The following is a 144,179-nucleotide window of genomic DNA, read 5'->3' on the forward strand; positions in this document are numbered from 1 at the left end:
AATATATGTCTGTTGTGATGTTGATATGAAAACTTGCTTCACTTGTTGAAAATGCAATGTTTGAATATGGTAAATGAACTATAGGAACAATGCAATATATTTTCGTACTATTTTTTTCAAATTGTTGTGATTTTCTGACAGGAACAGACACCCATGCCTGCTCCGGATTCTGACATCTGATGTGACCTCTATATAAGAGATCAGCCTGGACCACGTTTCAGGATTGAAACTTTTATTCTTATTGGACAATACATCGCTGCTGAAGTAACTGCTCAGTCCAAGAAGCAGAACATTTCTGACACTGATACCATGAGCTGCTAGACTCGACTGCTAGATATTTAAAAAGTTGGAACAAATCATCCAAGACAACCAAGAGAAATAGTATTTGCAATTTAACTGCAAGACATGATTGATGATAATATAACTAATATAAGACTTATTGAATAATATTAATAGTAATTACAACTTGTAAATGCTGTGTTTATTTTGTCTTTATTTAAAATTTAATTGGTGTGTTTTTTCTAAATATTTAATCTGATTAAAAAAGATCCTTTCTCTCTTTCATTAACACCACCTTTTTATCACTATCTTCCCCATATAGACACAAACACTGATTACCTCCCTTCTTCTTGACACACACTCTTACACAAACCTTTCTTTGTGCGATGGTGTTCATATCACAGGAATATCCCGCTGGTGTTATCAGCCATCATCACAGCTCCCCAGCTACTGTATCTGACCCACTGAACTAAGATGAAATGCTTTGTCATTACCCATTTTGTCACACAGAAATCCACAATTTGAGACCGTGATCACAGGGCAGCAACAATGCCTCCTCTCCTCTCTTCTCTTCTCTTCTTCCTCACCCACTGTCACAAATGTCTGAATACATCAGGGTCAACTCTCATTAAGCTTGAAACAACTAGGGCAACCAGACGAGCAAAGGGACAAGAGAGAAGTGAAAAAGGCAGATAAGAGGAGAGAGCATAGAGGGAGTAAAGAAGACTGGAATCACAGCAGAGAGGGATGTTAAGGAAGCTGTGGCCAGTGTGTTTCTGGGTTGTGGTCCATGATGATTCATAGTCCGTGTATTCATACCACTGGTCCCCCACAACGTGTCTCTGACCATCAGCCAAAACGAGCACTGTACAGTTCAATGAATAGCAATGGATGGATTTAAGAGGGGCGGACCAAAGAGGCATGCAGCTTGAAGCGTGTGTGCACACTGTGCTGCCTTCAGGGGCTGTCAGAAATAGTCAAAACAGTCAGTTACAATACAATAATAAATAATACCATAATTAAAATTCAATTTTTTTGAAAGGCTGAGAATTTATTTGTAGTGTTTTGAATTATATTACATTTAAACGGCCATATATGCGCATTTTTGTGAATACAAAGAGGCAGGGCAATTATATATTTTAAAACAATTATGAATACAGCATATTATGTCATACCGCTTCGTTTAAATTGAATTGTTTTTCTTTCAACGTTTAAGTTTAGAGGAGGTGTCAAAATATGACCAGAATGAAGTGGTCTGTTCAGTTCAGAAAGATGATTTATATAAGGAGTGGAAGCCAAATGATTCCACACACACAGAAAATGATCAAATTAAATACACTTGATATGTACACAAATACATTCACATTTACAAAAAACACTTATGTACATGGATTTATAGTAAACACATGTGCGGGTACCGAAAAGTTCATACAAAGACCTCTCTTTATATTTTATATATATTAATTTATATCTTCAATGGACCCCTATTTTATTCCTCTTTCGGTGAAGTATTTAATATAATAACTAAGTGATAACAGCTAAGTGGTAACTCATTAAGACTATGAGCCTGATGTTTTTGGGGCCCTGGGAGTATTGGAACAATTACACAACCCTAGTCATAATTACGGACTAGTGAATAATAATTCTTACTGATTTCCTTTTTTCGTCATTCGTAACATTTCATGTATTTCCTTTTTAAATGGAAGAACGTGCCTCATTTGACTTTTTGCATTAGCCTACTATAATGTCACACAGAAAGCTATTTGCACTCATTGTATACATAGTTGTATGAAAATAATTTTCATACACAACACCCTGTAATAATAATAATAATATCGTGTGGCACGCATATTTTCTCTTTCTCGTTGTAATGAATGCCACATGAATGCACTCACCGAACACCTGGAGTTTACGAGCATCACCCGAAGGCAACATGGAGAGAGAGGGAGAGGGAGTGAGGTAGAAAGCTGACTGACAGACAGAGGGGCAGGGGAGGCTCACTGAGCGAAGAAGATTGGATAGAGCAGAGAAATAAACCCTAATGTGTGCTAGTCAGCTAGACGTAGAGTGAATAGAGAGACAGAGGAGAGGAAGAAGAAAGAGAAAACACTCGTGTGAAAGGAGGAGCGGTCGGGTCGAGATAACAGAAACGCACGCTGAGGCTGAGAGGCACCTTAGCAAGGTAAAGATGCTTTTAATGTACACGGACCTAACTCTGCACAGTGTGTGTGTGTGTGTGTGTGTGTGTGTGTGTGTGTGTGTGTGTGTGTGAGAGAGAGAGAGAGAGAGAGAGAGAGAGACACTGTCAATTATTCTTAAATTACACAAATAATAATGCAAACCTTATTGTCATTACGCACATATTTCCAAGCACATGTCTGTGTTGAACCATGAGGACGCATGACTGTGCTGCATGTTATTTGAGGTTGTGTATCACCTGTGAACTCAAACATTATATTAAATGAGTGTGGAGGAGATTATTGCATGTGGTCATACATCTAGGGCTGCATATATGTCAGGTAAATGTCTGAAAAAGATAATTCTTCTTCCTTCAAATAAAAAGGGAAAAGCTGATCAATATTATCTCAGACAGGATGAGCCTCAGGCTATGACTCGCTGCAAGGCAGGACAGGTTTATGGTTTTATTGGTTTTCAGGAGAGGCTGGAGAGCCATATTGGTATTCAGTAAAGGTCAAGGCCATGGATAATAGTAAACAAATATTCGAGGAAGAAATGTGCACCAGGGAACTGAAACCCAAGTCAGAGAAAAAGGCGATATCATAGGTGTCGAAAACTTGTCTGATTTTTATGACTATGTTGCCACATTTAGGTAAATGATGCTGTTTTTAATGTAAGTGAAACATGAATTGACTGGTAAGAGGACATTGTTTGTAGGCACACATTTTGCAGTCCTTGACCCCCTTTTTACAGCCTGTTCTTCAGCGCATTTACACATATCATTATGAGCTCAGTGGGAGTTTCACATCAGCCACCAGTCAAAAGCTTCTAAAGTTTGGCTTCCCACCAGACAGACTGGCACTTTGTCAACCATCATGTCAAGGTCCTCAGCTGTGAAAATCCTGAAATTGTGAAAGAGACACTCACTCACACACACACACGCAAATACACACACACACACACACATACACACACACACGCATAAATGTGGGTTTCCTTCCCCAGACAAATTCAATCTCCCAACACGAGAGGTGCAGGACAGCCTGACTCTTTATCCTGTTGTGTCTCAGAGTGGATGTGTTGAAGGTGTTATTGAAGTGATGTTCTTCTTATAAGCTTCTTAAGAGCCATCTGGCTACTGACCTCTGCTGGGCTACATTTTCTTTTCTTTCCAGCATTTTCAACAATGCACAATTCAAATCTAAATCTCAAGGACACTGTATGGCGATAGAGTTATGATGTTTGTTCTGTACAAGCATTGTTCTGCTGTGCCAACTTTGGGATTCAGGCATTATATCTATCTATTTTTCCACTAAAGATTCATTCAGTCATTTATTAAATAGAAACACATGATAAATCTTTTTTAGATTATCTTATATCTATGTGAAAGGAACATCAGACATCTGTTTTTTTCTGAATGGATATTGGAATGAAATCTGTCATATCCAAATATTTCAGCTCAGCCATGTGGGTGGTATCAAAGGTGGTGGATGAAATTCTAGATAGTAACCTCCCCTCCCCTTCCCCAACACTCTCTCTCTCACACACACACACACGCACACACGCACACACATACACACAATGTTTTGGGCAGATGGCATTATCTGTGTTGGCGACCTCACCCCTCTCTGTCTTCCTCTGGGGGCCCGTCCAACAGCAAATGAGTCTGGCAAACAGGTGGTGTGTGTGTGTGTGTGTGTGTGTGTATGTATGTGTGTGTGAGTAGGGAGGACAGTGACATAAGGTTAAGCACTGTGAATACAATGTCAGTGTGGTAAAGAACTACATATGCAGAATTTATTGTAGTTTGTGTTGGTGCCCAGTTTAGCAGTAAGATGAATTATTTTGTTCCAATCATAAAGTTTTGTAAGGAAAAAACTATCAAAAGTAAGAGAGTAAGAGAGAGGAGAAAAGGCATTTGAATATGACATGTTGTCATCATTCAGCAGCCAGTCTCTCTTTATCAATGGGAGAAAAAACATGACTACTAATAATAAAACCTATAATAAAACCATAGTATGAGAGGGCCAGGATAAGATAAATATGTTTTTTTTAAAACTGTGAATCGTGCAAAGCTACTGTAGTCTCAGAATAAAAATATAGAGCTGGACAGAAGCATAATAGGTCCCCTTTAATTTTAATCAGCATGAAGTGTTTCTCAATTTGTACTCACCAGTAATACCCTACAACATGAACACTAATTGATTCATTGTTGCCATGAGTGTGTGCTTTTTCCACTTTTTTTAATAGCAGATACTGTTTGCTGTCATCTTAGTTTACTGTGTTAGCATGCTAACATGTTCTAATACGCACAAAGCCAGAAAATAATCACATTGGAGAATCTGGAACCTACTATTTTAAAATTGGATAAATCATTTAAAGTAATCTATCAATTAATAACATTTTGTCAGTCAATTTGCTATTTATCAACTCTTAGTTAATTGACTTATTCCAGCTTTGTTTTCATGTGTTTAGCCTTTCTGTTTGATGTTTAATAGTACAGGTATATTAAATCAATTTCATATTGATCTTTATTAGGTAGAATCAATCCTTATAGCTACATATTGTACATGTTGCAGTTGGGTTGCTCTTCTAATCTACCAGCCCTGTCTAATCTACGTCATTGTATTCATGGAAATCCTCAGTGGTGCATACAGCCATGACCATTGCTGTCTTAAATCAAGGAAGCCAGCTAATGCCACCATATGGCCGGTGGGAACCTTAAGTATATGGATGATAGACTCAGAGAGAGAGAGAGAGAGAGAGAGAGGGAGAGAGGGAGAGAGAGATATATATGTTGGTTTTAAGCTCTTCGCAGCTTCTCGTAATTAGAGAGAGTTGGATGGGGTGAAGAAGAGATGGAGAGAAAGAAGGTCAGGAACAAAGGCCAAGTGTGCATCAAGGCTAGCACATTTTCTCTATGCAGTACAGGAGTGAACAAAAAACAAAATAAAATATAATGGAGTTTTATTTTGATTTAATGTGCTACTGTTTGTTTACTATCAATATTTATACTGAAATATGTGATTAGATGATTTGAAGGCAGCCAAACCAAACTCAATCCCACTAATTCCAGTTTCCATGACACAGAGTTCATCATGCTAAGTAGTTGAAGCTGTGTAACTCAAGAAGTGTGATGAAATGTGTGTATTTCTTTTCCTGATAATGTGCAGAATGGAATTTTTTTAAAATGCTACCATGTCAACATCCTGCTGAGTGAGTGAATGAAGGGAGGGACAGATATTGATGCAGCATTAGACTGGATCAATCTGGGAGTATTACAGGACACTCGTCACACTAGCTTGTTGATATGTGTGTATTTACTGAAGTTCATTGAAGGAAACATTTTGTTGACATTTTGGGTAAAATAGTTGTTTGCATTTGTCCTGAGGGCAGTAAGGGGAGAATGGGTAAAATAGCAACAACACACCCCAGGAAATACTGTCTCAAGAAATGTGGCTATTGTTTTGAAAAGTGATGGTAAAGCACACAGACTTGATACTGACACAAGACAGATATGTTTTCAGAATGAATCAAATATCTTACTGATATAATGAAAATAATCAAATTGGTAGGGACAGAGCTGCTGGAGTTAGAGAATATTAATAGCCAAGTGAAAGCTACTGATACCAATAAGGGGAATAAAGATAGTGTTTTATCACAATAATTGCTAAAAAGGCCTTTATTTAAAATCTAAATCTTAAGTATTCCAAACTACCAGTCCAATATGAACTAAGCAAGACTATGGAAACTGAGCTGAGGCCACTTGTGGAGAGACAGACTTTACAATGAGGTATGCCCAGAGGTGCTTACTCATCTCAGATGTAATACAGAAATCCTCACAGCAAAATGGTGCAATCGTCATTCATGTCCCAGTGCTCACATTACTCACATGCATGAAGTGCAGGGACCTCACCATAGGTGCTCCAAACAATATGGCATATGCTTAGCTGAAAGAAAGAGAACTAATATGGATCACAAACAACTCAGTTGGCACAAGAATGACAATCAAGCAAAACACACCAGAAGGCTAAACAAAACTATAAGGAGCAAAACTGCAACTGATGAACCTACAAAAGGAGAACAGGAATGAACAGGGCTGCATACTAAAATGATACATGTTGATGTCATGATCCTACACCACATCTGGTATGAGACATTAACACACAGCATCACTCAAAAAGGTGGGCAGGACCACAGTGGAGTTCCAACACACAATACACTCAGCCAACACGTCAGATCAAAGCTAGAACAGAAGGCAGTCAATTAAGTATGTAGTATAAAAAAGGCTACCTTGTGCATATTAAGTGATCACTTTAACTACATGCTTGTAACACCAAATACAACCAGCCACAACAGAGACAGAGGACAGGACCCAAGAAAGTGAGGATAGGCCAACAGGTGCTTTATAAGGAGTTTGTAGGAGAAAGAGCCAGGCCTATGGCTGCATTCATTAACACTACACTTAATACTGTATTCACTTGCAATACACACTTTCTTACAGAGAAGATTGATCATATGTGAGAGGCTAGGAGACAGCTTAGCTCAGTAAGTGAAATGTGGAACTTTTTCCTCAGCACTTCTAAAACTCACTAATTCTTTAGTCTTCATACTAAGCTAAGCTAATTGGCTGCTGGCTTTGCTTCATATTTATAACACAGACATGACAGTGTAATCTATCTTCTCGTCTGATTCTTGGCAAGAAAGTTAAACTATCCCTTTACACATGAAAAATTACTATAATATGAAATGTGATTTAATTCTCCAGTTAGCTGTATGGAACTTCATTGAATTTGATTTTGATTCATGTGTATTTTCCCTTTCCTGCTGTTGTGCTGTGCTGCTCTGTCTTGTCTGTCCGTGTGCTGTCAGTATCCTTTTGTCATGCTCCAGAGTTATCAATTATGAGTTTGTTTTTCACTGAAGACATTTGTGGCTTGTGAGCGTGTCAAGAGTGTGAGATGCGTGAGTCTCACTGTCAATGCGTGAGTTAGCAGCCCTGACTATAAATGTGGAATGTGATATGGATAATGTGGAATAGCACGTTGGAGAGTGGTTAAGAGGGTACTTTGGCAACACTGCTCAGCAATCTAAGGCACGATTAAATGTATTTGTCTTAAAACTTTTACATGGCAGCATCCTGGGCTTTATGAACACCAGTTACCATCTCAACAAAGGTGTTTATTTCAATGCCTTTATTGTCATTGCACAGCAGTAAAATGGAATTGTTGTACTGCTTGTATAAAAATTGCAGTAATAAATAAAAAAATATAAATAAAGAGGCAGTTATATGTTTATTCCAATTGTCACTTTGGAAGAATGGCAGCCTGTCTTTAGTGTTTTTCTTTGGCAGCCAGTAAACATTATCAGCCCACCAGGGGAAAGTTTAGTTTTTAATTATCATGAGACATGAGACAAAGGTAACTTATTGTTTTGATGAAATTGTCAGAATATATATAACAGTAAGTTTATAGAAAAACAGTAAAGTAGGAATTGTTTTCAACAACTCTGGGATACAAAAGGAGGAATTCTGCTGAGACAAACTGTTTTCACTATGATTGAATTCTGTATATATAACAAGCAGAAACAAGGAAAATTCATAAAAGTTGACTTCAATCATTTGTCTTATAAATAAATTTGACGAGGGCTTGTCAGCTTGCTGTTTGCCAATATGCTGAACAGGTGCTTCTGGCTTTTGTTTATGGCTGTCAAGTGTGTGTTTGCGGTGGATGTCTAACAATGAGCAGGGTTGATTTGCCTGCTTTGGAAATTGTCACAAAAAAGCTACAGTATTGTTTTGTAGTTTTCAGTTCAAATGAAATGCTGCTTCCCCAGTAAAACTTTTATTTATTTGCTGACAAAAGAGGGTAAAAATAATGTTATGTGATTATATTTATAATGAATATAAACTGCCATTTAGCACATTTTGCCTAAATACAGGACCATAAAGATGCAACAGCTGTCTGCAGCAGGGAAAAGGTGGCTGCATTGAATCCTGGCCCACTGTAGTGTCTTGGTCTCTTTGCTGCTCTTATCAACCAACACAAAAAATGTTTAACCTTTGGAGAGTTGTCTGAAAGCTTTATTCTGTCAAATGGTGTTGGAAATGTCTGGATGTAGGCGTCATGTCTGGGAATAAGAAAAAAATGTCACTAAAATATAAAGAAGGGTACCCAAGAAATACAAACATTGCTAAAAGAGCCTTTTGTCTTCATTTGACCTTTGCTTTTGACCTTTGCTAACTTTTGTTTTTTGGGTAGATTTTACTTAAAGATTCCCTCCAGAAATCTTTTATGCTGTAACTATAAAACTCTACTTTGGATAATAATTTAGAGTTTATTCTCAGTGATTGTGCACTGGAGGCACATTTGTGTAAATTGAATCCCGGACCACGACTGGCTCCAAAGTTAATAATAGTGAAGTTAATAATATGGAACAAATCAAATAGTATTTAATTAATCTGCACACAGAGCGAGTCATTGCTACTATAGCGTTGCCATGGGCACAAAAAAGATGAGGGGCCTTATTAGACAAAAGGAGTCTGACCTTATCTGACCTTACTTTTCTCTGTGTCACACAGTTTACAATCAAACTGGTGCTTTTTGCCTGCGTAATGAGAGCAGCTTTTAATTAATTAGAAACTCTGGCACAGTAATGGGTTCATTCATCACTGTCAAAGCAAAACTGGTCAATTGCTATTTTAAAATGTATTTTCAAATTTAATTTAGATGAGAAAAGATACTTTACTAAGCTTTACTAAGTATCCATCATCAGCACTAAGAGGTCAAACTCTTGTTTTTATTGTCAGTGTTTGCAACAAATCTTTTTACACACTTTTAAAATATTACTTCCAAATCCTCTACTGCAAATGAAGAGGCACTTTTTTTCAAGCGTGTATAATTTTAGACTAATCTCATGATTTTGCAAGTATGAATTTTGTGAGGAAATCCTAGATTAGGCAGTCTACCTCTCCTCCCTATTATAGAGTCACCATCTGTTTTGTTTTCTTGTTTTAATTTCCAGTTGTGACTTTGATTTTACACCTTGGCCATACGTGAGGAGCCAGAACAGAGGAGGCCAGCGGAGAACACCCACCGCCTTTGTTTTTCCCTCCTTCCCTGTTCTCTTCCCCCACCTCCCACCCCTTCTGCACCCTCCTGCCTCCCGTGGATGATTGAAGCCATGCCCATCGTGTCTGCAAGCACAGGTACAGCCAAACATATGTTCAAGCTGCTTGCTCATGCTCTCTGATGCATTTATATCCCTATAAATAATGCATGTATTTTAATATCCATATACACAACAGATGCTCGAATTTTAAGTTCAGAATCTTCCTGTAAATTACAGAGTTTGTAGTTGCAAGGCAGACAGGTAATACACATAACCATATAATTTATACTGTAAATAGGAAATATGTTGGATTTCAGGCCTTTTGTTTGGTAGCAACAGTTAGACTTTTCAAATGTCAGATCCAAATGTCAGGTCTTTTTTCCCCTTTTGTTCAATTCAGATCAAAATGTAATGCCATTACTGTTAGTTAAAAGAAACAAAGGCCAATCCATATATCTAAGTTTATTTGATTGTTGATTGTCCCTTTTTTATAATCCCCAAACAAGATAGAAAGGACATATTTCATGTTCAAGTAAATATGAAAAAGGGAGGTTTTGTTTTCCAGTCATTACCTGTGGATTTCTTTTAGTTTGTGATAGACAGTGGGTGGTGAATCTTGGTCTGTGTGATCCATATAGGGCTACATGAGACCCTGGCCCTGCTCACCTCTCAGCTCCACCCTGATGCCAACTATAAGGACGACCTAGTCTTCCTCAAAGATGTCTTTAGTGAGAAAAGCCTTGGTTACCTCATGAAGGTACAGTAAATGTAGAGAGTGTCTGAGTAGCTGCAAAAAAAATCATGTTTATAAAGGAACATCTAGTCTAGTGTTTTTTTTGCATTAGCTGTTCAATAAATAAACAAGATGGCACTCAGTGGGCAGAGTGCAAATATCTATCAATATCAAACAAGCTGCAAAGTGGATTTTATGTGCAAATTGCTCATGAATGCAACATCATCCGACTGTTTCACCAGAATTTGAAATAAGCATAATACATGTCTGTATATATTTATTGATAAAGTGCCTGATATTTTCTACAATAAGTAAAACTGGTTCTTGACAAACCGGTTTTCTGGCTATTCAATTTCATATAAATTAATTATTTTTTGTGTGTGTCTGTGTGCTAATTAAACCTGTAACATTTCAGATTCACGAGAAACTGAAGCAGTACGAGAAACAGAACCCAACTCCAGTTCTGCACAGCGCCTCCTGTCTGGCAGAGGATGTGGGTGCAATCTGTCCTCAATATTCCAATACCTAATTTTTAATCAGAATATTGGATGACTTTGTAATTAACTTCAGTAAACATTTATCATGATCCAACAAGGACATTTTAATTGGTCATTTTCTGAAATTGTCAGCTGGCAGAAGAGCTTCAGAATGGACCACTCGAGGATGATGAGAGAGAACTGCTTCTCCTGCTGAGCACCCCTCACCTCAAGGTACACACACACACACACATTTACAGAAATTGATGAGTACTCATCAGTGTGTCTTTTCTGTCAGCCTAGACAGTCTCCCCTTCCCTCTGAGGCCTGATCTCTTTAATTTTGCTGCCTCTGACTGCTTTCACCCTGAGCTGCTCTGATTTTCCCTCTAAGTTGAACATCTATTACATAACACCAGTGTCAGAGCTGTCTGTCTTTGCCCCTTTCCCCCGGCCCTCAGACAGAGACAAGACTCTGTAATTACTCTTATCAAGTGATTTTGGTCAATTTATTGGCTTTCTAGGGAGTGGGAAGAGATGACGGAAGCGGGGACAGTCATTAGCAAAAGCAGTCAGCCGTGTTTTCCCTCAGACTATCTCTCTCTCTCTCTCTCTCTCTCTCTCTCTCTCTCTCTCTCTCTCTCTCTCTCTCTCTCTCTCTCTCTCTCTCTCTCTCTCTCTCTCTCTCTCTCTCTCTCTATGTTTTTTTTTTGCTTCCCTCCACTCTTTCTGTTTTTCTACACCCCTCCTATTTACATAGCTTTTCTTTGGCGTCTATTTATGTCCATTTCTGTTAATTCTCTGGACACTGACTTCATTTTATAGTGGTCTGATGTTGCCTTATCTATGTGAGTGTGTTTGTATCTTTATTCATATTGCTCATGCAGGCTGTGCTGTCAGCCCACGATACAGTGGCCCAAAAGAACTTCGACCCGGTGCTGCCACCGCTGCCGGACGATCTGGACGACGACATGGAGGAGGAGTCAGTGAAGATTGTCCGCCTGGTAAAGAACAAAGAGCCCCTGGTGAGAGCCGCCAGACAAAAATAAGAGCATCAACTACAATTTTCACCTGGCCCTCAAATGAGGCTTTAAAACTCATTTAGTGTGAGCAGCAGTGAGAGCAGATTTAGAGAGCTCTCAGGTAGAAGTGTGTGTCTCTGTGTGGAAAGAAATGCTCCAGGATTCCCTTCAAGTAAAGGACAAAAAAATAGATTAAAGAAGTGATACCAATTTTGAATAACTAAATCAGCTTCTTAAAGTCCAGTCCAGATACAAAGATACAAGCAGATACGTCTAGGACTGACAGTTGTGTTTCGGCTCATCTGTCAGATAAGATGTGTTCACATCGTGTGCAGATAAAATAATGTCTAAACTCAGAGGTACTGTGTTTGGGTGTGCTGAAGAACAAAAGAGAAATGTAAGCTGTTAATTATTTTTTTTAGATAACTGCTAATTAGCTGAGTACCTTGTACAACCCCATTTCAAACAGCAGAAGCGCTCTCCATTGATCAAGTATCACTCCTCTCACACAAGGGTAGAGCTGTAACCATTTCTCAATCAACAGAAAATGAATTGCCAACTATTCTGAGCAAAATGCCAAATATTTCCTGTTTGCAGCTTCTGAAATGTGAGAATTCTAAGGTTTTCTGTGTTGTACATGATAGATGACAGACATGATTGATTATAGATCAAAGAAGTGAATCAATTAATCCAGAAAATAATCAGCAGATTAATTGGTCATGAAAATAATCTTTAGTCACAGCCCTACACAGGAGTTTTGTCAACTGATATTAATTTTTCCAGCAAAAGCCACCAATCTGCACACAGGGAGAAGCTATTATCTGTTAACCAGAATATTCTATCGGGTCAGCAAAGAGTAGATATTTGATTTTAAGTAAGCTTTATTGATTGGTCTCTTCCACCAGGGTGCAACTATTCGGAGAGACGAGGCAACAGGAGCTGTTATCGTGGCCAGAATCATGAGGGGAGGGGCAGCTGACCGCAGTGGTGAGAGCAACACATTATAATGCACATGTGCTCAAACTCCAATATCACTATGATAAACCCATCTGCAGTAAAGTGACATAAGAAATGAATCTGACAGCTCTTCTTCCTCTTAGATGTTCAATGTGAACTTTCTGTCAACAGGACTTTCTTATCACTACTAGTACACTGACAGAGAAGTGAGGAGATTATGTTGTATAACCCCATGAACTGTCACCAGAGATCAAATCCTTCAGATTAGTGCCACAAGATTGCATATTTTGAGATTACAAACAAGGGTTGTTCCTGGCTGTTGCCATGGAGATGTTATCGACTTTATGCCAACTGAAAATCGTGTTGTGTTTTTTGTTTTTGTTGTTAACAGTTGAGTCTCGCTCTTTGAAAACACATACCAGAATATTCCTAAGCTTTATTTTCCTTGGCTAGTAGACTTGTTTTCAATAGACTGTGTTTCCAGGTCTGGTGCATGTCGGAGATGAGCTTCGGGAGGTCAATGGAAACCTGATAACCCACAAAAGGCCAGATGAAATTAGTCAGATTCTGGTAACAGACGTATTTAATGTACAATCATATAAGTTCAGTTACTGTTGTTGTTAAATAATGAATACTGGAAATAATTGCTGTTTTTGATCAGTCCCAGTCACAAGGCTCCATCACTCTGAAAATCATCCCAGCTGTTGTAGAAGACGACAAACTGAAGGAGAGCAGGGTAAGGACGCATTTCTTCTCTTAACTTTCTGCCTCAAAGTCTGATGCAATACTAGTCTGTGTCTGTTCAAAGGTTATACAATATGACTACTTGCACTTTTTTAAAGCCCACTAATTAATGCATTATACTGTTTGTTTCATGTGTTCAAAAACCTAAGAACAAAAACAACATGTATGCTTTTATAGGGTTATGTACAGGAATCATTTTTGACTGAGAGCAGTGGCTTTCCCTCTGTTTCCAGTCTTATGCTAAGTGGCTGCTGGCTTTAGTTAATCAATGTATTAATTCCTCACTAACATAATAATCCTTCTCCCTCCAGGTCTACCTTCGAGCTTTGTTTGACTACACACCTTTTGAAGATAAGGCCACTCCATGTCAAGAGGCAGGACTTCCTTTTAAAAGGGGGGACATTCTTCAGGTGGTAAGCCAGGAAGACGCCACCTGGTGGCAGGCCAAGAGGGTGGGCGATTCTAATCTGCGTGCTGCCCTTGTCCCCTCCACACAGTTTCAGGAGAGGTACTGCATCATTTCTGCTGTAACATTTGAAGAGAATTAAATTATTTCAGAATTTCTGTCATTGTAAGACATGGTTACAGACACCAAACATGCTGCTAAATGCAACACTTTGAGGTAAATGATAACATAAAGATAATAATTACTTTAGTTCAGAATGATAATTTATTGATTTAACAAGTTTTTAAAAAGGTATTTAAAATTGTTTTTATCACTTTAAAGTGTATCCGTTGTTACTACAACTCCATCTTTTTGGCAATGGTTGCCTTTTTCAAAAATAAACCTTTGTCTTTTTTCTTTCATTTTTTTCTTTCTCAGGCGGTTGAGATACAGGATGAAAATGGGTTCCTACCCTGTTCCTGTGTCCCCCAAAGTCGATACATGTAAGCCTTGTTTTACCTCGGTAATCAAAAATTGCCTCCCATAACCAATAACCATAAATGTACAAGAGGCTTAGAGGGCCAGATAAGGCTTATATTGCAGGTCAAATCCAATCTAGCCAAGGAGATACAGAAAAAGAGATTATGAAAACAAAACAGGGGATCTAAGGTTAAATCTCTATAAAAAGTATGTAATCCGTTGTGACCCGCTAGCCTACTGCATAAGGGGCAGGCCACATAACTGCAGCGTCCGTGGTTTGGTGGATCTTTGTTGTATGTCACCACACCGTCTCTCTCTCTCTTCATTTTCCGTAATCCAGTTTTTAAAAGTGAATTGAAGCAAAAAGGTTTGAAAAACACCAGATGGTTCTTAAGTCAGTTGTTTTCATGTATTTATCTGTATACATACTAAACTCCCAAACACTGTGAATCCATGTAGAAGTTAATTATTAAGAGAGGAGACAGAGAGAAACAGATACACTTTATGTATTTCTAAAACTAGATACAATTTAAGATGTGGAATTTACAAAACTAGTTGAAAGTCCTGAACAGTTTCTATGGTGAATCTGAAAAACTGTACAGTAGAAGAACAGTGGTTGTAATATTCTCCGTCTCTACAGTGATACTGTGTGTCATTCCTTGCATTGCCAACCTCAGATGATCGGACTGAGAGAGGTATGTGGATAAACCCTCATATTAGAAATCATCTCTGATTCCTGCCCTTCATAAAGCATGCTTTCATTGATAGTATCCAACCTGAAACTCACAAAAAAACAGATTCTGGCACACCTTTCACCCCTGCAACGAACCCCTTTCCCCCTTTACAGTTGCCTATGTACCCACAAAAACCTCCCTTCTCTCCCTGATAGTTACTGTATCCTCAGTGTCAACCTCACCTCCCTCCTCTTACCCTGTCTTCTCTTCCTGCTTGCCACCCTACAGAAGACTGTGACAGTGAGGGTGCTCTGAATGGAAAGGACATAGGTGAGGAGGCCCAATTAATGCGTTACATTAATCGCCGTGACATCACATTTCTGCTAAATCTGTGTGCTAATCCATCCCTTCTTCCAGAGTCTGCAAACTGTTCATTTTAGAGGTTGTAGTAGTGGATTGCTTTGGTTTTGATAGGAGGATGAAAGCAGGTTTCAGCTGGTTTCTTCTTTGATCTCAACACCAGATGTAATATCTCGCTCCAGCACTCTTTACCTTTTTGAAAACCAGATTTAAAACAAAGAATAAGTTGGCAATCTGTACAGTGTGTCCATCAGGCTTCCTGGCTGCTCTTATTTACTACATGTGACTGTGCTTCTGTGGGTTTTTTGTGCTTGAAAGCAGTATCTTAGTCCATCATACAGCTTGAACTGAACCAAACTCTTACACACAGCCTCACCCAAGTCCATTCACAGTATTGGTTCCCAGTCCCATATGAGATGTGTTTAAAATTACAAGTAAATTCTACATATTTTAAGTGGGTGCTTCATTACTTTCTTTATATTTTATGCATGCTTAGTGCAAAGTAAATTAATGTATATTAATATACATCATTTGAGAAAAATGTTTTAAAAGTTGATAATGATTGATATATTTTTTATTTATTTATTCATTGATTACATACAATATCAATAATCATTTCTGCTTTAAATATGGTTATTAAAGAATTGACCCTGATATGATATGACAGTTTAAATCAAACTGATCAGTGCTCTCTGGTCGACAAACTATGTAATGGCGATACTGTTTCTAACCTCTAACATCTTTGGCATTTTTAGATGGCAGTTTTCTAAACGCTAACATATACACTACCAATGCAGATGAATAGTTTCTGTGATAAGCCAATGTTTGCTAATATATCAGTCGAGCATTTAAAAGCAGCATTGTTCTTATAGGTGAATAAGAAGCAAGTAGCTCTACAGTGAAGCAATTGTGATCATTTTGTTTTATTCAATTGGTATAATGGAAAATTATGAGAATATTTTTTCAGTATCTTTCAGAAATTAATGAGTGGCATTGTGTTTGTTTTGGGTGTATCTTCATGCTCCCATTTTGTATTAAAAGAAGCTCAGTGTTCTACACTCATCTGTACGTGCGTGCTTGTGACTCTTGCAGGCTTTTTGTGCCGTTTGCTACAGACACTGAGCTTGTCACACAGGCTTTGTGGTCTCTTGTTTATTTCTCATTGTGCTTTACAAATGGCCTCTTGTCACGCTTACATGATTAAGGTGCTTTGTTTGTGTCTGGTGAAAAGGTAGATGCAGCATGCATGGCTTCCAAGCTTCTGTTCTGTTGGTGCAATTTAAGCTGGTTGAATAAATGGTCTAATATGAGCTGTAGTTTCTCCCAAGAGTAAGGCAGCTCCTGCCTTCTGTGGCCATGCTTTCTCATGGGATTTTTACTCAGGTACTCTTACTGATTTCTACTGGTGTTGTTCAGTGTGTCTGTGTTGTTTGATGTGTGGATGATTTCAGTCAGGGAGTCAGACAAATCCTGGAATAAAATTAGTGTGATTTTCAGGTTGATTTTTTCTCATTTTCCAGTTCCAGTATCAAGCTGGCAGTGTAATCTCGACCAAAAATTTCAGAGTTTCTTTAGTATATGGATCATGGTCTATCTTACATTTCTACCTATGTGTCTTTGACCACAGCGAGCCTGCGCAGAAGTTTCAGGCACAAGAAAGATCGCCAGGCAGGAGAACCTCATAATCCAGATGCCAATCACAAAGATTTCCTGATTTACGAGGAAGTCACACAATATCTTCCCCGTCCTGGTGAGAGGCCCCGCCTCATAGTACTGATAGGTAGGTCAACTGGGGTTTTTGTTGACATCTTAAATTTAAAAAACTAAACATGAATTCTCAAAAACAAAACACTTTGAGACACTAGGTATGAGATTAAAATTAAGGATTGATGATTGTCTATGTCACAGGTTCTCTGGGAGCTCGGATCAGTGAGCTCAAACAGAAGGTGATCACTGAGAATCCCCGACATTGTGGCTTGGCTGTGCCTCGTGAGTTCAATTTTCTGTCTATTGTTTTTTTTTTACTGCCAGTCACTACAAAGCTGCAGATTTGTTCTGGGTCTGTAGTTAAGATGGTGTGGGATTCACCTGAGTACCTTTTAGCTGCTATAATGCCTTTGATCTAGGATTTAAAAAATTAATCCACTCTTGAAAGATCATTGTTATCCACCACTGGAGATTTCCTCACACAAAACTACACCTAATCAATTTAGCTATGGTGTGGCAACATTTTCATCATCTGTGGCATTTTTTGTATTTGAGCAGGGTGTTTTAAACACCACTTGTGAAAACTGAGTAAAAATGTGTTATTTTGCTTTGAAGGACAATGTTTTATCCATGCCATTACATACCACACACATGCTGTTACTGACATATTCAAAGGCACTCATTTCACCACCTTCCCCTAATTGTGTTTTAACATGTGGCCTGAAGACACCACTAGACCCAGAAAGTGTCATGAGAGAGAAGGAGTAGAGTACCATTTCATCTCTAAAGCAGCTTTCGAGGCAGACATCCAGAATGGCAAGTGAGTATTGGATACAGGATATTATCCAAGGCATGATTTACTACATATTCTAATGTTTCAGACACTTGTATTCATTTTATATACAAGTGTGTTTTATTTTTAAATGTGTTAGCACTGAAGTGCCCAATCTGTTATGCTCAATTTCCATTTTTTTGCCTGAGTAAATCATTGATGGTCCTGTTTTTTTGCAGATTTATTGAATATGGGGAGTATAAAGACAATCTGTATGGCACCAGTTTGGAGTCCATCCACAGAATTTTGGATCAAAACAAGGTTTGTCTGGTGGATGTGCAACCAGAGGTTAGTATCTACACTGACAATCAAATACATTTTTATTATAATAAATATATAAGGAATAAAAACAACATGTAGACATACATTAATGAAGCAGGGGAATTTTTAGTTGCTAAGTGCTGCTTAGAAACTGTATTTTCCCAGTTTTAAATTAGTTACAGTCTATCTTTAAACAACAGCTATGTGTTCATATGAAGACTGAAAGAGTTTTTTCTCATTTATTGTAATCATTCCTCTTTTTTATACTGACTATTAAAAGATCCCCTTCAAATGCACTTTCAGTCTAAGTGATGGGGGCAAAATCCACAGTGTGTCTATAGTCATAGCTTATATAAGGCTTGAGCAGTCTGAGTTAGTCATATAAAGTGGTTATCTGCCATATTTACAGTTTTTTTGGCATCAAATTTCCTCTTTGTCTTTCATCAGTGTTTCCCTGTTAAGCTGTGGTGGAACTATAGTAACAAAAAGATGGAGTTAAAGGCACTTAAGATTAAAGCTGAAAGATATTTACTTGATTTGACTACTTTGGATGAAAGTCTCACATGAGCTTCTGATAAACATTTAAATACATTTTGGATTGGATTTTGATGCCCTTCACTTGTATTTTGTGTGTTATCTTGTAATGTTCAGTATGGACAGTAGTAATTATTATTATATTTCAATATTAATTTGGACACCTCACCAAAATTGTGAACCAGTCCTTTTAAGATTTTACTCATCACATTTGAAACCACGGCCAAATCTGGATTCAGTCTACATTGTCTATGTCAGAGAGCTGTGACGCTTGTGAGAGCTGATTTACTTAAAGTAAGGAACTTGTCAGGAGACTGGGATGTCTTATCTAGGAATATTTATTTAAGCTCGAGCAACTGAACTCATATAGTCTGCACACAGGTCACTTGCTATCAATTCTAAGAGGAGACTAGTCTGACCGTATGCACAAAACACAGCATATCTCCATCTGACCTTGGCTACCATGGGAGACAGCCAGCTTTATCAAGGCAACTATATATCCCAGCCAACCTCAGTAGAGACGAACCACTCTGAAACAGACACATCATGACCCACTGCTACCGAGATAAAAAAATGATCTGAGGAACACAAATACCCCCCCCCCCAGCAAAACTGCTTTAGTATATATGTTTATGTATTTTTAAAAGGCTGTGGAGGACTGTACACCAAACAGAAAAAAAAACTGACATTTAGAAACTCTAATCGACTTAATCTTGCTCATGTCAATTAATCGTGGTGTTCACTGTTGCCATGACAGTAAAGGTTGCATATCTTTAAGGAGCTTGAAAACTTGTCTCCAGTGATCATTTGAACCCAAACCATGATCTTTATATAGTTCTAATCAAGTAAACTAGACATTAACCACAACGTCACACGTTAAAACATCATTATTTTCACTCCCTAAAGATACTCAGGTACGAAAATATCACTAAATATTGTGTGAGGGCAGCAGTGTAAAATACAAAACAAAAGAAACTGGGAAAATACTTAATTGCTCATCAAGGGTGGAGATAATCATTCATTAATCGTAATCGAGGTTAAAAGTTCAATTAATCGTGATTTTGATTTTTTGCTATAATCGCCCAGCCCTACCATCTACACTATTCATAAAAATGTCCTATATATTTGTAACGCTGCTGTTTGTAGTTGGTACAATTAAGTTTTTCTTCGACATACAGGCACTAAAGACTTTACGTACCGCTGAGTTCAAACCATATGTCATCTTTGTGAGACCTTCCATCTTCGACAGTCAAAGGAAACGTCTCGGATCCTCTTCTTCACTCAGCGCAGGAATCACGGTGAGTTACATGAGAGCCCTGCTCGAGTCACACTTCACAAAAGAAAGTTTAAGTGACTGTTTCTTCACAGAAGCAAACCTTTTTCTGAACTCAGCACTGCAACTATTTCGACCTGTGTGTCAACTCTGAGTCACGTATTAATAACTTAACACTATTCCTCTCCTCTCACTGCGCAGGATGATGACCTAGAAGAAATGAAGCAGTCAGCGGAGCACATGGACGAGTGCTACGGGCATTGGGTAGACTATGTCTTGGTGAAGGAGGACCCAGCCAGTGCCTTAGCAGAGCTCCAGGTCGTACTGGAGAGGGTGCAGATGGAGCCTCAGTGGGTGCCTGTGTCCTGGGTGAGGACCTAAGTGGCTAACCTGAGCTTGACTAGAGACAGTGGACCCACTGAGTGTGGAGGACAAATAAAACTGTTGATGTGATCCAGTGTTTACTGCCAGACTAACCGTTCCACACATTAAGGTTTGTGATAGTTGATCGTGTAATAACATCTGCAACAGACTAAAAGCTGCTTTTTCATCAGTCTGAGTATCAAATGAGCCTTTCTGTTTTAGATTGTTCAGTGTGAAATGACTGAGATTGTAATACAGATACAGTGCTGATGTCCATACTGTATATCTAAACTGTACAACGGCCGTGTAACAGCTGACAGGAATGTAGTAGTACATGCATGTAGGACAAAGTCCCAAAAGTAAGATCTGTACTTAGTATGATCAATTATGTATGACATCTACGATATGATAGCAGCTATAATGTGAAGTGCCATATCTAAAACTTACCACTGTAAAATGAAAAAAGTAAATGTGCAGACTATCTGCTCATGCTGGAAATTGTGTTTGTTACGGTTACCTGACTTCAAGTGATTGTTATTGCTGATAATATCTATTTAACTGAGAAGTGAGTCAGCCAGTATTAATTGGGGAAAACCATTTATTTTAGAAGGACTTATGTAACAATTATAAACCAAACCATAAACAAAAGCAGGAAAATATACATATGTGGTTGCGCTGTGTGCAAGAAAACAGAAGGCCTTTTACTTCCACAGTTTCTTGATCGACATGTTCTTCTCGCTGTCTTTCTGCATCACCTGGTGAAGAGAACGGGGAACAGTCTTAATAGGCAGGTAATGGTAGAAACAGTCATTATGGAAGTATAATAATGAAACTCATCATAAATATGAGTCTTAGGTGGGGGATTAGTTTAATGGTTAAATATTTTCTCAGATGATATGAGTAAGTAGAGAAAACAACATTCAGACCCAGAAAACACTACATTTAGTTATTACATACCTTTGCCACAGCCATCTCAAAGTCCTCCTGGGTGACATGAACTCTCCTTTCTCTCAGAGCGTACATCCCTGCCTCTGTACAAACACCCTGAACATACAAGCACAAGCAAATTAAATAAAAAAAGGTCAGCGGTGTACAATTGCATTCACCACCGAGGGGCTATCATTCAGTGGAACATTTCTCACCTTAACCTCGGCACCAGAGGCTCCAGGCATCAGCTCTGCGATCTTCCTAAGGTTAATGCCACGTGTCAGGTTCATCTTTCTGGAGTGGATCTTCAGGATGTCAAGACGGGCCTGGTGAAACACAATTACAACGCATGTACGTGAACTGATTGTTTTCCTGCAACAAACATTTCAACCAACATGCTTAGCATAGCAAGTACCTACCTCCTCATTTGGAGGGGGAAACTCAATTTTCCTGTCGATCCTGCCTGGCCTGAGGAGAGCTGAGTCCAGAATGTCAATACGGTTGGTGGCCATGATAACCTTTCATGGACAGAAAGCTAATTAGTCAAATTATTATGAAGAACACACAATATTCTAATGGAAAAGAGAACTTAAATAATTCAAGATATACAAATAAACCCTGTTGGTGATTATTCATACATTGAGAACACATTTAATGATTAATGAAGAGCTGTCCTGTTCATACTATAAAACCACACTAAAATTACACAATGATATGCGGATTAACTATACAAAACATTGAAAAGCACATCATGTTTGATTTTCCTTGATAATAAAAAGTGTGAAAAGTCCTGGTGATCGAAAAGACAACAAGCAATTCTTCCACTGTGTGATACCTTGATGTTCTTGGTTGCCTCAAATCCATCCAGCTGATTAAGCAGCTCCAACATTGTCCTCTGCACCTCGCTGTCGCCACCTGAGCCCCCCTCCAGGCGAGACGAGCCAATGGAGTCAATCTCATCCATGAAGATGATGGAGGGAGCATGCTCTCTAGCCATGACGAACAGCTCTCGCACCATACGAGCACCTGGGGGCGAGAGAGGGAGGAATCGCATATTTGAATTAAAAATTGAAACAAAAATGGGGAATGAATTGACTACAGCTCCAAAAGACAGAAAAGCTCACCCTCTCCAATGAACTTCTGCACCAGCTCGGAGCCAGACACCCTGATGAAGGTACAGTCAGTGTGGTGGGCCACAGCTCTGGCCAGCAAGGTCTTCCCTGTGCCTGGGGGACCGTACAGCAGCACACCCTGCAAACACACATAGAAAAATCAGTCATCAGAATCTCACTGATGGAAAAAATATAAGTTGTCTTTGTTTCTCCAAATTCTTTAAAAATTAAATCTACAGCCTAATTTTAGCTTTACACAGTTTATGTTACAAGTTCAGAAGGGGTTTAATGGACCAAATTAATTGGAAAATATTAAATAAACAAAAATCCAAGTTGAACATACAGCTAATTCCCAGCCCAAATATCTCCCTATCAGTTTATGGATCACACTTTTGTATTTGAACCTGAACCTATTCTGTCAATAGTACTACACCAGCGAATGAAAACAGATCTTGTCCACTATTGGCTCTCCTGTCAATCACCCACCTTGGGCTGTGCGATGCCTAAAGCCTCAAACAGCTCTGGGTGCTTGACAGGCAGCTCGATCACTTCCTTGATCTCCTTGATCTGCTTATCCAGGCCACCAATCATTTCATAGGTGGAGTCTGGCACCTTTTCCACCATCATGAGGGACACCAGAGGGTCCACCTTGTTAGGCAGGATCTTGTGCAGGGTGTAGCTGTCGTTGCGAAGAGCCACACGGCAATTTGGAGTCACCTGTGCAGGAGCGACACATTTAATAAACCTGGTCCAAACTTTTAAAGAATCATTCCCTTCATAGCGTCCATCCTGATGTTAAGGAATGTATTTTTGTTGTATGTTTGTTTGTCTGTTGTTGTGAAACTGAAATGTGTTTGTTAGTCATGTTTGCATTGTAATTGTTCAGTGATCTTCTGTAACATAACAATGAGAAAACTATAATTTGAAACACCCTGATTTGCAACAATGTTTGAGTTTACAAAAGTTATATTTACATCATTGATGTCAATGTTCTTGTCCACATCCACGACAAATTTTCCTTCTGGATGCACCTGAAAACCATAGGGAGAGTTGTTAATGTAAGCTAAAAATCAGTGATCAAAATATAGTTTAAAAATCATTAAAAAACAGCATACCTTGACCAGCACTTTCTTTTTGTCCATGACCCTAACCACTTCTCCTACATAGGATCCCTGCTCCTGTAGTAACTGCAGTTCCTCACGAAGGAGACGCACTGACAAAAAAACAAGATGTTCAGTATTTCCACCAATGAGGACAATTTCTGTACAGCTTAATTTGATGTGACGATGTAATAAAGCTGTGTATACCTTTAGCATTGAGCTCATTCCTTTGTGCCTGCAGACGTCTGAGATTCTGACTCTTTTCATTCACTGTCAGCTATTAAGGAAACAATTGTTTAGGTTTGACAGGCATCAGATCATTGGCTGAAAGTTTATACATTCATTATTTTCTTACCTGTAACTCTTCTATCTTTGACAAGTAGTACTGCCGGAGACCTGAACCACCTTTACTCTCCCCCATCTCCATCTGCCAAAGAAAGCATTAACAAGCATTAAGGACAGTCATCAGGAGCATTTAATGACTTCTAATTCTTTCAAGAGAGTCATATAATATTAGCACAGTGTACAGCTTCAACTTGTGATTATAATATTTTTCAATTAGTTGTGTGTGGTCTAAAAATGCCAGAAAAAAAGAGGGCCTCTGTAATGTTACAGTTACATTAGGCCCTGCAGTGGGTATCAGGTTGCCTTTATAAATCTGACAGTCGACATCATTTCCATCCCACTCACATCCAAGCAAAGAACAGAATAATCTTCAACCCTCTTATTTCCGGTGTTGTGTTGAAGTCCGTCAGTTTCCCCATCACTTAACCTGCACCCAACCTTATCCCTGACCTAGGGATGTGCTGCTAACAAATTTTCATGTGATTATCATAGGTAAGTATATAATGGTTCAAAGGCCACATACATTCCAATTAGATCTCAAGTAGGCTGGACTAGTAAAACCATTGTAACCTATAAATAATATATATTATATATAACTCTACTATAATGAACCATCTATTTGCAGCTGATCAGTCTACAGAAAAATGAGTGCAATATCAACAATTTTATGTCTCAACCAGCACCTTAGAAGGTACTGGTTGGTGTTAGGGATATGGTTAGGAGCAGGTTAAGGTTAGGGGAAACGGACCACCAGTTTAATAGGCAGTGCAATCTGAATACCATTGTCGGCTTAAATAGCTTCATTCACACGGTCAGAAAATGTTGATTTATATAATACTAATCTAAGTTTATTCAAACTAATGCTTAACATGAAGTTATACTCAATGTCTGACATATACTGTTACCCAGTAGCAGTTTGAGCAACAATGTAATTACGGTACAATTTAACACTAACGTCACCTGTCTATCTTTCGCATTTATCGATCTTTATAACATTAACCAGTCATAACGCTTATTGTGGATGGTAATCCTCAAACCAAACTATTAGTAATATTTTGTTGTATTTAGCAAACGTGTACTGTGTAAACACATGAGATAAAATAGATAAGACTGCTTCCAATCATTCGAAGTTGCTAACTCGGGTTAGCTCTAGCTAGGTTTTAGCTACAATGAGACAGCAAACCGGCAGCATCCACACAGTCATTGTTATGAATGAAGTGACACTTCAATATAAGCATCACGGTCGCACAGCCATTTCATCTCACAACTAGTTTACATAAAATATTCGCCAGAAAGACACAGATGCGACGTTTAACTGCTATTCTATCAATAAAGTCGACAAAACGGTAGAAAAAAGCCACCTACATGATCAATTCCGTCCACCTCCATCTTGAATTTTCTGCATCCGCTTGAGAATACGCTTATTTCCGGCAGACTTTTTCTTCGTGGCTTTGTTTTAATTATATGAACGCTCACATCGCCACCTACAGTCCTTCTTATGAATTACAAATTATTTTTTGCTCGGACTACTTTTCACCCTTTCTACTGTAACTTTACCTAACTGAGAATCAAACCTTTAAGACAAACACCATTTTTTAGCGAATTTACTTCAGTGTCAATCTTTGGACAGAAATGTGCTTTGAGCCAGTGTCATCTTACAACCTGAGCCAGTCTGTGAAGAGTGCAGTTTACGTTAGGGTGTCATTTGGCTTGGCTGCGGTTATTTGAGGAGTGGTAAACACGCCTCAACTGTTTGAGACAAGTAAAACCAGCCACCTGTTGAAACTGCTCAGGACCACCTGAGCTCTTCAACCAGCCCAAACATGTACACTCATGGCATAACCTCAGGTTACTGTTGCCACACAGCTGCTCTACCTTCTATCTAAATAAGAAAAGATTAGCTGAGAAAACGTACAGTATAATTTAATTTTAGTAGTGTTTCCATCATATGATAGAAATAAGAAGATGGTTTTATATTCTGATTTTATTTTGGATAAAATAGTTGTAATTGGGTGCAGATAAATACAGTATAACACACATTTGTAAGTATGTTTATTGTGAAAAATACTCCAAATGTATAAAAGATAAAGGCCTTTGATTGATGATACACAACATGCAGATATTTTACAAAGTGGCTGTACAAAAAAGACAGCAACATTTATCAAATTCTAAGTGCCTTCTTCACAAAACAGATTTGGCACAGGGATATATGTTAACATGGAATGTTTTAAGAAATTCATTACAAAATAGCATTTTTGAAAAAAGTTAACTCATGAAATGATAAACTATACACAACAATTTGGTGTCCCGTTTAGTGACACACTGCATTTGCATTCCTATTTTATCAACACCAGTTAACCTTCTTGGGAGGTGTGGATCTACTGTGTTCTTCCAAGAAGAACTCTTCAACCCAAAATTCCCACCATAATCCCCATTCTTGGCATCAAAACAATGAAGCACGTCATATAACAAATGAAAACAGCATGTAAACATTCAAGAAGTACAAAAAAAGCTGGTGAATTACAACTGGACAGATTGGACTAATGTCCTTGTACAAAACAAAGAGCTCAATTTTTCCCAAAGCAGAGCTTTCCAGGAAATCCTGGTTCAACACAGTAAAGACATGTTTCATTTCAACTGATATATATACACAATTAGAAAAACAACAGCACCCAAACTAAAATTATTGTTGGCACAAAGCTCCTTATCAGTTCCACGTCATAAAACAACTGAAGAATTACTTTCCTTTTTTGAGTATACAATCCAAACTGTATTTTTGAAAATTAAAGATATATTTCCGGTGTAAAATGTTTTTAGTATGGATATAAAATTTGGATTGATATACTGAATCCTACCATGCCTCCAAATTCTTGCTTGCTGAGACATTACCACACATCCGGTATAGTTCCTATCTTGAGGGTATGGCTTTCAAACGTGGAGGTAAACAGACACCTTTTCTAATTAGCATACAAACTGTACAAACTGACGGTGAAAGAACCAAGACAGCACCCATGCTTAAACACTTTAAGCATATTGTACCAAGAAACATTTTGGAAAAAACAAGGCAATGATTATTTGAACAGGCTCAAAATAAAAGAAAATACAAGGCAAACATATTATTAAGACCATGTAAATCATCACTTTGGTCCCATACACTGTGTTGACATTAGAATAATTATCTATGGTACAACAGAGATATGTATTTCACTTAGAAGCTGGTATCTCATACCATATCGGTGAGGATGGCTTTGTAAACATCTGAGCTGCAACGTTAGCTTGTTTTCTTCAAGCTATTTCCAATTTTAATAAAGCAGACATGAACATGTGAAGAGTAAACCTCTGAGAATTATTTTTAGGTGAGTCGGATACCCAAAACCTGCTCCAACTCTTGTCTTCTCTGCTGCACCTGCAAAGACAGGATGGTGTCAGTGTATATTATAGCAGTAACACCTTGTGATGAGTATGCACCATGTACTGAAAATTGTTTAGGAGTGCATTACGCTCTTTATTTACTTACTTTGGAGTAAACATATCTGCCCACTGCCTCTGGCACCCAGGGCGCCTGGTAGAACTCAGTCCTCCTCTCCTCCTCTGGGTTCCCAGTCACATCTGTCATCAACTGATGAAAAAGAAATGAAACATTGGAAACATGAGAAACAACTATTTCACAAATACAGAAAAGTTAACTCAAAACGGCCACATGAAAAGATCAAATAATCATTTTTTCTTATAGCCTTATAATTTCTTATATATTGTCAACTTACTATGGCAGCACTGAGGTCTTTACAACTTATCAATTCATTTAGCAGACAAGAGACTCAGCTAATTGAATCTAGTTTGAGCAAACAAGGCTGTAAAATAAATGATTTCATCTCATTACTGAAGCTGCAATTAAATATGTCCATTCACTCAGTTTGTGTTAGCTCAGACTCTCCAGGAGCTTAGGTGTATCATATGGGCAAGGAATATGGCCACATATTACTAACCACATTGAGTATAATATAGTTGTATTTAAGAGTATGTATTACTAAATCTAGTTAAATCCACATCAAAATCATAGCATTAAAAAAAAAAGAAGTAACTCTTCAAACTTGGGAAACCAAAACACTTTAACACTTATGTAAGCAAATATAAAGGTATTTGTGAGGACTGTGATAATGATACAGCAGAAATCTTGACTTAAAGTGGAGGAAAAGACTGATGACCTGTGATCCAACTGAATCATTTTGCAATACTTGAATAAATCATTCTCAACTAGAGCATCTGCATATCAATAAAATGGGTAAAAGAAGGAGCAGATTATGACATACTATAAGAACTTGTTATGGGATGTCATTAAAAGGCACATTGTTAGTAGTCAGAGGTGATGTTTACCTTCAGATCCCTGCTCTGAGACTTCAGCCAGTCCTGAATGAAGTCCTGTGGATTATTGCTGAAGCTCAGCATAAAGTCTCTCTCAGTCTTCAGCTGATTAATGTACTCAATTGTCTCGTGTATCTGTGAATACAAACAATATATGAAAAGGCTTTTGCTAACTTTTTTTTTCTTTTGTAACTATTCTCCTAAAACTCAGTAAGTTGCAGGCATCACTGATCAACTGCCAGGCCTTACCTTCATCTCCAGCGCAGCAATTTCCTGCTGGTTGGTTGTAGAGGACAAGAAACTGTTCATTTGGCCCTTCAGGGGGTCATCCACCTCCACATCAATGTCATAGCAGGCTGTCTTCTTCTGATCTGTGGGGTCCACACTGCTCAAAAAGGACACAAAGACAGCATGCCAGAGATTGGATTGAATTAAAAAAGGAAGACATGATGTTGACTGCAAACTGAGTAACAGCTTCTACAAATGCACTGTATTTGAAAATCAAAGCTCAAAGGCAAAAACTTGAATCTTTGAAAGTACATAGGCTTACACAGATTATACAATTTCATTTTATTTGAGGTCCTAACAATACTGACCAGCATGAACACACACACACACACACACACACACACACACACACACACACACACACACACACACACACACACACACACACACACACACACACACAGACAGACAGAGAAGAATCCATACACCCCTTACCTAATCATGTGATTGATAATGATGGGGTCAGGGTGTTGGAGCAGCCCGGCCAGTTTCATGGGAATCTCAGAGAACCTCATGCGAGAGCAGCCAAAGATCTGTTCAACATTTTGTTAGAAAGCAGAACATGTTTGATATATTATGGGCAAACTTTTGCAACACTTTGTCTCTCCACTAGCGAAAAAACATAAAAAACCCCACAATATAATGTATGTCTGCTGCACATTTCAAGTTAGCATATGGATACAAAGTTCAGTAGGTATCATACCTGTCTGAAGTAGCGGTTGCAGTTGATGAACTCCTTCTCATGACTATCTTGAAGCTTGTTGTTCTTGATATAGAGCCAAAGAGCTTGCATGATGCTAGCCCGTGTCTGTGTGTGCACACCCAGAAGACGAGCCAGACGTGGATCCAGTTTGTACTGAGGGGGCTGCAACAGTGTGGGTGGAAAGATGCTTGAGCAAGTCGTACCATACAGACATAAAACTTTTTGACGATAACCGAGCAAAGGGTGTGTGCATGCATGCATACCTGGTGGTCGAGCATGAGCAGTAGGGTGCATTTGACATTCACATCGCCGGGCCTTTTGACCTGGAAACCATCTGTCTCCTGAGTGGTGGGCATTCTGTGCCACTGATGAAAAATATGTAAAAATATGTAGAATGAAAACTCTCTTAACTGAAACGTGGCGATGAAATTAAGCATTCTGACCCCCCACATCCCACCCTATATTGCTTCCTCGATTGTGACAGATCAAAAGTTAACAGATAGAGATAGCTTATCTTAGTGTATATCAAACACAAGCACATGAACTCATTCACTGACAGTATGAAATTGTGCAATCGCTCCACACTGCTGCTTTTGTGCGTGAGATACTCAAGTTATCTGAATTGGACTCTAGAGGATGATGAAAAATACGAAGGAGCATAAAATAGGGCTAGTTGAGCCTTAACTGTGAGATGAATTCAAACATAAGTCACACAAGTTTGTTGGACGAAACGTGGTCCAAGATCTCTCAACAACCACCCCCCCCCCCTGCACTGTCAAACACACTCAGAGAGGATTGCTTCCAAAGCTTGAATGATTCCAGCTGAACTCCACTTTGTGACCACAGCTGAAAAGCGGACTGGGGGTGGTGAACTAAAAGCAATCTCACGAAATTTTAGTGTCTGTGTGCCTGACATATCCCAAGGTGGTTGCATCAAATGCCTTTAAAATTATGTCATACCTCGACTAAGTGGTTGTCAGGTCCATAGAGCTCCTTATCAAGCTCGATCACCAGGCTCTTGAAAAAAGATGAGAACTTCCTCTTCTGCTTGCCGGGCTAGGAATACAAAGTGCATAAAGGAGTGTGAAAAGGCAGAACAACAACATTGCCATCTATCTATGTCTTCTTTTTGTGCTGTGTCAGCCTGTGCAGCTGCATTGTTTAGCTCTGACCACATCAGGGGTGGCGAAGCACAAAACTGTAGACAACTAGAAAAAGCTGTTGCACCCCCGCCCTCTCCCCAGCCCTGTCAAAACGTGTTTGCACAACATGACCCCTTTCACTCCTTCCCTCACATCCCCTTCTTTTTTTGTTCCTCTGCGTAAAAGACTCCTACACATGCCTGAACCAACATGGCAAAGGAGAAAAAATTAACAGGGAAGAAAGGGGGGGAAAAAATCCTCCTTCATGTGGCCCAGATGACACAATGAGTTGATGGAGGGAGGGGAGGCATGTAAGCTCATGGTATGTAACGGCCAGTGGTTTCAATTCCCTGTTTCAAAAGAGAGCATGAGCTTGTGTGTGAGTGTGTTGGGAGTTGTGGGGTGGAGTGGGGGAGAGCTGTAAACACACATCTGGTTGCGTGGTCAGAGCCAAGGACACAAGCCAACCAGAGCTGAGTGGCTGTGAAGAAACACAATAACAGAGCCTGAAATACTTTGGAGTCAGACCACACTGGGGGTGATAGTGGAACAAAGCAAGAACATTCAAATGTAATGACTGTGTTTGCTCCCTTACTTCCTCCAGAAGTTTGCCCTCCACTCGCAATTCCCAGGAGGACACCTTCTCCGCCTCCTCACCATCAGGCTTGCTTGGGGTGTACGTGTTAGAAATGTAAATCCTGAGCTTGCGCTTTTGCTGTGTCATAAAGGAACAAGCAGACATATCAGGAATCCCAGTGAAAACTGTTTTTCAAACAACAGTGAACCATGAAAGATTTAAATCAGATTTATTCAGTGAATAGCCTTTTTGAACAGCGCTTGGTGATTGCTGGCGACAGCTCTTCAACAAAACACTGAAATCATAAAATTAGTCATCCAAATTTGAGTAGGCAACATTTCACAAAGCCTGAAAGGTCTCACAAAATATTCTTTCTCCTTTTAAACTGACGATGTATTATCATGAAGACATACCATAATGGGCTTCTTGATGGCCTCCTGTATCTCCATGCGCTTACGGGCGATGGTCTGATCCAGTTTCCTCTCAAAAGCCAAGAGGTCCATGTAGGCTTGGGACTCTGGGACCAGGTCTCGGATCTAAAGGCACAACAGCAGGATGTGGGATTTAAGGAACAACAGCCAACTATAATTATTTATGATTCAGTGGGTTAAAACCCTCTTACCCTCTGTGGGAGAACCTTGTCAGCCATCTTGCGTCTTTTTGCCCTAAAATACAAGGAAAAGATCATGGATTAGAAGATTTTCCAAATAACTAACCATAAACCTTCTCTGGGATATATAGAGTATCCAATCTAAATCCTAAAAATCTTAGTAAAACAGGAACATGCTATGTTGCTTATGACTCATCATCTAGCACTAGCCCTTTTAAAAGCAGGACCTTCAATAACCAAATCACAAGGAACTGACCATTCAGCATATTCACTTCATTTGATTATCAATTATTTGTGAAAACTTAATAGCATGATTGCAAAATCCTATCCGCTGCTATCTCTTCATTAGTTCCCCGAAATGAGCACCTCAGGCTGCCAATTATCACTGCTACTTACTTTCATAAAGGTCGATTTGTTTCGTTAATTTAATTATACAGTTCCCCCTCATCATGACTAAATTTAATTCCTGAGTACTTAAATAAGAATTTAGGATGTTGCTTCTAGCACTGTGGCTCACTAATCCTTCTGTACAGAGCATTTCACAAACATTAAAGACACAAGAGATTCATTGTGGATGAAACCGTTAAATCTGCCTCACATCATGGCCCAGCACATTTATGAATGTGGCGTCACAGAGCAGTCTGAAGTCAAAAATACCCGCTACTGTTTGCTGCTTTGAAAGCAAAGGCCAGTCATGAGATACTCCTATCCTCGTGTCTGTGTGATCTGAGCTTTTTTAACAGTGCTGCAATTTGACAAACAGACAGGGGAGGGAAAACTCTTTCTAAATGCAGAGCGGTGTTTTTCTGTTAATGAGCCACAACAGGCAAAACTTAACCAACTGAAATTTCATGACTACATGATGATTTAACCCCAGTGTTATGTATAAAAATATGATTTCAAGTCAATTCAAAGGCTTTTATGGTTCAACTTTTCCCTCTGGACATTATAATTATGTTCATTTAAAATGTTTAAATTACACAAACTAAAAAAATGAGATTGACTTTCATTTTCCTGCTGTAGTTTTAGTCCTGTCTGAGGAAAATGTCATTAGTAAAGTCGTCAAACTAATCCTGCTTGTTAGAATCTTGTGAATAAGACAGGAAAAGCCCCCAGTTTAAAAAGGGACTTTTCTCTTATACACAGGAGCCTGTTTTAGTCCATGATCCTTGTGAATATGCTGTAAAGACATCTTACTGACTCTGATATGTAATGCTAATATTTTCACTTGCAGCTGTAGAGCTGAAAGGGTTACTCGTTTAAACAATTAATCAACTGTCAAGAAATTAATCAGCAACAATTCAAATACTTCATTGTTTAAGTAATTTTTAAGCAGGCAATTTCTAGCTTTTCTAATTTTCCTCTGTTTTATAGATTAAATATCTTTGGGTTTTGACAAGTAATGTGAAGATGTCACCTCCTCCTCTGGAAAACTGTGACAGGCGTTTATCATAATTGTCTGAAAAACTAATTAACCAAGAAAGTAATTGAGGGATTAATCAATAATCAAAATGATCAGTAGAAACCATAGACCTACTCAGATGGCAATAAAGTAAGGACGAATATGTTAAAATCTCTAGCACTGCCATTCTCTGATTTAGGACTAGCTCTTCCTCCCCTCCCTCTCTTCTCCTCTCACACAAAAACTTGTGCAGTTTACCCTCGTCTTAGGCCTCCCAGTGCCTCTTGCTGCTGCTGCTGTTGTTGATGATGATGCTGAAGGAACCGCTTCCTTGAGGCATCCATGGATGGAGGCCCCATGCCTGGCCGCATGGACATGTTCCCGCCACCATAGGAGGGACCTGGGAGCTGACCCCCCATTGACCCCATGGGGCCCCCTACTCTGCTGGATGGCATCCCTGGGCGCTGGAAAAAAAGGAGAGAAGATGAAGCTACGACTTTGAAATATGACATCATTACAAACTAAATGACAATCATTAATTAATTTACCAAAGTGAAATGAAATTTCTGGTAGAGATCGGATCATGATAGGATATTTCTCTGTACATGCACAATAAAATGCACGGTTATTATCACATTAGCGGCATAATCAATAGAAAAATTGAGATTTTCAAAAATAATTCTGTATGCAGATGATTTTGTTATGTCTTCGTCTTGCCGTACTGGTCTACAACAGAAAACTGATGTTGTATTTGATAACTGGTTTAATGTCAAAAAAAAGATTGGGAGGATAGAGAGTAGGATATAGAGCCTTGGTTACCATTTTACTTATGATCTAATGTATATTATCAAACTTTAACGGTGACAGAAGCTACTTCTCACATGTGGAAATGTAATATTACTATTATTATCATTATTATTATTATCATTATTAACGCCAATAAACATTGCTGCTAACTTTATGTTGTCTATCCACTGACAGAAAAAGCAAACATATGAACCCATATGTCACTAACTGACACATATGGGACCACATGATGCTACAGATGGGGGTTAAACCAGGATAATATATGACAGATGGTGTTGATGACAAACTTACTTTTGTTTTCAAGCTAACTGACAGCAGGCTAAAGGCAACCACGTGATTTTTCTTTCAGACACATGCTTTGCTCTGTGATAGTAATTTCGGTTTAGACATCAAATTACTGAAAATACACCACCAACAACCATTTCAAAGCCGTCCTATAACTGGGTAATTACATGTATTAGTGCAAGTAATTATTGCCCTTTTTTCAAATGCGGAAGTACGGTCCACACCTTCTTTGAAGTGAAGTTTTTCTTACTTGGTTTTCTCTAACAGGCAACTTACTTTAACTATATATTTCATATGTAAAAACACAAATTTAGGGCTTCATTTACGCTTACAAGAAACAACCAATTTAAACTTAAAACCTATAGCAGAATTAACTTGTGTTAACCTTTCGCGCACTTAACTCAGTAAAGACAGATGAAGCAGAAAACCAACCTGGGGGTACTGGGGTACATTGGTCATGGTCCGGGAGTATCCCGCCGGAGCTTGCGGCATTCCTGGCATCCTCATGCCCGCAGAATGACCAACATTCATGGGATTCACAGCTGGATTCATCGTAAGACCCGTAAAGCCGCCTCCTCTTGATGCCATCTTCCAGCTCCACAAGTGGTTTTAAAAAGTGACCTCTAAGCTACCAAATGTCGCCCGAAAATACAAGTCTAGTAAAGTGATAAATGGCCGTCTCTGCCACAAGTCAGAAAGTGACTAAGTTATCCAACTACAGCGAGTTTAAATGAGCTCAGGCTCCAGTTTGACAGCAAGCACACTGTCAACAAAAAGCTAGCTTATGTTAGCTCGCTTTTCTACCGTTTCAAGTTCCGGGATTTGCCTCCACCTACAACCGCTTGTTTTCTGTGGTTTGTCATCTCCTCCAACGCCCCGTATGTCTTAACATCTGTCACCAGCAAATAAAGTTAGCTCTTACGCCGTGAGGCTAATGAAAAATATGTTAATGCATGACTTAAGACAAACCGAGCGTCTAAAGAGATACCAAGTATTCTTCAAACTGCCTACACACACAATGCCTAATGACGCCTTCATGAATATCGGACATTTCGATATTTACAGTTACTTTCGCCTAAAACCCGTTGATCCTCTTAGTGTGAACCATATGCAGTCTATGGTGAGGATATAAAGGACATGCCGTTTAGTCTGAAATAACTCTTTTCAATTATAATTGTCATTTCAACAGCCATAGTTGAACTATCAAGGTGAAGGTGTACTTTTTTATTTTTAGGAAACTGATGCCTTCATCCACGTTGTGTATTGTTTCCACATCATAACTGCCACCCCCAAACACCCCCCTCCTGGTTGTTGTCAAAACTGTACTACTTTAATGCATTATAATGAACTGATCTCAGCATGGCTGGATTGAACTGTTAGGGGACCTTACCTTCAAGTTCACAATAAGGATGACTACTGTTTAAGGCAGCTTAAATATTTGCTCAGAATCCCAAAGGCCACCCAGTACCCCTATGCTAAAATAATTCATTTGTGGTCATTGAAATAATTTAAGAATATGAACCCTGTGAGCACAATGTAAAGCAGAGTTCAACTCAATACAGGGCCACAAGATAATAATGCTGGAACTGCCTTGATATTGCACTTGGGTGGTGTGGATAGCTATTTTAAAAAGTATCAAATGACATAAAACCAGTTGACATGTAGTGAACCCCAGCCACAAAGACTGTAGAGTCCAGTTTTTCATTCAAACAGATCTGTGCTGAAACTGGCCTAGGTAGGCAGTATACAAATGTGGCAACCAAACCCAGTACTATGAGTTTGGTTTGAAAATCTGTTTCCTCTTCGAACAGTATTTCCCATAGCAGTGACATCAGTGTATCACAGAGACTGCTGGTTTTATTTTAAGGGTTACGGTTGGGTTAACATAAGAAGAAACACAAAATGATTACTTGTATCACAACACAGGCACTGATGCACACTGCATTTGAACTGATGAGGGCAGAGATGCATCAATAGTTTGTTGAAAGATATCAATATTTATTGTGGTTACACCACTCATACCTGCTCGACTGATGACTTATCAGATGTACAGACAAATCTCACTTTTCTGCTGTATTCAGCAACACCAACTGAAGGATTTAATATTCAAGCCCAACCACCCAACCTTTTTATCAAGACTTACTTAAGCTTAGAGCTTAAAAGTTGGAGTTTAGGAAGGGCACATGAAGGCAGCATAACTGACTCCTCCAGGCAGTTGTCAGTTATGAACTCAACTGAACACTTCACTTTGAAGAGACAGGATCCGTCAACCTCAAGTTTACGGTTACAGTTTCAGAAGATAAGATATACCTCCTTATGCTGAAAAAAAACCTTTACACAGCAATGTTTCTTGTATCTCCCTCATCCAATGAATGTATTATTGCCCTCATTTGATCAACAGCATCCCCTGTTGGTTAAATGATCATGATTTGTAAGCACTGGAGCAAGGTTACTGAGGTTCTTGTTGCTTTTTTTCATTCATTAAAATCCATATGCAGCGCCTGCTCAGAGTTTAAGTCAATGCCTAAGGACAGGTAACAAATCAAATGCTAGACAAATGAAACAAACTGAGCCATGATAGCAGCAATTCAACTATTTGAATATTTACACTATCACATCACACCAAGGATATATGTAACCCTTTACAATGTAAACACATGATACAAAGACATTTTTTGAAAGCTAGAAAACAAGCTGATCTATCCAACAAAAAATGAAACAAAAAAACCTGCTTTCTGCAGCAAATACCTGCTTGTACAATTAAGGGTTCACTCACTGAACAGTTTCAAAACAGGTTTCCACAGGTGAATGATAACCAAGAGTTGCTTCTCTCTCTCATACACACACACAGACAGACACACACACACACACACACACACACACATACAAATAAACTGTATTGTAATTCAGCTGGAGAACTATGAGCCTGACAGTGAATGTGGAAACAAAAGACAAACCATCAGTAATGATTGTCCAAAACACAATGTGACATTATTTTTCAAAAGATTTTCAAAAGGTGAGGAAATATTAAGTACACCTAATGCTTAATCATGTCTGTATTTTAAGAAACAACATAATGTATGTGCACACAGTCAATGTCACACAGCTGCCTCTGCTTGGCCACTGAATGAATTACACCAGAATCTATCTCTGTGCAGTGAAATCGTAAATGGTGATATTCATTATTATGGACTCCAGCAAATATTTCCAACATAGAGTTAACAAAAAAAAAAAAACAACGAAGAAAAAATGAGTGTTGGTACGATGATTTTGTGAAGAGAAAAAAATCTGTCAAGTATACAGTGGGAGGTCTGGACTGCTTCTCCAGAGCAGTTAATACCATAAATGTCACTTTTAACATCAATGTCCATTGATTTCACAACAAAAAGGGGTGAAGTGTTATTGGTCTTCCCGTGTGTGCGCGTTTGTGTGTAAGTACACACACTATGGTAAAAGAATGTGTGTTTGTGGCTGAGGGTGTTATTGAGGGAATGCCTCATCTTTCATCAGCATGCGCGGGCTTTCCTGGTTGTCCATTCGACGTCTAGGACCCATCATGCCTATGGGAATGAACAGTAGGAAGTGTGTCATTCATACCATCCAATTACATGTTATTTAAATGAATGTTTCCTTCATTGCATCATTGATCACATTAATGTAAAGGTATAATAGAGACAGCAAATAGACATTACAGATTATAGTAATGATCTAAGCATGAATTTGTATGTTAAAATACACTAACATAACACTGAAAACTAAACAGTGCAATAGTTACAGTGAAGGCTGACCAATCCCTTTAACTGAAATGACAAAAATGATTTGCCATGCTGAAAACCTGGCAGGGTAGGAGGTCATTTTAGTCAGGAGAAACTAATTAAAACAGTGACAAATTTGAGGATCCCCTCCAGACATATTTTAAGACACATAAAAATCCTCTGCTTAGGATAATACATATTCTGACATGTCTTTTCCCCCCAAAAAAATGTTCACATACCTTGTGAAAAACCACTGAAATGACATCTACTCATTCTCCCTCACTGAAAAATAGATCATCTATGAATATGCAAATATTCTTCATTTCAAAAGTTTAAACAAACAACAAACAATGTTATTACTTCACTGTAAAGTCTCAGTGTATGAGTCAATTTTCACACATTGTATAATAAATATAATAATAATAATAATAATAAAACAAATCAATTCAGTAACAGTTGGGTACTTGACCTCAATTAGCTTTAAATTACAGTGTGTCCTATTTACAGCAATGTAACAACTCATTAACTGCACATACTGTAAAAAAGAAATGCACCCAAAAATAATCTCCCTTTGATACAATTAAGCGTATGAGCTCATAGGTACAGAAATGGGTATTAACTTACCAATGTTTAGTCAATTTGAGCATGCTGTTGTAAGTAAACTGATTTGAAGTATATTCAAAATCAGACTCTATAAAATGTGACTGTGCCTTTCACTGCAAATGTGCAAAAACAAATAACTACTGTAACTTGCAAGAGTGACATCAGATGGGGCTCACAGCATCAGATCATGTAGTAGATTAAATAACCTATCAAATGGGGTTAGAGTTAGGGTTAATAATATAAGTACTGTATCCTAAATAGTCTGTTAAATATGTTGCTCTATTGTCTTCATACTGTATGTTCTTTACTTTCTTCGCCCCAAAGATAAAACTGAGACAAGCAAAAAATGATCTACTATTTGACCCAGAATGTGCTTTTACTGGGACATTTAAATAATATTCCCACAAAAGTTATAATATATTTTACCAGGCTCAGTTCCCTTCAAATTTAAAAACAGTGATGACAGACGTTCACAAACATTTCAACTTACTGCTCTTATGCTTGAATGATTTGGATCTTCTGGGTGAGTTTGGATTCTGAGGTGGAAAAAGAAAATATATTTTGTTTGAGTGGATTCCAATAGTTCCAGAAAGTCAGGAATAATCAATTATATTCTCCATTTGTTGATATACATGTTTCAGTGAAGGGAATATTAAAAATGCTATAATATTCACTACTTTTAAATAGTAAAACCACAAAAGAAAATAGTAGGCTTTTTACAATAAACGTACCTTATCAGATTTCCTTTTCTTGGCTGTAAAAAAACCCAAAAAAACACACATATACAATTTTAGAATTAGAAAGCATTTGAGTATTTTTATACATGTCAAATTTCATGAAAGTATTAGCAATCAAATCATTCCACTGCCAAAAACAGGTAAAAAGCAGTAGAGTTCCTCACCTTTCTTTTCTGCCCCGTAAGACCAGTCATTATCATTTACGTCGTCATTATCCTCTTGGTCACTCTCCGACTTGTTGTTGGTGTTATTACCGGTGACTATTCTGTAAAAAAGGGAAGAACATGGCAATGACTCAGCATTACTCTCAACAAATAGCAGTTTGAATACAGAAAACACTCTTGTAGGATAGTTGTAGGAAAAGGCAGAGTAGTTATCTGCTATACTCTCGTACCTGCGATTGGCTATGCGGCTGCTGTTGCGTCCCATGCCCAGGCATTTCTCCAGGTGTGGGGCAAAACGTGAGGCAGCAATGCTCCGGCTGCAGTTGGGACATACACACTCTTTGTTTTTCCACTGGTTGTACACCTGGCCAAACACATCCAATCCCGGCTGGTCCACAATTTCTGGAAATTTGACGTGAGATTTAATAAACATTTTTGTTTTATAATGTAGTAGCATGAGTGGTTATGGATCTCATACTAGACAAACCAAGGGTAGTAAATGTGTTGTATTCCAGGCAACCTCAGTGCATAGGAAACAATATACAATATAATATATATTGAGATAACTTTGTTGTGATTTGGCGCTATACAAATAAAGATTGATTGATTGATTGATTGATATGTTTTCTGTCTTTGCAGTATCTATAATCATTGATATAAACAACTAACTGTAAAATCACTAAACTTTCCACTACCCTGATACATTTTTAATATTTCCCTGTGGTAGACAGAGTGACTTTGTGCTTACCGAAGTCCCTCATACTTTCTTGGTCCGTGTCATCCAGGAAAAAATAGCCCTGCTTGACGGCCCGGTGGACCTCGAAGCAAAGTCCAAGGCATGCATCCTCCACCAGGTCAGACAGGATATCCTGAGCTAGGCCCTGGCAGGGAGGGGTCAGGCAAACAGACATATGTTATTCATACCATCCATGGGTAGGCTCACAATTTTTCAAATCTGTATTAAAACAGTCAGGTGCCCAAATGAACATTGAAACATAATTACACTTGCTGTTATTATCCTTCCACTGCTGCTGAACAGGAAAACACTGCCCAAGGAAACTCAAAGAAAGAAATGTCTAACTCAGACAGATGAAGCCTCGTATCGACTTCAGATGAACTTTTAAATACATTTTTACACAAATAAACATTGTACAAACATCATAAGCATGTAAAGAGGGGATCTTTAAATGTGCAGTTCATTCAGGAGGAATGATTACAGCTAGCAAAACCTCTTTCAACATTCATATGGGCACATGATTGTTGTTTTAAGACTTGAAAAATAGTAAACCTATCCTTTAAACCAAGTTGTCTTATTCAAAAGGCTGATGTTATCACTGTCTGTTCTGCAGTGTGTCAGCAAATGTAATGTCCAGCCATTATTATACAGTGGCCTTGCTCCATCGTACCTCCAGCTTGCTGTTGTCCAGGCTGGACATTGAAACCTCCTCCATTTTCATTTGCCAGAACTAACAGATGAGCCGACGCTGCTGTGGTCATGCTGCAAGCATTGGCCAAAACAGGGCTGCAGTAGGAGGGAAACACAGTTAGCAACACAGTGGTACTGAATCATGTCTAACTAATGAATGTGAAATCAGTGTGTGACGCCTTGAATGGGATGCGGCTACTTACAACTGCACGTTGAACACTGCCAGGGATGTACTTCCCACGTTTACAACCTGCGAATATCACAAAAGTGAATAAGGTTGGGGCTGAAGCACTGCAACATCTCAATAAAGAGACACAGAAGGAGCCACGAGTGTAACACTGGCTTAATTTTCACCCTGCTGGCCCGAGCGTTACTGTCTAATGACAGTAGCTTAGCCAAAACCTTGCTGAACAAAACAAAGAGCGTGGCTATGAATAGGCTGGAGGAATTGAAAATGCCAAGAGGTTACAAGAGAGGCGGTGTTGCGGTTTAACGAGCGACCGTGTTAAGTGGTGACTTTGGGCCGAATGTGTCCGTGGTTGTCGTGGTGACGACAGCTGTTGAAAAAAAGAACAGAACATGTAGGTGCCCTCCTAAAAGCCTTGAATTATCTCACAATATACATGCCCACTCGGTTTTACCTTACCTTATATAGTTAAACTGCATCGCTAACAAAAGGCGTTCACGTTCATTCACATTGAAAGTAACCTCAGACAAGGTTTGAGGGAGAAAAGCTAGATGTAGCCTAGTTGGCCGGTTGAACGAGGTGAACAATGGACTAATAGGCTAGTTTTACACTTTCTAGCCACACATTGTGAAGCCGGTTAACTGGGTCAATATGGGCTGCTTACCAGTTGAGGATAACGGTGTAAAATCCCAAAATAGGGTACAGCTGCACTGCCTATTTATCCGCAATGGTTTGGTTCACACATAATAGAAACGTTACGTGGTGAATGCGTCTGCCTGATCTGAATTTAACTTGTGTAAATGGTTAGCAGAGTAGCATTTAGCCTATTGGTTAAAGTATAATTAACACGGCTTTTAAGAGGACACCTATGTAATCTGTTGCCGTCACTAAGAGCAACCACGACACATTCGGAGAGTCATCAGTTAACACGGTCACTCCTTACACCGATACACCAGTATCCGTCTCACAAAAACCACAGCACAGGATCAACAGAGGCTGCAGCTAGACATATACAATGTGTCAGACCGAAAGGAGTAAAGAAGAGACAATGTAACACATCTGTAGCCGGCTGAATGGTTTTGCTGTTAATTAAAGACGTACATTTGACTACAGCGAGGCTTGTCCCCCAGCACTGTTACTGCTGCACTGCGGCGATTACCTCTCCACTGGCCGCACAAACCGCGAATGAGGAAAAAACAACACCTGCTTACCAACATAAATCCCAATAATGAAGAATACTGCAATTACAGTACCGCGATTTTCATAATTGTGTTTATTTACCTATTTCGGCAGGCATCCATCTTTACATCAGAGATCAGACAAGAGCAATCGATCACAGCACGAGTTTCCACCAAGTGCTTCCTCTGCTGCACTGCCGGGTCTTTTCTCATACATTCACCATCCAGGCTAGCATGTGACTGTGCTTTACCCCGCGCAATGTGGGGTTAAACTGGCCTTTTGTTTGCTATAGCCTATTAAAGTCATTGTAAGCCATCGTACTGTTTAAAAAAAAAACCCTGGTCAGGTTTATCTGGTTAATTTTACTATAAAATCTCAAAGATGAATCATTGTTTGAAAAATACTTTTTTAGAAATATATCAGTCTGAAAACAACATTTATTAACATTTATGAAAAAGTATTACTTTTCAAATAGCTATGTTAAAAATACATAGTAGCCTATATTTTTACCATGATTTTTTTTTGATAAAAAGTTTCAAAGAAAACAAAACATCAACCCTGGAACAGTCTTCTTGTAGCCTTTATCCACAAGTAACATCTGATCTGCTTGAGGGCCCCCAGGGAAAAAAACAAGCAGCTGGTAATCCAGTATATAGTCCATGTTTCCATTCCTGAATACACTCAGCTTGGTTGTGTGGTCATTTGAACAAATTCATTTAGGAACAAGCACAGGGTAGGCATAACGTCAGCAGAATAATGGTCTTACAACATGACAACATTACAACAATTAATCTGAAGCTTGATCACTTTCAATTTTTAAGTGTTAAACTGCTGTGCTTCTCCCTCTTAATAGATTTCAAACATTGTAACATCATCATCATCGTCCTCCTCTTCTTCTTCCTCCTCCCCCTGCGGATTAGCAAATGTTTTTTTTATTAACATTTCATTTTATTTTTTAAATAATATCTCAATGACCAGAAGCAAGATGAAATGAACAAAAATATGAATAGATTAATGTTTTAGTATTCCAACCTCTTCTCCTTCATCACTGCTGCTGTATGCGATGTCTTCATCTTCTGAATCCTGTGTGAGATACAATAAACTCTTTAATGCAACACACTTTTAAATGCTGGTTGTGTTTTATTTTCAAGCATTCTATTAAATATATCCGAACACTCTTTCATGACACATAAGAGTTCACTGACTTTACAAGATAACTTTTACTATATGCTAAATTTGCATAAATCTAATAATTTTTAACGCTGTATGATTCATCGTTAACCCTCATCAGTATTTCTGTGAAGACACATTTATTTTAGACCTCAGTAATGCAACCTGTTTTATCAGAGCTTGAATATGTGATTTCAGATGAGTCTAATGTTTCATATTGAATCAAAACTTACTGATATTATGTGGATATCTGTGTTGTTAGTTTTCAAGTGTTTGTCATCAAGGTATTGACATTTCTGCAAAGACCAGAACATTATAAATTTCAGAAAACGGAAGAATAAAACATCAAAGCAACATTTATAAAGACACAAATAACTGATTCTTACACTGGGGTTACAGATCCGATAGTCTTTCTGTTCTGCTGTTGTCAACGTCTGAGGAATGTAGAGGGTGACACATTTAAAGAGACCTTCCAGTGGAAAGTTTAAAAGAAATCCATCTATTCTTAAAGGGAGAGAGCGAGAGAGCGAGAGAGCGAGAGAGAGCGAGAGAGAGCGAGAGAGAGCGAGAGAGAGAGAGAGAGTTTTCTTTATACCTTAAACCACCTCTGCAGCCTCTTTGTGTATTTTCTGAAGAGGTCATCACATTGATCCTTGTAGCGTTCCTTCTCCTTGTTAGGGAGGTCCTTCCACATGTGATGGATCTTGTTGAAGCGTTCACTTGTTCTTGGTAATTTGACGTTTGTTTTTTTCAACGTTTCTTTGAAGAAAATTTGATTGGCAGTCCTGTGAGAGTTAAGAGAAACTCAATTACACGTTTGTCCTCTGATGGACAACTGAGGATTCATTTTGCTTAAATTTTTAAAGAAAAGCTGGTTATCTTGAAGGGATGAATGCTGTTTGACTCACTGAGAGGGTATCTTTGGCTCACCAGGAAATGTCTTTCTAGACTTCGCATGTCTTTTATTACCCTGCATGTTATGGACAAACATTTATTTTTAAGAGGAAATCAATCCACCTTCAGTTTACATCAAAATACTCAACACATGCTTTGTCAAAGAGGTCACATATTAAATTTGAAGATAATTAAGATCATAGCTTTGCAAGCAGTAGTGTGCAATTGTAATAATAATAATGATAATAACAACAACAACATAGAATTAAAAAGGTGGAACCATGTGAGCTTCATTTGATCAGATATTGTATTCTATTTTATTAATAAACTCTTATTATATCTGTGTGTGTGTGTGTGTGTGTGTGTATATGTATATATAACTGTTTTAAAAATCATACGAATATTAAATTAACAGGCATCTAGGGGAAAGAAAAACTCAGATACACATGAAAATGTGTGTCATGGTCACAGGTCTGCTCTGTCACAGCCTTAACAGAGTGAGCTCATAAGGTGGACCTTAAAGAGAACTAAAACAGCCCGGTTTCAGACAGAGCCTAAACTAAAGGGGTGCATATAGGGCCAGTATAAGATAAATATGGAGTTTTTTAACTGTAGGTCATGCAAAGATATATCAGTAGACCTGAAAATGTACATGATACATCCCCTTTAGTCTTTATGAACCAACGGCAGATGTTCATCATATATGGTTGGCATGATGAGAAGAGGATCCTTACATTTTGGGTGTGTTCAGAAACCTTTTTCCTCTTCTCCCCATGAACAGGAGCATCTTCATACTGTTCCCTGTAAGACAAAGAATTTGTTTGACAATGTACTTACATGGGCCGACCTTTGGTCCAAATATAATGTTTACGTGATAATACCTGAACTTGTCCATGCTTCTGTCATATTCATCTTTTGCAAGCTGGTATTTCTTCTTATATTTAGCCTGTGTTTAGCAGGGAAAAAAGTCAGTAATTCATCATCTGAAGCCTTAGGCAACACCGAAAGAGAGGAAACACTGGTCTCACAATAGCCTCTCTCTGACTGTACCTTTTCTTCATATGGGAGTGCCTTGAACTCTTTCAATACCACCGACATTAGTGCACTTGGTTTCAGGTTTGGTTTCTTCTTATGAAACTTGGTGACGTTTTCCTTATAAAACAAGGCAGAGGGTGGCAATGGTGTTTTCGGGAGTTCTGGATGGATCTGCAGGAAAGATTACCCATTATAAAATCACCAAATCAAGCATATGGAATTATCGAACAGCCTTGGCTAGCAACCTTAAAAAAGGTCCAGTGGGTAAAATATAATGGCATCTAGCAGAACGGACTTGGCAGAAATGGAATATAATATCCCTAAGTATGTTTTAATTAGTGTATAATTAAATGAACAGTTGTTGTATTTTTGTTAGCTTAGAATGAGCTCTTTATATCTTCATAGGGAGCACATGGGCCAACCATGGTGCATCACTGCAGTAGCCCAGAGCAGACAAACCAAACACTGATGCTAGAGAGGGCCTTTCGCATTTTTCATAAGTTTTGTGGCCGCGGTAGGTTCCCTACACACTTGGTAGGGTAGGAGAGGGAAATTCACTTGGTTGCAATCTTTAACATCACCACTAAATCCTACACACTTTAAAGTCAGATCTCTGTCCTTACAGTGTAGGTCATTTTACTTAATCACATGTACTATCAACACACTATGTAACTGTCCAACAACACGGATGTCTTTGCATTGTTTCATCATCCTTTTGCAGATTTGTGGTGTTTTGCACCTCCCAATTTCACATTTACAACACAAAGTCATCAAAATCTTGATTGTGCTGTGCTTACCTTTTGGTTCTGGCTAGGATCAGAAATGACATCTTCAGCTTCAACGACGAGCTCTGTGAGGGTCCGAAATTTGCGCATCTAAAAAATAAAAACAAGAATTACATTTACTGTAACTAACAACATTTGTAAGACTGTATTAATGCAAGACAGATGTCCCTATTTACCCAGGGTGTCCTGTTGGTAACACGCTTAAGTGTCCATGAGTAAGATAAAATCAGTTTAAGATGTGTTTTGATCTGACTTTAGAGGAGAGCAACTGAAAAAAAACCTACTTAATATCGTAATACTCTTTAACTGTAGCAACCATTCTAACAGTAACACCGATCCTCAGACACCAACAAATAGTGATACGTTCATCACAAAATTATAAAACTTCCATCTGTAAATAACGGAATTCCCTTTGAAGGTTCTGGTTGCACAAATCAGAAATTCCTTCTCAATAGTGACACCTATGGATGTTAAGCTTGTATGCTTGGACACATGCTCATAGCGTGAGACTATTGTAGGTGATGGCTCCTGACTGGTGAGAGCAAATCCACACTGGCCGACCTGCAAAAATAATGTGCTAATCGACCACGCAAATCTGACCCAACCCAAATCATCTACAAATCGTGTTTACTTAACACAGTTAAGCCCAGTGAGCTGTGGCTTGGAAGCAAGAGGTAAGTTAAAGGGGTAAGTTATGTTCTGCTTTTGCTCAGGAGTTTTAGCTGTATGTGCTCGGGAGTGGGTGACTGGTCATTTTGTTGTGAAATGTGCTGTCATTGACGGCAGCAGTGTTGTGAGAACTATATCTATACTGTGTCCTGCTCATGCTAAAGATGACAATTCAAAGCCTTGTGACTTATGGAAAATTAGTTCTTTAATTCTGTACAGAAAAAGAGAGACTGACTTGCACACACCCAAGTGTGTAAAGATAGGCAGAGCTACAGAAGTCAAAACGCATACCAATGTCTCCCGTTATTTTCCACAACCCCAGCTTGCTCGTCACCTCATTCTCCCTTATCATACTCTGCTCCCAAACTCAGTTTACAGGCTGACATACACAATCGACAAATGCTGATATCTAATTCTTTAAGTTATGTTAATACCCATTTGCTCATTAGCAATAAAAAAGATTGATAAATGCAAATAGCTTTGTAACAGTAACATGATATTTGGTATCAAGTACTAAAATGGCAATATATGCTATGCTGGGGTTAAAATACTGTGGTGATAACATAGACTGAGAACAGGGGGCTCATTGGCCTAACATTTATTCTAGAATAGAGCAAAGCAATGGCCCCAAACAGAGTCATAAAGACCCATCATCATTGGCAAGACGACCAGAGTCCTGCAACAGATGGGATGGCTCCAACAACACAGCCCTGATCTCATCATCATAGATTCAGTCTGGGATTACATGAAAAGAAAGAAGAAACTGAGATGCTGAAATCCACAGAATAACTGTGGCAATTTCTCTGAGATGATTCATAACTGACTTGCCAAAAATGTAGTTGCCATTAATATTGACATGGATTTGTGAAGTGGGCATCTGTTGGGATTTGGTCGAAAGCCACAGCTAATAGCGGTGAGATGTTTTTTTTTGTCAGTTGAAACAGTATAATTAAAGTAAGACTCACCTTCCGACACATTTCATCCCACTTTTCTTGACATGCTTCAGGCGAGAAAGGGGGGAAAGCCACTTTATCCCAATCTACACTCTTTACTCCTTGGTAAAATACTTTCATTCTGTCTTTGTCTGTGATGTTGGTCTTAATTGTAGCCAGAAGCTTTTGAAGGTCTGCCTTTGTCCACTCTAGAGTCATGACACAGGGACAGAAAAAGGAGATTAAAACTGCAATATCACATGGCCAAAAACGAATATTGCACTGTTTATTGGACTGTACAAACCTGATTGTTCGGTCTCCATTTCAGCTTCACTAGATTCTCCAAACGTATCCTTCAGATTTCTTCAGTGCATTGGCTAGATATGCAGATGTTGAGTCTGTCCTGTGACTCCAGCAAACCAAACAAACTTGGCAGAATGAACGATATGAACGATATCCTGAAGATATTATACAGCCTATCAATATATCTATTGGTAACTTCTTGTTACCGCTACCTTCGTTGGAAGAACTAAAACACCACGCAAAATAATAAACAAACACTTCCTGTATCTTCTCAGCCGACATGTGTGACTCCCATGTGAATCCCCATTGATGGGTTGCTAGTGGGCTTCTTCTATTTATTTTTATTGGCTTTCAGGTGCATTTACCGCCACCTACCGGACTGGAGTGTGGAACAAGAGACGGTCAGAACTGGGGAAAAAATTCTATATCTTATAACCGTGTCCTTTACATATTTGATTAAAACACCCAATATAATATAATATAATATAATATAATATAATATAATATAATATAATATAATATAATATAATCGGATGGATCCTAAAACATCCAGCATTACAATGGAGCATAGTGCCACCTACTGTACGAAAGTGTGTACTTTCGTCACAAAATCATTAAAGAGGAGTTTTTCCACAGAAGACAATTTGGCGTGTCACAACCATAGACTGTATAAAAGAAACAGGAAAACCAAAGGTGTTAAAAGATAGCTGGTGCCCAAATTAACACGGAAAAAGGTTTTCCTCAGTGTAAGCACTTGTCCTGTTCATACTGACTACTATTACAAAATCCCCTTCAAATGCACTTTCAATGTAAATGATAGGAAAACTGTAATTTTGTGCAAAAATGCATTTAAAAGTTGATCTGCAGCTTAGGCTTATATGAGGCTTCAGCAGTCATATCAAATGCACATATGCCACATTTGACTTTGGTACTAAACAGACTATAAAAGACGATAACATTATAACACATCTACTTCATTTGTTTAATTTTGATGACTGAAGCTTCACATTGGCTTCAAGTGAACTTTTAAATACATTTTCACAGAGGGAGCACTGTGGATTTTGTCCTCCATACAGTGTAAGTGCATTATGAAGGGGTCTTCTAATGGTCAGTATGAACTAGAGGAATGATTATGGCAAGAAAAACCTTTTTCAAAGCTCAGTTGGGCACCTGATTATTGTTTTAAGACAGAACATCTTTTAATAACAAAATTAATAACTACCACTAGCACTAGAATATCCCAATGTTGGGTGATTCCATTAATCTATACATTATTACTAGATAACTTATGTGTGATTTTTATTGTTTTTTATTGTGTTGTTGTTTTTAATGGTGAGAAAAGACATGTACCTGCCATATTAAGATGATATAATTTTGTGCTATTCTGTTTTGAATGACTGCATTATGTAAAGCACTTTGCACTGCAATTTTGCATGAAATGTGATTTTCTCAGGCCTATTGCTCATGAGTTTAAAGTTGCTTTACAATGAAAAGTTCTCCATTATCAACATAAGAAATCAGATATGGAGATAATTTTTATCAATCCCTAAAGTGTACCAATTACAACTCAAACATTTTCCTAAAAGGAGACACTATGGAAAAAACAGTAATCTCTTCTCAATACATTAGTATTGATATATTGACAGGTGAAATTATGAATGTGATCACCAAAAGACAGAAAATATGGGACAACTTTGTACATGCAGGGATTTAAATTTTGTGGAGGATTGTTTTTGGAGGTAGTTTTTTATTATTTATGGAGAGATGTAAAGACCACAGCAACATTACACACAAAATTAGTTTTAACGACACACAAAAATTCAACATTTTCTGTTTCTCTGTATTGCTGCAGAGTGGTGTTGTTCTTTTGTTCTCCAGTGTTACCAGTTTGATCAACTTTTCTACACTTTGCTTGCATCATTGCCTTATAAATCATGTATTACTTAATTCAGAGTTTGGCCTTTCCTTAAGCAATTAAATACAGCAATAAATGGGGCGTTACAATATACATTTAATCATTGGTTGCTTTGTTTTTAATACAACAATGTGTCCTTTGTTGTGTTTGCATGACTGTAAATGTTTCTATTTCTTCTGAAAAGTTTGACCAAACAGCTGTTTCTGTTTTGTTTCAATATCCACATTTAAAATACATTTGCAACAGTAAAGTAAAATATCCATATATATCTAAAAATCTATATCTGCAGTTTCATGAAAAACACTCATATGTTTTTTGTGCTCATAGGTAGATGAAACATTCATTGGAGCCGCATATACATTTTAAAAAAATCCTTTGTTAAAATTAAATATAGTTGGTAGCTGTCACTGAAGATATCTAAGATTAAGATTAAGATTTCTTTATTGGCATTTCTCAGTACTCACATTCATTAAATTGAAAATAATCCTCTGTATTTGACCCATCCTATAAACACACACACACACACACACACACACACATACACACTAGTGGGCAGCAACAGTGCAGCACCCACCTCCAGTTTTTTTGGTCAGGGGCTCTAACAGGTGAATTAATCCTAACATAGAGGTCTTTGATGGTGGGAGGAAACCAGAGCGCTTGCCGGGAACCCACGCAAACACGGAGAGAACATGCAAACTCCACACAGAAAGGACCTGGGACAGCCGGGGTGTTAGAACCTGGGACCTTCTTGCTGTGAGGTAACAGTGTTGCCACTGTGCTGCCCTTCAAATGCCATTTACAATGGCATCTGAGATTCAAAATATACATCCTGCCCCGGCTCCTCCTCGAATGTTATCTTGGCATCATCAGCATCCAACTAAAACACAACAGACACAAAGGAATGAGCATTTAATATCCATACACAGTCACATGCCACATCCAATTTCGGGCTCAGCTACCTTTGTCTTACCAGGAGCTCAAGTGTGAATATTCACAAATGAAAAGTCACTTACACATTTCATTTCCAGTTCAGTGAAGAGGCGCCCAGTCATGAACATCCGAAGGGGGATGGTAAGGATGAGTATGAAGGGAAGTGCAAGGGACACCGGACTAGATTTCACAATCCATAGAGCTGCAAGGCACGATACCTGGATGGCCGTGAACAAGTGCATTCTTCCTGTGCTCACCTGTGTGCAAAATGTAACATTAAACAGATGTAGCTGTACTTTTGAAGCACAAGGGAGTTCATGTAAGCTCTGTTGTTCTCAAGCACATTGCTCTCAGCACCTAAAGTGGCATAACAATATGTTAGCCATCATGTCATTGGGAGATTCTTACTCTGGTGGCATATGGCTCATCGGGGTGGTATTTCTTGGGAACGAGCAGAAGCAGTATACGGTCCCACAGCTGGATGCCATTCAGTGAAGTAACTCCCATGTAGAGGAAAATCCCAAACAGGGCCGCCATGGGAATCATCTTGAGAATTGGCTCCATCAGGATAGAGAGACCTTGACACAAACAGACGCTCAGATGAAGGATTGTTTTCATGAAGATTGGTGTAAGTCTAATACTCAAGCAATAATAGAACAGCCAACTAAACATAAAATGAACTATGTGTAGAAGTCTAGACATGTTTGGTGATTAGACAACACCTACCAACCAACAATGCCACCACAATGCCACTGATCCTCTGCTCCAACACCTTCTCAATCACAGGTTTGGGTCCTTTGCTCATGACAGTAAGGGCGTTGGCATGAGTGACAGAACGCACTGTGGCAGCACTGAGCCATGGCACACCAAATATTGCACCAAGTCCTCCCATGCCCACTAACACAAGTAAATCATAGTGGAACCCAGAGCCCTTGACCATCTTCCTCTCAGGTTTGCTCACAATTAGGCTGGTGAGACATCAAAGAAATCAGATTAGATTTTGGTCTCAGACTTGATATTTAAAGTGTTGAGGGTTTTGCTGTTGAGATGTAATGACTCACGTTGTGATCTGAGACTCCAGGAAGATGAGGATGAAGACGAGTAGGGCTGGGACACAGCATGCAAACATCATCCACACAGGGAATGCCTGGTGCTCTCCAAAGGGGTTAATAAGCCAGCCTCTTTTGGCGGGATTGGACACCATCAGACCTTTGGGAACCACTAGTTTCTGTATTGAAAAAAGTTACAGAGTGATTGTGCATGTATTAAGTACAGAAACAAGACATAAAAGGATATGTTTTTTCAAGTCTGTCTTTAAACAATAGTCAGATGTCCATGAAACTTTGCAATTTTCTTTCTGTAATCATTAATCCTGTCCATCCTGACCATTAGAAGATCCCCAAATAACGGACTTAAAATGTACAAAATCCTTTTAGTGCAAATAATGTATTTAAAAGTTAACTTGAAGCTAATATTAGGCTTTAGCAATCCAAATCCTCTTTTTGTTAGTATATTCCACTGCAGTAGAACAAGAAGACAGTATACTGTGGAATATATCCACTTGCATTTACTTACTCAGATGGCTGGATGGCTGTTTTGCTTAAAGCGAGTAATATGTATCTTGTCTATCATCACTAACATTGTAAGCAAATTTGGAGGGGATCTATAATGGCCAGTATAAACAGGAAGTATGATTACAGCTAGCAAAACCTGTTCTCAATGTGAATATGACTATTGTTTTAATGATAGATTTGAAAAATTGTGAATCTATTCTTTAAAGCTAAGAAGAATGGACCAACCTGAGTGTAGGTGTCGTCAATGTTGTAGTCGATGACAATCATGAGGAAAATGGCAATGGGCACTCCAAAGTCACCCATCAGGCGCCTGACCTGTGAGAATTTTATATTTTATTGAATTGTTGATTAAATTGTTAGCAAAATATGTCCACCAGCCAACTCACCTTTCCAGGAAGAAAGGTACCATTCTTGAACTGCCGCAGAAAGTAGGCAATAAAGAAACAGCCGAACATGAGGCACATGGAGAGCAGGGCAGTGTTGGGGTACGAAGGATTAATAGTGTTGATGAAAACAGTTGTGTTGCCAGTAGAATTGTCATAGATGGATGTCTGCTCCACTCTTGAATGCCAGGGATTTTCTATAGTTGCATTCAGGTGGTCGTAGTTCAGAATCAGTGGATGGGCCTTGAAGATCTGGAGAGGTGTGAAGTAAGAAGAGTGTAGATGAGGAGTGATTACATTTTGATAAATTGCTTTGCAATGGAATAAATCAGATTTCAATTGGACAGATGAAATTCAGGCATGTGTAAAATGGGTAAAGATGTTTTACCCGCCCCAATTTGGCAAAGGTTTCATAAATGAAGATGATGGAGATGAGGATGGAAAAGATCTCCTGGGTGAAGCGGGAGATGAAGCGCACCATGAAGCTGCCCTCACAGGCCACAATGATCACCACAATGATGACCAGCCACACTCCAACCCACACTCGCCCAACAATGTACTCAATGTCCTGAGACTTGCAGAACTGAAAGGGGGAATGGCAGTGAAACCTAGGTTAAGTACAGTTTGAGCATCATCCAATTTTGGCATAAAATGGCAGCCAGTAAGTTAAAGAAGTTTTGAAAGAATTGATGGAATTTGCTGAATCATATGGTTTAATGACTAGACAGATGGCCTGGATGTGGATATGATTCATTGTTATAACTTACAGCAAAGAAAGCTTCCTCAAACACTAACAGAGGACCAGAGAAACCAATGACAAGGACAGGCTGAGCAGCAACAAAGCAGAAGATTATCCCCTGGATGCTGGTGGAGATGAGGAGCTCTGGAACGCCCATCATATTTTCCACCTTATCAGCTGAAGAAACAAAGACATGATTATAGGATCTATTGCATGAAACAGAAATACCACATGTTGTTCAAATACACACATGCATACCAAGCAGTCCTCCAAAGGTGATGGCAGGAGAAAGAGCAGCAAAGTAGATGAAGATGATAGCAGCAAGAACCTGGGCATCGAGAGCGTCTGTGATGTCGCTCTTGTAGTACTGGAAACGTCTCTTTACGTCTCGAATCATCCCCCCAAAGGGCCGACCTGTTCGGGCCAGGGGGTCTTCAGGTGGAGGCCCAGTAGAGATGGAAACTGGGGGAAACAATTTAAATATAAGATGAATATGCTATGAAAGATTACAAAAACTTGTTAAAATGAATCTCTACTGATACTGTAGTTATGAGCGTATGGTGGCAGAATAGGTCCTACCTTTGCGAGGTTTGCTGTCTAGGCGGAGCTTGGTATCGGAGGACTGAAGCCGGTCCTGCAGTAACTTCTTCTGAAAGCTGATGATGGAGCCAAGCATCGCCTCACTCTGGATCTCGGTGGGTGGGATGACAATGCTGCAGTCCATGAAGTCGGAGACAGCATCTGTCAGCTCACGAGCACTTTTTGCCTTAATTGCTGCCTGATTGAACACCTGGTGGGATGAGATGGAGAGAGTGGAGCAGGATGGGAAGGCTGATGATAGCAGAGTTGGAGAGTATTTTAAAAGTGTTACAGCCAAGTTTTGATAACATTGGTTCAGAGTTTGTGTCACAATTTGTGTTTCTTTCTTTGGAGTGTTAAAATACATGTATGCGTGTGATTAATCCTCTTCAGTAAGCAGTTGAACCATTAAAATAAAGAAAAAAGTGTATGTTTGTAGTACTATTGTAGTAGTTGAATCTTTAATATGGACTAATTTGTGACTCAACCTAAGTCAACCACTTGACCTTCTTCCGCTTTTGTATTACGCTGATTTAAACTGCTCTGCTCAACTTCTTTAAAAGTCATCAGATCTTTGGGAGATCATGTCTCTCATAAAACATCAGCACTCACATGTTGTAATTTACACTGTTTTAGAAAAAGTGTCAGCTACAGTAACTCACTTTATCAGCCATTAAGGCTGCCATTGCACGGCCAGTCTCGTGGTAGTCCATATCAGTTATGCTGGGGCCAATCAGAACAAAGACAAAGCGTACAGGTACTGGGGCCTCCAAGGCAGAGTCCAGCACCACGGCTTCCTTCAGACGCACAAACACAACTGTAGGATTTTCAAGGAAGTCCAAGGCTCCTGATTCAAAGACACAGAAATATTATTTTCACAGACACATAAATAGAAAATCCAAACACTCATGCACACTGAACACACATACTGAATGAAAGTATTGCAAACTGTGGCTCACCTACTAACACCATGGAGGCCTCAACGCGGTCTGATTCCTCCCTCTACAGGATAACAGAAAAATTCATGAGCAAATTTACTTGACTTCCCCACAGGATTCCTATTTTTAAAATGCTAAAAGAAAATGATGTCAAGATATTCTGTGAACCTGAAAATAACTGTACGTTACTGTAGGTTTTTATATTTTATTTGAATGCAACATCAAATCTATGAATTTCTTTGAAGTGTCTCTTTTCTTAGAGCATCACAGCTGAGTGTGAATACTTACCTGTGCATTGTGTTTGCAATAACAGCCTAAAAAAAATCCTGATATTTCAAAGATCAATTCATTCAGAAAAACAGAGTAAGGGACATCAGAACAAAAGGAGATGAATATTTCCATCTAAAGAGACTTCCAAAAACAGAAATCTCTAAATCCTTTAATCCCATGAATGACTTTCCAAGTGCTCTGATGCCAGGCGTCACTTTCACCTTGAAGTTCGCCATCGTCTCACTATTGTCACAATATCCTTATCAGCAATGATACAGCCACATGGATGATTTCATCAGTGCAAGAACTCACCCTTTCTTTGACTGAGAACCTCTGCAGGTCCATCCTATCAGTCAGGGCTTGGCTTTCCGGATCAGCTGATTGGCTGGAGAGAGAAGACGGCATGTGTCACTGGCTGCCATAGTAGACAAACTATTCACTAGTATTCCCCTGTATACAGTAGACAAAGGGAGTGTGTGCATTCAAACATCAACAACATATAGACTTCTGTATTTTAATTTCTAGCCAGATAATGATGAGTCCCTTGAAATATTTTAGCTGATATATGTATATTTGATAGCTCTTTCAATCATTAAAAACCCTTGACCCAGTTTATGTGGAAGTAAATAAAAGGCAATTGCAGTGTCTCTTTGCATTAGGAAAATAATTTAGGAAAGTTGAGGTGTAAGTGAGAGAAAAGGGACAAATAATGAAGAAATGAAGACAAGAAAACTTTTAGTGTAGATAACCAAAGTTGTAGATTATGGCATCAAAAGGAGTTTACACTCCACTATTACATACTTAATACATATTTGTTTTTTAAAGGTGCATTCCAATATATTTAGATGCAAATATCTTCAAATTTGACTTATGTCAGGCAAAAAACTAACAAAAATCATTAGGGTGAAGGTTTTTTTAAGTAGGTCTACTCAGGACATATTCAAGACTTTTTTGTGTCTGATCTAAAATTTTCAAAGTGGGAGGGATTGTGGTGACACAAGTTGGACCTTGGTTTTTTGAAACGTCTGGCTTTAGCTTTGCGCAAAAAGAAAACATCTTTAAGTTGGCTGGATGAACTCGGTGAACTCAAATGCCCAGTGATTTTTAATTCAAATTATCATAAGTTTTCATGTGGCTTTGTCAGATTATTACAAACCTTTGATAAAACAGTAACAGATTCTGTCCTTTTTGACGTTTTAAATGTGACCTATCCTGATCCTATCTTTGCAAGGTAACTACAGTTCATTGTTCAACTTTAATAAAGACTGCAGCAGACGAGGTGCTTTGGTTGTCAGACACAATGGCCCATAATTACAGGTTTGGCCCCCACAATAGCTCTGTTTTCTTTGTGCAATATACTGAAACGTCCCCCTCTTCCTTGCAGCACTGGATAACAGCAGCAGCTAAATACATAAATGTAGGTCATTTGTGTTTGAGTCACTGTTGGGTGATGTTGTGGAGGATACCTGCGGTTTTGTATCAGAGCTTTCAGCACACCTTCCTGATCTCCGGGCTTGATCTGCTTCTTGTTAACCAACTCGCTGACCATCTTCTCAGCGATGCTGGCCAGTGTCTGCTCCTCACAGTCAAAGATCGTCACACCTTGTCAAAGAAACAAGTTGGAAAGGAACATTCAGAGATTATCATAAATGGGCAGTGGATTAAGTGAGAGATGAGGTGAGACAGGTTCCAGGATTACATTGTGAAACATATTGGCAGAGAAAACAAAGGGATGCAGATGAGTGAGAAATTTATTTGCACCAAAAAAGCAATAATTAGCCAGTTGGAAAAACAATTGGAGGAAAAGAGCAACACTAACCTGTGTTCATGGTGCGTCGGAGCTCGATGAGGCTCTTGAAGGTGAGGTAGGAGACGTGCGAGGACCCCCACACGCCAGTCTGTGGGTCGTAGCTCTCCTCTAAACCCTGCCATCGGCCTGTCTCCTGCCAGTAGGCCTCCTGCTTCTCGTCCTTCATTATCTCGTTCAGCTCCACGTACACCTGCAGGCACAGAGGAGCACAAGGAACCCAGGCAAAAACAGTTGATGTGGACCTGAACTTGGGACACAGGCACAACCATGCTTTTGTCTGTGAGACAGAGAGGATGATCTAGACAGGGCAGGTGAATGAATAAAACTGGAACCTCCCACGAGGCACTCTTAAGAGGACCTACTCTAGAGCAAGTGTGTGGTTTCACTGGCCACTTCCTGATTGTTTGTGTGTGTCACTGTCAGTGAACCTGTGAATAACCCGATTTAGAGTATACAAGGCTCCTATCAAAACAAATTTAAATTCTTAATTCTTAATATTAAGTAAATTTGATTTATAATGTAGCTTATATTGAATCCAAACTACTGGAGGGAAAAAAATACTTAATATATATATTCAAATATTGAATCAGACTTGATTTTGGCTGATGCTTAACATTAACCATGCCTAATTTTGACTGAGATGTTTGAATTTCCAAAAAGAAATATTAATAATTTAATTTCTTATCAAGGGTAACTTGCTGGGAGTATAATACTAGAAAATCACCCTTCTGTTTGTTTGTGATTTCCAGTATTTTCTAGACGTACTTTCAGCAAACCTAACTGGATGTTCCTGAGCTTGCTGCATTTGTTTTAGGTCTTTCTTGCATGGTCTAAGCAGGATCAGATAAAACAACATTCATGCTTCACTAGATTACAAAAACAATCATGATATTTTGGGTGTTGACTTCCTGTGCAGCTACCTGGAGTATCACATGAAGCTAATGTCAACTCTATCATTTCTTGGCAGCACCATCGTGGAAGTAGATCAGGCTAGTGTGGAAAGGCGATGTCGAGGTGAAACTTTTTGTCTATATAGTAAACACAGAGGTGTCCTGGCTTAACAACCAGCAGGCGTCAGGCTCTGGGCCACTGCTCGTTTCCGGTATGGACATGACTGATGGCTCGCCCTGGACATGTTTGGACTGTCAATACATGTCGTGTGCCCAGAGACTGTGTGTGTGTATGTGTGTGTGCACACACACGCATGTGTATGCCCCTTACCTGATATTCTGCACTGGGGTTGGCGTTGGTGTTGATGTTCCAGGCAGCTGGAGCAGACACAATGGGTTGAGTTAAAACACTGCTTTTCAGCACAAAGACATTTTCCAATAACATAGCAAATCATTTTAATTAAGAATATGTTTCCCATGTTGTCTGTTAGTCTACCTAGACACGATTTTCAAAGTTTGAATAAGACTTGACATATAATGTCATTTGTGTGCTTGGATAGATTTTGGTAACCCAAAGTTAAAGTTTATCTAAATTTTGTTTGTTCAAAGTTTTAAATAGCAGTAAAGGATGAAGTGAATAAATGATTTATCTTATTTTCTGTACAATTAAGATTTAAGATGAATGGGGAGTATGAATTTGGTTGTTGATGGGATTATGTAAGATATCTCCAGAGTGTCTATTTTCTGTCAGATTGGAGAGGAGCACTGAAGTTGTCTATGACAACAGAATGATTTATTTCCAAAACACAGCTGAGCAAAGGTGTGGAAGATTCAGATTAGACTGATGAGCCACTGTCTACATTGTGTGTATGTGTGTGAGTGTTTGTGTGTGTGCATGTGTTCATGCGTGTGTGTGTGTGTGTGTGTGTGTGTGTGCATGCTTGTGTGTGTGTGTGTAGAAATGTGAAACAATGACAAATGTGCACATTGATATATACAAACCTACTCATATGTATGATGTATGTATATATATATATAGATATATATATGTGTGTGTGCGTGTGTGTGTGCGTGTGTGTGTGTGTGTATGTGTATGTGCAGTGTGCACATAGGTTAATGTGTTTGCAGATTTATCTTTGTAGGTTTCTGTGTGTCAAGTGTTTCAAATTGCCTCAAAATGACAATATATATATATATATATATATACATATATATATATATATATATTTATATATATATATATATATATATATATATATATATATATATATATATATATATATATATAGACAACTTAATCAGTTGGTTTTTACATATGAATACAGACACAAAGAAAAAAATAGAAAGACAGAAAATGAAGAGAAAGTGTAAAGACAGTGTGTGTCCAGTTGGCTCAAAATTGAACATTTTTCATCATATGTCAATATCAATATGTATGTGGGAAGAAAAGATGGCACATACACATATTCCTCTGCAAGTTAAGACATTTTTTGTCCCATAATTTGTGTGATTTTTTCTTCAAATGTAAGATCTTTTGACTCCTTCGTAGTTGCAGAAGTATATTTGAGCTACACACTGGTAATTGTATGGTAAACTTAATTGTGGTGTCTTAAAGAAATTTTGCCTCTTTGGCTCTATCTGTTCTTCTGACTTGTGTGTCACCCTGTGACTTTGATGACTGAGAAAATCTATACACACACAGAGACATACTGCTATACATTTAGCAATGAATGTTACATATCCTCCAGAGTTGACCCATATTATCAAGACAATAAAGATAAAAGCTTGAATGATCTGCCAGGTCACACTTTCTGGAAAACTGCTGCAAAGCTTTGTGATTTAGACATAGAGTAATTTTTTACAAACAGAATATCTTGCGTTAACCATGACCAAGACAATAATGCTATGTGTGCAGTTTCCAAGAACTATTTAAACTACAAAGTTAGAACTTTACTTGTAAAACTGCACAAAAGCCATTCATAACTGAAGCAGAAAAGGTGACACTTACCTCCTGCAGGCACTCGCCCAGCTGACAGCAGTGACAAGTGACTGACCCCAGAATGGCAAAAAAGCGTGACTTTATAAACACCACCTCTTTAAAGCTGTATGTGTGGGTGCATGCTGCTTGATAATGGGTGGGACTAACACTTGCACACACAGACACACGTGTACACTCTAATTCGCCGTCTCCCTGGCACACACATCCAACAGAGCAATGTGTTCTGGTCTCACCCATAATATTGATAGTAAATACAGTTACTTGGTATGTGCAGAAAACCAGTCGTACTGTGTCATTATCCAACCCGCATCTTATCACATTTAATGTCTGTGTTTGGAGAACAACAAAGGCTTGGATTTCACTGCCACACCTTCCTGCTCACCTTCAGTATCACCAGGGTAGAGAAGCAAACTTTGGAGAAAGTTGTTTTTTGTCTTTTCTTCTTCCTCTCCCTTTAAGATGGTGCACATGTCATATCTGTCCATTGCCTGGAACTGAGGTCTGTGACATGACAAGAAAAGAAGGAGCCAGTTTAATTAGTTACCTAAAGATTGCAATGATGCTCCTGACAGAAAAAACATAAGTTGAAGTGACTTACTGTCTGAAGGGGACATAAGTGGAGCCCTCCTGGTCATTTGTGCTCTGTTAGAAAAAATTAAACAAATGAAATCACATTTAATCATATTAATCCTCTTTTTAACCTCTGATGTCATTTACTGTAGATGTTCTATTCATTTAGGTGGTATTCCCGTATTGTATTACGTCATAAAGTTAAATATTTCAAGAGTCAAATTTGACAAATCATTATCAAAATTGACGCAGGCAACAGTCAAGGGATACCCTGACTGCTGGTCCGTAGAATTGGTCAAATTCCAAAAATGCTGGACCCTACCTTACTCTACTCTATAGAGCCACCAAAGCCATTTTAAAACTGTCACAGGCTACAACATATTATAAACTAAACTGCAAGTGTAGAATCTGTGGAATTCCCTTTTAAATGTCAAAATCATAAAATCTCTCTCTCTCTTTAGTCTAATGTCCTTAAATGAGTATGAATGTGTGTGTGTGTTTGTGTGTGATTTCACTTACAGTCCTGAGCACGTTAGAGGCCATTATATCCCTATTTAGTTACTCTGCCTCCTGTTGATAAGTCAGCAAAAAAGGCAATTACCATAAACACAGACAGTAGCAGTATGCCATTCAACTTTGACGACCATCAACATTAAGATGAAGTCATAGGTGAGTAATGGTGAAACACTCTGTAGGACTACTTTAACACTCTATACATCCATGTGTTCTTATAGCAAGCTACACACTGTATTGCATGCTGCCTTTGGCAGAGATTTTATCTGATAAAAATCGCATACACATATGCTGCATGCATGCACTGACACATGCATGACTGCACAAATGCATACATATACTATCCATAATCCCACACACATTTTTTCATCTGTCTGATAAGAAATGATACACTAAATGACAGACAGGAATTATTTAATAGAAGGTTAAAATCGGGTCTTTATATTATTTTATTATATTATTTGCATGTGCCCAACACATGACAACCTTGTACAATCTACAACACGTATTACAACTTGGTCTTTACATATTCAAGATTTCGTTGATCTTTCAGCAGTTCACACATTTAAGTAAGTATATTTCGTAGTTTTGTCTTTGAGATATCAGTATGCTGTAATTGTCAGTACTAATGCTCAGTAAATGACACCCTTCAAATGTTTATTGGTATTCTGATTAATACTTATACTGATTTTGAAATGTTCCCTTTCTTACAACAAGATTTCCCATGTTAAGTGGTGAAAGTTGCAACACTGCAATATAAAATACTCCTTTACAAATAAAAGTAGTTTAGTTTTACTAATAGTTTTGTTATCAAAATATAATATATATCAAAGTAAAGCTCTCAATGCAAAAAAATGCCACTCATGAATGTTATACTTACTTACTTATGCATACATGTGTAAGTTGCACATTTAGTGCTGTAGATGGTGGAAATTGAGCTAATTTTATCAGTACTTTATAAACTATATAATAGTTATATACAGCATATTTCCATGTAACATTTTAACATGTAAAGTAATTAAAACTGGCAAATAAATGTAGTGAAGGTAAAAGCATATTACATTTCCTTCTGTATTGTTGTGGAGTAGAAATGTAATGATAGTGGCATGAAATGGAAATACTTAAGTAAATCTATACAATATCAAATTTAGACAAATATTCCAGACAATGTGACCTGATTTTGGCCATACATGCAGTTCAACACATTCAACAACCTAATATCTCTTCCATTTAAGTGTGTACCATACAGGTATTGAAACTGTAAACTGTAAATATGGCAGAGGACACACACATCAGCAGCTTATAATGAATAATTTTGAAAAGCCAAATTGTATTAAAACGTATAATTGTGGGTTGTGATCAACTATATTGGAAGTCATTGCTTATAGATATAATGTTTATATGTATGTATAGCATTACCTTTAATTAATAGTTCATATAGTTTAATATTAACCAAATTCAAGAATCAGTACATGATGTGACACGAAAAGTAACCTTGATTTTCCTAAATCTGTCACTCATGATAATGACAGTAGAACTCGAAATAGTTTTTCATGCCGTTTGGATTGAAGATAAATTGGCTAATTAAGAAATAAATAAATCAAGTCTTACCTGTGGAGACCTTTTCCAAATAATGTTGAGACAGTTTTCTGGGTTCTCACATGCACAACAGTAGAAACCACCCACCCTGAGGTGCCCCTTGTCAAAACTCACTGTGACCCACTGATTAGCAATCAGGATGTTCAGAAGGAAACTAACTCCAACACAGTCAAGGACCAGAACTAAGAGGCTCTAACACCAGTGATCCACCCCTCCCTGACTCGGACAGCTGTGAGATAAAAGCTGTCCAGGGGCTCAAGGATGCTATCAGCCATCAACATTTGGCTGACACAAGGGGCTATCCTGCTGAAGATGACCCCTCCCTGACCCACCACCACACCCAACGAGGGGCCGCAGGTAGATGCTCTTGCCTGTAAGATAGTGATGTGAAAAACAAAAAGCCACCATGCTGAGGCGATGAGAAAGATAAATTAAGTTTGATCATCTTCAATAGGTTTCTTTCTGAGGTGCCAGACAGTAGGATGGAGAATGAGGTTTTACCATAGATTCCATAGTTATTGATCAATGAGACAGTGGTGAAATAATCCAACAATGGAAGGGACTTGGTACTGAGATTTGACACAGATTAGCAAAAACTCTCCCTACCACAGTTGCTCTATGTGCATAGTTCTGATATGACAACTCACAGGCTTATTTTAAGAATATCTTAACCACACCACAGTGAGAATGGTAGTGTGTCAAAAATGAGAAAAACTTTCATCTACAAAATACCTGTAGATTGTGCTACATCTAAATTAATTAATTTTTTAAAATAACTAATTGTGGAGTTAATTGAATTTCTTCCATTTATATCTCTGCCTCCCTCATATGCTGCTTTATACCTCTGATGCACAACATCTACCTGTAGTAGTTACAACTCACTTTCTATCAGTAGAAAATGTAGTTTATACAGATAGATTTAATAGTCAAACAGTATGTAAAGTTGTTATTTAAAAGTTGGTAATTAGCAGAAGCAAAAATTAAAACTTTTATTCAAGTAAAACTTTTTTTTTTTTTTTTAACAGTGTAGAACCGCTGCTTTTTCTTATGGTCTGAATACCAGACAGGTTCTATATATAGACATAGTTATGGTGTTGACGAGTGATGAACAAACATAACAATAACATAAACATAACATTAACCTTGAGTTTTAATATAGAAATTGCAGAGTTGAAATCTTTTGCTGCTGCATTCTTTAAAATGTGAGAGACTTAATCCAAATGCAGTTCATACTAAAACTATTGTATAACATATATCACAATCAGTGGTCATAGAGTATGTGGTGTTCAACTGTGGCTCCCCTCACAGACCATTATCTTTGCCACTGGGGTAAAGATAATGGTCTGTGAGGGGAGCCACAGTTGGGAATGTTGGGTCTCTTTAAAATTAAAACCTGAAGAGTTTGAGTGATTTGGTGCAATACAAATAAAGATTGATTGATTGATTGATGATCTTAACAGAAAAGATCTGACGAACAAACTTGACATGACAGAAATGGTTAAAAGGAAGTTTACTTGGTTAGAGTTAGGCTTAAATATAGTCAAGGGTAGGGAGGCAAGATCTGCCAAACAACAACAGAGGTAGGACATCAGCAACAGGTAGTCAGAGTAAGAAATAGTTAGAGATGGCTGGTAGCCAGGTGACAATCTGGCAAAGAGCATCTGTAAAACTGTCCTCTTGTAAAGTTCTCTGGCAGGTTTGAAACCAAAAGCATGACATAGAGACAGACAAAGTTGCAAGGAAAGATCAGTTTAATCAGTCAACATGCAAGGTCAACCAGGAGATCAGTCATGCAGGCAAACAAATCTGATATCAGAAGATGATCTGACGTCAGAGGATGGTCCAAAGAGGTTGTGACAAAGAACTAGAAGGGGATGAAGAAGGCCAGAGGGAGCTTTTTGAGTGCTCTTATGTGCTATTCTTAAGTGCTGCCCTTAGGTCTAAGTGCAGCGTTTGATATGATTGACCATGATATCATAATCAGTTGTTGGCTGTGGCTCCAATTGGAAGATTGGGGGTTTGATTCCCGGCTCCTCTAGTCCACATGTCGATGTGTCCTTGGGCAAGACACTTAACCCCAAATTGCTCCCGTTGCTACACCAACGGTATATGAATGAGAATGAATGATTAACTTCCTTCTGATGAGCAGGTTGGCACCCTGCGTGGTAGCTCCTGCCATCAGTGTATGAATGTGCGTTAATGGGTGAATGAGTTGTAACGTAAAGCACTTTGAGTGGTTGTAAAGACTAGAAAGGCGCTATATAAGTACAGTCCATACCATAAAAAGTTGGTTGGTCTTCTTGAGTGCATGCTAAACTGGTTCAAAACATACATCAAAGGGAGAAAGTTTTAAGTTAGTCTTGGAAATCATGTGTCTGAGGAAAAATGACAACTGCTTTGAGGTTCCACAAGGCCTTGTTCCTTTATTATTATCACTGTACATGCTGCCACTTGGTGACATCATATGTAATATACATCATATGCAAAATGTATGTTCCCATTGTTACACAGATGAGGCACAACTGTAAATATCCGCTGAACCAAATGATGATACAGCCATAAACTCCATTGCTACCTGTCTTCTTGCAATAAATAAATGGATGGGCAATGATTTCTTAAAGTTAAACGAGGACAAAACTGAAATCGTTCTTCAAGTCTTGGTGTTATCTTAGATTCAGATCGAAGTTTCAGGTCACCATGATGGTGAGCACTCTGCTGCAGCTTAGTCTATGTGTGGGTTATGTCTCCTAAGTCAGGGTACCCTAAGATGATTGTTGTGCTGCATGGATAAGGTAAAAGGTGCTCATTTCAATGTGGTTACCTGACTTGCCAACTTGGAGAGGAGTCAATGGATAGGTGACAAGGCAAAGAGACAGCCGTCAAGTGCAGTGTTGTGAATGGGCCACACCAGAGCCCCCAACCAATCCCAAGTTGAGAGGAAAGAGCCATGTCGAACAGGTTGGCGTTGGCTTCAGAGTCAGCAAGGACCCTGACCGTATGTGTCTCTCTCCAGAGCAGCGAAGTTGAGCATGAAGCAGAAGTCGAGAGGGTGTTTCAAAGTTCATGGTTCCATATCCTTTACCAGACACGGAAAGGCAAAGTGGCCATCATGGCCACAGTACATGCACATCTTTTCCCACAGGTGGCATTGTCCTTCTGCTGTGGAGAGGCTTGTCTGACTGAGCTTTTTGAGCTCTGGGAAGTTACTGGGGGTACCAGACACTGGATCAGGAGAGAACCCTGGAGAATGGGAAGTGAAGCCTGTGGAACAGCTGACAGGACTCTCTCCTATGTTCCACATAGTCGGCTGTCAATGTGGATGGTGAGAGCGTCAAGTGCATCAAGGTTCCAGGAAATCCAGGATTACCATATTGTCCTTTATGTGGTTGGATAGTCCATTGTAGAATGCTTCAAAAAGATAAGAAGCAGATCAGGAAAAAACAGGAACGAAGGATGCTGGAAAGCTTGGTGAAAAACACAGGCAGTCTAGTGGAGAACAAAAGGAAATAGACTGTTATTTATATAGAGGAACTAATGAACTAATGAAGGAATGAGCTGCAGACAAGGAGATGTGAGGGAAAAACCAGGTGAAAGTAATGAAGTGATTGTATGGCAAAAGCGAGTGTCAGGATGTGGAATGACATGAGAGTTAGTGACATGACATGAGAACAAAAACCAGAGTGACACCTCTACTATTTATATAATGAGGAGGTTCAGAGTAGATAAGGAGGCAGGAGGGAGATGACAAGAGATGTCAGATGATCAACAGAGAAGCGAAATGTACTGAGGGTGCCTAGTGGGAAGGTGAGGCATGACAGGGTAATAGTACAGGATATGTAACACATCCATAGGAGGGATATTATAATCACAGTTATTTTGTTCTCTGCTGTTTATAAGTGGCCTGAAAACTTAATTCACTTCTGCATTGATCATCACACATTTGTTTTAGGTTTTGTTTTAGATTTAAAAAGCTTGGTATCACTTTTTAGGGATACTTTATAAAGAGTTTTTATGTTGTATCTTGGCTTACTGGTTAAAATGTCATTGTTTAATTTGTGATAAAGTATAGATTAATTTAGCTCCACAGCATACAGACACTTGACGGTTATAAAATGACTTATGACATGATGACCTTTTTCAACAACTTACGCACATTCTTGATGTGATGGTTTATTAGAAAGTAAGAATTTAATTACTAGAAAGACAAAGGCAAATTTGCCAGAGTACAATAAACACAGACTAAGGCAAATGTTTATTGTTTGTTTTTTCTTTTTCTTTTTACAACCTGGCAACAGAAAAGCTTCTTATGAAACTCATGTAACTCATAAAAGAGCAAGAGTAGATAATTTGTAATCTATTCATAGAGACATTAACTGTAACTGCAACTACTCGTTCTGCATAACATTTTAAAAAGTTGCACTGAAGGAGATGAATCTATACATACTCTATTCTCTGGAAAACAATCAACAACATGAGCTTTATTGTTTGGGGGCCATAATCAAGACACAAATGCATGTAAAATCAGTAAAAGTTAGTATAACTTGATCAGCCTCTAAAGTGTTGCAATCTTTCACACAAAGCTTGGAAAAGGTGTCCCTTCATCCCCATTAACTTACTTGCTTAGTTTTGTTCAATTCTTGGATGCCTATGGGATACTTATGATATTTTATCCAATAAACACTCAACAATTGAGCCAAGATATTAGATATAATATTGCTATAACTTCAGACTACAGCAAATATATTAAATAAAAGTCTGTCCGAAGGCACTTATTAGTTTCTGACTCTGTGAAATTCGAGAAAACTACTGTATCTCTGAACTAAATTACATACGTTTAGGCTATTCTATATGATCTCCTTTTGATAACTAATGTAGTTTAATATTTTTTTGACTATTTGGAGGATCTGTGTTTTGCAGGATGATAGTCTTCAGTGCAGCAGGGGGCAGCATTGTGTCAGCCAGGCCAGCATCATCAAAAGTGTGAAAGATGTGAAATTTAAACCCATGGAATTGCGTCTTTGATTTGTCATTTTCCTTTACAACCACTTGAGATTTTAAAGGCTTCAGTTTCCTTGATCATAAACAAAACTAATATTCTAAAAGATGAATGATATTACTGACAACAAAGTGCAGACTTTTGAAAACTTTGTGTCAAAATTTTGACAGTTGTGGAGTTTTTTCTGGTTGTTTGTATGTTTTTTTGCATGTCTAGCCATCCAACATTCTCTTCAGAGCCTGTCTAGAGACAATTTGATCACCAGGACATAACATCCCTCTGGCAGGTGATAAAGGACAATTCAGTCACACACAAGACTGAAAAAACAGCTTCTTCCCCCAAGCTGTTAAACTAATGAACACGGCCTGATCCCCTCATCCCACTCACCCACACACACTCACTGGAGTGTGGCCAACTGTTACAACAAGCATTGCTACTGTTTGCTGTGTTTGCACCTTTTTATAGTGCATATTGCACTTTATTGCTCTTATCGACTGTCAATGTTTTAATTATGTCTTAAGTTGTCTTTAATTGTCTTAAATGTTCTTATGGCTCAGGGAGTGATATCTAAATTCTGTTATATTGTTGTCTGACCCTCAATATAATGACAGTAAAGCTACTAAACTTAAACTTAAACTTAAAACCATAATAAATAAACACTGCATTTTTGAAAAAACTACATTGTATACACTGAAAAGTGAACAACATACTGGACATACAGTATCTATGTGGCATGATAGATTTCATAGAAATTATCCATCTTATCTTGCAGAGAAACATGACAAGATAATTGACTCCTGCAAAAATAGAAAAATAGAAGATTCAGATATATTGCTGTAACATGCAGAGAGAACAACTTACACAATACACACAGTTTATGTTTGTATGATTTTATTCCCATGAACTCTATGAAACCAATAAAAGCTCAAAAAGAATGTATTTTATTTCTGCCAACAGTTTTTTGAAGTGATATCTTATCCTGTGCATCTGTGATGTATGTGCCTTCAGTAGGTTACTATTGTATCTGTGAGTGCATACATTTGCTGCATATCAACCATATCTCTCTATCTAAGTCTTTGAATGCATAATGGGTCGCATTGATAGTCAACAGCCTGAGGCTCATATTTTCTAAAAACTGAATTGTATCTGCCCAAATCTGATCAATACAAAGGCCTGTTCACTCCCCCAAAAAAGGCCCTTCAGTGTCTGCTCTCTTTAGTGCATCAACAGAGAACTTTGAAATCAATACTTTCATTATTGATCCAGTTGAGATGAGTCTGTATACACAAAGAGAATATCAACTTATGAACAGAAACATACAAACATATCTTTATCATGACATCGACATTGCAGAATTTTTGTTGTGGGTTCAAGTCAGGTCACAGTTAAAAGGGTTACAGGAGAAGAGACTCAGTATTTCATTCATTTAGTCATTCATTCATTCATTCATTCATTCATTCATTCATTCAGACTTATCTTAACTATCTCTACTCACTTTGTCAAAGACTTGATTGATTTTGGCGCTTTAGCTTTTATGTTGAAAGAATGAAGTGTACACCTTGTAAGCATCAGTGATTTGTGTAGCCCATATAGGGACTGAGGGCAGTGGGGGACATTGAGTGAGGAAAGAGAGGAAGCTGGGTTACTATGGGCACATAAATAATGCATAAATGCAAAGAGAGAGAGAAACAGACCAAGAGAAAGAAAATCCATTTCAGTCAGTTACAAAAATATATTAATCTAATTTTTGATGTTTCTGATGTATGTCAATAAAGTGGATCACATGAAACAGACTCTTAAAATGCATTGAAGTGTATTCATATTAACAGCACAATCAGAACAAGAATGCATTAAACAACCACTCCATCAAGAACAGATAAATGTCTTCTCATGACTGTAAAATACATTTTATAATCCTGTTATAATCAATTCAGTATGAGACTTTAAATAGCTAATAGTGACATAAATGGTGACAACATGACTTTTGGTCTCAATCCTTTTTCCAATTTTTTTCCCCCAATGAACATTTAAACATTAATGTTACCTTTTATGCTTTTCATCTGTGGAATAGGACATGGCTCAGTACAAAAATTAATAACATAACAGCAAAACAACCATTTCCTTTTAAAGTGCCTAAAATATTACATTTTTTAGAAATGAGTAAGTATTATAAGAAAAAAAGGAATTGAAATAGCAAACAAAGCTGAAAATTGGTGATTCACTTCTTTTTCCTGGTAAAGCGTTTCTGCACTGAAAAAAGGAGAACAAAACTCAAGTCAAATTGATATGATGTATACTGAATAGACTAACATAGCAAAACTACAGTAAACATGATGACAACATTCATTACATTTGAGAAGATATGTTAAAAATTATTTTTTGTGAAAACAAAACTCATCCAGTTTGTCGCATGCATCAAGATGGAGACACACGGACACAAAGAAGACACAGATACATGAACACACATCCCCACCCACTTTTCGACAGGACAGGCCACCTGGAACCAAATCCTTTCTTGGAAATTGAGATGGGACCGTTAACGTCTCCTGGACCACCCATCCTCTGTCCACTCGTTGATGGCAGATGGTCAGTGTCTATGTGTGTGTGTGTGTGTGTGTGTGTGTGTGTGTGTGTGTGTGTGTGTGTGTGTGTGTGTGTGTGTGTGTGTGTCAGTCTATAGGCTCTCCATGGTTATTATGATTATATATTCCATGCACACGTGTGTACCTTCTACACTGTTTTCTTCTGAGCTGGGAAAAAGGGCCACCTGTCACTCATTTAGCAGCAGAAACAGAGCAGCAGTGGCAACGTGATTCACAGTCTTCCAGCTTTCCTTCTAATGTACTGTAATAGATGAAGAGGCATCATATGACGAGCCAAGGAAGCCCATAAATTACTCTAAGAGCACTCACACCAATAACTGGTTTGAGAGTGATATCATGTTGTGTTTGGCACAACATGAGCTCTGCAGTGCCAGTGGTGTATTTTTGATGTGTGTGTATTTGGCAAAACAACAGAGTATCTGAATAAGAAGGAAGTTCAACATCATTATGTACAATAAAGGTTTGGGTTGGTGAGCTGGTGCAGATATCCACAAATTCCTTTCACGTTAAATGAGGTCAAAATGTATTATAGCCCAACATTACAAAATATGCCTCAAAAGGCTGTACATATAATACAACAGTAATGAAATATCAAATATAAACAAAATATTGAAATATTAATTAAATAATTAAATAATTGAAATATTTAAAAATATATAAAAGATGCAGATGAAAACAGACGTATAAAAAAGATATTTTCATACACAATGTATACAAAAGTTTGCACACATAACTGAATATAACCTAATGACTGTAGTTTAGTACTTAGTGAAGACTAAAGGAGGTTGAAGGCTGATGCAAATAGATGTTTTGAGTTTACTTATGAATGAGTCAATTGATCTAGCCTCTTGAATTTGGATAGGAAGAGGGGCTTGGAATAGTCAAGAGACATGTTTTATGACTATGAAGCCCTAGCAGGTATATTAGTAGTGACTAGAGGTGGTAAGTAGGATGGTGAAAGTCCATGAAATATTTTAGTTAGATAAAAGTAGAATCTTGAAGTCAGATCTAGCATGTAGAGGGAGCCAGTTTAATGAAATAAGAACAGGGGTCTTGGTTTATATCATAACAATAGTATTTTGTGCAAGTTCCAATTTGTTGATTTAGGTAAACCAGGGATGTGACAATGGTGAGGCCTAGATTACACAAATCCATGAACAAGTTTTTCAGCATCTGCCATGGGAAGAATTTAATTAATCTTGGTAATATTTTGTGAACTGAAATATACAGTCTTTGTAATATTGATTAATATTGATTTGTTTTCCAAAAGAGAGATTAGGATCAAATAGGACATCGAGACTTCTAATACAAGAGCTTTGTGAAATTGTTGAAACAGTTCAGAGTGAGATCATTGAAAAGTTAGATGACATCCATCATATAATGTATAATAGGCATTCTTCCAGCTTCACCAGCTGCATGCTTAATTGTGATGTAAAGATGAATATCATCCACAAAGAAATGGAAACCTAGTTTGTAATTATTGATTAATGTATCAAGAGGCAACAAGTAAATGGAGAAAGAACTAGGACCCAGCACAGATCCCTGTGGCACACCATAACCTTAATGTAGTCTGATGACAGGTTGTGTAAAATAAAATAGGATCTTTCAGATAAGTATTATCTAAATCAGGTGAGAGCAATCAGTAAGATAAATACAATGTTTGAGGCGATCTGGAATGTGGTGATCAGTTTTGTCAAATGCTGCACGGAGGTCTAGGAGTACCAATATTGAAACTGAGTCAGAGTCTGATAAGTAGTAAATCATTTACCACTTGTGTGTTGGTGAACACTAACACACTCATTTCATCATTTTGTCAAAGTGAATCTTGAACAACCCAGATGGCAGCAGGCCCTGCCTCTTCCCACGGGAAACCCTCATCTGTGCGTTATTGATCTGATCTGTCTATCCCCTTTTTTGTCTCTCTTTACTGTACTTCTTCCCCTCCACCCTCTCCCACTTCTGTGAGATGATATTAAGAATATGTTTGCCTCAAGTTATTTAAAGCTTCTGTAACAGACATTAGAATATAACTTTGATTGATTTAGAAATAAACATTGATTGATTCATAATTAATAATACATACAACAACATCAAATATTATGTACGACATACAAAGGTTATAGATAATAATCTCTGTAATGTTTCATAATGAGGTTTATTATATGTCAGCTGAACCACCCAGTTCATTGCCCTCTAGCATGCTATGCATGCGAACAATAACTACAGGACATATTATATTATAAAAGATAATCATTTTGCTTTGGGAAAACTCAGTTTTGTGAAGACTGTGCACAAACATGACACATTGTAACACATTCACCCATCCTTTCAAATTAATTTGTTCTTCTATGCACAACATATTGAACAGAGTGGCATGTATAATCATGATCTGAACTTGAGTAGCATTGTGTGCTTTTGCCTCAGGTACTGTAATTCCACAGGAAGGAAAAGGAACAGACAAGTGTGACAATATTACTGAAGAACTGTTGTAATAACGCAAAAATGCATTGTGGTGTAGATCGCACTATTTTTACAAGGTTATTATCATCATTTAATCAAACTGTTAATTATTGTAAATGCTATTACAATACTACATACAATAAGTTTTACAATAATGGCCATAGCAGGCTACTATAAAATTTTTGACGATACAATGCATTATTTTTATTTTTGCAGTAGTAATTGGGTGAGCCACATGCCAGATGTTTGTTCTACTGTCATGAATCCAACAAAATGGTCAGCAACATCATACTGAGAGATTAAAATTACATGCACGTGAAATTGGTTACCCAATTTTTGAGCAAGGTTTATAGGCGGATCAATCACAGCCCTTGCGGTCCGCGTTGCCGTGACACGTAGTTAGGATTTTTTGGAGGTGCACGACAGGCTACAGCGTAGGGGTCTGAGTCGACGCAGAGAGCTCTGCGTAGGTACGCCGTAGGTACGCGTACCTAACTACGCGTCACGGCAATGCGGACCGCAAGGGCTGTGATTGGTCCGATCAAAGCATCAGTTCCTCCGGCAGTTGCTTTATTTATTAATAATGAACAAAAGGTATGTGTTTTCTGTTATTAGCGCACATAGCGCAATGCTACATGCTACTATGACCAGAAGATAAACAAGGATACAGATAGAGATACCACACACACACACACACACACACACACACACACACACACACACACACACACACACACACAATCACACCCCCAAGCAACACGTTCCCTCGACGTAGAACTTCAAAAGGAGAACGACGTCGCCACTCCGATGGCGTAGCAACGGCGTCGCTCCCACGCAGAAGTATAAATCAGCCTTTAGACACAAATAAACACACCCACTCTCCGCTCTGTATGTGAGTGTGTCGGACACACCAACAGCATAGGAGCAGCACACAGCACACAGCAGAGGAGGAAGATGGAGAAGCAGGTGGAAACATTCAATCAAATAAAAAAACTGTAGAATTTAGAAATCCAGGATAACTGAAAAAGTGAAGCTTGACTTAGTCTTATCAGTGCATCCTGGCTCGATCTGTTGCACGTTTGCCAAGCCAGGATGAGGATATGCAACTATGTCAAGCCAGGTCTATGTAATTTGGATAAGTGCACATTCACGGCTTTCTTAAATAGACCACTCAATCGATCACAGATTTACTGATGCAGACATGGAGAAGACACATGCTGTGTACTTCTCACTAAGTGAGCTACAGCTTCTAATGGAAACTTATAAGGAGGTGAAACATATATGTAAATGGAACTTTATGTATTGTGTTTGTCACTGACTTCATTGAAACCACCTTTGATACTTCATCAGCTGTTTCTAATCATCTCAAAAAACTACAGTAATATATGTATACATCACACCTCTGACAGCAATATGAACCACAGTCTTCACAAAGACAATATAACAGTAGACCTAAAAGTAATAATGACTATAAAAATTATAACTTTTCTATGTATTTTTTTTAGTAAAATCCTGCATAGTATACCTTTAATTACTCTGCTGATAGCATTGGAACATTGTGTGGGAGGTTAAAGGTTATCTTTGAATTATTTGAGTAACTATTGTGTTTTCAGTCCACAGTCCATTCTGAATTTGTCTTGATTCTCTTGGCATGGCATCAAGGCCTGTTTAAAAGTATGTTCAGCATTATCGCTATGCCATTTATTTGATTGTTGCCAGTGTTTGAAAGTGATTTACTCTGTATTTAAAAAACTTACACTGTCAGTGTTATTGTTTCTCCAATCGTTCTAGGTGTAATGATCACCAAAAAACAATGAAACACAAAAATAAAACAGCAACTAAAACAGTAAGTGTGTCTGTGTGCTGATGACTCACAGTGAGCATAAATCACACAGTTAAGTGGAATTAGTGATTGGAAACAGACGATTTCCTTTTCATAATATGCTGAATAGGATACCTTGTTAATCTTTAGGGGTATAAGAGACATCAATGCTCAGTGTATGAGTCATAACCTCTTTGTTGAGCCAGTGAAATCGATTTGATGTTTACAGTGATAAATCGTGTAGTTTTTTATTAATACGTCATCAGACAAAATTAGACAAAAGTCTGATCAACTTTTTGTAAAATTTCGAAGATGGTTAAGGGAGTAAAAGTTGGAGACATTTTTCATTGCATCTGTTGCAGGGAGATTATTTCAGCTGAAACACAGCAGTGTGTAAACCACGTGCCAAATGGACGATTTACTTAATTTGTCTGCTGATAAAACATTTAAGTAGGTTGGTTTGTCCGACTCAGCAAGAACATGCTAGACCATAATTTAAGCTATTTAAGAGGGAGCAGGTTTGTGAGTGAGTGAGTGTGTGTGTGTGTGTGTGTGTGTGTGTGTGTGTGTGTGTGTGTGTGTGCAATGGGCGTGGAGAGAGAGATGGCTCCTTCCCTTGAGCTGAGCGCTCCTGTCATATGAGCCCAGGGAGAAAAGCGCACAGAGACGGAACGGCCGATGCGCCAATCTGATCGAGTTTATACTCTGTGATTGGATTCTGTCTGCAGCCAGTGTTCATGACATGGACTGAGTGCTTACCATACAGAATACAGACCTGGTAGCGAAGTACTTTTACTTTGACAGTTTCATTTTCTTTGGTTTAAGTACTAAATCAAATAGGAGCGCATGAACGCAGCGATGACAGCCGAGTTTATTTCACTTCGAAGTATCTGAGACCAGCATCCGATTGTTGAGCCATTCTAGGGAGATGCAAAGGAGCCACATAATGAATTCTGCTTTCGTAACAGTGTTACTCGGAGTGGTAAGTAGCTTCTTTCATAACCAAAGTGTGTGTTAAATGTTTGACAAGAACTTTACTTGGATAAACCTGCCACACTGCGCAGGGACACCTGCGCACCATGATGAAGGAATGCTTCTATTAAGTGGTGATAAATGTGAGAAAGTTTGCCTTATGCCGCAGATCTCTTACCTTCCAGACTTTAGTGCAGTTCACTTTTGGACTACAAACTACTTAAATGTAATGTAGAGTTGTCATGTTATTTCCTGTATGCCCAAGGGTCCATATCTGTTAGATGTATCTGTTCAGGACAAAGCTGTTTGTGTTTAATTCCGCTTTGCAACCCTGTAGATTTCATGTAGTGATGTCTGCTTCTTGTAAAAAAGCATTTATAGGGATTTATCATGGATCTTTTAAGAGTCTGTGTCCTTGTTCATGCCTTGTCTTCAGTCTTGACTTGACAATGTGAAGCAGAGCGGATGCATGCAGCAGTCATTCAGATTGATACTCTATAGCTCCAGTTGCTGGATCTGTAGTTCCACCCTTCTCAGTTACATGTGGCTCTAGCAGACAGCAGGACAATAACAATGTCGCAGTGGCCTCTGAGGAGGAGCTCACCAATAAACTGTCTGTTAACAGATGTGGGACAATCATCAGTATGCTAAGTTACTTTACAGATTTGAAGTTCTTGAAACTTTAGAGCACCAAACTCACATAGATCTTAAGAGGATACATGGAAATCCTGGGAGGTCACAGGTCATAATCTATCTGATTCATCTTCCTTTAAGGCCATGCAGGCCCTATAAGGACACATATTTTTCCACCGTCTTGTATTTGACAGAACATGGTCAGTCAGGGCTACACATTGCAGCAGGCTTGTCAAGGTCCTGCTTTTTGGAACAGGCTGCATCACTGATACATGACAGCTGCTCCCACTGATGGGTATGCATCATCTGCTGGCTCAGCGCATGCAATATTGATACAGCCTGAACCATCCCCCTCACTCTTCCTCTCCTCCTTTCACCTCACACTGAGGTCTGTCTGTTTGTCACTTCCTCTGGCCTCATAAGAGATGATGATTGAGTGTTGTTTGGGAAGGCATTAGCTATAATGTCATTGCCAGTGGTGTTCTCACAGCAGATCAAGATCCATGCATGGATTTAAATTAGCTCCAGCTTACTGGAAAGCTGGTATTGTGGACACCCTAATGTCTTAACAAGCGCTGACAGCTAAGGTCCAGAGGTTAAGTGCTTCCAACTAAAAATTGACTGAAGCATTAGTAAGATTGGTTAGAGCTTTGAAGTTATGCGTCCAGATGCTTCTACATATGCATTTATATGTCATTTGATATGAGTGTGTGATCAGCTTGCTTCTCGCTTTTGTTTCAGACAAGTTGAAGAGTGAAATTCTCATCTAAAGACCAATTACGGAAAATGTAGATAAAACTTTCTAAGTGCTGCATATCTTTTTCTTATATTCTATGAGCTATCTTCTCAAATCGAATTACCCACTAATTGACTGTATGTACAACTCTGCAGTCATTAGTAATGGGCTTTCTCTCAGTTGAGATGTTTTGGTGTTACACCCACACCCGCAGCAAGAAATAGGGTCAAGGAAGAAAACAAAGAGCAGCAGCCAAATGCTAAAACTTGGAGTCATTTCAAATGTGTTAGTCAGTCATTTTGAAACAGGTTTGTTCACATGTGAGGTTGATTATGTTCGTGTGAAAACACATGAGTGTCAATTGGGGGGCAGTTCAGGAGAAGAAGGAGAAGTGTGCATTGACTGATTTAATTTATCTTTAAATAGGTCCTTGTGTAAGGTGTGTGTAGGCAGCAAGAATGGTCTGTACAATGTTTGTAATTGTGCACAAAGTGTCACATGTCAAATGTCAACTTTTCAAGGAAAACCAGCCATTTTTGTGAGTAATCTGTGTTGTTTTTTATCAGTCTAAGAATATGTCTTTTAAAATCATTTCTGTGTTAAAACAGGGAGACTTATGGAAACTACAAAATGTTCAGCTATCATCAGGCATGCTGCACGTAACATTTCAAATCAAGAATTTCTCCACAAAGCCAAATATTCAGTCTTGAACATGTTGACAACATGGATAATTGAATACCAGAGACTTGAAGGTGAATGGGCCATGACACCATCAAGGGCAAGAGGGAGTTGATGTGTTCAGCTGACTCAGAGCTGCCTGAGGGGGACGTTTGATATTTTGTAGAGCTCCTCTCTCCTGTCAGCAGCATTCCACACACACCTGAACCCTGACAATTTATGATGTGTGTACCTTCTTCATGCTAATGCAGTGATATAATTTCAAATCCCACTCCTTTTTCTTAGATATGCGATCAAAATAAAAAAAACAATCATCTGTGAATTGCCTGTCAGCTGGTCTCCACAGTGATAGATGACCTGCCCAACAGAAGAACATCCTAACATCATAAATAATAGCCTAAACACAAACACTCCTCATATTTCTGGAGCAAATCAAAGGCAGACCCAGTGTCAGAGAGTAATTTCTTGTTTTATCAAGGTTTGCTTTGGAGATCAAGAAGTGCCGAAGATAAAAAGACCCGCTTGTGAGAAAGGAAAGATTTAGTGTGGTTTTAGTGTGGTATAACGTAAAAATGCCACACAAACTCGAAGGTCTCACATAAACACAGACACATCCAGGTTCAGGTGCGTGTGTACACTTGCACGCAGAAACATCTCATCTGTGAACGGCAAAGCTACAGCACTCAACAGGTTGCTGTTTGAGGAATGTAGAGAAGACACAATCCAGCTCCACTTGCTCTGTGTGGAATATTTTGTATACCATAGTTACTGTGGCTGTGTGTTGCTGTCATTTAAGTCGTGGCCTGTACTTTTTCTGCATGGTTATAATTTAGGTGACACTTTACAATATAGCTGTAAGCAGTTACTAAGGAACAAATCAGGAATGACTGATAACGATGACTGTAACTGTAAGATAATGATGAAGTAATGAGGTAATGCATAATAACTACTCAGTATAATGTAAAACTTTATCTGAGTAACTGATGTTTAAGTAGGCATGATTAGTAATTCATTCATAATTCATTAATACTTTTGTGCTGCTTGGTGTCCAGTAAAGAGTTAGTCAGGAGTAAGTGGAGTCACAGATAACAATCAACTAATAATTACATATCAATGAGTCATTAATATAGTATTTCCCAGTCTTTTCTCTAATAACTCATCATTAACTACTCGGTAGTCCTTGATTCAGAGTTATTCAGGAACTATTCAAGGCCTCATTCAAGTATCAGTTCATTCCTCACTTGTTTTTTGGTAATTATTCACTATTTTGTGTACTGTTCTGTAAAGTTACTGCGTCAATGTTAGGTTAAGGTTGACCTGAACCTTTAAAATGAACCAATATCACCCAAATGTTTCTATTTGTAAGAAGTTCAAACAAAGACTTCAATATTTTAAGAGGCCTAAAGGGGGAAAAATGTCACATATTTCACAAGAACACTAAAAACAGAAAAGTAGTCTGGAAAAAAACAAACATTTTTGTGCAGTTAAAACTTGGATTTTCTTCTTTCTAATCCCATCAATCATCTGACAACTCCTTAGATTTTTCTTGCAGACCCTTGCAAGATCCTGACTGTATGGCTGGTTTAGTGGTTCCAAAATAAATCTAAGGGGAGGTAAAGTGATTAAAGTAATAGGAAAGAGAATAAAACAGTTCTACTTCATATACTATTGTTGATTTTGTCATTATTTCTGTTGCTTTTCATGTGAAATACTGGATGTTTTTTTCTTCTTCAGTAATTGTCCTAAAACACTTACAATTGAGGGAAAACACTGAACTGCTCACATTACACATTGCTGAATATTGTTTTGAATAAGTTAATAAACTAGATATATTATTATTTAGATACTATATAAAGTCATATTGTGTATAAATGTCATGTTAATCTTATGTTTGCCACTGAATGTTCTCACGTTGAATGATCTCTCTGATTGACAGGTTGGGGCCTTGGCCAATAAGGAAGACTGTTTGTCAGGCCAGTACACAAACAACGGGGAATGCTGCAAGCAGTGCCTGCCTGGTGAAGGCGTCATCAAACCATGTGGAGTCATACAGACTGTCTGCGCCCCCTGTCTTGACAGTGAGTAACACAAAAAACAGCTGTATGTGTGTGAGTACACACATACAGTACACACACACACACACATGAACAGACTGTGGTCACTTTCGGGGACATTACATAGACTAAAGGTGCGTTCCCACCAAACGCAATTTCGCCCAATCGTGCGTCAAGATTACATATAAAGTCAATGTAAAGATGCAAATTTGTGCCGTGTCACACGCGACACAATGGATGCATATGCCGCAAAATTCGTGTCCATCGCATCAACGCTCAAGTCGAACATTTTGAACTTTTGCATTGAGATTCTCCCGATGTCACTGACGTATAGCCCCAGTTAGCATAGCTAGCTTTCCCTTATAAAGTTTTGAAAAAAATAAAAAATAGCTGCCTTTCCTGGCATAAAGTTACTGGTTTACTATATTCAACAGTTAATTTAAGTGTTTTTTTGTCAGTTGATGTGTGTTGCAGGAAATGGAAGAGCCTCAGGGACACATAGGAGAGAAAAGAGGAAGTGATCTCAGCCATGGTTGAAGAGAGAAGAAGCAATGTTGTTATCTAGTGAAAATGGGCGGGCTCGTTACTCGTGCGAGTGACGCGATAACGCAAATTTGCATAATGCACACAATGGTCACGTGTCCAAGTAGCACGACGGACTCTCGTTTGTTGTGCGAGTAATTCGCGTTCATCGCGTTTGGTGGGAACGTGACTTCACATGAATTTCCTGGAGACTTATCCTAACCCTAACTTTAACCAACCATGACCAAAAAATCTGTCTTTTTGCCAATCGGGCACAGCTTTTGTCCGAAATTGAACAAGCCATCCTCAATTAACTTAGCCTGCCTAACACCAGACCGCGTCTCAATCTCATGTGAGATTGATGTAGGGTCTGGTGAGGTCATTTCCTCGTATTTGAGGCGGGATCAACGAATGTCGATCAAATGCTTCTGTACGCTACGATAGACAACGACATATTCAGAGCCTGTAGCGAACACATCCTTTTTATGAAGGAAAAATCATCTAGCGCAATTTTTTTTTTATTTTCAAAGTGAACTTGCCTTCCAATTTATTTAGCACACAATCTATTGCTGCTTCGAACGGTTGCTGCACCTCCGTGGCTGCCATGCTGGATGTAAACATAGTCGCTCTACTGGCGTCATTGTCTTGAGCCCACCTCCCCGTTCTGTGATTGGTTCCCTATCTCAGGCGAAAATTTTGTCTTGGTGGCCATGCTAACTTTCTGAGCAATGTAGAATCTTGCTCGATTGAGAGCATGGGTATACCCAGGCTATAATTAACTGGTCCTAAGTCTGAATTTTTTTCTCAAAAGTAGCCACACACACATACACACACACACACAGTATAATTCAGAAGTCCATAACTCAAAAGAACATGTGCATTGTGTTGGTTTGATTGCAGAAATAGTGTCTAACCTACACATACAGTACATCATGTCATGTATTCTGCTCTGGTTCTGATGACCAGTGATGGTGATTTAGTGCTTCTTTTGACAAAAAAACTGCTGACACTGTGACATTCTGACTCTTAGTTATTTTCCTGTACTGTACTTATTGTCCCTGGAGAACACTGAAGCAGTTTTTTAGACCATGTGAGTCAGAGAAAGTATGCAAGTCACAGCAGCTTTTCTACAAACGTTGAATAAGGATCTAAAATAGTGTTGCTGACAGCATGTTATGGTATAATGTGTAAGAATTGGCCTCTTAATCCAAACAAATAGAGGGCAACATATATGATGCCAAATGGCTCATGTCAGCTTTCACATATTTGATGCAACTGATGCAGTTTGTTGGATCAGCTGACCTGAACAGCTAATGTCTCACTGAGACAGTGTGACTGCCCTGCCAAAGTTAATGCAACTTTCCAACATCCACAAACTGGGAGTCGACATGGTTACTTTCTCACCTGAAAAATTATTAAAATGTTATAAAGTGACATATTAACAGTCCTACAGTGAAAATTTCAACAGAATGCAGTCTGGCTCTGCCATTACTACAGTAGGCAGTACTACTTCTTCATCTCATGTTGGACTGAGTGCAGACTGGATACTGCAGTGACTTACTATTGCCCCTGTGGTAGAAAGTGGTATTAGAAGACAGCGCAGGTCGGACGGAGCTGGAGTTAGCTGGTTAGCATGCTAACATCAGTGGATATCTCTGCAACATCTCTGTCTTTGATGTAACAAAAATATAATTTTTTCCATTCTGTTGAAAATTTTAGTTAATTTAAATTAACTAAATTATATTAAATTATATTAAAATAAATGTTTTTAACTACAAGCCTGTTACAGTTTAAGACAGACTGCTGTTTGTTAGATTACACAACATAATAGATTTTAATATCTGTGGGGACCAGAGGGAACTCCTTTAATTATCCTGTCAAAGAATAACTAAAGGTCATAGAGATACCTAGAGCTGCATTTGATGGAATGTACATGCTGTGTTACATGTATAACTGATAAACGTCTCAGAAAATATGAAGAATTTAGATCAAATATTCATCTTGAGTGATTTTAGCTACATGTTAAGAAGTAAACTTGATGCCAGACCTGACTGTGTTCCAGCATTACTGCCCTCCTCGTGGCCCTTACCATGTAGGGAGAGAAGCTGTGTTGGAAAGTAAGACTTTATGAGGACAGTGATGTTGAGAGGATACAAGAGTGGGAACCGTTCCAAATGTTGTTGCAGGGGAAAAAATGCAAAGAAGATATTTAGAGCATCAGACAAGTTATGTCACACTGATTAAGATGGTAAGCAGTGTGGATTTACTAAACGTGGCTGGTGACTGAGAAGCTCAAAAGGATATTCAAGGTCTGTATATATCTGATTGGGTGTACTGTAGGAAAATCACATTTGCATTTAAGGCTGTTTGTAACTTTATCTGCCTTATTGAGGTCAAAGGTCAGTTTCGGCCTGTAGAGACCGCAGTTGGTCCAGAGCCAGTTCCAATGCTGTTCCCAGAGTTTTCCCTACTCCTTTGCTTTCCTGTGTCCACGCCTTAAAGCAGTTGTAACCCTCCCTGGGTCAGTGAAGGATGGCAGATAATGAGTCAAGGAGGCCCACAGTCAGAAACGAGTCAGACTTAAGGTCATGAGAGAAGTCACAGAGAATGTGGACATGGAGAAAATCATTTATTTGTATTTTTGTCAGGCTTTTTTGGAAGAATGTGTGAGTGTGTCTAAGACCAGACCTTCATCTTGCAGATTTAATGTTGCCTTGTTTAAAAAAACATTAAGCCCTGGACTGCTTATCTTAAATTATCTTTATTTATTTAAAATGTTAAAAAACTCAACATTCAAGACTCAAAATGATTTTCATAAACATATCAGCTCTGTCATCTGGATTTTCTTGTTTTTGGCTTCTTATTGCACAACTTGAACGTTTTCAGGGTGATAATTTTCAGTCTCTCAGTGCTTGTTCTGCTCAGACATGAACAAACACAGACAGTGTTAGGCGCTCATAACTGTCATGCGGCCTGACAGGCTCTGCACTGACTCGTGGAAAAACAGAAATGCAAAGTTGATAGGACTCTATGAGATAACATCACAATGCAATGATATTATAAGAACACATCCAATGTACAGTATTGATTATATCTATAGTGCAGGTTTATAGAGCTGGACTGTATGTGGGCAGAAAGCCTTTTAAAACGCTCAGTCACCATTAAGTAATGTAGTCTTCTAGCTGTCTGTTGTCAGTTGACTGTTTGGTAAACCGTGTCCAATCAAACGTGTTTATCTGCCCTAATATAAGCTGCATCTGTTAGCATCCCTGTTGCAGGCAAGATGTTGTTATACCAGTGTTTGTAACAATAGCGGTGTTATCCAAGTACCATATAAGACTGATTTATATTACATTTTTATTTATTATACGGTCATTTATACTTGGGATAACAAGTTCTGCAATGAAATACACAAACAATGCTTACTCCTTTTCTCCATGTGAAGATTATGGCTTTTTGCTTGCGACATGTATAGCCTCAGTTTTTCATGTACATATTTAATACCCTTCTAATTTCTCCTTGTCATTATGAATTATCTAGAAGATTAAAAAGTCAACTAGAGACGAGAATTTTCAACCAACTGACAGTATTAGTTTGCGATAGTTGGCTATAGCTGATAACAGTTGCCAGAGACAGTCGTCATTCCAGCCCACAAATTTGAAGGATGTTAGTCTTAGAGCGTCTTTGAGTATCTTTAAGTATTTTTGTCTTTAACAGTGCTCTATAAATAAATAAAATTGAAAAAATATATATTAAAATTGATTAATGTACTGCTTTTATTTCTGACAGTCTTTCAGCCTCATTTTCTTTTAACATCAACTCCCAGCCATGCTATCGCTGCATTTGTTGTTTCAGGCATATTGCCCACACTTGATAAAATCTAATGTCCACAAGCATCCATTTATAAGAGACAAACTGTGGTTTCTAGACAGAGTTCAGACATCATTTAGTATAGATATTTAACAGACTGGCCTGACTGGTGTGCTAAAAAGGAGGGCCAGTTGAATGCATGGAGGAGTTTGGATGAATGAACAGATGAGTGGAGATGAAACAGAGCAAAAACAGCTGTACAGCTGGTGCGGAGGCGAACTTCTCAGCCAGCAGCTAATGGTTCATCATCTTCACACACTCACAAAAACATGTCTTGGAAAACACACATTTAAACACACAGAGGGAGAAAGAAAACTCAAGATCATCCTGATAGACAAACACATCAGCAGAGATACACACATACTACAGCTCCCACACACGCACATGCACGCACACACACACACACACAAACACACACACACACACACACACACACACACACACACACACACACACACACACACACACACACACACCATGCTGCGCAGTTGCCAGAGCAGATAGTCAGGTGTCCTTTTATGGATGTTGAAAACAAAGCGAAGGATTGAATGTTAGACCAGGGGTGAAAGCTCTGTTATGATATGCTGAGCCAGGAAAAGACTGTCTGTACCCTGCTCCCTCTGCCTCCATCACCCCCTCCACCCCCCACCCCCATTCTGCAGGCTAGCGTTATTAATGTATTGACTTGCATTATTGATGCATGGCATTATGATAATGGCTCTGAGAGCACTCATTGGAAGGGGGGGGGCGAGTGTGTGTGTGTGTGTGTGTGTGTGTGTGTGTGTGTGTGTGTGTGTGTGTGTGTGTGTGCTGTTTGAAGAGAGGGAGGGTGTTTCAGGAGATAAGGTTGGGGGCTGGTGTAACGGTCTATTGGTTTGTCCACTTCCTAAGACATAATTAAACAAAAATGTGAGGAACCCACATTTGACACTAACAATTTAAGACGCAGGATTGCACACAATAGGGATTCATCTAGTTCTAAAATGTCTCTCCATCTGTCTCTGTCTCAGTGTATCGCTCTCATCTCTCTTAATCTCTGCGTCATCAGAGCATTTGCCGTGGTTGGTGGGCCAGTGACGCAGACTGAACATTTGATATTCTTTGAGACACTGAGCTGTAAAGGGTCACAATATGCCAAAAGCCTCTTGTCTGCATGATATGCTGAGCCTGTTTAGTTTAGTTTAGTGTAGGAAATTGTGGCATTTTTTTGACTATCTTTCGCTATTTACACACGTCATCAAATAATAAGTTGAGAAAATAATCAGCAGCTTAATAGTATATTTTAGTTTAATTTTGAGCATCTTTCATGTTAGTATATTCAATACATTTTTCATTATTTTCTGACACTTTGTAGACAAACAACTTATCTGTTATTTGAGAAAAATAATAAGCAGATTGACAGTTGCAGTCATAGTTTAGTCTCCTCAACTCAAAATAAATAATGCTTGTCAACAGTTTAGACATATGATAGAGATTTTAAGGTTGTACTTTTACAGTTGAAACCCCCGTCCCTCACACACACACACACACACACACACGCACACGCACACGCACACGCACACGCACACGCACACACACACACACACACACACACACACATAAACACACAACCTGCTCTTACAAATGGGTCTGTTGCATAATTTAGTGTGTTTCCCAGTTCTCTATCCAGCTGAAATACAATTCCATAAAACATGCAATATTGATTGTGTCCTCTGCAGTTAGATCTGTCTGAGGGAATCTTTCAGATATATGTACAGTAGGTTCATCATCTAACAAAAAAAAACTTATATATGTGCTTATATATGTGTACTTATATATTTTAGGACCTCTTCTTGTTCAAAGTGATCTACATGTAGTTATATATCAACCAGAGCTAACAATTCCACTCTTTGACACATTCATTGAAATAGCACATTTTACCTTTACCCTTAATGAAGATGACAATTAAAAAATGTATGTATGTAAAAAGTGCATATTAAATCTTCTCATAATATATTCTGTTTTATAATACAGAATATATGCTGTGTTTGGAGTCAGGCTTGTGCAGACTGTAAGGTCAAAGGAAAGAGATATGTCTTTAAAATGTCAGTATAAAGGTAAAGGTCATTTTCAGTATTCCTAGGTTTCAGAGCAATAATGTAAAATGCACAATCAGTCTTTGATTCTAACTGGAACTGTGTAACTTCTGCTTAAAAACTGGAATATTCAGGCAAAAAACAAACAAACAAATAATTGTCAAGGGTGAATAAAAGCAGTGGTGGTCCAAAATGTAGTGTTGTATGAAGCCATCAAGGACTTTGAAAACAAATAAAATAGGCATTAACTCGGCTCCATTTTTGACAGGTAGCCAATCAATGCAGACCAATAGAGGGGGAATATGATTCTTCTTCATAGCAAAAGAGCTTTAGTTGCAGGCAGATAAGCATGACTGACTGAGCACCCAGTAAACCAATGATATTAGTTTGAAAATCACATGGATTTAACCTGTGGACACTGAAATGAATAGATTGAAAGCAAGACATACAACACATGAGCCCCCAGTTTTTTCCAGCTGTATACATGTGTTCAATGTCACTCTGCATCCCTCTCTCCCCTCATTCCCTGTCACCTCTCTACTATCTGCTATCAAATGGAAGGCTAAGTTGCCAAAATAATGGAAATTGTTTGAAAAATATGTAATATGTACAGTATATGTGTGTTTTTGACACTGGAGTGGAACAAAACATGTTTCGGCATTGTGAACGTGGTTTTGTTAGAGATGAAGAACATAAATCAACCTTTAATCATTTCTTCCGTCTTCTTTCAGGTGAAACCTTCTCAGAAAACTTCAGTCACACAGAAAAATGTCAGCAGTGCACACAATGCACGGGTCTATTACGTATGGAGACGCCCTGCACAGACTCCAATGATGCCATCTGTATATGCAAATATGGCTACTATCTGGACAAATTCTCTCAGCTGTGTCAGCCCTGCACCAAGTGTCCTGAAGGCCAGGGCATGCTTTACAGCTGTGAGCTTGACCATGACACAGTGTGTGAGGAGTGCAACGGGGACACATACTCGGACCAGGAAAGTTACTCGGATCCCTGCATCCCCTGCACCACCTGTGATGATGACGTTGAAGTGGAAGAAGCCTGCACCTCTATCAGTGACACAGTTTGCCAAGGTAAGGCAGTTAGCACAGGTTCCTAGTTAAGTGTGCTACAGGTCACAGTATACCTGTCAACTTATTGAGGTTCTGATATATGCCAAAACTGACCCACAGATATGTACACCATTAGCTTGACTTAGATTAAAGACTGGAAATGGGGGACACAGCTAGCCTTGCTTAGTCTGAAAGTAACACAATTGGGGTAGCACCACCTCTAAAGCTCACTAATTAACACGTTATATGTCTCTCAACTTAAGCTCTTTAGCATAAAGCCCCCATATTCAAAACGTGATATATTCGTTCAACATAACGTTCAACAATTCATTTATTTGGTACAGTAGTAGTACAGTGATTTATTTTTCTGCCTTTCAGCAAATAGCTGTGGGATGACCCTATCCAAACACTGGGCAAGTTTATCATGAACTTCTGTGCAGAGCCTGTAAAGTTGAATGATGGGGTGCATTGCCTAAGGTCATGATGGACTGAATAGAATCAATGTGAGAGCATATTCGCAGTTCATCACTGTACGGACAGTACGAAGTGCTCGACATCTACATTGTCAGCCACATAATCAGATCATCTCAGTGCGACACTATAGACATTGTTGAATCAGCGACCTAAATGCCACGCCAAAGCTTGTCTCGTTGTCTTCACCAACTCATCCCAACCAAAGAAACAAAGACCACACTCTTTCTACTGTATGTTGAGGGTTTAAAGGAAGGTCATATCTCTGAACAAGGGTCTGAATTTCTTTTATATCATTGCACCCTGTGGGTATCACACTCAAAATCACGGATTCCTTATGACTGCAGTCACTGCTCATACCAATGACCTGATGCCTCACAGATTAAATCAACGCTTTTGTGCAATGACAATAAAGGGGGTCTGTTGATCAGCCATGCAGTATGCTCTTGCGGAAGTTTGAAGGTTGTTATCACAGTGGTGAAGACAGAGGGAGTCTCAGGCTAAACGGAGGCTTTTGTGCCTCTCCCATGATCCCATCTGGCCTATGAGGGCTTTCAGTTTAGCCCATGGGGATACTTGAAGGAGCTGGTAATGAGTAAAACAGAGAGTGAAACAAATGTAGATTTGTCCTTTATATTTTTTTTTGATTACTTCTTTTGAAAGTGATTTAATTATTATCATCTTAAGTTAAATAATTTGTGCTTTAGGTTTGAATTATGAACTGGGGGATTTGAGCTATTTAAAGGATTTAATGTCAACATGTGGTCGATATAAATTAAAATTGGCTGTGTCAGATTGGGAGACACTGTTTAAATTAATCCTGATTTTTAACCCAAGACAAATTTTAGAACCAGGTTGAATTTCAGCTGTTGTTTGTTTTTAAGTTCGAAGAGGGTTGTGATGGCTAATTTATTGCTTTGATGACTTCAGAAATTTTGGTTGGTTGGCTTGCAGTTTTAGCAGTTCTGTGATTGAACAGATTCCCACATGTTTATTATCAAAAATATCTGTTCACTGTAATGAGCTTGTTTTAAACAGACAGATCATACTGTCTACATCTTGTCAGCCATATGCAAATTCTTGTCACCCATTCAAAGTAACATTGTGCCAGGAATGCTGCCATGTATATTGTTTGATGAGTTACATGTAAACCTTGAGTGGGAATACCAGTTTTGGGCAGTATCGCATTACCTAACACTAACACATTACAGTAATTGTATATATAGTAATGTATTTACCTTTTCAGTGATTAATATGTGATTCATTATATTTTATGAGTAACTTGTCCAACACTGGTAAGCACACACAGTGTGACCTGCCAATCGAATTGTACAATACGAACATGAAAAGCAGTTTTAGCTGTGCCGATGTAGTGAAAAAAACGTGTGAAGCAGGGGCGATTCTAGGATCAGAACTTTAGAGGGGCTCAGCTCCTAATGAGAATGTGACATACAATGACCTGCAAGTCTTCAAATCCCTGCTAAGTAACTCATTTCACTGGATAACGTAAATTACAACAAGAAATATTAATACATTGTAGAGTGTTCCACTATAGTGTATAATAATAATGGTCCAGAATAAACAATCACAGATTTCTAGAGTACCCTGAGATAGTTAATAAACCCTGAGGGAAAAACAATAATAACGACAACTATCCAAAATACATTAAAACTGTTAATAAAACCATTTGAATTTTTGGAGAAAAAAATGTAATGATTTTTTATTTATTTTTAGGAGTGCTGAGTTCAAATTTAGGGGTACTTGACCACCCCTAAAAAGGGTCTAAAATTGTCCCTGGTGTGAACTAGTATACTGTCCAAGTATAATAAATGGCAAAGTGTCTGCCCAGCCTGATAAGAACCAGGGAAAATACCACAGACTGAAAAGGTTATTTGATAAGTAGAAGTGGACATGACATATATTGATGTTTTTTACCAAGTGCCTGTCTGCTGCAAAAAACATCTTCCATTGAGAATGATCCGTTAATGCAGCTTGATTCAACTTGTGGCCTGAGAGAGGAGGGTGCAGGGATAGAGAGATGATTCATCCAAGATCAAGATATAAGAGGCCAGAACTCACTCAACTCTAAAACATCCTAGCTAGTGCAGTCTACCTCATGATTAATATGAATTTGCTGTGTTTCCAGGCATGATGGCTCAAAGCCCGCCGTGTATGGGCTTCATCATCATATATTATTCCCCACTCTAATCATTAGCTTTTTATTTATAATGTAATCTTTTTACCAAAGCACAAAGCGTTATCAGTGCTCACAAATCTGTAGTGCTGCCAGACGTCCATATGCATTAGTGTTGTGGAGTCAGGCGACACAAGCCTGAAGGCTAAACAGAGACGGGAGGGTGGAGGGAGAGAGAAGAAAACAGAAGGCCACTGCCTGTGAAAAGACAAGTCGCAACTTGAGATATTTGGAGGCATAGCTTAACTTAAGGTTTAAGGAGCAGAACATCACTTTCACTTAACTAGAGGGTATCTCCAGAGAGAAAGCTAGATTTACTGTTGTCACTGATTACATTTGAGTTTAGGCCAGTGGTTAATTTTCCCCTGTGATGATTTAGCACCCTACTATATTTGGGGTGAAAATCCAATTTCTTCCCACACTTCCAAAGGGATTAGTGGTTCGTTTGAATCTGAGGAAAAGAAAAACTCACTTTCTCCATCTTTCTCTGATGCATGTTAATACTCACCAGACTTTAACAGGCTAGACCCACAGAGTTGAGGGTCTGATGGTAAGATGCTTATCTAAAGAAGTGTGATATGACTTCCACTCTACTGCAAGCCGCCAAGCACGGTCAAAGGTGGAAGGTCATGGGAGGCTTATATGTGGAGGGGGTCTACGGAGGAGATCAGGCACTACGAGATTCCCCTGGGGTTGTGCGCTGAACATCATGGCATAATCCCCAAAATCCTTTTAGGGGTCACAATAACACAGGAACAAGTGAAGATGATTAAAATTAGAGATCTAATTGAAAAGCTCATAAAATTGATGTGTACTGTGTTATCATAAATAAGCTAAGTCAAGTCAATGATACTATAGTGTTGGCATTACAAATATTAGATTACTCTATCAGAAATGGAAGGATTTGTTTTGCAAAGCAGGATCCGGTATGAAACTTTCATGTAATATGGCTAATGATTGGATTGGTTACAGGGTAATTCCTGTCAAGCACAGAGAGATTATTTGGAAACTTGTCAGAGGGAGTGGCCAGCCATACAAACGTATTGTGTCAAGGCCCTTCATACAATGGTCAAAGTTGAAATCTTGAGTTTGACAGAGAAGGTTTTTCACTAAAAAGGCAGAAACAGAGCCTTTCACCCTATAAATCTGTTCTTCCTTAAGAGTGTACCCAGGATCAACTAAACATATGTGGGCTGACCTATCACCCAAAGCATGGCTTTCTCTGGTCCTGTGGCAGCATGGGGCAACAGGATGAGCTTTGTAGCACGCATGCAATTATGTTATGCATGCACATGAATGCACTGAACGTAGTTTACAGGATTAACCTGAATAGAAGTCACAAAACACACTAAAAGCCATGTGTATGTAGACAAGCACTGCAACTCCCACTCCTGCACACGGGCTGAAATCAATAACATGACTTATTGAGCATTACAGATCTGAGGCAGCATATGGGAGGATGAAGGTCATGTGGGTGGGGTGAAGAGGAAGGAGGAGGAGGAGAAATAGTGATTGGGCCAAGTGCCTTTGGTTATTGAATTGATAGTTGAGTAGGAGGAGGGAGCTGTTTCCTTCCTGAGTTTGGTTGACCTTAATGATTGACAGGCTGCCCTCCAGAAATCAGAAAATGTAATCTGCTAACCAGCCCCATGCACAGCACTCAGGATCTGATGAGTTCAACTAAATCAAGACAGAAATGAGGGGTTTGGTGGGGGTTGACAACAGAGAAAGGGAAGGAGAGAGAGAACATGAGAATGAATGAGGGGGAGGGTTTTTCCTTTTCTTGGTTTGTGTTGACATGCTGATGCACGTGCACTGCCAGCAAGCTTTTGACAGATAGACAGAGAGAGGGAGACAAATAGGGGAAACGAAAATGACCAAAATGCCATTGACATTCTTGATTTCCTGCGTAGCACTTCAATATCTGTGAAGAAACAACTGACTATCTTTGTATTGCACAATCACTCATTGTGTGGCTATAGCTGCTCTCTACACATCTACTGACTTATATCCTCGCTGACTCAGGCTCTATGGTCAGAAATGACCTTCTCTCTTTAACCCTTTTGCTCTCTGCTCCACACAGTATGAGCATTGTAGGGATGAAGGAACTTAAAATTGTATGTCTCACTCTCTTTCTGCTGCCAAACAAGAATTGTCCCCTTGTGGCAATGACTCAGTCTCCTGAAGTCGCCTGCCATTCCTCAGAAATGCTGCCCTCGACATTCCTGGGGAAATTTTTGGAGGTGATTTGGCATGAGTTAGCCACTTGGGTCCAAGGGTGAGCACAACACTTGTGCTTTCACTCGTGCCGTTCTTCCTTTGCCAAAAGTCCTGCTTGGGGAGTCAAGGTTTTATTCTTGTGAGGATTTATGCATTTGAGAATTATGTCTGTGCCAAGTCAAGCCTTTTTCTCAGTGATATTCATCTTTTTATCTTCCATAGCTGCCTAGAGCTGAATAAAGGCACTGTGGCATAGAGCAGGAATTGTTTTCACTATTTGTATGGTGCACAAAATCTTAGATAGATGACATGATAATAACACTGCAGAAATTAGTAGTAGCCTATTGTGTTTTTGTGGCGGCATGCATGCAAGAAGCGTATTACGTAAGCGATCTTTTACTGTCACAATATATTGGTGAAATCTAAATGGCTGACCACAAAATTTAGATTTGTATTCTTTTAATTTGTCCATTTATTTCCAACTTATAAAACATTTAATCATCCCTCTTTGCAGTCAAAAACAATGTCAAGTTGCATTTTAAATATATTGTTAATAGTTTTTTATTATTAGAATGAAAAAAGGAAAAATATCAGAAATTCTGCACTTCTCCCTGATGAATATTTGTCTGGCAGCTCATTTAACAAGCTTCGGTGCAGGACAAGACATGTTCGTATTTGTAATGTAGCAGGAAAGCTAGTGGGTTTTTGTTCAGGGTCTGTGGCCGATGTGTTGTGTGTCCACTATCAGGCTCAGTGTGACCATCTGCTCTGCCTATGATTGAAAGAAGTATTATTGCTTTATTCAAGATTTGATTTGATGAAGTCCCCACCTATATAAATTGATGATGGAGCACTATTTTATCGAAATAATATAAAACAATGGAGCACAATCATGGACCAAATTAATTGTCCAACAGAAAATAAATGAGAATGAGAGTTGTACACAGGAAGAGGAAAGAAATATGGAGAACTGTGAATTGAGAGCTGCAGAGAAGAAAGAGATAGAGAAAGCTTGAAAGAGCAACGAGAGGGAACAGATGCTGAGAATGAGGCCTGGTCGATAAAAGCGATGGAGTTACTCCTCTGCACTCTCGGATTACTCTGGTTGACCTCTACGAGTGCTGATCACATTCTGCCGCAGAGCAGGCACAAACACACACACACACACACACACACACACACACACACACACACACACAGGAGCGTGTACATACGCAGGGGGAAGCATACACACGTGCATCCCGTATAAATGGGCAAACGTGAATACATGTATAGGGGTGTGTTCAGTCTGGAACACGTTGGCAGAAAAATGACATGGGTCATGTAAGGTAGGAACTGAGCCACAGGCCTCGAGGAGAAAAGGGAAAGTGTGAGAAAGAAGGAAGAGGTGTTGAAATGAAAGAAATAACAAATGTCGAAAGCAGATCAACAAAACTGGGGCAACACCATTCACTCCTTGTTGTAACAGTATCATTACTATAAAAAGAATCCACTCAATGGTAGAGGAATATTATAGCACATGATATTGACTTTGTTTAGGTGTGAGGACATTTTTTTTGAAAGCAACTTGTTTATTTTGGGTGTTCCTCCTTTCCTTTTTGTTTAAACACAAAGACAGCTTGAAAATATATGGTGTTGAAGAGGCAGCAACACCTGTTTACAAGAGTCTGCAAGAGGATGGAATGAGGAGTTTAACTCAGGTGTGGCTGCTGCAGCGTACCACACACACACTCACTTTGAACACAAATTACAGACCCGATGTATGCACACACACTCCACCACACAGAGGTGGTGAGGAAGCAGAGTTTTTCTATATAATTACTTATCTAATTCTTGCAAGGACAGCTGTGCCGGGATTCCCAGTAACTAAGCTAATCATTAACATAAAAAGCCAGGAGGAAAATTCCAATGATTTCTCTAACAACCAAACAATGCTTAACAATAAATACATAAATGGTTGGTTGACAGAACCTGTTATTTTGACTGATCATAATGACAAACTACAGTAATGCTGCATTCTGACCAGAGGAACACCTGCATGCTTCTATGTCTGCATTCTTACAATTTTATAATAAAATAATACACATGAAAACACTGTTAATGTGGTGATTAACTTCATGATTCATTGATACAGTTGTGAAAAATGCTGCATTTACTTTTTTTTTGCGCAAACTATCCAAAAGCCAAACATATTCAAATCTCCATCATATAAGACAAATACAAGCAGCAAACCCTCATAACCTCTCAGTCTCTCTCTCTCTTTAAATAATTATTTTTTTCTATTTGGGAAATGTGTTATATGTTACTTCAAGCACCTACAAGCCTTTTGGCTTTTGTGCCAGGTGAAAACGAATGTCGAGGCACCTTGTTTGTACATCAGTTCAGGCAAAAACATCTGCTTAATGAATAAATGTACTGTAAATGTGATGGTAAATAACTGAGAAGCTTGAAAAATGACTTAATTGATTATTCATACATTTATTAAAATGCTAACCAACGTATCAATTAAGTTAAGTAGAGGACCATTATGAGACAGTAAGCACTTTGTTTTATTTTGTTAAAGCATGTATTGCGTCAGCATACCAGATTGGAGAAATATACTGTGCATTAAACTTGGAGTGCATGACTTTAGTCTCCCCCTTTTTGGTAGTGAAAGTAATTCTAAAAAAACACTGTCAACATGAACGTATAGGCTTTTGCGTAAAATAATAGATTAATTGGTTTTAGTGTCCCTCAATTCCTGCAAAATGCTTCATTCCACTATCAGAATTTGATCCATTTGGAGTATTTGAAAAATTTAGAAGATGTGCACAATTAAATTATTTTATCCCTATTCAAGTTAGCAGAGGGCTAACATTGGAAAAAATTCTAATTTTATGTTAATGTAAATTTCTGATAGACTTGTTAATATACTAAAATCGGATTATACATGTGACTCCTCCCCTGGGGATACAGTAGGGGAATCATTGCAAGCAGTGGTCCAGTAACAACTAAGGTCTCTGCACAGTGTAAACAAGCTGAGCTCAGCAGAGAAGGTCACTCCCCTGGCCATCCAATGTAAGAGGTTGAGCTAGTGGTTCAGTAAAGGCACTTAGTGCTGCTTCTTTAACTGTTAATCATAGAGGGACGGAGGGCGGGAGAGAGAGCACAGTAATGTGGCACAGACATAGAGAGTAAAGTGATGGATGGATTGGATGTGATTAAAGAACAAAAGGAATGGAAGAAATAAATGGGAAGGTTAGATAAATACGGCATTGTGTTTACCATCAATGAGAGGCCCAGATGGAAAAAAAACTGAGTTGAAGAAGTTGTAAAGAGAGAAAAAAAGTGACGTCCAAATGACCGTCTGGTTGATTAACAGAAAAGGAAATGCCTGATAGGAGTGAGAAAAAGCGTAGTCAGTGTAAAATGGAGGGAGAGAGGATTGAAGAATAAAAAGATGGGGAGGGGGCATTTGTGCTGGACAAAGGAGATCTCTGTCAATGAATGGTGTCTGGTTTCGAGGGGGAGACAGAACAACCATGGCGGTGACGGTCATGATGGTGTGTGTGTGTGTGTGTGTGTGTGTGTGAGATTGTCTATAGGGGGATATTGAAGAGGTAGGGAGGAACTTGATATGTTGCAGTGGATCACTAGAAGCCTGTTTTTTATTTAATTGTGTTCAGTCATATATACTTTGTGTCTTGACATTAAAGTCTGTAACAGCCTGTTTCAGACAGAGGCTGAACTAAGGGGCTGCATAAAGAGCCAGTATAAGATATATACGTTTTGAGTTTTTTAAACTTTACATCATGCAAAGACATTGCAGTAGTGCCCCAGAATATAAATATGAACCTGAAAATGTGCATGATATGTGCCATTTAAGACACTGCACAAAAAACGTCCAGTGTGTGTGTCACATGCCAAATAAAGCTGGCACTGTGGAGTAGATAAACCTGCAGGGCAGTGTCGTTCGTGTTAGACTTCAAGATAATCAGGATAATAAACACCAACTTCATCATATGATAAAGTATTTTTAGTGATGTTGGAAAAATTAATGGCTTTATAGATGAGCGATTAAGAATGATGAACTTAAAGAGGATGTTTAGTATATTGGTTTTGCCTGAAGTGCTCAGAATTCTCTGTGCTAAAAGCCCCACAGCACAGTCATTCATAAGCTCTCATTTTAAATGTTTTCACCTCACTGGAAGTGAAAAATGGCTGGCTGGCACTCAATGGCTCTCTTGAGGTTTATAGAGTCCTTCGAAGCCAACAGGATGATTTCCTGTTGATGATGTGAGTAACTAGAAGTAGGTGACAGGCGAGGATAGGTTTCCACCAACATATCTATTTAGCGTTTAATGGTTGGGTAAAGTGGGCAGGATTGGATGGACAAGCTTGCTCTTACCCCTGTTAATGGCTCTCTGGAGGAGGAGGGGAAATGACCAAGTGATGTGAAATGTAATGTGTTTGTGTTTGCAGCATGAGAGACATTCATGGTTACATTGGCTATGGTGGACAGAAGAAAGAGAGTGACAAACAGGGAGAAGAGAATAAAGATTTTAATCTGTCTGTCTTGTGCCATATTTGTAGTGATATTTAAATCTTGGATACCATTTTTCAATAATATATTTGAGCTGAAAATATCTAGATCAACAGCATACAGTATCTGTCCATCTGCTGATGTAGAGAGCAACCTTTGATTCAATTAGAAATAAGGTTAATGCTTTAAATTCAGTTTTTAGACCAATGCTGTCTAAAATTCCTTACTACGTACTAATTCTAAGATGGCTTTAAGTAATGATTTCAAACCAGTAAGTATACTCAAAAAAATCTGAATGGATAGTCCGGTGCTTCATTTTTGACACACAGAATAATACAATATACACAACTGTAAAAATTAAAGCTGCACCAATCAATACTAAGAATGGATCAAATGGTAAAGTGTAATGTGAGAACTATGACCAAGAAAATGACCACTTGACTTCACAGTTCCCCTCAGCTCCACGTCGCTTTTTAGTGTCTTAAACACTGATAATCCCACTGCTGGAGACCAAAACAGAGCTAAAAGAAAAGGGAATATCGGACTTTCATTTGCCAGATCTACATAAACACGACTCCAATTAAATGTTAATATCACTCTGTGTCAGCTGCCCCCAAGTGGTTAAAAACAATAAGTTAAGCCAGGTTTAACTGATCCTTTAATATGTAAAATGTATAGTAAATGCCCTCTGCTTTGTTTTCACATATTTAGGAAGCTCATATGGATTTTTTTCATCTTTCGCAGTTCCCGACACAACCATGGCCCCAGAGGATCCTGCCATACCCAGCGATTACAGCTTTCCACCAGATGACCCTCCACCAGACGGCCCCACAGACACCACCACCACCACCACCACCACTGATGTTGATTCTCGTAAGCCAATAGACCAGGGCCTGAATGACAAACTCATCCCCATCTACTGCTCCATCCTGGCAGCTGTTGTGGTCGGCCTTGTGGCCTTCATCATCTTCAAGAGGTGAGAACAGAAAAGAGGCTAAGTATTAAATGAAATTTAAAGCACACAGTGAACTTGGTTGATGCATTATGGTACCTAATGGTTGCTAGTGTTGGATTACAAAAACAAGCAATACATGTTCAGTCAGAACTGTTCCCCTGCTAAAAAAACACATTTTTAAAAGATTTTAGTTGCAAACATTTTTTTGGAGAATTGTGATAGATGTCCAAGTAGACTAGTGGTCTAACTTTTTTGGCTTGTGACTCCATAAAACAAAACTATCATACCTGCAACTCACAAATTATGGCTTCAGTGCAGACAGTTCAACTGAATAGTGTTTTTTTACATCTCTGAACTTTTCATTAGGACTGAAGAGATACAAGTAACTTAATTTTTCAAACGAGAAAAGCAGAAATCGGAGAAAAGTCATGAAAAAAGAAGCCTGTGTGATAGAAATTGATGTTATTTTCTTTTTTTAATACTCTTCATCATTATCCCTCACGTAGTTATTTTAAAAACAACAACAACTCCAAAGTAAAGGGAGAAAAAAACACAGACACAAAAGGCAAAAAACAGGTTGTAACAACAACAATAATAATACATTTAATTAAGGAAAAATTAAATAGATAATGAATGATAAAATGTAACCTAACCCATTTATTAAGATACACAGTTGCGTAGTATTTGTATAATATATGTTTTTGTACCCTCTCAATTCTCACATCAAACCACTAAGCTAAATGTCTATTCCAATGATTTATGGTTAATATGTGTAATGCACAATCCATACTGCTGTGGTGCTTTAGTGTCATAACACTAACAATTTTTATGTGAAATTCAACAGCTGAGGGGAAGATAAAACGGATCTGATACTCATTACAAATGCACATGGACAACAAAATCCAATCAGATTTCCGCTGTTTCATATTTAATGAAATCATCTGCTTCTTTTCGGGATGTGAGCATATGGTTTTCCTGTGGGTCACAATATGGTCTGTTCTAATGCCTCGCAAATAGCCAACTGTTGACTGTTACATTTTGAATGTACAATATGTTTATTTATTAAGGCAAGGCATGTGCTGTAAGTCTGTAGGTTTAAACACAGGGACTTCAATACAGATCAGAACATAACCACCTTTACCACAACTGGTAAATAATGATGAGGTTATTATTCACATTTAATCAGATTTCCACAGAGATATGTACAGTTTTTCTGATTTCTACTTTTCTGAATCATTTTCATTAAGGTGGAACAGCTGTAAGCAGAATAAGCAAGGAGCAAACAACTGCACACCCAACCAGAACCAGACACCGTCACCTGAAGGGGAGAAGCTGCACAGTGACAGCGGCATTTCTGTGGACAGCCAAAGTCTGCAGGAGCAGCAGAGCCAGACTCAAGCACAGACAGGTAAAACCACACACCTGTAACACCTGTATCTGCCCAGATGCCACTCCCTTAATAGCGATATATACAATAGCCCTCATTTATCAAACTGTTGTACTTAAATTGGGCGTAACCACATTACAGCACAAAAGTCAGGGTTTATCTGGCACTAAATTCCTCTAGTAGTGAGTTTTCACTAATCCTTGAATAAGTCTGATGCATAGCGAGCCTGAATTTTTGAGTTAGTGTGAATGTACACACTGGCTGCACCCTGAACTGTCCCATGACGCCAGTCAAAAGGAAAGAATTCCCCTTCAGGAATAAGCTGTCTGATGCCTACATCAACTCTCCCTTGAAAATGACCTTTCAAACTTACTGTAGCACATCAGCAAACAATGATTACAACACTGACAAAGCTACAGTGAGTGTTTTTTTTTGTGGCAGCACGTGCTCCTGGCAGTTTCCACCCTGATAAACCAGTTTGAGAAAATTTAGGGCTTTAAACCCCACATGATGGCCCAGATAGTGGTAAAGAAGGAAAGAAGGTAGGCAATAGTGTTCAGACAGCTGTTCTCTATCTAGGTTTGTGGAAGTTGTTAAGAGATATTTGACATGAAATACTTGTGTTCATGCAGTTCACGACAGTCTAACAACATGACCACAGATAAAACATATTTTCCATGATGTTTTAATGGAACTGGTCAGCCAGAGAGGCTATTGCTGTTCATGCAGTGCAACTACCCAGTGTTTAATATATTTACTTCAAATAAGCCACTGTTGCTGCTACAGGCTGCCTATAATCCATTGCTTCCTTTTACAACAAATTTAAAAGCTCATGAACAGGATGCTGGTTAAATCCTTATTGTGTTACATTAGACAGTTATGAGAAGTAAAAAATATGGATATATCTCAGTTGATTACATTATTTGAACTATGCCAGTCATTTATGAAATGATTTAGATTATTTCAATATCATGTCAAATAATAAAATGACGAGAGCATTTCCTTGCCTCCGCAGTTGTTACCATGGAGGAGCCTTGTTTGCTGCTTCCTCTCCACGCCAGAGAGAAAGTGGAGAAGCTGCTGTTCAGGGGCAGCGAAGGAGACGACTGCAACCACATGGAGGACAGCGACTGGTGCAACCTGGCAGGCCTCCTGGGATACGAGGAGGAGCGGATTGCGACCTTCAGGCAGGATGAGCATCCTGTCCGTGCACTCTTGTCTGACTGGGCAGGCAAGGACTGCGCCAGCATCGACACACTGTGCACAGCGCTGCGCAAGATCAACCGTGATGACATCGCCCAGAGTCTTATGCTCAGCCCAAGTGCCACAAAGCCCACTGCCACTTCTGTAGTGTGATTTATGATTACAAGTGAGCAAACCACCTGAACCTTAATCATAGTATTCTTCCATGGCCTCCCTCACTCCACATAATTCACACTAGAGCTGCTTTAAGCTATTCCCTCATGAAGCTAGCAGTTGTTGTGATGATGAAAATGCATGTTTCCTGTCTAATTATTTAGTTTTCATTAAATGATAACACAGGAACAGGCCAGAAATTACAAAAAAACAAAACAATGAATATTAGATTACCTACTCAATGCAATCCACCCAAATAATGCCCTTCACCTTACTATCAGAATGTAGTTGTTCATTCTCATATTTTAAAATCCACACAATGTAAAGCCCATGGAAGGACTTTATCTCTACCAATGCCACTCTCGATGTCTGTAATCATTCCATTGTGAGCCTGGATATCCACCTGCTTTTCCTGCACTATTCAACATGCAACTTACCATCTTCTGACTTTACTTAATATGGAGCATCAGTGGGCTTGGAACTGAAGTTATTGTGGATAGCCAGCTCTTTCATTCCTACAATTTGATCTCCTGCACCTTGATTCTTAAACATGTATTGTCAGCGTGGTCCTTCATCATAGCTTTTATAAGCCAGTGTTGTACCTCTAAATGTTACTTTTCAAAACTGTTACCAAAGAAGAGTTAAAGCCACCAGAACATACCTGACTAGTGACATTATTTACATGCCATGTTAGACTTTGAGTTTATGTTGACAAATGGCTTGTGTCTGTTACTGGATGAGGCCTGCATACCACAAGGTATCTGGATCTGCAAGTATGACAACCTGAGGAAGGATGCTTGGACATGTTTCAAATGAACCAGTTTATCTGTAGCAAAAACAAAAGTAAACTATTGTTTTGAATACTTGTATTACATGTAACATATTGAGCTGCAGCACAAGTGGAATTAACCATAACATTGGCTCTTTGGCTTTGTCTCAATTAATTTCTGCAGACTCCTCCTTATTCCTGAAAGCACTATAAGAACTGCTGACTGGAGTTTGCCAACTAGGTGGTCTGTGGGGCAGGTCACTGACTGAGGCAACATGACTCCATTCTATGTGTTCAGGCCTATCTGCATAACACAGGAGTTCCCACACAGACTCTTCCGTACTGGACCAGAAAGGGAAAAGATGTGGAATTTGAAATTCATGTAACAATCATGTATACTGTTTGTACATAGGCAGATAAGTGCATACAAGACATATAAACATACTGTACATAGACACACAGGCCTACAGGATGTAACCATGCATGTATGTTCAATACAAACACACACACAAAGATTATTATGCATTTACATTCTCAAACATTGTAAGACACACTGAAAACTTAAGATCCTGCCATATATTTTATGGCACACTCTTATGAGGGGACCATATACTGTTATATCTTGTTATTAGCCAATATAAGGTAACTCTGTGTCTTAAAAAATACTGTATGTCTGAAAAACATGATTTGCAAGGTTTGCTATAGATGAAAAATATAGATGAAAAATGCTACATTAACAGGAAACAGCATGCAGAAACTAGCAACCAACTAGTTGGTGCCCAAATTCCAAAACAAAACAAATACACATACTGTACAGTTCAATATGACCAGGATGCAAATCAGAAATCCAGGGTTTTTCTAACTTTTTTGCTTAATTTCTCAGGGTATCTTAAATGATTGGGTTACTACATCAGTACAACACTTGTACCCTCTAATTAACGGAGCAAAATATAGTTGTTCAAACGGAGATGCTGTGCTTTATCCAAAACAGTGAATCTTTGCGACTGACAATCCTTCAAACGGATGAACATGAGAGGGAAACGGGGCAGAGAGAAAAGGAAAGGGTGTCTTGTTTCCTCATTGTTTGCAACAATGACCTCTGGATAAAAAGCAAAGTCAATAGAGACATAAGTCAAAGGATGTGGGATGAATTCAGACTGAGGGAGATCAGAAAAGAGGACCTGAAATGTAAAGTTTTAGATTACTTAAATGTAAAGTTGAAACCCAGGGACCTGAATTTGCATTCATGAGCTTGTTTAAGTGTAAGCATGCAGTGTGTGTGTGTGTGTGTGTGTGTGTGTGTGTGTGTGTGTGTGTGTGTGTGTGTGTGTGTGTGTGTGTGTGTGTTACATTGTGTTATGGTGCATGAATTTGGTTTTAATTTGTGAAAGCATACATCAACATTGAACTTATGTTGATATTATGCTGCTGAGAGTGGATCCCGAGCACCTACTTTTTTAGACTGTTTGGAGAAAATATTTGAAGGAGCAAATAGTTTATTATGTTAAACTCACCTATATCTCCAATTGTATGTGATACTCTTGAGTACAGATCTTACATTGTTACTAACCAATAGCATACTGAGCTTCATGCTGTAGTGTTATTTTAAATGAAGGTATTCTCACTCTACACTCTCTAAAGGGTTATTGTATTTTAATTCCCAAATAACAGTTTTTAATGTTCCTCTTCTTGTCGTAGATTGTAGCACTTAATGTATGTACGTCTGTTTTGCATCACAAGTGCCTGGGAACTATTTCAGGTCTGTTGATGTTGTACATTTTTTGTTTCTAGCTGTTAGTTTATTTTCATTATAGTTGTTTTTTTAACCTGTAAATAATTCTTTCTACTTTTTATTTTTGTTAAAGCTTGGAAAGTGTACTGTACAGCATTTATGTAAATGGGACTTTGTTACGATACCAATGCTGTCCTGGTTTAAAAGGGTGTAAAGGGAAGGGAGGTGCCTTCTTGAGGTACTTGGTGCAATTAACAAAAATGATTCACCACAGTGTCAGGTGTACTGATGTAGTGCGATGTTTAGGAGACTGGACATGAATTGGGAACACAAATTTCAAATGCCTTTAACACTGCTCAGGACTGGGAAGTTTCTTATCTTGTACTGTAGTTGGGAAAACACCACCTAAGTAGCCAATCAAATCAGACATCCAATATTATAATACGCTATGATTCGCAGTATTAAATAATTAATTTGATGTTTTGGAAAATGCTATTATTGGCTTTGTTGTTGTAAGATAAGTTAGACGATTAATACCTCTGTCATAATTGTCCAATAGCCAGCTAACCTAAGCGTTATGCTAACCTAAGCTAACAGGCTTAGGTTAGCATTTAATTCTTTAGTGTAAAAAAAAAGGAAGTTGTTGTTATGTACTGTATGGACTATTTCATCTGTTACCCTTGGACAAAGCCAAATGTAAGACACAACAAGGAAGCAAGTAAGAGCACTTTACAAAATGTTAAACTTTGTTGCTTTACAGTAAATGAAAAGCACCTCATATAATCAGAGTTTGTACATTTGAAAGTCATTTACAACGGTTGATATGTATGCCACTTAAGTATTCATAGGTACTTTATCACATACAGTAGATATAGACGTACTGTACAGTAGATGTGTCTCATAGCATACAACATAGGTCATAATGTTTTCCCCCCAGAGATTTAAAGTCAAGGAACATGTTACAAGTTCTCAATTGCCCTTAAGGAATTTGCACCAGCAAGATGTTTGGGTTAGACCTGATTTATTTTTCTGACAGCTAACTGACAGATTAAGTGATACTTTATACAAACTTTCAAATTAAGTATGACTTTGCTTTGTTTTTTTAGTAAGTCTGTTACTTCTTGGCTGCTGCAGGAAGCAGGATAGACATGACTTGAAACACTGTAGGGCCTCTTACACTTCATAAGAAAGATTTTTGGTTTGATTGATGCACTTAGCACTCACCTTGATAATAGAATGACCTAGAATGGACGCTTTTTCTTGGACAGTATTTGTTTAGTTGGACTAACGTGAAAATGTAATTGAATTGACATTGAATTGCATGTACAGTAAGCCCTACTGAAGGTGAACATGTCATGATTTTGCACTTGAGAGTAACAAATGCAAATGAGGGTGATTAAAGACTGTCTTTAGAGGTTTAGATTTTACAGAAAGCCCCTAATAATGTAGCTCATAGTGACAAGACTGACAGTGTACTAGGACTGAATTGTACATATGTGAGAAATATTGAATGTTCCTTGTATACTAATACATATACTGTACTACACGTAATGTGAATTTGCAAAATTCCAAAATCAGACAAGCAGTAAAACAATAATAAAGCTTTTACATCCACTCATGCTCTGTATTGATCTGACAATGTATAACACAAACCTAAGAGTGCATGTATATACAGACAAGAATATAAACTTAACAAACATGCATATACAGTATGCAGGCCCTGGCATGATCTCAATATGGTTTGGTCTCTAAACAGCCCTGAGTTCTTTTTGTGTCTTGCCCTCAGGATGGAGAAGGCCTGTACATTTTCCTCAAGATCCACTAAAGTCCTTCTGACATGTAATCCAAGCCAAATGAGACAGACTCATTACTGGAGGCTTTAACAGTTGGGGAATGGTGGCCTGAAAAAAGGGCCAAAGTAGCATGGACTAGTTCCGTTTTGGCTTCTTTAGTCTTTGACTGCATGAATTATGGCGTTGCGTGTGGTCATTTTGGCAATGGCAACACAATACTATGATAATAGACATAACCAGCCTGTCAGCACAATTAGACTGAGTCTGGTAAGTGATATGGCAGGGTAATGATGCATGAAATGACACATGCCAGCAAGCTGGTTCCCACTGGTTTCATATTATTACATCGCTGTGGGCTTAAATCAGTGGTACAGTTACAAGTGTGAAAATGTTGTGATTGATTAGTATACCTTATATCAAGTGTTTGTTGGGTTTTTTTATTATTTCAGCTGGAAAATCTGTAATGGATGTCTACAGATTTTAAGATAAGATGAGACTTAATTGATATTCACATTACAGCAATACAAGAGGTAGAAAACACTAAAGTAACTGTATAAAATAATAAATACGACTAAGAAATTGAAAAAATGGCATTCAAAGCTATATACATTATATACATTATACTATATGCTATATGCATGATTTGCATATAGTAAGTGCAGAAGTTATATATCTAGTGCTACAATTGTGCAGGACAGTGCAGGAGGTAAAAATGCGGGTATCTATAGTATTTATGCAGTAGTGTACATAATACACATATAGTTATAGTTATATAGGTAAAGTAATAAACACTAAATATATAAAATATACAACAGTGTTACATATATCCAGTATAGGCAAAGCCAGGCAATATATACTACATTGCCAAAAGTATTCACTCACCCATCCAAATGATTGAAATCAGGTGTTCCAATCACTTCCATGGCCACAGGTGCATGAAATCAAGCACCAAGGCTTGTAGACTGTTTCTACAAACATTTGTGAAAGAATGGGTACCAGTGTGGTACTGTGATAGGATACCACCTGTGCAACAAGTCCAGTCATGAAATTTCCTTGCTCCTAAATATTCCACAGTCAACTGTCAGTGGTATTATAACAAAGTGGAAGCGATTGGGAATGACAGCAATGCAGCCACGAAATGGTAGGCCATGTAAAATGACGGAGCGGGGTCAGCGAATGCTGAGGCACATAGTGCGCAGAGGTCGCCAACTTTCTGCAGAGTCAATCGCTACAGACCTCCAAACTTAATGTGGCCTTCAGATTAGCTCAAGAACAGTGCATAGAGAGCTTCATGGAATGGGTTTCCATGGCCGAGCAGCTGCATCCAAGCCGTACATCACCAAGTGCAATGCAAAGTGTCAGATGCAGTGGTGTAAAGCACGCCGCCACCGGACTCTAGAGCAGTAGAGACGTGTGCTCTGGAGTGACGAATCACCCTTCCCGATCTGGTGATCTGATGAAGTTTGGGGATGGCCCCTTCCTGTTCGAACATGACTGTGCACCAGTGCACAAAGCAAGGTCCATAAAGACATGGATGAGAGCGTTTGGTGTGGATGAACTTGACTGGCCTGCACAGATTCCTGACCTCAACCCGACCACCTTTGGGATGACTTAGAGTGGAGACTTAGAGCCAGACCTTCTCATCCAACATCAGTGTGTGACCTCACAAATGCGCTTCTGGAAGAATGGTCAAAAATTTTCCTAAACACACTCCTAAACCTTCCCATAAAAGTTGAAGCTGTTATAGCTGCAAAGGGTGGAACGACGTCACATTAAACCCTATGGATTGAGAATGGGATGTCACTTAAGTTCATATTCGAGTCAAGGCAGGTGAGCCAATACTTTTGGCAATATAGTATATTTAAGCAGCACATTTTATACCCAGTAAAATAATATTACATTAAGAACAATGAGAAATTATTGAATAAAAACACTAATGTATCAAATTAAAATCAAGTAAAAGCTGAATATATACTATATATACTATGTGAACACACATGAAAAAGCATGTTCACTGTTCACCATAAAAATGTATATGAATGTAAGACATTATATTTGTCTTTATTTGTGCCTCCAAACTGTGAGAAAAACTCTTCCACTATATTCCCAATCCAGTCAGTCTCAACCTGCATACTTGCTCACTCCAGCCAAACCAGTTATCTGCCTTTTCACATCACAAATGGCATAGGTTCTGACCCAGTCCCAGGGCCCAAGATCAGTTTCTAAGTGAACCATGGTCCAAATGGAAAACACATTCCCCAGCTAACTGCAGCTAACCTCCAGTGAGTCGTTAGCGAGGAATGTCTGATGTGTGAAGGGAACCATGTGTGCAGGAGTGACATGTGGTGGTGAAAGAGGATAGGGCATGTTAAGTTTGGGTGACCAGTCAACTTTTGTCTGCATGTTGACCAAAGTGAGGAGACATTTTCTCTGAGTGACTCCAGTCATCAACATCACTTCTAATCAGTGTGTTAATAGATCTTCTGCTATGATGAAAACTGAAGTTCTTTTTTTTTTAGTAATTACTTCCTAATGTGGCTCATACTGAAACATAAAAGTCTGAAGGCTGCCAAAATGTTTCGCAACACTTGATGTTGATTACAGTTAATCACCATTTGAGAAATACAGTTTATAAAGTATTTTATCACTTTATTCTGTTTAGACTGTTAATAAATGGAAAAAGAAAGCTGAAGAACAGAAACATATCATGCAAAATAAAATGATGAATGTAGAAAATTAGACAATTATACATTACTTTTAAAAGCATAGAAGGCTTAAGTGGTGATTGTGATGTAATATCTCTCCCTGGTGCACAGTTAACTTGACTAACTTACAGCATGTTATGGTCAGTTTTAAGACTCCATATGGTTTCAGAAAAACATGCTTATTTACTCTACAAATCACCACTGGGATAAAGTGATTTGGAGGTGAAAATAAGAATCCCCCAGGAATCCAGAAATATGAGGTTGTGAAACCTTTGCCATGAACAGACCTTTCCACGGGTCATGCACAAAATAAGACCCCACACCATCATAATCTCCAAAGGTGCATCCAGAGGAACTCAAATGAAGCCAAAAGTGCTGGTTGGAGTTTAAGTAGGAACCAAGGGTGAAATACAGATCGAGCCCAAACAAAAGATCCTCGAACTGTTTGAGATATTAAAGGAATAGTTTTATATTTTGGGGAATACTTTATGTTCAAGTTTTAGTTTACTAATCCAGGCCAAGAAAACTCATAACCCAACCAAATGTATCATTTGATGCATACATTTACACGTACATTTTTGTTCATATTGAATAATGTAATGTGCTAGTAAATGTAGTAGTTTTTAGTCTTTGAGTGGTATTGATCTTATCATCTAACTCTGAGAAGAAAAGAAATCAGTTAATCATACTTTTCTTTATTTGACTGGGAAAACCTCAGTAACATTTTGGTAATGGTGACTAAAATGTAATACATTTAGTACTTATTTGGCCACAATAATAAGGATATCAAGATAGATCCAAGCTCAGCATAGGAGCAAGACTGCATATAATGACTCTTTTGAGTCTTTTACAAATATTCAGGCTCAAAATAAACATTATCATCATCAGTATTAATCTAGTTTGTGTCTAGTTTGTGTCAAACTATCATCACAATGATTCACAACATAAAGTTCTTAATGACTAATGTAATTTTTTTTCTTTTTTTTCTTGGTTCTGCAGCATTGTATAATAAAGATCCAGTCCCAGGACTGCAAAATAAAAACAAAAAAAACAACACAAGTACTTGACCCCAATCTTCTAACCTTCATGGAGTTTGTGCCTCATACCATACAAGTTAGCACAGTTTTCTTTTAAAAGAGTTAGGGTTATGGTTAGGGTTGAGATGAAGTCAAAGGTCAGAATAATCTTCATATTTAAGACTAAGTGACTACAAACATCTCAGCAAGGGTCTCAACAGATGCTCATGATGATGTATGACTGACTATCAAGTCTGCAGATCATTCCAGACAAGGACACACATTTTCTCTTTGGTCACGGTGGACTGTAACAGAAGATCAAACAGCAGGCACGGCCTTTGAAAGTAGCAAAATGGCGCTCCTGGGTGGGACAGAGGGGAAGATGTGACTGATCTCCTTAGAAGTCAAAGGTCAGCATCTGACAAGGTAATAGAGATGGAGCAGTTTTTTCTCCTTCTAATATACAAGTAGGTGTGAATTTGAGGAACACTTTCAATTAGTATCCTAATTTGTATTCATTCATACAATACATGACAATACAATATGCAATCTGATATAATACTGCAAATTAATTCAGAAATGCTTTTCTTCTGTTCTCTGACTGCACAGTAACAGTCAGATACACAATGAGAAAAAACAAACAGAGTGGATTTAAAACTGGGAAGTGTGATAATCAGTGTGTGCTGGAATCAAAATACTGGACACAGTCAACTACATGTACAGTAATATGACAAAATGTTCACTTTGGTTTTTGACTCTTGATTGGACAACATTCAAACACTCTCATCAGCTAAAAGCTTAAAGATCCCCTCCAGACATGTTTTAAGATATATCAAGGGTATGCGTCTTCAACTCAGAGTTAAGGTGAGTTCAAAGAAACTTTCCCCCTTCAGCAGATGAATGTGAAAACCTTCTGGTGTCAAACTCTGCACATAAATCATTCTGCACAGTAAAGTTCAAACATTGCAGTGAAGTAACAATAAGCAAAACATATTTTTGAAGAGGTTCAGGAGGAGATGACAACATGTCCTTTTCAACCTGTTATGCAGTCTTCTCTGTGTCCAAACAATAGCATGTGTATCACCTTGTGTTGACCTAGAATTTAATATCTGCACTGGAGGATGATAGATATAGGTATATTGAATTGTGTTGGCCAAAACATTGGTATACAATATCATCATGATTTTTACTGAGCTAATACGTGTGAATCAGTCTCTGAATGAACCAATAGAAACTCACTTTCCCACTCACCAAACATCTCCTTGAAAATGGTCTGGGTTTCTTTTTTTGTTGTTGTTGTTGCTTCTCTCTCTCTCTGCTTTTTCCAAGTTTCCATTGGGTTTATTTGCCACTTATCATAATAATCATGACCATAAAATGGCCTAACAGTGTTGTTTCTAAGAACTTGAAAAAAAATGTTATTACTTGAAGAGTTTAGATTCTACAGTGACACTCAAAGTAATTTTAAGGCTGATTCTGATCTTTATTTATTCCTTCCTTGAGTTTTTTGTGAACTTTGAAAGAGCAGTTGTACATTCATGAAAATACTTAGTGTTCAGGGAACTCAGTCATGTGTAAGCAAACGCAGTGATCATCACATGCCACAAATAAAAACAAAAACAACTTATGAAATGTTGAAATCAACAGTAAATCTAGCTTGTAACATATCCTCTATGACACAGCCTTACTCTAAGATCTTGCTCAGTGTTCTGCTGTGTTTACATTTGGTTACTCAGAGGGGACCACGCAACCCATCGCTTTTACAAGCTGTCCATCTATAAAAATGAAGTGATGTGGTTTCCCACTCTGTTCTATTATTCTGCCTTCTTCCTCCTCTGCCACCTGCCTCTGTTTGCTGGAACAGAGAGTGAGGCTCTGCCAGCAATGCACACAATTAAGTGAAGAGTGATGAAATTATATCTCTGGCCAGGCCAAATGGAGGGATGAGGGGATGGAGAGACAAAGTGGGAAGGAGGGAGAGTCCATTCTTTTTCCCTCTGGGGCCGAGGGAAATTCTATTAGGCTTGTAATAGAGCCATTTTTCACCTCCGTCCACATGAGTCTATTATACAATCCCTCCCCCTGTCCTTTCCTCTCTCCTCCTTCTTTTTAAAGATAGAACAAAATCATGTAAGAGTCTGCTGTTCATCTCTCCTGAAAACATTTATCTTTTCCAATGAAGTCTACTCCTTTTCTCTGTAGTGTCTTTTATCAGTCTCCTCTCAGTTACAGTCTTTGTCCTTATTTACACTGCCCTATGATGTAAGTAAGACAGAACATGCATTACTGGGGCATCAAATTGATCAATTTCTTTTTCTAATTTTCTTTTAAAAAGTTCTTTCAAATCCGATCAACTTTTGGATCCACTACATTCACTACATTCTTTAGGCGCAACATCTTTCTCAACTGAAAGGTTATAAAACGTATGCAGTAGGTAATTAATGACTGGAATGTGCTCTGGAGAGACATGGCATTTATTGTCTGCATTCATTCCAATTTCAGTGATGATGAAGCTTTAATGTGTTTAGCAGGAAGTGAAAAAATAAGAAACATTCACACAATCTGCACAGTGTCTTTCAGAAGTTCCTAATTGTCAGGCATTCCCTCCAGTGGTTTTGTGGTGAACAAGAAAGGATTATTTGTTTGTCATAGGATGGTTTGGTGGAAATGCCATTAAAACTTTATATGTTTAATTGCACTTTATGTAAAGCCACATAGCTCCCTGTTTCTATTTATGTCTCTGGTCTGCTTACCAGCTGCCGGGCACATGCATATTGCTGTTCCATTAGAAAGCACTCAGCCACCATCAGAACAGGCTGATATCAGTTTACATTAAGTCCCATGTCACGTTGGAGTCTCACCCAGGACAGTGTTTTGCAAGAGAAAATCTATCTATTCATCACTGCAAAAACAAACATCAACCAAAATGTTGACTGGCTTCATCACACGTTTATATCCTCCCTTTCATTCTTTTGTTACCTTGTCCTGACAAGTGAGTCACTGAACCAACAGAGCCATGTCATAACAGAAAAAAGACCCACAGTACAGTAGCAATTGTACCAAGATACTTCCTAAGCCTGTTCTGCACCTAAAGGTACAAACACCCTGCTCAAGTGACACTGATACACTCTGCTGTATATTTCAAACTCATGTAAAAAAAAAAAACTGTCTTTGAAACCTTGTAACCACTTAACATGTAAAGCTTTATATTTTATTAGAGTTTATGTTCCAGGGATATCATTTGAAAATCATATCACATCATAGAGGGATAATCTTTTTAGCATATGCTGAGAATATGAGTAGCTACTGATAGACCAGAATAATATGTGTCAACAAGAAAGTGAAAGAAGTAGTTTGTTTGGTACTGAGATAAATGCATTATCATGTGATGATGAAAGTATCTTTGACAAAAAATGACTTTTAGTTTAATTATTGTTTTACTTAGAGTATGTATTATTAAAATATATGATTGATTGATTGATTTCAGTTTATTATTGTATCATGCACAAAGCACTCAGCTCAAACGGGCTTACAAGACACCACGAAAAAGAAAGAAAAAAGAACAGACCAGATACCAGATACCAGATACAGGTAATGCTAAACAAATAAACCATCCTGATGTTTTTCCAAGCATTAGAGACAAAAGTAGTCCACTAATAAAACTTAAAATTAAACAACCATTCTATTCTGTCATCATCAGAGCACCGAAACATTTCTGGATTTTGAACAGACATCTCATCATAAAAAGGACATTAAAGAGGTTTGCTAGCATCTCCAGTTGCTACATCAAAGACACAAACTGTCGCTCTGCTCGGCCAGTATTCTACTTTTTATATAGGGCTCTGCAACTGCTACCACAGCCAGATCAACTGAAATATAGTCTTGCCTATTATCTAATGACAAGGAGGATTTTCCCCCCACACCATATGTGTATGGTGGGGGAAAAAATCACCTGTATTAACACAATATGGCAACAACAAATAAAACTGTCTAGTCCTTTCCCACATCTATCTATTCTAGAGAAAGAGCCTGTGTGTTTTGATACTCCAACCCTGTGTTTTTATGTAATGAAGACATTGATACCATAAGGTAGATTTTTCCAATACCATCCTGTGAATCAAGAAGACCATTGTGCTTAAATAAATGACCCTCCTGGCCTGGCACCTATTAATGATTCTAAATGGGCCTCAATCTTTTTCTGAAATAACAGGCAAATATGATTAGCCACTAACATTACATCCATCTATTAATCATAATGAAGGATCCCAAGCAAGTTTCAAATATCTGCAAGATGATTTTAATGGCATGAATGGAAACCAGTGGCTGACTTGAAAAACGAAAATAGTCCTCTTTATATTCTTCCACAAAAGTTCAGCACTCAAGCAAGACTGAAAAAATTGGTCTAAAATGACAGCCAGATTAACTACTTGATGGCCTTGGCTTGGGCACAACAAAATAAAAAAGAAGAAGACTCCAATTGCCTTTAAATATCCATCAGGAACATGCACATGGCAGCTTCATTATATTCTGCTTTGACTTGTAGTAACCAAACACCAGTGCTCTTGTGCTGCAGTTGTACTTAGCTGTTTACTATGTCACAGTTAGTTTGTTGTTGATTTTTTGCCTTTATTGGACCATTGATGGCAGAGAGGTCAACAGGAAACAAGGGGAGAGAGTAATGAGTTTGACATGCAATCCTTTGCCAGACTTGAACCAGAGACGTTGCGGGTATATGGCATGCGCTGTAACCTATGGGCTACGAGGGCACTCCTGTTGTTTCATTTTAAATAAATATGTACTATTTAAGCATAATATCAAGTGAAATGATAAAAGTATCAAAAGTACATTTTGACACAGGATCTACAAGATCCACTACAAGATCCAGGTAGGGTAATAATGCAAAAGGTGAACCAGGTGCGTACTTTTCCCTGTTGGCGATTTAGTCTTGTTGAACACAAGCAAAGCCAACAGGATGATCTCTTTAAGACGTGTTATTTGTGAAAGAACTACAATAGTGTATCTGGTCTCTAGACTGTGTTTTCTGCAGACAGTGTACAGGAAACTGGACCTCTGTCCTCATATTCTCCTTTATGAAATCTGATTAGACTTCAGAATAGCCACGGATAAGTGCTGATGTTCTACATCTCATCTAATACACAGGCTTGAGTTTCAATCCAAGCCACCCGTCCCATGGTGAATGCAGGTATAAAATAATGGTCATGATGTCACATTGATACGGCCTCTAAATAAAGGAGTGATGTAATGTTGCACTGTAGATGTGGAAGAGGACAAAAGAAAATACAGCTCTCTAGTATGACACGGTCTTTTCTCATATCTATCTAGAAATCTAAGAAAGGGAAAGAGCCTGTGGGTTTTGGTACTTCATCCTTGTGGTTTTTCTTATGTAATCAAGACCATCTTAAGGTCGAGTGTTTCTAAAAGCATCCAGTTTAAAAAGAAAACACTGTGCTAAGGATGCCAACATCTCTTGTGGAAACTTATATTCTGTAAATATGTTCAATAAAATATGAAAATGGTCATGGATATGGTGGTTGAATCCAAATATGTGACTCAATATAGTGACGAATGCAACCCATGTACATGTCAGGTAGTTTCCACTGAACTGTTCAGGTATGTTCCTCCATGCTTTGTGATGACAGACAGGGGCCGGTCAACATCAGCTTTAGTGTTGACCTGAGGCAGAATGTGTTGCAGCTTGTCTGTTTGTCATGTATGCAAACTGTATTGGGGATCTTGTGAATCGAGAGTGGGAGGCCTGCTTTCAAGCATTTCTAAAAAAGCATAAGTCAAACCTCAAACACCTCAGTTAAACACACGCACGTACACGCGCGCGCACACACACACACCCACACACACACAGACTTTCTTCTGTGAATGACTATAAGACAATTGATAATCACACAAAAATGCTGGGAACAACTGTCTTTTAATGCCCTCGTGTATCTCCTCTGATTTTTTTGTTGGCACTTTTTAAAAGGTTTATCTCCCAATTTAATTCAGGAAGGCACTGATTGCTGAATGTTCTATGCCATTCAGCCAATATCAGAGCTTTGCAGCTAATGCAGGTGGGGCCCATTTGTAGCACCTGTAGAAGATCAGCCATACAGCCTGCAGATTCATTGCATTGCAACATCCCTTCAGGAAAGATACAGGTGTCAAAACTGTAGAACTATGACAGGAGGCAAAGTTGTTAGAAAGTTAAGCTCTCTTCCTGTCAATAAAATGTCTTCTGACCTTTTCTCTACTTTAGTTTGCTTACACGTAACAACAATTACAATGGACTAAACCCACAGGAAAACTTAAGGCCCATTACACTTTGTTATTCTGGGTAGACCAGCTGACAGGCATTCTGTCTGAAAAATCATTTTGTTTCCAAACATCAACCAGTGAATTTCTATTTTTAACCATTTTCCTATAACTTTTATTAGTGGGTCTTTGTATGGTCCTGTATCAGGGAGAAGATTTGGTAACCAAAGACTGGCTACAAAAAATGTTATCTGTTGGAAATTTAGGACCAAAATCCCATAATGTCATTGCTGCCACCTTCACAAACCAACTGATCAGTAGGCTATATGTCAAGAAATGGCGCAGAATAAACTGACAAGCTAAACATGTACGTCCATCACATATAATATCTCTGAATCCCCTCATTGGATTCTGACAAATTTCCAGAGAAGATGACTGTTAGTCCTATTTCATAGCTATTTAAAATTGCAGTGATTGGTGAAGGCTGTCTTTGTCTGTATATCATCCATAATAACTGCGCATCTCTGAGGAGATAATCCTTTGCTTAAACAGACACTGATACACAATCCCATATCACTATCATATCCAAGTTATATTTTTTATATCCATGTGAACAAATGAAATTGACAAAAACATTAAGAGACATTTGTTTACCCTCAAGGTATATTTCTCCTCTTCAGGCCGTGACCTCTTGGGCAAAGTTTAACCAACAGGGTCATCATGTCTGTCTGGCACACAAAACAACAGATATTCTGGCATTCACTACTGCACTTCTCAATCCCATTCTCCTCTTCCCATTCCAGATTTCTACAGAGGCAGCGCAGAGTGTCAGGTTTAGCTACAGTATCAACTGTCAGGGATTGGATTCAGATCAAAGTGGGATGGTGAAAAGAGTGAGATCCACACCCTGACTCCTAACCGTACAAAGAAGCTAAGGAGCAAACCCCCCTCCCCTGGGAGTTGTAATGGGAGCAGCTGATCACGCCTGTGTACCACAGCCATTTGAGTCAGCCCAAAGGAGCTACAGTGGAAAGTAGCATGCATCCTGTGATGAGGCCTTTTGATAGGATGTTTGGGGATAAGGTGGCAGAAGAGCCAGATTGGTTGTCAGAGCACTGAATGTCTGGTTTAGGAAAGCATCACAATCTGAAAAAAGAAAAGGCAATGAATCTTGAAAATACAAGTCCTGGTCATTTAAAGTCAACAGAAGTACTGGCTCATCATAATACATCTTTTTCTAATTTGAAAAACCCATCAGTTGCAGCAAATCAACAAATCCAAATTTACCCCAATCCTTGTCTGTGTCAATGTGGTGTTGTTCTTGTCTGCTGCATCATGACAGACTAGACTCCTCCTCCCCCTCAGAAACCAGGAGCTAATTGAGTTAGGACCGATCCGCTGCCCAATTTATCTCAAATCCTCGCTGATGTAGATCTAATTTCAGCCTCTTAGTACCACAAACAGGAAGAAGAAGCTAGTCGATAAACAGCCCATAGTCACTGTTGGAGGAAGTGAAGTGGTGTTGGTGGGGCGGGGCAGAATAAAGAGAATATGGTGACACAGTGGAAGAGGAAAGCAGGAGGGTTGTCATTATCCGTTGTCCAGTCCATCACTCAATCCATAAACCTCTGGCCTTCTGATTCCGGTGTAAAACTTTAGAAAATTCTATAGGCAAATTAGCATTAAGCATTAGCATAAGCATTTTAAGTAAATTGAAGATTTAGCATTTTAAGTAAATTAGATCCTCAGAAAACAGCATGTAGTTCAGTTTAATTGGTAAACTGGAGATTCCAGCTTTGCTTCTATGTATTTTTGTGCATTTTTGTTTATGCAAATTCATGTATACAGCCTTTGGACATTTAAATGAATAGGTCCACATTTTGAGGAATACTATTATTCCGTCTTGATACTTATCTCATGTCTGTACAGTAAATTGAAGATACAGCTAGCAGCTAGTTATCTTAGTTTAGCACACAAAGTATGGGGGGGGGGGGGGGGGTTGAAGCAGAGGGTAAAAGTGATAAAGTGTTAATTGTGATCTTGAGGTGTTGGTGGTAGTTGGATTTTGTAAGGTTCAGACAGAGTTTCTTTCTGTTTTCAGTGTGTATTCTAAGCTAACCCACTTCATGAAGCAAAGACATGAAATTGGCATTGATCTTCTCATCGTACTGTTGGCAATAAGCAAATAAGCGTATTTCCCACAATGCAAAATTATCATTTTAAAAGCAACTCTAAAGTAAAATATATAGTGTTAAACAATTTGCTTATTATCATCTATTGCTCTTTGGTGGCTATATATGACAATATTTTTGATGTGGAAAGAAAAAAAAACCAACATCCTAGACAAACATGTGGGTCACGGTTTTAAGATTTCCTAACTCTTTGGTGAGTCACAAGGACATACTGTAGGTCTAAGTACCAGAAGAAGCAGTCATGGGTTGACAGCAGAACCAGATGGCAAAAGGAAGCCCTCTGGTAAACCTCTGATCTAATATTTCAAATGGAAGACTGATGGAAACATCATGTCACAGACAACATAATTCATAATTATGGCATTTTATCATAATGGATTTTTACGGAATTAATTAATGTATTAAATTAAAGCATGACCACAGACAACATAATAGTTATTATACCTACGGTAAGAAACCACTGATTTGATTGTATTGGTTTTATTTCACTTTGGATGGGACATAATACTGTTACAATAAAAAAAACACTAAAAACACTAGGACAAAAGATAAGCAATATTTTTTTATAAAAGGTTTCACTCTCGTGAGATGTCATTTTCCAGACAGTAAAGATGTCACAGTAAATCCAGGAAGAACACAGCATGGATAAACATCACGGTACGTATATTTCACTTTACACAGTGCTGATTTTCACACATGGATTGCTAAGTCAATTTCATGACTTCTAGGATTGCAGCTACAGTTCCCTGACTGCCAAGCCTTCTCAGGAGTATAGAATTCACCTGGGAAATCTAATTACTCTCCACAGAAACAGTAGATGGACGGATATGTCTTGATTGAGGAAGGTCCCATCAAAACAAAAGGCCTTGTGAACAACAAGAAAAACAAGCTACAAAATCTTTTCCCATGAAAGTCAGTTCACACAGCTTTAAATGGACAGGTGTGTTATTCTTCCTGCTGAGAAGAATTTAACACATTACAAAGAATTACAACTTCCTTTAACTATCTTTAGGTGTAAAATACCATATGGTTTTTCATTCATTGTATTCCACATGTTCCCAACCAACATAAATGTATTACTTTTGATTTCATGTTCTGTAAAAAATTAGATTGACACTGAATTATTCAAATACCATGATAATGTCTATTTCCCAGGTCATCTTCAGAATGATTAGCTGTCTTTAGCTCCCATTTGTTGGCAAAGATAAGACAGCCAAACAATAATGAGAAAATACCCCAAATGAAAACAAAGTTGTTGGCCTGAGGAGTATGCTTGTAAATACTTACAAGCATTTCAAGAACAGAACAGCAAAAAATAAAAATGAAGAATGAAATCAAACAAACTAGATTTATTACATATTGCACATTTCATATTAACATGTTCATTGCAACTCCTTCAGTGCTATTAAATCCTTATTGGACAATCTATAAAAGCAATGTATCAAAATATATTACATGAATACCCTAATTTGCTCATTGAAGAAAAGATTTAAAATAACATTTTCACAAAAGTTTGTGTAATTATCCAAGAATGTTGGCATCAACCCTCCTTAAATTAACTGTTATAAATAGATGACGTTCTGTATATGTATATATATATATATATATATATATATTTATACATACATAAATAAATACTATATACTCACTGTACACCTGTGCAATCTAATGCAATCCAATATGAGAGTATTGTCATAAATTCTACTGTTACAGAGTTTCTACATAGTCAGAGAGGTGATAACTCTACTTAATGTTTATTATTGAGGTCATAGTGGTGGTATACTGGGATGCATTATATTGAATGATGTTTTAATATTTTGTCCACTCCATTAACATACATGAGAGGGGCACAATATCATGAACACTTTTATCATTATCATATTAATTATTAATTATATACTTTAGTACATTTTCTTTTCCTACACTGATTACATGCACATAATAGCTATATGTTTATACTGATGTGCTTGTTTAGCTATATGTCTTGTGTATGTGAGTATACTGAAAACCACCCAAACATGCTTAGTCAATAAAGCTGATTGTTAGCAGATTTAGTGACTTATTCTTCAATGTGTCTTCATAACAGACTTAGAACATAGTGGCATGCAATACAATGAAGTGTAGCTGGGATTTTGGGGGAATTTTGAGTGGGAAATAAAATTAAATATCAGTGGTCAAAATGGCCTTTTTGCTCACCACAAAGCAGAACTTCTATTCATTAAAACTTGATTCACATCAATCTTCTCTTCATAAAGAATCACAGAGGCTAGAATCTTGCACAAATTGACTCAAGTTCAGATGTAATTATGCTGTGAGCCGCTGTGTATAGTGGTCAGTGGTGCTGACATAATGGGTAGAATGTGGGGAATAGACAAGGTCAAACATCAGATGGGACCCTTGCTGACCCCTTCAACATACCACACAGAGGACTTTATGAGGGAATCCAATTTAGGCAGCTAAGCCCTGAGCATCTTGTAAACCACTGATTCTTGAGAGTCGGGACAAAACACCTTCTGAAAAACTTTTTTTGAAAATTTACACTATATTGATTAGAGTTATATATTCATGTAGATAAAGATATGTGCTATTTAATCATGTAAAGGTGCAGGCTGGAGGTTAAAAAACATTTTTTAAAGAAAATTATTCAATAAGCAGACCACAGCCTGCCCATGCTCTACAAATCATAAGTATATTAATAAAATAATGTAATTGCATGCTATATATGTACATTAATGTGCAGATAAAACCCTAAAATAACATTCTAGTCCTTTACTATGTTTGATAATAGTGTAATATTAGCACATTAAGCAGTTATTGGTGGATTTGTCAACTCCGTCAGACATAAAACCTGACGGAGTTGACTCTGACGGAGTTGACGAAATGGCATATTTTTTCCCTCCAAAAAAACCCCAATGCAGCTAGCTAGCTAATTTTTTGGCTATTGCTAGCTGTCTCCATAATCTCAATAAAATACTTTCATTGAATCCACTATGGCTTAAAAAAAGTATCATAACGGAGATACGGTGTTGACATGCTCCAGCTGTGACCATAGGAAAATTGACATTGTTCATCTAAAATATCAAATAATGTCAAACTTACCAGAGCATGTGTGTTATATATGCATTCACCACAGCCAGGAGAATGAAAAGGGATCCTCAGGGATATAGCTGATCATGCTATTGCCTGATTTAATGAGGTTTATGAAAAAATCTGACGGAGTTGACGGAAACAGAGGACACAACTTTGATAGGCAGATTTCTATGGAAAATATTTTTAGATGTTGATGGCATGCATTGTTTTATACATTTATAACCCTTGTCTTTGATTTGATATAAATGTTTTCACAATTGTAGAGGTTTTTAAAGTTTTTGTAGGCTGGTGAATATTGTGACCTCTTGCTGAGGACAAGAGAAATAACATGGGCCGTCTAACCACTGGTCATACATTTAATCAAATATCCCCCCAAAAAGTAATTATCTATGCTAAAACATAACATCAGTATTCATAATTCCTTTAGATCTAACTTTGTGAGCATGTCAATCATTATTATTTTCTTTATTTTTGATATAAATAAGACTTTTCTATGTGGGACATGTTTTGTCCCGACTCTCAAGAATCAGTGAAACGTCAACAAGCTGTCACTCACATTTCCCTCTTTATTCTCATCCACCGCCTTCCCTTTCACCATCTTCCCACTTACTATGTCCCCCAACCTCCCTCCTGAGGCTACAAACTCCCCTGCCACAGCACAAGGCTGCTTCTAAAACAGTTCAGGTATGAACTTGAGGAAATATTATTCAAGATGGTTTCATGGCTCTGAGCTGGAAACTGCATGGTTGATATTCTGGTTGACAGATTTAAACCAAAACAAAAGAAAACTGAGGAGATGTCAATTTGAAGTAATTTATGTTATTTCGTGTGCTAATGGATTGTTAAATATTTAGCATTTTGGGTTCTGAGCTTCTAATGATGGATGTTGAGATGTATCAATGCAATTATCAATGTAAATATTTAATTTATGTATTTATAAAGCTGCAAGGAACCTCATAAAGAATGCATGCAGTTTACCAGTCTGTTCTTTTTTTTTCTTCAAGACATCTTATGTTGAGACATTTCACTTAGGAGCTATCTGTTTTAAGGAGAGTATGATAAAGTGCATTGTATGGCAGTAGTTTACAAGTGACAGAGAAGATATAACTTGCCACACATGGATGTTATTAAATTTGACATATGTGGGTAGTTAATTGGATTTGGAACTGCAAAGATGAGTGAAGAAGAGTTTCCTCTTTATTTTGTCTTTTTTGTTGTTTTTCACTTATGTCATTTAGGGAAGAATTAGATGGCCACATGTATTTTCAGGAGGATACATTAAAGCATGTATTTGAGTTTGAGGGTATATTTCCCAATCACTAATAGGTATTAGCCATTGTTAGCCATTTAATGCAGTCTTCCCCCTGAATTTCCTCTGGCACCATCACGAGTTTGATGTACAGTATGTCATTTTAAGTCAAATGTCTCAACAACTATTGGATTGATTACAATGGAATTTGGTAGAGCCATGGGATTGTGATGGCTCTGGCGGCCCACTAATTTTACTTTGCCTAAGGCTATATGTTCGCTAACATGCTAAAATACAATGGTGGACATGGTAAACATACAAACATCAGCAGTGAAGCATTGTCACTGTCATCACCAACCTGATGAATGCATGTAAAAATATTCAATGAATGATGCATTGTGTACTGGGTTCACTAGATCCTGCAACATGTTTTAGATTTGATAGCATTGTGGACCATGTGAGCATGTAAGGATTATCCTCATTTTGACTACTCCTCCAACCCTCAGACGAGGGCAAGGCTTTCCTATAGAAATGTGTTTTGATTGTATGTAAAGTATCTTAAATGGTGTGTACACCATTAAATTATGGAAAGATAAATAAATAAGCACATTTTTCCTTTAAACTGAATGTCAGTCAGGAATTGTGACATACCTGCAGAGTGATAAATTAATTTCATATAGTCACTCAAACTAATAACAGCCTTGTCATTCCATACAAAGGCTATTTGGAGCTCTCCTGTGAGCTCTGGGCATGACATTAGATTTGTAGAGAAGTATTATCTCAACAAAAGACATCTGCTACATAATGATATCAGTTCCAGTGTGAAATATGTTTTATTTCTTGCATGTGGGTCTCCATTTCTCTCTCTTATTCATGTTCACATATTGACTTTAACACTTTCAAATACCCTATAAGCCACAGGATTAACCTTCCAATGCGACATTGTTAGAGGAGCTCAGCTAGTACATGAGAAACATAGAGCGATCAAACAATGACTGCTGCTCCGAGATATAGAGAGAGTTGGTGGACATGGATTTGTATATAGATAGGATACAAAAATTGTGTATATTTTGATTAACAAGTGTACTTTTTTCTTGAAAGGGAATCTGATCTGTTAAGAAACTTACACATAACTCACCTCATATGTAAGTATAGTGGATTTGACAGACAGTATATTGGGCCATGTGGTTCTGGACATATTGTCTTTCTTTGAAGTCTGTGCTGTTCCCTCAATGACAAATTACATGTTGTGGGTGTGTGGTAAGTATTGTTATGTCTACTGTAGGTCTCACCCCATACTGTTAAGGACACACTGACTGACAATGATGAATTTCATCCCCAATGAGAAGACACAGGAGATACCCGCTCTGTCAGTTTCCACACTCGGGCCAACAAAGGAGGTTCAGCACAAAAGAGAGGGTAACCTGACCTCTGGTATCATGGACACCTTCTTTCATGTCAAATGAGAGCCATCCTGTGTTAATGGTTTGGACTGTGGTTATTGTTAATGTCTGGTACAGAGCATGTTATGATAGTGTGATGGAGTTTTCTTAAAGGGAAACTTTAGGATATTTCAACCAGGACCCCCATCATTTTGTGTCTAAGTGACAAGTGGGGAAAACTATTTTTAAATGAGTCGAGTATTGAGAGAGAGCACTCCAGCTGGTAGGTGTTAACCAAGCTGCAACATTAATGTTTGGGGGCAATAGCACCCTGTGAATGTACATCCACTTAAATGTTCTTGCTTTCGCCACTGACAGGCTATTTTCATAAGTGTGTGACAGCATTATGGAAAGGACCATATAGAGAGACACAACTTTTTTCTTTTACTTTCACCTGATCCAGGCAGTTTGTTAGCGTGCCTAACCAAGTCTTGCTCAAGGAGAAATATCACTCATGTAATCTCATGAGAGTTGAGTTGTTGCAGCCCATTTCAAGGCTGTTGGCTGAAGCACTCTCTCTCTCTCTCTCTCTCTCTCTCTCTCTCTCTCTCTCTCTCTCTCTCTCTCTCTCTGTCTCTCTCTCTCTCTCTCTCTCTCTCTTTCTCTCAATACAAAACACACACAAAATGATGTGAAAATAAGGTCCAGATTGTTTCCCTTTATTACAGTATTTCTACAGTAGATGCCACACTTTCAAGTTAAAGAAACAACTACTATTGTTTACAACTTATGGTTAACACTATTTTTATTTTTTATTTTTTTTAATGTAGAAAGCTCACAGATCAATTTTTAATCAAAACTTGAGTCTTCAGGTAATCTACAGTCACAGCGTAGGCTACATTTTTAGTTTAAAATATGCACAACTGGATCAACACATCATTCTTATTTTCATTAGAATTGATTGTTCTGAATGTAATATTGATTTAATGATGATAAAAACACTGCAAAAGGCCTGAGGATAAACTATAAATCATTACACTCATTAAGGTAGGGATGAGCAGTGGATTGAAAAGCCCTTAGTGTAATTGATCTTATGCTGCCCTCTAATGTTGAGAAAGAAAAGAAAGAAAAACCACCACGACTTTAGACCAGACCACGTAGAAAGGAGAAATGAAGGGGGTGTATTTCTAGATATTCTGTAACATTTACAACTTTATCAGGGCCAATCATCACTGCTCCTACCTATTTGTCAAAAAAGGAATCTCATTCAACTGAATCAACACAGAGAAAAATAACAATCATCTTTTAAGTCGCAGCTACTTTTAAGCTACTCCTGACCAGTGTGGTACAGTATAATTATGTATTCATTCATCTGCCTATAGTATGTATGCCCATGTTTAATGTCTTTAAGTCAGAGTTTTTGTTGTCAGTAAACTGAGAAGTAGGGTCACCATGGAAGTCAACTGACTCGAAGCACTGCTCGTTTTCATCCTTTTGTCTACAAAAGAACAACCAAAATTTAACTTCAGCAGTTAAATAAAGACAAATGCCATGTTTTTTAATAAAAAATGACACATATTCACTTAATTCAAACAGAGGATTTTTAAAAAGTGAGTAAATTGACCTGTACAGTATGTCATCAAGAATGTGGAGGCTATGAAAAAAGTGATTACCTGATTTCACTAGTAGAGGTCCTAGTGAGATGGCTGCAGTGTCGTGATGGGATATATCCCTCACCACTCTTGTGTGGTAACCAGGGTAGCAATGCTGCAGAAAACAACATTGCAGGGTATCAGCAGATTAAGTTAAGTCAATTACATGATCTGCCGCAATCCTACAAATCAAAGTGGTACTTACAGTTGTGCAGTTGTTGTGGCTCAAAAGACACAGGTGGACCTGGCAGTGCAGGTAGATGGATGAAAAGTTGGTGAAGGTGAACATCCTGAAAGAGAAACGGGCCACAGTGGAGACTCCATTTTGAACCAGCTCTACAGTGCCATCTGCTGGGTTGGGACACCTTGAAGGCAAAGAAGATGGTAGAAGTTACAAGCAGACAGATGATAAAGTAAACTCTGCTGTACTAAAGAAGATGGTTGCATTGAGTGCCAAATCTGTGGCATTTTTGGAATCAGTCAGGGGAATTCAAGAATCAATTGTGCTGACACAAGATCAAATTAATTCCTTTACTCTGTAGCAATCAGATCCCAGCGGACAGGGTAGCTGGCGTCATTGAAAGGCGTGGCCCAGCATGAGTCCAGAATGGTAGAGATCTGTCGTCTATCAACACCCTCTGTCTGCACTTCAATGTATAATCTCTGGTCTATTTCCATTTCCAGGTTCCTGCTCCTGGTTAGGGGAAAGCGGAAGCCAGCGTCCTCATAGGGGATCATCCTTAAATGATAGTGACCCTGGCCAGCTGGAAGCTTCTTGTTCACAATGCTACAGAAAGAAAATACACACTGTTATTAAACCAACAATAACTTTGTTTATTTGGGTAGATTTCTAATTAATAAGTGTAAAGTCTAAAATGGCTAAGGTAAACACACAAATGTGTAAGAACAGATAATACATTGTGAATAATGCATTGAAAAGGACTTGTCAAACATTGCTATAAATATGGGTCATACAGTAGTAGGATAAATACCAAGTAGAAAAATGTTGTCTGCTATAAAAACAGATCTGACAACCCACCACTTTTCGTTTAGGCATTTTATGGATAGCGACAGTAGAGAAATTAAAGGAAACAAACGGAGAAAGAGAGATAAGGAACATACAATAAAAGGTCTTCTGCTGGAATCTAACACTGCGGTGATGTGGGATGTACTATTTTTGGCCATTTCAAAAACATAAGGCAACTGACAACTAATCAAATTATTGATGCATGGGTTGAAAATTGTTGGGATGTAAAACACAGGATTGTTCATTCACAAGGTTATTAGGTCATGATGATGATCTGCACGATACAATGATAGATAGATGATAAAATAATCATCACTGATTTTGTATGTGGTCTTGTAAAAAAATAAGATGTCCTTGAGTCAGCAGGACTTTGAGTAATAACAAAAAAATCCATCAAAAGAAACATCACCTTTCGACAGGGTTTATGCCCACATCCATAGACAGGGCCTGAGCTAGAGGGTATTCACAGCAAAAGTGCAGGCGGATGGTGTTCTCACGGCTGATGAGGCCCTCATGGGGGTCCACATTGCCCTGGATGGTGTTCTCATAGATGAAATGGGTCCCGTTGCTCTGTGAGAGTAAGATGAATAAATTATATTTTAGATGCAATGTGCTTTAAGCTGTTCCATATGAAGCTGTGCTGTGGAGAAGGTTACATCTAAAGTTTTCTTTGAGTTGTTTCTATAAAATGAATGGCCTGTACCCTCAGTACTGTCCCACACAACTGGTCATCATTGTTAAAGTGGAACACCAGTCGTCCATCCTGGACAGTCCCATTGCAGGAGTCCTCTCGGAGGTGTAGGGCACTGGGGTGGAAACCAGCTTCAAACAGCTGGCAGCGGGACAGGGACATGGTACCTGAACTACTGATACAAGTGATGGATGTGTCTATAAGGGAGAGATAGAAAAGAAAATGTATGTGCAAGTAAGAACATCTGCTTAAACTTGTTAATGCAAACAATTATGTGCTGTACGTGACTTTTTAATTTTGTATTAACAGTTATAGGACTTGTGATACAGCAGAACAAATCATTGGATGACAGTTGTGAATGCTGATATTTGGTAGTTATGTCATGATTAAAAGGTTTGATGAGATACAGTAATTTGATGTAGAAATTCTGATCTATTTTAATCTCCAAACTCGTAAATAAACTTCAAAGCCATCAAAACAAAACATATTTCAACAATTAAAACAAGCTAAAGTGAACACTTTATGAACACTGAAATCTGAAAAACAAAGCAGTGCATTAAAAAGTACTACAATCACCATAGCTCTCATTGTTGGGTCGATGATGGTGCTCATCACAGAAGCAGCCGTACACACCATCCTTCTCACCACACCACTCATACTCTGTGCAGTCCAGATGTTCACAGGGGTCTGACTCAGCTGGTGAAATAGTGGGGAGAGAATAAGACAGACAGATGAAAATCATATGAAATTAAAGATTATACACATTATATATATTATATAGCTATCACAGTGCAAACATACCACACAGCAAAGCAGAGCGCCACTCAGGGATGTTCAAACCCAAGACAGAACAGGTTCTTTCATAGGCTGAGACAGCAGAGCACAGCATGCCATTGGCTGGAGTGTAGAGGCAGAGATCATAGACACAGGAGCTGAAAAATGGCTGGGGGTCTGAGTGCAGGTGACACGCACTGAACGGACCACTAGAGTTGGTGATGACACTACAGAGTTCAGAGTATTGTTCCCTGAAGGGGCAATTGTTCAGTCCATCACTGCTCCGATCATCTGTGGATCCACAACTAGAAAAGACATTGTACAGTATAGGACTTGAAATGAAGTACAAGGCATGGCATGCAAAATTTGTGTAGTCAAGCCAAAAAAAGACCATTATTCATGTAGTGAAAGGATTTGAAATTACAATATTTTGATGCCACCTTATGTTTATTTATTGAACATAAAGTAAAAAATGACATGCAGAATTGTTGTATATTAAGGAAAGAAAACAATAACTAACCAGAGAAATACAGACAAATACATGAAAAATCTAAAATGAAATATAAAAAACTATGGTGTAAAAAGAAAGGTGACAATTTACTGTAGAATATAATAGTGAGAGTGGTTATGATGCTTCTTTACTTAATTTATGCAGAACAAACATCAAGGTTCAACTAGTGCAGTTTCTAATATGAATTGGTAATAGGTTCCAACATGAAGGACCTATAAATCTAATTGAAAATTTAGAAAAAGCAATATTGGGGAAGGTAAGGTGAAGATTATTGGCTGACATTGTGTTGTAGTTATTTGGAAGTTGAAGTGAAATGTATTTTGAAGAGGGAGTAGTAGGTTGGAGATTGAATAACAAAATGACAGATTAAAAACTGTTTAAATCAAAGATGGGGAGGATGTATAGAGATTTGAAAAAAGGAATGGAACTGGTAAATCTTTTAGAAAATGTTATGATTCTGAAAAAAACATGTTTGCATAAATCACTGCGTAATTAATGTCAAGAAAGATTTTTCCAGTTAACTTATGTCTCATTCTTCTGATGTTACCGATATTTTTTGCAATCTTATTGGAAACAAATGTTTTATGATTTTTCCAAGTGAGGTTTTCATCTATAAGAATACCTAGTAACTGAAATTTGTTCTAAAATATTATTTCCCATATGTACCTTAGGGTAAATGTTTATTGTTTGATGGTTTAATTTTGTGTTTACTCACCTTGGTTGACTTGTGTTTGCCTTCCAGCTGTGTCCAAAGTCATTGTCATTTTGTGCCAATGTACCATTAGGCAAGACTTTGTCATCTGCAGGATCACTGTTGAAGTTGCCACACATCCCGGTGACTCTATTTTCACGATTTTGACCAATTCTGACCAGTAAAGTACTCTGGCCGTCAAACTGGACTATCAGGTCACCGGCATCAACTACTACATAGCTTCCCTGCCTTAGCACCCGAGCTAAGGTCCCTGCAGTGGTGGGAAGAGACACTTCAGCGTCATTTACCTGTGAGAATGAAAGATTAAAGAGACATGGAGAAGTGGGTAGAGGGAGGTATATGTTGTCAGTCATGTTTACATCTAGTATATACATATAGAAAGCTGTATAAAATAAAGTTAATATAATTTACAATACCTTTACTCTTTTGTTGGGCCCAATCCTGACATATGCTCTCTCTGGGTGATTTGAGAGTAGTATATTCACTGCTGATACAAATGACACATGGTTGTTGCCACGGTGATTATTGGTGGCTTCTACCTGAAACTCTGTTTCATTGGTGCTGTGGCTCACACTCTCAGTGATGATGTAAGAGCATGTGCCCTGGAAATGAGCTAGTGCCCCATCGAAGGTGATGTAGTGTGGGTCACCCCACACAGTGCAAGTAGACATTGCATCGAAATAACCCAGCCGGCCATTTTTGATGGTGCACTCTTGTGCAGGGGTGCAAGATGCAGCAGAACAGCGCAGGTCATTGGGAGCATGACATTCACATCGCTGGGAGCAGCCTTCTGTGCAGAATGATTCACCAGCCTGTAGCATGTGAGAAAAAGAGAAGTATGATGAATCATAAAGTTGACCATGTGTGACATTAATACGATAATGCTGAAATATTATTATGAAATATATCATACATATTGTAACACATATAACAAATGGTATATTGTCTAAATTGTGGGTTGTGTATATGTTAAAGTGTGGCACAGAACAAGATTTTCTCCTCTGTTAATCTCATTCCTTGGTACTGATAAAAGAAACAACCTTAAAAATAATAAATTTAAAAAAGGCTGCTGAGGGCAAAATGGAACAGAAAAATGAAATGTATCATAGATGTACTTATATACCATATTGTAATACACATTTGTATAAATTATGGGTTGCGTATATGTTATAGAAGAACATGATTTTCCCCTCTGTTAATCTCACTTCTTGTTAATTATGAAAGAACCAACCTTAAAATAACATATCATGTTCTTGAAATGTTAGAACAGGATCCAAAGTGCAAAAAAGGCTTTGCTGCTACAAATAATTCTCATGATGGCAAGGAAAACCCTGTAGTATTTGTGAAATAATGAGCATGTTCTCTCATGATGCACAGTAATGTTGATGGTTGACAGGAGCAGGAATGTAAGTGGGCACTGAGGTTTGGATATCTATCATGAAGTAGAGCTCCTTAATGACAATTTACTAAAAATTGTTTTTGAAATGTTCAAAAACAGGAAGCAAAACTTGCCTGTCAGGTGACGTATTAGGGCAAAGGGTGATTTGCTACAGATTTGTTGTTAGCCTGCCACTAAGATTTAAATCTCACACTCAAACAATACAATAATACTAAGCTTTTTAAATGGTTACATCGTGAATAAGAAGATCATTCCCAAGAACGTGTCTATTTTCAGGAATGTGACTTACTTCATAGTAGAAGCCATCATATTGGCAGCCACAACGTTCCACAGGGACACAACGTGTCCCACTTCTGACAAAGCCCTCATCACAGAAACATCCCTCAGAGCAAACCTGCTCGCAGGTGGCATCAGTACTGCTGGCACAAGTGTGTCCGCAGTCAGTACCACACAGCTCATAATGGCTGTTAGCTGGACAGTCCAGTCCTAAATAATTCAATAAATAAATGGTGGTTAATGGATGGTGTTAATTAGTTTTACATAATTGCAATAAGTCAATGCACTTGTTTGCTGTTTGATGTTTGTTTATAAAATAAACAATGCAATGATTGGTTGACTCACTACAGGTGGTGTTCTGTCTCCAAGGGTAGATTCGAACATTAGCAGACTGACAGGCACTGACATATGCCTGAATGGCCCTGCACAGAAGATCTTGGCCCTCATTTCCCGACACACACACATCAAACACACAGTCATTGAAAAATGGTCCTGGGTCCACATGCTCATGGCAGAAGCTTAAGGGACCGTTGGTTGCCTGAATCACCTCACACTGAGCTCTAGCAGGAAGATCATTGGTACATTGTGGACAGGAGGAGCCACACCCATCACTGCAGGTGTAGTTGCCCGCCACTTTCCAGGATGTCCCAAACTGAGATGGTGAGGTGACCATCATTCCAGATGGGGTGTGGAAGTCATCATTTGGATTTCCATTGAAGTTCCCACAAAGTCCACACGTTTTTCCACTGTATTGATGAAAACATGTAAATACATTCACTGTCATAAATCAACTGATAAATTGTTATTAAATATCTTAAATACATTTGAACATTTTCTGAACAGGTCAAAGCATTCCAGTCGATGGATAGCAATACCTGTAATTTGAAGGTACAGAGATTAACACCGTACTGTATCCATCATATGTGACACTCAAGCCAAAGTCAGCACTGACAAATACACGAGGTCCACTTGCATAGATAGACACCTGACCTCCGTTCAAGAGAATAGGTAAATTTCTAGTCACTCCATTAACCTAAAAGGGAAATTGTAAGAAAGAACAGGTTTTCTTTTTTACAAATACAGCTTCCTTAGCAAAAACAAAAACAGATCCATTCTTTCCCATTTAAAGACATTGTCACACCTTCTGTGTTTAGTTCAATTGAATTAAACTCTGTTGCATTTTTCCCCTTGGTGCGGTTCTTTTGGGCAAGTGTGAAAGCAGCAATTGCATTCAGGTGTGGACTAAAAATACCAGACTACAATTTTGTTAAAGAGGTGGTCTCAATCCAGTTAGAAACAACCTCTGGTATGGTTCATTTGTGGTATGAATGTGATCTAACCTCGATCCAATCCGCCTGCAGGAAACATTGCACATTTTGGACTAAACCAGGTCCATTTTGGAAAGCTATCATGGAAGAAAAACAAACTGTACTTTCCACACCAACCACATTTCTGACCAATGAAGGGAGTGACAGCTCCCATGTGGCTTGTGTTGATACATTTTGGTTTGCTTGAAATGTTGTCTGTGTGAAACCAAACCGACCAAAAGGCAACATGCAACGAAGTACTGGCTCATCCACTGATTCAGACTAGAATCGACAAATTATAAGTGTGAATATGCCCTTAAATTATATATACCTGCAGTAATGTCTGAAATAATTACTTATTCAGAGGAATGAGTATGGTTGTCAACAATCTTTAAATAATAAATTATGTGTAGCAATCATCTGAGAAAGTATATCTGACATGACAACTGGTGTGGTACAACTTACTTGTACCACACCATTTCTCTCCCTGGAAATATGCACTCGATAGCCCCACACATTCACATAAACCTCAGCTGTGATTGAAACTGGCAACCCACTCCACGGCTCATTCTTAGCTTCCACAGAAAATTGTCGGAGCCCATCAGTGGTGTTGCACAAGGTTGCCAGAACATAGCGGCAGGTTCCCTGGAAGTCATAGGCCTTGCCATCAAATGTGAGATAGTGGGGGTCCCCAGATGCAGAGCAGGTGCCATGAGGGTTTGGATGGCAGCCAAACTCACCCTCAACCACACGGCAGGACTCCTGAGGACCACAGGTGTTTGGAATACAGTGGACTGCTCCAGTTGTGCCATTACACTTACACAAACTCTGACATTCCTCACCATCCCAGAACTGTTCACCACCTTCCCGATAGCGTCCTTGGTGATGGCATCCACAGTTTGTTGGTCGAACACACTGGTTACCATTGAGGACAAAACCATCATCACACTGACAACCTTCCTGGCACACAGTGTCACAGGAGAAGGGGAAGGAAAGGCTGGGACAGGCAGAGGGACAAGTTGTTCCACAGAGTTCATAATGGCTGTTTAGTGGGCAGGTTTGCTCTAGAGAATGACAAGAAGATTGATTCACAAAGGTCATTAGATATCTTATAGATTAATTACCAATGTAAATCAAAAGTGGAAATTGCTTACCACACCCAGTTGCATTCCTCCAGTGTCCTAGGGCAATGCCGTTCTGCTGGCACCTTAGGGCATAATCACGTAAAACATCACATTGCACTGTTACTGGATCTCTAGAGGCCCTGGAGATTTCCCCACATGCTTCCACATGCTGCCATGGGTCCACTGTTGCCCGACATTGGGCAAATGGCCCATGCAGTGAGACAAGAATGCCACAGTACTCACTGGAGTTGTAATTTGTTGTAGAGTTACGATTTACAATTTCCACGCAATGTGCAGCGAGGGATCCATCTCGCCAACTGTCCCCAAAGACCTGAGAGCTGTTGACCAAGATGCCATTGCGTGTGCGGAAGTCATCCAGTGGGTGACCATTGTAATCACCACAGAGTCCACCAAGTGAACCATTGTAGATTCCAGGTGCAGTGACTCGCACAAAGTGAGGCCAGACTGTCTGCACAGTTACACCAAAGGATGTGCGAAGGATGACACTGCCAATGCTGCTGTGGTAGATGCGGATTCTGTTGGATGCTGAGCTGAATGGTAGTCTGATAATCTGACCATCAACCTAAAAGGTCATTTAAATAATAAGTTTCATATTTTGTAATTAATTGTGATTCAAAACAGGATTACAACAACGAAGCATGCAAGGCAGACTTAATAATATACTTTTTATAATTACATGCATTTTGGTCTGGTGTTATTATAAATTTAATCACATTTATCTTTATCAGTTCTTGAAATACAGTATATCAACACCTTACCTGAACTCTGCTGCTTGTTGCCATCTCAATGGACACATGTGTGCCCTCTGCCTCAAGTTTCAGCACCCTGGCAAAGCCCTGCTGGCCTCTGGGCACTTTTTCTGCTGTTACTACAAAATGGGGATGATTAGACCATCCCATCACTCTAGCCAGGGTCAATCGACATGCCCCAGGATACTGGTATGTCAGACCATCAAATGTATGATATGAACCTGGGCCCCTTATCCAGCAAGTTTCATAGCTCTTAGGTCTGCATCCTCTTTCTCCCTCCTCCACACTGCATGATTCAAGTGGGCCACAATCATATGAGTTGCAGGTCATGAAGCCATGACTGCAGTTGCAACGTCTCCCACAGTCCTGATCTAGTATAACAGTTTCTCCAGAGCGGTAGTAGCGACCCTCAAAGCTACAGCCACATTCAGCTTGAGGGACACAGACCCCACCACTGAGGACGTAGCCTGAGTCACAGATGCAGCTCTCCTGGGCAGGGAGAGGACAGTTGTGGGTAGAATTGAGATTGACACAGGTAGCAGGACATCCCGTGCCTTGGGATTCAAAGTGACTGTTGGATGGGCAGGGGATTTCTGGAAAAAAAAAAGAATGTTGACATCATGGACATTTTTGAAGATTTTGAAATAATGTGTGTAATATTACGGACATACCACAGAAGTCTTGTCTTCTCCAGCTAGGGAGCTGTATACCATTCAGTTGGCACTGACTTGCATACACATTTAGTGCTTGGCACAGAATAGGCTGGTAACCTCCTCCTATACACAGATCGTAAACACAACTCTGCACAAAGGTCTGTGGGGGAAGCTGTTGATGGCAAGCAGCAAAGGGTCCAGAACTGCTCTCAAGGATACCACAATGAGCAGTATTTCTGTATAAAGTTTTCTGAGCCTCAGTGCAGGGAGCACAATCAAGACCTGCACATTGTGCCTCACAATCAGGCTCATCATCCCCTGATGCTTGCCAACTGTTGGCAAAAACCACATCAGAGCTCACAACCTCACCTTGGCGGGTTCGAAAGTCATCCCCAGGGTGATTGTTAAAGTCTCCACACAGGCCACATGTTGCATTCTGGTAAGTATAGGGCACACTGATTCTAACATAATGGTTGATGTCATAGGACACCACTAAGCCAAAATCAGTACTGACAATCACAGAAAAACCTGACTCATAAACTTGGACAGTGCCGTTGTTGAGGTAGAATGGAGTGGCTGCAAAGTTTCCATTAACCTGCAAGCACAACAGCAAGCAAAGGCAGTTATAAAACTATGAATAAGCTAAAAATATTACAGCAAGTGCATAATGCAGTCCCATATACTAACCTTAGCCTCACCACGATGTCCTTTGACCAGCTCAATAGTTTCATTATAGACAAACACTTTGACCAGTCGAGTCCAAGAAACTCGAGTGCTGCCCCGGTGCTCATTCTTGCCCTCTACTCTATAGTAGGGCAGCCCACGACCACATTGCTCAGAGAGAATGTAAGTGCAGGTACCCTGGAAGTGAAACACTGTGTTATCAAAGGTGTAGTAGTGTGGATCACCACTAATGGTGCAGGTGCCCCTTTGCACTGTCTGGCAGGAAAACTGGAAGGCGTTGCGACGGCATATTTGGGAAAAGGAGCAGGGTTGGTTGTGGCACTGCAGTCCTGTTGAGGTGCAGGTGCACCTCTGTGCACAGGTACTGTCACTCCAGAATGAGTCTCCCAGCTGTACAGGTTCACCTTTTTGAAGAGAAGAAAAAAGTATGTTTTTGGTTGGGGTGTTTTACATATGTTCTTTTGTTTATTTATTTTTGTTAAACGTATTGTGCACCTGGTGTGTATGTATGATGTGTGTATATATATGGGTCAATGATGTGACGCTACTTTTTTTTGTGTCCCTGTGGTTAAGTCAAATTTAAAAAGGTTAAAATACGAAAATAAATGCATGAATACGTTGCACACATTCTTTTATTGTGGGCTGAGTATAATATTTCTGCTTTTAATCCATTTTGAGAGACTATTTTTAAGACATTTCGCATCTTGCCAACCCTTATTTGTTACTGACCCATATACATAAATAAAGAAGAAGGAGTTTAAAAAAGATAAGAAAAGTAAAATGTCAGTCAAGCTTTGACTTTAAAATGCAAACAACATTACAATGTGAACCATTTGATTTTTGAAGTTTTGCCTTCATTGTCTTCAGAGAGAGGAGGCAAGAATGATTCTCAGCCGCATTAAACTGGGGAATGGGCACAATAGTGTGCTATATGTAAGTATCTGTAGCCTGTGTCTGGTCTTACCATTAAATGTGCAGCCTCTCAATCCACTGTCTGTTCGGAAGGCCCAGCGACCCTGTACATTAACGTTGCTGCTTAGACGGATGATGGAGTCATTTCCTGTTGCATTGTTAGACAATGATCCAGGGATGGTAAAGTGGTGGGTGGAGTTTACTGTGTCATATCCAGCCTGGAAATGCATGTAACATAGATAAAATAATTGTTATGTTTTGAATTTGTACTTTACTGGCATGGCAACTTAACAACACGTATTTTACACTGCAATGCATATCATTGTTGTTGCTCTGACCAGCACACGGCGACTGGTTGAGGCTATTATCCCATAGTTCATCAGCACAAATGAATAACGGCCACCAGAGATCAAAACTGCTTGGACAGTTGTTTTCTGAAAAAAGAATACTCATGTTTTATACAGTTTAATAGAAGAACATAAGAATAACACTGTAGATAAAACATTGTATGTGTCTCACCATTTAGATCAAGTTCACTTACTGTTCCAGTTGTTGGATAGTACGCCACCTCATACCATGTCGCAACAAAGACCCAGTTGGCATGGAAGTTCAACCCTGGGAAATACCTATTAATGTCTTGTGTAGCTTGTTGGAGAATTGCACCACTTGTGTATTGGTTGTAGTAAACATGACCATTTTCTCTGTTGTCTAAATCTGTCCAGAATGGTGCTATGATGTCTCTGGATCCATGTGCTGGGAACCTCTGAGGTGTGTAAGAATGCCATGATGCGTTAAAGGTCAGGTGTCCGTTGTGGTTCACCTGTAAACACATAAATCAGTTCTTACTAGCAAGGAATTAGTAGGTATCGACTGCAGTCTTAGACAGTATCATATTATCAAATAACATTTTTCTACAGTATTTTATTGCCATATTACAAGATATCACAATATTTGGATTACTACTAACTCCAATACTGATAACATTTTAAAGTTTAATGTGGAGTATTATTAGTTTCACAAAATATTGCACTTTATTTATTTATTTTGCATATACAAAATACACTTCTTGTTTTAAAAGTTATAGTGGATGAAAATGTTATCCTTTCACAAAATATGCCAAAATTGTACATACATAAATCTGATTATACAAGTGTCCAAAATAATGAAAAGATTGTTGCAGGGCAATTGCAGGAGAACTTCCATCATCTGATCGAGAGCTGTTTGTTCCATTAATTGGGTAGAGCGGTCCTAAAAAGAACAAATGACATCACATTAAAAAATAAAAAATAAAATCAACATCCATATTGACCTTGTACAGTATCCTACCAATGTTGTATAGTGTTGGCATATCTGTTCCAATAAACTCAAATGTGCTTTCTTCATTTTATTTATTTCATTTAAAGTACAGAGAGCAGAGCACGTCTTGGACTTTTATTACCAACACACTTACAAACCAGAATATTAAAGAGCAATTTAACACCAGCTGAAATCCATGTTTTGGCTGACCTCCAGTGGTTTTACTTGTCACTTGCTGGAGTGATGATGAAGTGCACTCTATGGTGACTCAGTACACCAGAGTACACTTATGATCTCATCCAAGGTGCATCAGATTTGAAACCCTCAAGGAAAGGGTGTGAAACACTGCTTTGTTTTTCAGCCTGGTATTAAGTTAAGTTAAGTTACTCTTCAAGTATTAAAACAGTCAAAAGTCAAACCAAAGGAAACCCTTACTTCTGGTGTCAAAGTCAAAACATTATAACTTCAAATGGCACTCAGCATTGGCATTGGGTTTAAATTGTATACAAAGGAATCATCCTATTTTAACAGAACTCATGTACAATACTTTAGGTTGTGTGCTGTCATTTACAATAATTATACTTGGTTACTGTCCACATTTACTTAGTTTATGTGACATTTCCATATTACATATTGAAATAATATATAAATAATAAATTCACATTTAACTGCAGATAACCTTGTGTTCAAAGACACTCATGGTTGCTAACAAACAAACAATGGATCTTCCTTGTACATTGACCCATCACAGGACTAATAAAGGATGATCTCATCTCTCTCTGATTGCCATCATACCAGTGTGGTTTGTGGCTTGTCTATCAAATAGATCAAATCTCCCCAGATGACTGTGTTTCGTTCAGTTATGTCCCGCATCCCAAACTTGTTTCTGTGGAGTATCTTTTAACATGTTTGCTATTGTGCAATGCATGTGATGGCCTCACCATTAAGCTTGGATAGGTTGGGTGTGGTGAGAGCTATTATGTTAGTGTGGGTTGTGACCCGGTTTGTCACAGAAAGTGAAAATGAATGAAAGTATCCAAATGCTTTAAATAGTTCTGCATTTAACAGCAGTGACCTGTGTCAAGTAGACAACAGCCAGCTGAACCAAGTATAAACAATGAGCAGAAGACATGAGGAAGCTGGATTTAATTAGCAAGATAATATTAGTATAAAATGAGGATAATATTTGCTTTATTTTCTTTTTCTTAGCTTTGTTTTCTGCCCTGGTTTCATCAGAAATTCTTACAGCCTATGATAATAAATCAAAGTACTTAAAGTGTTTTATTTGTCTGATTATTACAGATCATACAAACCTTCATTGAAAAGCCACTAAAGTTAAAACATACATAGTGTTGTATTTAATGCTGTGCTGTCCATTTTGATCATTATCTCATACTAATACTTGTAGTATATAGAAAGAGTAGAATGTGGAGAAAAAACAAATATGTGAAAAGAGACAGACTTTTTTTGTAGTTGTGGACTGTATTATGAAAAAGGTTTTCTGATTTTTCACAAACTACATAAAATAACCTTAAATAACTGTAAATAAGGAAAACATTACAAAATGATATAAATATATTGTAACACTGTACAAGAGTTTCTATTTCACACATTGTTCTACAAATGATTATAGTTCAATTCATCATTTTATTAATATATTTTGTAAAGTGTGACACAAGCTGTTATGTGATGGTGTATCTCCAGGTGGGCTTTGGTGGGTCAGTCTGAGTTAAAAGTCTCAGGGCAATTTTTATTCCTCCTCCGCCCTGCATACAGCAGTGGTTGGAGTTGTACTCTAACCCTGAGGTAATATATTCTATGAGCTACTGATTTTGTAACTTTGTGTCAATATACAGTTAAAATTAAAGATAGCTTCAGCTTACCTGAATGCTGAGTAGTTACCGTACCTGTGTAAACAAACACATGCTTATAATTGGACATAAATCTCACAATGCTAACATCAATGAAAAAAAGGTCAGTTAGTGAACTTGAAATAAACAACTAATAAGAATAAAACTAAATTGAGTTAAATATGGTTTAATTGAATACTTACTTATCATCCCTAAAAGCAGGACAGTCAACATGATTTGACCTGCCATTCTTCAAACCTCTAAATTCAAATCTGCAGACCAAATATAATTCATTAGTTAAAATTCAGGGGAAAAAACTGAAAAGCAGTCAATAAGCATACCTTACTAAGGCTGCACAGCCCTGTAAATTAGTTATATTAATAGAGAAAGACATCAACATAATTGTATTTATATTGTTTCAAATTCACATTAAAATGTTTACAGTAATCAATATCGTCATGCAGTTAATGTACATTTTTTATAGCAAAATTGTACATGTTATAAGATACCCTTTCAAAAACATTCTGAATCCATGTATACACCAAAAACAAATCTCATCATTTGGCTCAATTAGAAATTATTACGATAATTCAGTTCAAAACCAGTATCACATGTTAATGCTGCACAACAATTTGGAAATAATGTTAAATTCTATAAAATAAAGTAGTTACCTGTTCACATGTGCTTCTTTTGTTCTTCTTCCTCTCAACTATGACTACAGCATTGAAACGGAGGTTTATACTGTAAAAGTTGGCACAGGTCCAGAAATCTGTTCATCAGAACATCAGTTACATAACAGATAAAGCATATGTCATTATTTCCTTATAAAAAGGCAAACAGGTATTTCTAGTGCATTAAAGACAATCACTTCAAACATTTTACAGTAGTCTATTTAAGTGGCTTATCATAAAAAGTAAGGGTTATGGTTAGTTGTATGATAAAGGTGACCATAAAAACAGAACAATAAGATAATGAAAAAAATGAAAAAATAAACCTGTACACAGTAATGGTAAGTCTGGGCCATATTATTTAATTTGAGTAATATGCTCCTTTTAACAAGACTGATAACCCTGGACTCACTAATTTTAGGTTTCCATATCAGACAAGTATAAAACTAAGCACAACTATAAAGAAGAGTGTAGATCCTTTTCAACCCTAACCCTAGAATAAAAGCTGTGAGAAGTTCACTGTTGCATAGTCGAACTTTGTTAAAAATTAAAGCTGACATGCTTACTGTAATGGTTTACCAACTGTATCTCAGCACAGTTTTACATCTCTATAGGTTTATCTTCAAACATTAATAAAATAAGTGTATTTCCTGCTTTCAATGTGGTAATAAAAACACATTTTGAAATTTACAGAATATTATATTAAAACAAGACAAAGACCCATAGCCTTCCAGCAGCTTTGTGAGGTAAAGCAGAGCAGTACTTTGAACTAAATGCTTGAAGTCTCAATCTAGCCAGTGCCAGGCCCTACTTCCTGTTTAATGGTTAAAGGAAAACTTTGGTATTTTTCAACCTGGACCCTATTTTCCTATCTTCTCCTGTCTATGTGACTAAAAGGGCCAACAGTTTTTGAAATTGATCCAGAGCACTGCAGACAGCAGCTGTGAAACAGACATGTAATCCTTGGGGTAAATACGACCACATCAATATACATTCACAAACGTGCTTGTTTTTGCCACTGACAGGCTCAGATTATTATAATGAATGTCTGACAATATTATGGAAAGGACCATGCAGAGAAATAAAAAAAAATGTCTCCTTGGTCTATTTGTTATTGTGTCTATCAAGTCTCGCTCAAAGAGAAGTCTCATTTTGAAATCTCGCAAGAGGTTTGGTGTTTGTCGAGATCAGCTAAACATTCAGCCATCATAGACTTGCAGGGAGGAGAGTTGGGAAGAGTTGGCTGTGTTGTACAGAAAGCGTAGCTTAGTGTTGCCCAAAAGCTGCCTTCCTGTAAAAGCTCAACTATTGCAAGATTTCAAAACAAGACTTTTCCTTGAGCAAGACTTGGTTAGACACAATAAAAAACAGAACAACACTGAAACAGACAGAAGACAAAAAGAAACATCATTTCATGTCTCTGTATGGTCCTTTCCATAGTGTTTTCAGACACTTATGATAAGAATCTGCAGCACTTTTAGTGAACGTACCCTGTTGAATTACATTGCAGCCCATTTCAAGGTTGCTGGCTGAGGTGCTATCACCCAATACTGATCCAATTTCAAAAAATATTGTCTCCCATTAGTCACTTATAAAAGATGGGAATCTTTGAACTGCTCATCCATAGGGTTCTAGGGGTGGTAATGGGGATGTTCATAGTAGTAGTTGTGTAAGATAAACATGATAGTAATGTAAACATGATTTGAAACATCTAGAAACACTGGTTTGGGATAGTACTCACAAGGAAGTACAATTTGACCTTTAGTTTGATCAAAGTGGGTATTTCCCACCATTAATATTTTCAGAATGATTTACAGAATTTCACTGATACAGAGTAGTGAGTGACGTCATTCTGTAAATCAGTGTTGAGAAATATCATGTTTACTCCATGTTAAAGGCTCAAGCCTTTTGTAGAGTATTAGATTACATCTTCCTATGTTTATGCTACACATGGTTTAATATTTTTCCATTATTATCAAAGCACACCAGATTTGTTTGATTCATTGGTTGGGAGAAAATAACTTGACATTTCCCATTTAAACACATTTAAACCACCTAAACACAAATCTAGTAGTAAAACCAGTTTATGGTACTGTGCCAGTTTTTACTGTTATAAAGCCTGTTTCCAGCCCTGCAGTCTCAGATGGATGAGAGGGAAATAGACAGCATATATGGACAGGTGTCCAAATTTAGTGTCTGTGTTTTTTTAATGTTTGTATGAGCAACAATAATTTGCCTCAAAACTTAATGTATGCTATGGTATAATAGAAAATAGTTTTTTTTCAGTGACCAGATTTGAATTGGTAGCCTAGCTGAATGACAAGTCAAATCATGTTATTTGTGCTGCTTTTGGGCATGATAAGTATGTAATCTAATTTATTTTATTGTATTTTATTTATATTTAATTCTATCTACTAATCCCAGTTTATATTTTTGTTTTGTTTATAAAATCTTGCTAGGATTTAGAAAAATAATGTAATGTACATTTTCTGCTTTTTACTCATTTGTCTTTCTGTCTTTCTGTCTATTCTGTTTCATTCAAGGTGTGGGGACTCCTCAGGTTGTGAGTAAATTCATATTAAAGCTTCTATGATATTTAATTCTCATTCATTCATATGTATTTCATACAATCATTTATATTTTACATGTTCTGTATAAAGATTGAACATCTTTCTCCTCTTTGGTCTTCTGCGGAAATCTCTTCACAAACTCCAACTGGTACAGAACGCAACCGTTCATATCATAACCAGAACTCCCTCTATTGAACACATCACTCCTGCCCTGCAGGAACTTCACTGGCTCCCTATCAAATCCCGCATTGACTTTAAGATTCTACTCCTCACATTCAAGATCCTTCACAACCTGGCACCATCATATCTCTCTGAACTTATTCACATCTACACACCTTCTCGAACTCTCCGATTCTCCTCTGCCAACCAGCTCTTCGCCCCATCTGCCAACGTAACCACCATGGGGTCAAGAGCTTTCAGCCGATCTGCCCCCCGCCAGTCCGCCTCTCCCACCAGATGTTCGCACTTCAGACTCTGTCTCCACCTTCAAATCCCGCCTGAAAACACACCTATTCAAAGTGGCATACTCTGTCTCTCTTATTCTTTATCTTTGTACTAAATGTTACCTGATTTATATTGTTTGATGCACTGTTGTTATATGTGCCTTGTAAAGTGACCTTGAGTGCTTTGAAAGGTGCCTTTAAATAAAATGCATTGTTATTATTATTATTATTATCTACAGCGGATTATTATTTCATGTGAATTTAAAGAACAGGAGGTATAGTCAATAGCTGAAACCAGTGCAGTCATATGCATCATATTCTCAGTTAATACATTTTGTCTTTGTGAATTTTATCAATTTTTTGGTGTTGATTCAACTGTTCATGTTTGAGGCTGTGGTTTTGTGGTGTTGTCATATTTTACTACACAATAATTTACAGAATATCAACTTTTTTTCCATTTTTTTACGCTGGAAATTAGATACAGTATGTGGATACATGGTTTGAAATATACCTACTATTGTCAAGCCCTGTTAATAAAAATTCATCTTTTTTTGTTAATTACACTTGCTTCCTAGGTTCCCTAATTTTGTTCTGGTACTGGGAAAAGTGTGTTCCTGTAATTGTGTTATATCTATTCATTTTTTTCCCAGGTCAACCACAACGGACACTTGACATTTGACAATCCACTGGGTACAACTCTACCTACAAGATTCCCCCAACAAGGATCCAGAGACATCATAGCTCCATTTTGGACCGATTTGGACAAATGGGTCAGGTCTACTACAACCAATACACCAGTGGCAGTGCAACCCGTGACATTAATAACTACTTCCCCAGAATAAATTTCAATGCCAACTGGGTCTTTGTTGCAACATGGTATGAGGTGGCACATTATTCGAATTCAGGAACAGTAAGTCAACTAAATCCAGCCACACCCATCACCACAGGTGTAGTTGTATTTCTACTTAATTGTGGAGGAAACAATGAAAATAACAAAAACATCCTGAGACATTCCTGAGACAGATTGGATGCAAAAGTATTAAAGTTGCAACAAATGATATTCAGCCCCACTAGATGTCAGCAAACAACTATTTGCTATGTAAAGGTATAGTAAAGTAATGGTGACCAGAGCCAAGAATTAAGCCACACTACTTCCGTGCATGTTGTCATGCAAGCTTCTCTGTTCTTTGTTTTGGTAGCAGGTCCACCTGCACACATGTTAGTGAATGTGATTGTGCATGTTTGTGCATGTGGGTGTGTTCATCCATATTGGATCAGCACTGCCTAGTTTGACAGTTTGATCATCCTTTCATGCGGTGTCAGTTTAGGGACTGCTTTCTTTCTTTTCCCCCCCAACTTTATTGAGTAAATGACACACACATCTGTTTAGGTCTGAGATGCTAGTGCTATAGTGCGACATCCAGTGGCTGAATGTTGTGTATTGCAACTTTAAGAAAAAGGCTAAGTGACAAAACTGTTCTATTCATTTGTTGCAAGCGTCATTAAAGTGCATTTACATGTGAGTGTTACAAATATTAAAGGTGATGATATTGCAATTCAAAAGTGATGCCTGCTGCCCCAAGGTATACTTTATATACCTAATGCATTTCATGGCATAAAACATACAAATTCTAACACAAAATTTATATAACTTAATTGTGAGTATTCATTTTCAGTGTTCATTCTCTTGATATGGTGTCATAACAATACATATGACAATGAAATGATATCTTCCAGCGCACAACTGTCCAAGCGGTGTTGATCTCTGGAGGCCAGTATTCTTTTATTCTGATGAACTATGGGATAATAGCCTCAACAAATATTATATATATCTATTCAAGCCTTGTATAGGGTATTTCCTTTTTGTTGAGTCTGTTGATCTGTATTTTTCTTAATCATGTCACTCTGGCAGCAAAACAAATGTTCTATTGTATGGGGCACATAAAGATTGACAAGATTTGACCTGAATACCAACTACAAACTAATTTATGGGGCAGGAAGAACACATGCAAGCCAACTGGAGTAGATAAAAGATTTTATAAGCAGTGTTACCAATAGCTGAGCTTTGTCTCATTCGCCAAAAAAAGAGACTTTACAGCTTTAATGTGCTTAGTAGGGCTTATTCCCTTATTAGGGCTAAAAAAAAAGAAAAAAGTTTGAACTAAAAAAACCCTCAATGATGCAGTTAATATTGCAGTGATTTGTTTTCTGTGTGTGTGTGTGTGTGTGTTGAAGATGAAGAATGTGCTTCACGTTCTGATTAATAACATGATTTGACCATTTCAAGATTAATTTGCAGTTTATTTTATTATTATTGTGGCTATTAGCTACAACCTGATTCTTGCTGATTGGTTGATTATTGATAGAGAAAGACTGAATGTTAGACTGGTTTGATTAGAGCCCTGTAGCATGAAAAAGGTAGAAAAAGGTTCCATATCAGTATCCACTCATACATTCTTATCCACATTAAAGTCCCCACTGGACTGGGATTATG

General features: G+C 38.4%; 9 protein-coding genes across 10 annotated transcripts; 3 read left to right on the plus strand and 6 right to left on the minus strand.

Moving 5' to 3' along the window:
* The first annotated feature begins 2,294 nt into the window (after positions 1-2,294).
* LOC128381729 (MAGUK p55 subfamily member 3-like) lies at positions 2,295-20,822 on the plus strand. The gene is made up of 19 exons (XM_053341767.1): positions 2,295-2,461; positions 9,481-9,664; positions 10,206-10,324; positions 10,716-10,793; positions 10,930-11,010; positions 11,663-11,800; positions 12,703-12,784; positions 13,239-13,324; positions 13,416-13,490; positions 13,810-14,006; positions 14,322-14,386; positions 15,041-15,058; positions 15,326-15,367; positions 17,025-17,177; positions 17,306-17,386; positions 17,831-17,924; positions 18,116-18,224; positions 19,910-20,029; positions 20,206-20,822. The coding sequence occupies exons 2-19, from the start codon at positions 9,628-9,630 to the stop codon at positions 20,383-20,385; spliced, it is 1,755 nt and encodes a 584-aa protein (XP_053197742.1). The 5' UTR covers positions 2,295-2,461; positions 9,481-9,627; the 3' UTR covers positions 20,386-20,822.
* Positions 20,823-20,947: 125 nt separating this feature from the next.
* psmc5 (proteasome 26S subunit, ATPase 5) lies at positions 20,948-25,259 on the minus strand. Its single transcript, XM_053341764.1, has 12 exons — positions 25,217-25,259; positions 23,862-23,933; positions 23,714-23,783; positions 23,522-23,619; positions 23,381-23,437; positions 22,893-23,123; positions 22,419-22,545; positions 22,130-22,320; positions 21,714-21,812; positions 21,510-21,620; positions 21,325-21,411; positions 20,948-21,122 (listed from the first exon to the last, which is right to left on the minus strand). The coding sequence occupies exons 1-12, from the start codon at positions 25,238-25,240 to the stop codon at positions 21,069-21,071; spliced, it is 1,221 nt and encodes a 406-aa protein (XP_053197739.1). The 5' UTR covers positions 25,241-25,259; the 3' UTR covers positions 20,948-21,068.
* Positions 25,260-25,895: 636 nt separating this feature from the next.
* Positions 25,896-34,917, minus strand: smarcd2 (SWI/SNF related, matrix associated, actin dependent regulator of chromatin, subfamily d, member 2). Its single transcript, XM_053341762.1, has 13 exons — positions 34,460-34,917; positions 33,194-33,399; positions 31,546-31,588; positions 31,337-31,459; positions 30,942-31,061; positions 30,165-30,260; positions 29,468-29,569; positions 29,205-29,366; positions 28,937-29,034; positions 28,463-28,598; positions 28,226-28,348; positions 27,369-27,470; positions 25,896-27,257 (listed from the first exon to the last, which is right to left on the minus strand). Exons 1-13 carry the CDS (start codon positions 34,613-34,615, stop codon positions 27,204-27,206), a joined length of 1,521 nt encoding a protein of 506 aa, XP_053197737.1. The 5' UTR covers positions 34,616-34,917; the 3' UTR covers positions 25,896-27,203.
* Positions 34,918-36,437: 1,520 nt separating this feature from the next.
* atxn7l3b (ataxin 7 like 3b) lies at positions 36,438-42,196 on the minus strand. Of its 2 annotated transcripts, none has more exons than XM_053341766.1 (9): positions 42,181-42,196; positions 40,916-40,962; positions 40,693-40,808; positions 40,035-40,167; positions 39,517-39,688; positions 39,287-39,387; positions 39,117-39,139; positions 38,876-38,921; positions 36,438-37,587 (listed from the first exon to the last, which is right to left on the minus strand). In XM_053341766.1, exons 3-9 carry the CDS (start codon positions 40,741-40,743, stop codon positions 37,508-37,510), a joined length of 606 nt encoding a protein of 201 aa, XP_053197741.1. In that variant the 5' UTR covers positions 40,744-40,808; positions 40,916-40,962; positions 42,181-42,196; the 3' UTR covers positions 36,438-37,507. The 2 variants fall into 2 exon arrangements, with proteins under 2 accessions (XP_053197741.1, XP_053197740.1); XM_053341765.1 differs by lacking the exon at positions 42,181-42,196 and adding an exon at positions 42,001-42,135.
* LOC128381113 (nucleolar transcription factor 1-like) lies at positions 41,218-48,156 on the minus strand. Its single transcript, XM_053341065.1, has 13 exons — positions 47,868-48,156; positions 47,597-47,772; positions 45,975-46,052; positions 45,193-45,348; positions 45,024-45,088; positions 44,877-44,943; positions 44,157-44,218; positions 43,844-44,033; positions 43,635-43,682; positions 43,482-43,544; positions 43,111-43,161; positions 42,001-42,065; positions 41,218-41,269 (listed from the first exon to the last, which is right to left on the minus strand). Exons 1-13 carry the CDS (start codon positions 47,884-47,886, stop codon positions 41,218-41,220), a joined length of 1,092 nt encoding a protein of 363 aa, XP_053197040.1. The 5' UTR covers positions 47,887-48,156.
* A 2,421-nt stretch (positions 48,157-50,577) lies between these two features.
* Positions 50,578-57,188, minus strand: slc4a1b (solute carrier family 4 member 1b (Diego blood group)). The gene is made up of 16 exons (XM_053341976.1): positions 57,014-57,188; positions 56,661-56,796; positions 55,507-55,579; positions 54,946-54,988; positions 54,649-54,833; positions 53,987-54,197; positions 53,666-53,869; positions 53,436-53,584; positions 53,057-53,251; positions 52,672-52,920; positions 52,511-52,600; positions 51,773-51,939; positions 51,438-51,679; positions 51,120-51,289; positions 50,795-50,968; positions 50,578-50,658 (listed from the first exon to the last, which is right to left on the minus strand). The coding sequence occupies exons 1-16, from the start codon at positions 57,168-57,170 to the stop codon at positions 50,578-50,580; spliced, it is 2,526 nt and encodes an 841-aa protein (XP_053197951.1). The 5' UTR covers positions 57,171-57,188.
* Positions 57,189-75,251: 18,063 nt separating this feature from the next.
* Positions 75,252-100,990, plus strand: ngfrb (nerve growth factor receptor b). Its single transcript, XM_053341979.1, has 6 exons — positions 75,252-75,438; positions 79,412-79,553; positions 86,728-87,087; positions 97,218-97,449; positions 98,676-98,836; positions 99,831-100,990. The coding sequence occupies exons 1-6, from the start codon at positions 75,385-75,387 to the stop codon at positions 100,169-100,171; spliced, it is 1,290 nt and encodes a 429-aa protein (XP_053197954.1). The 5' UTR covers positions 75,252-75,384; the 3' UTR covers positions 100,172-100,990.
* Positions 100,991-123,772: 22,782 nt separating this feature from the next.
* On the minus strand, positions 123,773-138,253 carry LOC128381114 (alpha-tectorin-like). Its single transcript, XM_053341066.1, has 24 exons — positions 138,208-138,253; positions 138,038-138,061; positions 135,991-136,106; positions 135,400-135,678; positions 135,197-135,292; positions 134,911-135,076; positions 133,950-134,350; positions 133,281-133,857; positions 132,619-133,202; positions 131,870-132,422; positions 131,181-131,779; positions 130,284-130,441; positions 129,754-130,154; positions 129,422-129,618; positions 128,150-128,545; positions 127,737-128,020; positions 126,538-126,815; positions 126,313-126,432; positions 125,749-125,933; positions 125,455-125,615; positions 124,554-124,805; positions 124,224-124,383; positions 124,040-124,133; positions 123,773-123,864 (listed from the first exon to the last, which is right to left on the minus strand). The coding sequence occupies exons 1-24, from the start codon at positions 138,251-138,253 to the stop codon at positions 123,773-123,775; spliced, it is 6,219 nt and encodes a 2,072-aa protein (XP_053197041.1).
* Positions 138,254-142,451: 4,198 nt separating this feature from the next.
* Positions 142,452-143,536, plus strand: LOC128381115 (sushi, nidogen and EGF-like domain-containing protein 1). The gene is made up of 2 exons (XM_053341067.1): positions 142,452-142,595; positions 143,423-143,536. Exons 1-2 carry the CDS (start codon positions 142,452-142,454, stop codon positions 143,534-143,536), a joined length of 258 nt encoding a protein of 85 aa, XP_053197042.1.
* The last annotated feature ends 643 nt before the right edge of the window (positions 143,537-144,179 follow it).

The sequence above is a fragment of the Scomber japonicus genome, chromosome 20, assembly GCF_027409825.1.
Source record: "Scomber japonicus isolate fScoJap1 chromosome 20, fScoJap1.pri, whole genome shotgun sequence".
NCBI classification, from domain to species: Eukaryota; Metazoa; Chordata; class Actinopteri; order Scombriformes; family Scombridae; genus Scomber; species Scomber japonicus.

Bases quoted from the DNA above. Each gene is read 5' to 3' on its own strand.
- LOC128381729 (XM_053341767.1), top strand. From the start codon at position 9,628: ATGATTGAAGCCATGCCCATCGTGTCTGCAAGCACAG. The intron at 9,665-10,205 runs GTACAGCCAAAC...TGATCCATATAG, and splicing joins CATCGTGTCTGCAAGCACAG to GGCTACATGAGACCCTGGCC. The intron at 20,030-20,205 runs GTGAGTTACATG...CTCACTGCGCAG, and splicing joins CACTCAGCGCAGGAATCACG to GATGATGACCTAGAAGAAAT.
- psmc5 (XM_053341764.1), bottom strand. From the start codon at position 25,240: ATGGAGGTGGACGGAATTGATCAT. The intron at 23,934-25,216 runs GTAGGTGGCTTT...TTTCTTTGGCAG, and splicing joins AGGTGGACGGAATTGATCAT to ATGGAGATGGGGGAGAGTAA. The intron at 22,546-22,892 runs GTGGGTGATTGA...GTGTGTTTGCAG, and splicing joins TAGGCATCGCACAGCCCAAG to GGTGTGCTGCTGTACGGTCC.
- smarcd2 (XM_053341762.1), bottom strand. From the start codon at position 34,615: ATGGCATCAAGAGGAGGCGGCTTTACGGGTCTTACGATGAATCCAGCT. The intron at 29,367-29,467 runs GTATGCATGCAT...ACACTGTTGCAG, and splicing joins TGCTCATGCTCGACCACCAG to CCCCCTCAGTACAAACTGGA. The intron at 29,035-29,204 runs GTATGATACCTA...AATGTTGAACAG, and splicing joins GCAACCGCTACTTCAGACAG to ATCTTTGGCTGCTCTCGCAT.
- atxn7l3b (XM_053341766.1), bottom strand. From the start codon at position 40,743: ATGAAAATGGAGGAGGTTTCAATGTCCAGCCTGGACAACAGCAAGCTG. The intron at 40,168-40,692 runs GTACGATGGAGC...CCTCCCTGCCAG, and splicing joins TGGACAACAGCAAGCTGGAG to GGCCTAGCTCAGGATATCCT. The intron at 39,388-39,516 runs GTACGAGAGTAT...CCTTTTTTACAG, and splicing joins AGCCGCATAGCCAATCGCAG to AATAGTCACCGGTAATAACA.
- LOC128381113 (XM_053341065.1), bottom strand. The intron at 45,349-45,974 runs GTAAGCACAGCA...TCTTTCCTGCAG, and splicing joins ATCCTAGCCAGAACCAAAAG to ATCCATCCAGAACTCCCGAA. The intron at 44,944-45,023 runs GTATTATCACGT...TTTGTCTTACAG, and splicing joins AGAAGCATGGACAAGTTCAG to GGAACAGTATGAAGATGCTC.
- slc4a1b (XM_053341976.1), bottom strand. From the start codon at position 57,170: ATGAAGGACGAGAAGCAGGAGGCCTACTGGCAGGAGACAGGCCGATGG. The intron at 54,989-55,506 runs GTGAGTTCTTGC...GTTATCCTGTAG, and splicing joins GGTTCTCAGTCAAAGAAAGG to AGGGAGGAATCAGACCGCGT. The intron at 53,870-53,986 runs GTAGGACCTATT...TGTTTCCCCCAG, and splicing joins AGACAGCAAACCTCGCAAAG to TTTCCATCTCTACTGGGCCT.
- ngfrb (XM_053341979.1), top strand. From the start codon at position 75,385: ATGCAAAGGAGCCACATAATGAATTCTGCTTTCGTAACAGTGTTACTC. The intron at 79,554-86,727 runs GTGAGTAACACA...GTCTTCTTTCAG, and splicing joins CTGCGCCCCCTGTCTTGACA to GTGAAACCTTCTCAGAAAAC. The intron at 87,088-97,217 runs GTAAGGCAGTTA...CATCTTTCGCAG, and splicing joins CAGTGACACAGTTTGCCAAG to TTCCCGACACAACCATGGCC.
- LOC128381114 (XM_053341066.1), bottom strand. From the start codon at position 138,253: ATGGCAGGTCAAATCATGTTGACTGTCCTGCTTTTAGGGATGATAA. The intron at 135,679-135,990 runs GTATGTACAATT...ATGTGTTTACAG, and splicing joins ACTTGTATAATCAGATTTAT to GTGAACCACAACGGACACCT. The intron at 125,934-126,312 runs GTGATTGTAGTA...TCTCCCTTATAG, and splicing joins ACCCAACAATGAGAGCTATG to ACACATCCATCACTTGTATC.
- LOC128381115 (XM_053341067.1), top strand. From the start codon at position 142,452: ATGGGTCAGGTCTACTACAACCAATACACCAGTGGCAGTGCAACCCGT. The intron at 142,596-143,422 runs GTAAGTCAACTA...GATATCTTCCAG, and splicing joins ATTATTCGAATTCAGGAACA to CGCACAACTGTCCAAGCGGT.